This window comes from Ruditapes philippinarum, unplaced genomic scaffold (genome assembly GCF_026571515.1).
Source record: "Ruditapes philippinarum isolate M1 unplaced genomic scaffold, ASM2657151v2 ctg2880_1_1_1_1, whole genome shotgun sequence".
Lineage (NCBI taxonomy): Eukaryota > Metazoa > Mollusca > Bivalvia > Venerida > Veneridae > Ruditapes > Ruditapes philippinarum.
In genome coordinates this window covers 57,521-181,201 of record NW_026858783.1, presented here as the reverse complement: position 1 = coordinate 181,201, position 123,681 = coordinate 57,521, and the positions used below count along the sequence as shown (strand labels likewise).

Here is a 123,681-nt window from a genome sequence, read left to right as displayed (position 1 = left end):
GTAAACGGGACGTCTCGATAGTAGACAAAGCCTCTTGAACATTAAGAAATAAATCTCATTGGCCTTATAATCATAATAATCATTAAAAATTCATTTGAAATTATCTTAATTATCAATGTATTCACAAGGTTGCAAATTTCACCTTTTTTAGAAACAATTCACGTATTAAAACGACTGATTTACACTGGAGCGTGATATAAAGTTTAAGATTCAAATATTCACTTAAATATTAAGAAGAAGCACCTGATTGTCTATCAAAGAAACAAAAAGAATTTAGTCTAACAAAACAAAATATATTCGGTAAGGCATGTGCATAGAAATGTTTGTGTATTCATACCAAGGTTTTAATCATATGTCAAATTGTTTTGTGGTGCCGTATCGAAATTTACATCGCCCATTCCTCTTGCAAATGTGTCCGTAAATGCACAAATTATCTAGATATACAAGTGGCAGAAAAACTAACACATGAGTGGCTTTGTACCTATATTAACACAAATTCACCAACGCAATTTGCCCAGGTTAAGAGACAGTAATTGTTTTTGAGAAAGTAACTTTCTCCTACTCAATTACAATTTCTATAGATTGTGTCTATGCTTGACCTATCAGGCAAATTGACGTTGTCAACATCAAAATATCACTGTTTTTTCTTCTTATTATTTCAAGTGTAAAAATGAAACACATAAACATAAAAAAAGTGTCCATGTATCTTTTGAACGTGCTCTTACTTGCATATTTGTTGTGTCTGGGTATAAACAACTGTTTTTTGCATTAAACGAAAGCCAAAGCCTAAAATGTTAATTGGTTAAAAATACATTTCCATTTGCTATTGTCACGGTAATACAATATTGGTTATTTATTAAATTATTTAAAAATCGAAGGGTAAACAAATGTGGATATTCGTTGCACAATATTGTTTTTTGGTTATTTCCCCTATGCGTGTCTAATTTATTTTTTTGTAAATAATTGCATGCATAATCTCCCACAGATTATATGTCTTGTACTTTAATGTTCGCAACAAATTAGCAATGTTTTAAATATTCATGTACATGTATATTATCTGATTATAATCATTAGTGTTCGCCAATTTTTTAAGCCAATCACCGACGAGGGTTTTCAAATTTTCAGGTTTCAAATCTTAATAGAACAGATTTTATATAAAACTGGACGTTTTTATATTATAAAACGCAAGTGGGCGGAGCACTAAGCCGGTTAGAGTGCATATTGGATTTCTTCGTAAATAAGAAAAGCTACAGTCGCTTCGCAAGCTCCGCTCCTTTTTAGCTTTCTTATTTACGAAGAACACCCAATATGCACTCTAACCTATACATAATTCATTTTTTTCTTCTGAAATTATCTTCATGGTCTTTGTAATTTAGAAAGAACAGGTATTAATATCTTTTATTTTCGATATACATTTGATAATGTTTCGTATATGTTGATTTTAGAAAAACTAATTTTTGTTGACAATAAACATACATGTATTTGAATATATTTCATACATGTTTTTGTATGTATTTTATAAAATAGAAGTAACGACTTATTATTACAGAAGATGTTTAAAATATGATGAGAATGAGATGAAAAAAAATCAGTTTTGTATTAAAAATTGACAGTACACATTTCTTAATAATAATAGTATAACACAAGTTTTAAAACGATCATATAGAAGGTATTAAAAAGTTACAACTAAATATTTAGTTACAATTAAAAAAAAGCTACAAGTTTTACGGTTCGGCAATAGCGGCAAAATACAAAGGCGAAATAGATTATCTGATCAAGTAAACGTGTCTTTCCACACTCTGTAAAATAAAACAATACAAGGCAGTTATATCATGTTTTTTCATACAAGGTAACAAAGAAACTTGATATTCGTAATTTTCCGGAATGACGCCTTTTAATTGTACGTAATAACTGAACTGTGATAAAGAGATATCATTGATACACATATCTGTTACTTCTGGTTTAGAATTTACGAACATTTTCTTACGTTCGATCGCCATTACACTAAAATGTATTGTAGAGACCTTTACAGGATTATGTTTTTTCTTTTTTTGATAAATATAAAAGTGACATGAAAAACTAATTCTTGAAATGTAAAATTGGTATCATAATTGCATTACGTCCCTTTAAAACGGCACTTTGCCAATTTGACTAAGTAAAACTTTAGATCAATTAATTGAATAAAGATAAATTATGCTTGGTTGGAAGGGATCGGACAATAAAATTATATTTAAAGGAACGGAACAAAACATCAGTTAGTTGCATAATATTGGCATATTTTATAGCATAACATGCAATAAAGAATAAATGATTTAAAATGAATAAATAAATAAATATCACAGGGTGATAAAACTGTGCAGCCGGACCTGGACGCGAACCTTGAACCCTTTGAATATCGTACCTCGGCTCTACCAACTTAGGTATCCAGCCGCTAACTCATGTTACATGGTGAGAAAAATGTGCTCTCTGATCGGGAATCTAACCCCGGAACCTGAAAATACCGTACCGCAGCTTTACCTACTGAGCTATGCGGCCACTGAAACATCTTCACCCCTAAGTATCGAACCGCTTTGAGCCGTGACATAAATAAATAAATAAATAAATAAATAAATAATAAATAAATAAATAAATAAAATAATAAATAAATAAAAAATGAATATAAGATTAAATAATAATTAATACATAGTTAGGAATTCTATGAAATGCTTAAACCTCTGATATCTAACCCTTGTACATCGTAGTATGCAACGAGTTCTCCTACAGTTTACAAATGATACATGTTGAGCGGAACTTACTTTGATTCCGTTTGCAAGTGTCATTTAAATTTTGTATTGTTATAGAACTCACGGTGGCGATTCATTCAAACATTAGGAGTTTAAGACAATAAAGTTTCTGAAAATATGAATTTTATGTGTGAACATTTGGAATGATAACATTGTATATAACAATCCTACAAGTTCCATAATTTATATACAACTTAATAGTATGTGAATTTTGACCCAAAAGCAGAACATGTATCCTTCAGAATATTGAAACAAACGATAATATTAATTTTGTATATTTCTATTATGAAATTTGTTTTATTACAGTTTATGGAAATGAATAGTACGTTTGAAATATTATTTGAAAGTAATTTGAATTATAATCGTACCTGGTTATATAAAATAAGATGTTTTTACATAACAGAATATTACAACGAAATGTTAATTAATCAGTTATTATTTGTCTGTTTTCAAGATGTTTAAAAAACTTTCTTTCTTTGTATTTTCAAAATAAGATAATGCTTAATAGGGTTTTTTTCTTGGGCCAAACAAAATACTATAATATTTAGTTATGGCACTCAAAGATACATACTTAAACAATGTTATAGTTGGCCATACTTTTAAAGATTGAACATTGATACGATTCATCTATTAAGAGGAATGTCAATTTGTTATATTCTAATATTTGGTCTAGAACATGTTACATGTCTACCACGAGAAAAAAACAGTGTTTAATCTATAAAAAAACATGTCACAAAACAAAAAATATTGGAGATTATAGATTGTCTTTTACAAATCGATACTACAAAAGAACCCACATAATATATATTTTCTAACTTAACGAATACATTATGTTTGTTTTTTATGTTTTTGCCAAAGCAAAAGAAAGCATAGTATTCATCTTAAAAAGAGCGTATTTAATTAGTTTATCCAATGTCATACGTAATATCTAAAAAAAAAAAGACAATAACGTTAACCATTGGCTAACGGGCTAACGACTTCCTCAACCATAAAGCGAATATAATAGTGAACAACAGTTATGTTTTAAAACTATATTATATTAAATACAAATCCGATATTGACTTATTTCTATAAGGGCATACATGAGTTTTCTGTGGAACATTGTGATAATTAAATTGTATATGTACATTTGAAATATAAACATTTGGAACATTATTTACAGAAGAGAATTTCAAAAAAACAATCGTTTCTATAACATTGGCTATGAATTAAACTAGAAGATCATAAGGTAACAATTATATTACTGGGTATTTTCTAATAATATTGTTTAATGTTTTAAAGAATTACAAGAACTCACTTATCTGACAATATCGAACTAAGACAGTTGTTATGTAATGACATTTTTTTTCCGAAGCTGTGTTTAAAATATGTTACGAAAGCAAAGGAATATATTATTTAATTTAACACTCATTAACTATAAAATAATGACGTCAATTAAAAAAAATTAGCTTCTTGCTATAGTTTCGACTCTGGCTCAAGTTTAGTATATTTTCATGACACTTAGTCACTAGCTTTTATTGTGTACATGCAACACACAAACACTCAACGTATTAATGTATTGATATGCTTGATAACAGAAAGAGCAACAATATATTACTAGAAATTAAAAACATTATCATTTCATTTACTTACGCTGTAAAAAGTGAAATGTATAGACGTATCATTGTTTTTTTAAATTAGGAGAAGACTTTTGGCTACACTAATGCTTTAATCTTTCATTTTGTAAATATAAACTCGTTGTGGATCTACCTAAATTGCGCTATAATACCCTTGTATTTACTTAAAAAATTAAAATTAATCCAACATTTTATATGGTTTGAAATATTTGTAAAAATAAACATATGCCGACAATAAACAGGTATCATGCAAAATCAAATTTTCCAGACAATGCTTGTTTTTTTTTTTTACTTTAAAATATCAACATCAATATGATTTTGATCACTTTATATTATCAATATAATGCAAACTAACAGTTTGACATCGAAAAAGAGAAATATTTTTAACAAAATACAAACTTAAAAACTTTCCCAATATCCAATTAAAGACGTATTCGGGAGAGGTGCATTTTATTTACAAAGGCAAAGAAAAAAAATTAAACTAGCATACTAAATGCTTAAACTTTGTGTAATTAAAAAGAAAATTGTTTGCAGTAAAATCGTTGAAAATAAGTGGGTCACAACCAATGTATTACAATCACACGGAAATGTAAAACTATCGGAAATGGTACATTGTATTTTAAACAAAACGCAAATGTCTTCAGGTTTTATCATTACTAATCATTCGTTACTAAATTTTTGTCATTGTGTACTAAATCCAATATAAAAACACATTATAAATTGTTATGTAAATAATGACATCAATTCCATTTATACCACTAATATTTTTTACCAAACGTGACTTTGATTAAAATATACTAAGTGTTGATGATAACCGGATTATGGGTTAATATCCTTGATTTCAGACCATTTGTCCCAACCACAGTTGGTTCCAATTCCGTAATGCATTTTGGTTTCCTCAAAGTGCTTACTGAAAGGTCGGTGGTTCAACTCAGTTACCCGCTCATGCCTGAAATGATGCACAATGGAGCACCTGAGCTCTTAAGTCACTTATAAAATCCCATTACCTCAACATGTGATGGTCCTGATTTTTTTTAGAGAATTGTAAAAAGTGGAAAGACATTCAATATACCATTAATTAATCTCAATAAAATAATTTGCTTGTTTAAATAAAAATAGTTAAAGTTGAAACATAGAAGCGTTCGCTGTCTTACGAATACAAACATTTCCGGCGCATGTAATAAATGCAGGTGTTAATATGTTACGCGTATTATTAAGCATGCATCTAGAAACCGAAATTACGTAGACCTCTTACAATAACAATTATGATTAAGTAAAAACGAAGTTTTCTATCTGCTTATGGTATTCATTATTTTGTTCCCATGACAACGGTATTTAATAGTTTTCTTCACAATTGTTTGTTATGATAGATGCTGCAAACGTGTACGTACAACATATTGTTATAGTCCTACTAATTGTTCATTGATATAGGCTACTAAGTTGAATTCAGAGAGTGAAAGTATTCTTTTTATTTATAAAAAAAGAATACAACATCATTCGAGATCATTTGTGTGTGTTGAGGATTAAATAGAGCTTTAGCCCTTGGGTCATAAGGTGGTAGGGGCTTTCTTTATCCCTCATGAACATTTTCATTTAAACCTAAAACTGCCATGTATTTTTTTTTATGTTTTAATTGCTTCGAAATGGTATACAATTTCAAGACTTTGTTTTGGCTACATACATGCACTAACAAAACAACATTGTAACGCAATCCAGTTTGTTCATTACAAGGATTTAAATGAAAAAAATCATCTTACAGTTTAGGTAAAATGCAATTTAAGCATTTAAGTATATCAATATAATTTAATATAATTAACAAAATTTATAATTGACAAAATTGTTAAACTGCTTAGATCACACATCTGACCATTGTATAATATTTATAGGTGTGCATGTTTTGTCGGCTTGAATTTGATATGGTTGTTGTTTTTTTAATAAAAAACACATTGTTATAAATGGTATTTTACAATGACGTTCGTTGGTACTAAAATGAAAAGTAAACTAGTATTATAAATATTAATATCGGTAAAGTGGCATATAAAACATGTATGCCATATTATTGTTATACTTGTTTAAAGTACATCTCAGTGCTGAAAATACCATATGGCAATAATAGATCTAAATTAATTTATTATAAAAAACACTATTTAAAGTTAGTACGTAACATATATGAAGCAAATTTTAAGGTGACTAAGGATGGCAATTATGAAAGAGAACAACTAATATTTGTGCATGGGTTGCACCTTCTCGGCGGGCAGAAAGATGGGAAGCGAAGGCTCGGCGGCCGGCCAAAAAAGAGGCGAGCATTTATATTCGATTGTTTATTATTATGTCAATTTTCTAATTAAATGAAAAACTTTCATTAAATTGTGATAGAAGCATACAGTGATTTAAAACTGTAGTATCATATTGAAAAATACTAACACTGCAATAACAAATGTCGTCTTTGATATTCCTGTTTTAAGAACAATGCTAGTAATGTCTATAAATCATTTGAGATAGCAAGTTAATGTCTTTTCTGTCAACAGTTTAAAGAAAACGAAAACAATAAAGTAACGTAACGGGTAAGGTATTACTCTATGATATCGCATGACAATACACATAAAACACTTGTCAAACGACTCAGTAACCATAACCGGATTAAATGTATTATCAGATTAAAGTGTCTACACATGTACTAGTAATTCAATGCTAAGGATTTCACAAGAAATTAATATTATAATGAATTTTGAACGAGTGCAGAAACGTTTGAATAAATAGAACCATTAATTGCCAAGATAAATATATTAGTAATTTAAATCACTTTTGTTGTGATTCTATCATTTGTCTCTGTTTTAGTTTTACACTCATTTATCAACATGGTTTTACACCGCTCAACATACACATCTAATAGTCTTTTTCCTTCTAAAATAATAATAATCAAATATCTTGACTGTTAGATTGACTATCTAAACACAAATTTACAAAAATGAATTTACGAATGGTTCTTTAAAATGATAGTTTCAATTTTATAAATCTTGATATTTATTCTACTGTCTACTGACTACAAGTTTTTATTTAATTTTACTCATTAAATATGGTGCTATATCAGTCAAATATATTTCTTTTTTTTTTAAATAAATATGAAATATAAAGATGGGAGTGGGCGGAGTCAAAACTTATATTTATTTAAAGGGACTTCTTTCGCCATTTTGTTTGAAAAATCTGATAAATACAAAACTACTTTTGTTGAATTTTGTTTTGAAAACTATCTAAAATGATAGAAAATGGTCTAACTAAGAAAATAAATCCGAACACAAATATCTTTAATTCAGTCATTAACGCTTTACAGACGTTTAAAGAGTTGTTTATGTGACGTCACAATGTAGCGCTAAATATCGCGTGTAAAACAAGACAATGATTATACAATACTGTACAATTGCAGTTGCGTAGCAAACAAGGGAGTTCGTAACCATTTCTTCTTTGATAATGAAATTAGATAAAAAGGTTATTTTTTCGTTTTTCGTGAAATATGGTATTTATTTCATGCTTTCCAGTGTTTTATTGTAATATATCAGATGATTATATTCTGATAAACCACTAGTGAAATTTATAAAATATAATTTTCACTGTAGCCGGACTATATCTGAATGCGGATGAAAAGAAAATCATAACTGAATGGAATAACAGGCAGAAATAAATGCCGTCATACGTAAATTATGCTTCTTTAGGGAAGAAAGTCGATGTCACCATACATTATGTTAAAAATGTAACAAAATTAGAGAAATTTAACAGAACTATATTTCAAAATTGTTGATGTGATGTGATGACGTCACAAAGAAGAATGCGCGACGTTACGCGGCAAAATCGGTAAAAAAATACTTAAAATTACTTAAAACGCATGCAATAAAAAGAAAATTTATATTTGTTTTACATGTAAGATTGAAATATATTTCATTCGTGAACACCAGCTATTATATTTTCACTCGTGGCTACGCCACTCGTGAAATTATTGCATCTGGTGTTCACTCAGTGAAATTATATTTCAATCTTACATGCAAAACAAACAAATATCCTCTATATCTTTCACTCATTACGATAAAATGTCACATATTTGACTCGCCGTCCCGGCTCGTGAAAATATGTGGCATTTTATCATGTTTCGTAAAAATATATTCTATATTTCACTGACACGAAAGATATCCTCTTAATATTATTTGTAGAAAGAAGAGATAATATGTAAGTGTTTGAAATTGGAAAGTGTATGCACAATTAAAAGTTGTACAAATATTTGTACGATCCGTGTCATGTGCGTGAGTTGCAAAACTAGAAACTCATATTGAGATTAGACAACATGAACATTGATGACGGCGTTATGTATCTCTTTCTTGAAAGGACTGGATACAACTTTCATTTTGGTTTACGATTCGTTCAATGCGAGGACACTGACTTATAGCAAATTAATATGCACCTCCTTTCTCACAGTTACAGACGTTTTGAAGGCTTATAACTTATGATACCCTTTCAAAATTTCTTTTTGGTAGTTACCACTGTTTTCATACTGAAGACTCTAATATTACAGCCGTATGTGAACTTCATCGGATGCTTTAAATTTAACATTTTACCATTTCTATCTTTTATGTTTAATTCTGCTCAATCTGATGCTAACTGCGTAGTCAGTAGCTAATCTATTCTAAATGAACCGAATCTGGAGCATTTTTAATGTTTGCATTTTCGTTTATAATTTTCCGTATTTAAACATTCTATTGACATATCTCAGACATTTTTTTATCCTAAATAGAACTTTTGATCAAAAAGCTCTTTACTGTAACTTTTAACGTCGATTTACAACCAATAAACATATGTATATAAGCACATATTATAGCAGACGATTCATTTACAATTTGTTGATTTCACGGGACTTTCATTTACTGAAATAGCATTTTCTTTACACTGTGTATTAATGAATTGAATTAGATGCCCGATTTGTAAATGCATATTCATTGAAAATGATGAGTTGAGGGTGGATATGAAAAGTATATAATACTAATTTGAAACAGTTTACGCTACTTTTAATTTATTTATCCATGTTTATTATTGAAATTATTATTATTTATTTATTATTATTATTATTATTATTATTTATTTATATTTTAAATCTAATATAGTTAAAATACATGAAATAAGATCGTAACTTTTTCATACAATCAAATCATTTGGCAGAAATCGATAAATAAATAAATCGAAATGCAAATGTGTCTGTTATTGTTTGAAATATATATTGTATTCACTCACTGTTTAAAATATTACAAAACTATTAATACAAACAATTATGTATGCAAAACAAGGCTCTATTTTCAGTCTCGTGTATTTTCAATATACGAACATAATAAGGCAATTTAAAGAAAATGAAACAATAACATGATAGATAATTTGATCAAAGGAAGTATTGAATTATGTTCAATGACAAATATTTCGGACAGCATGCTTGACATGTTAAATCACGTTTCTTTTCTTAAGAAACTCTGATCACATACCAGTTTGTTTTAACAAAATCGATAGATTTAATAATTAACCTTGTGAAATCACCATTTGAATGATTTTAAAAGGCCAAACAGAAACATAATATTCGTCTTTAAATAATTTTACCTGTAATTCATTCGTGCGTAATATCTATAGATATACCATTTGCTATTGTTTTGTTTTAAGGTATTAGTAGTTGAATTTTCATTGGCTAATAGGTAAGCGGCTTCTTCAACCGAAACGTGATTATAATAACGTTGAAACTTTTGATTCCAAGTGTTTAAATTAAAGCAAGCGAGGCAATACATTGTACTAATTGTTTTGGACAATATTGTTTTCTGTATATTTTTTGTGATCAAATGTGCTACTGTGATTCCATTAAACAGGGGACATGAAAACACAGTAAAGATGAACCTTTTGCACAATTTCAATACCATTTGATTAAAAACACCATAAATGGATTAAAGAAGACACTTTACCGTAAGTTATACATTCTAATGCATCTAACATTTAATTTTCTATATCAGTTTTCTGATGTATTCTGTATTTTCACCTTCTTAGCAGACATCATCGATGTCTTGAATGGCATGTTGTTTTGTTTGGTTTTCTTTTCAAACATATTTTGTGATTTTTTCTCTATTCAATTGTCACACCTTGTTTGTGTCGCGTGGAGGCCTTTTTCTGGACGTAATTTTAAATTATAAATTATATCTCGAAGATCGTTCAGCACAACATTATCGTTGTTTTAGTGTGTTTTGTTTGTTCGTTTTGTATTTTGGTGGTGCAGGTATTCCTCCATGGATACTGTAGATAATTCGTAGGATATGCTGCCTGTTTGAAAGTTGTCCTTTGAAGGCTTACCTGTAATATGGAGGCATAATAATCTATTTTAATCCCATTTCAAAATTCCATTTTTTTTCTTTTTGCCAAGTGCTGTTATGGCAAATCATATTTAGTTGAAATGAAATTAATTGAACGATCAGATTGCAGGTTCCATTGTAACCGCCACATCTAAAAATAATTATACAGTTAATACTAAAATATTGAGTTCTGCCTAAGCCGGTGCAAGTGGGCACAAATAGAAGCATGCACTTACCAGTTCATGAACAGGCCAAAATCAAACTGAGCGGCAAATCTATTAATTTTGTTGTGTTTTTTAATTATTTTTTTTTGCTTACTTTACGGATCCATTATTCTCTATTGAATACTTTTTTTCCATTATATCCAAGTTGATACGGTCAAAGTATGATTGGGTTCTATAACGTTTCTCTTATTCACAAATAAATATCGACAATTAAGTGAAAACCAATGCTACAAGTCAGGTTATAACCACTTATTAAATAACATTTCAATGTCATTGCTCAAAACGATTACAATGAAACGACAAAAATATTATTTAACACTATTGCTAGCAAAATTCTATGTTATTTTTTTGTAAATAGACTTACTTTTTTATTCCTCTGAAATGCGTCACTTTTGTCAATGGGCTGTCAATGGACTGTCAATGGACTGTCAATGCCTGTTTGTTATTTATTGATATAAGAAAAAAGTATATTGATAGACGCTTTTGGATAAGACCTAGTATGCGAAAATTGGTTGAACTTGTAAATTCAGAAAATAAGAACACTCTTCGAAACCTTGGAATATATATCTATAATGCCTTTAATATTCGAAATTCGGTTCTATATACCAATTAAAAGTTTTCAAATAAATTATTAAATAGATATTGATATTTTAGATGTATAGTCATAAGTAAAATAGATATGTAATATATATTGTATTGTAATAAGCATCTTAATAAGAAATGTATTGATATTCGCATAAGTATATATCTCAAACACATGTCTAACATATGTTATATAATTATGTATATTTGCATGTCATACTATCGGTCTTACAGTTTCGTTTCGGTAAGACTGATTAAATATGGGATTATTAGCATAATAGGAATCTATATATAATATAATCTATGTATCTTGGCTCAATAGTGAGGTAAGATATGTAGATAAACTAATTTAGTTTAATGATTTATGTAATGTAGTGAATATTAATTATGTTTGTTGTGACACTACTTCATAGATTAACATCATGGTAAATTATATTAATTTTGGGTAGCTAAACATTTCTAGAACAGAACATTTAATTCATGCAATCATTGTAACAGATAAGAAGTACGTGAGTGTAAGACAAACATAAATTAATATTTGTATTGTTCTACGTTCTAACGAATAAGTTGTTATTATGACCTTCTCCTGTAAAGTCATAATTATACTGTGATAATGTTTTTATTTTAACATATGCACTGTTCGTTATCTTGTAAATATGATGTATTATGTCATCATGGGCTTATAAGCCTTTTTGATTGAAATAAAATGTCTGTCTGTCCTGTTTGGATGTTGTTGTTTTTTGTTTACAATTCAGACACATTGAGCCCTCATAACATGAAAGGATTATCAAATATTCATATCAATATGTTTTTATGTGTAAAAAATAAAACTATTAAAATTAAGCGATTTTAGAACACTTTGCTATATCTTAATTTATTTATTTTAATCCGTAAACATTAAGCCTGGTAATTAATATTAAATAGACAAATTATCATTTTTGAATAGTATTGTGGTGCATAAAAGAAACCCGATTATAAAATTGTGTTTTCCTCACAAATGGGAAATGCATGTTAAGCCACAAGCTTTGAGATCAGGTTGTCTGCATGTGTACCGTGTGACCTTCTGGGCCGTACAGGAGGAATTCTATTGATCATTTTGTGACAAAAGTACTAACATATTCAAGAAAGGTTTAATATAGTATAACATTTTTCATCACAGCAAGGTTAAAGCAGGTTCTCGAGGAATATATTCGCGTTAACACGTAGGTTATTTACCTATGGCTTTGGTTTGAGCGTTACTTAGGTAATTATCATTTTTTGAAAAGTACTAGTTGGTATAGAGACAAATACAGCCATATATACATTTCCTCACAATTTAGCAGAAAAGTAAGCATGTAGAAAATGTATACTGAAAGCACTTTTGACATTATTCTTGATTTTATTAAACCTCTAAATTTGATGAAATTGAATATTATCGCTGATGTATTATCTAAATATCAACACGAGAGAGAAATGTTCGCGAGACGCAATGATACTTGCATTATAACCATACTGTATAGATATAAACCGTTTCACAAAACTCTTTCGAATTTATTTTATTCCCTCATGGGTTGTGTCCCTTTATTCGGCTGCTAAGCAGCCAGGCAAGTCTTTTAACACTTTGAATAAGACACATGATTTGCTGCAGAACGACACAATTAACTTTGCGAGTCTTCAATGAAAACAAAAGTGCATGTATATAAAAAAATCATTAGCTTTACACTTCAGGACTAATTTAAGATTTCTTGCTTTGCAGAAAAAAAATTTATTAACATTTTCTTCAAATGGAAAGAGAATGTTTTCTTATATCCATATACATATAATGACTGTGCAACTGTAGTTTACCGAGATTTGATAGCATGGAACCAGGCTATAATTAAATCATGCGTAAACATGTTTCATTTATAAATATAAAGGGGAATTGTTTTAATTTAGTTAATCTATGAGCACCCCGAGATTGGTCTAATTTAGACCCCATGTTATACTTTGTGAAAACTTGTTTAAGGTCTAATAGACAATTATTCATGCTAAATATCTTAGTTTTAGCCTTAATTGTTGTGAAGAAGAACAATGATTTTAGTTTGTTTACTATATACATCTAAGCAAAAACGCATGACCCCCGATATACTTCAAATTTGACAAGGTGGTTCCAGAAATTAGGTCGTTTTAAAAATGTATGACGACGTACGGACGCATATAAAAAGCAAAAAAGTAATGTAATTATATAGAGTTACAACGAAACGTTTGATAACAATAAAGAGAAACAAAAAAAGCTTAACGATCGGATAATAGTGATCAAATACAAAGGGTAAAATAAAATATCTTGTCAAGCTGACCGGTGTTGAATGGATAAATTAAACATTAAAATAACTTCGTCTATCTATGCAATGTATTCACTGTCAAAATGAAGTCAAGCGGTTATGATTTTTAAATTTGATACAAGGCAAAGAAGAAACTTAATATTCGTAATAATCAATAGTGACACGTTTATATAATTACTTTTACGGTATATCTATAAAAGGCCATTTTTACTAAACCTTGTAATAATTGAACTATAATAAAGAGGCAATCTTGGTCCATTTTTGCAAAGTAACTACTGTTACAGTACTAGAATTTACGTTATATATGTACTTAAATAGCTTTGAAGCGGAAGTACTTAAGAGACAAACATACGATTCTGCACATTCTATTTACATATAAAATTGGCGTAATAATTGTGTTAGGTCCTTTCATATCGACATTATCTTTACAATAAAAACTCATGAACTAAATTCAAGAGCAAAGTCATTGATATGATACATGTGAATAATATAATTATTTCGATTTCGATTACAACTTTAATAATTAATAAAAAATAACTTCAAGGAAGGCAAATGACGATTTGATCATGGTGGCCATTAAATAGCATTAAAGTGCACTTTTTTTCAAGTTGGAAGTAAGTTATAAGCTAGGTTCTTTTCTACCAAAGCTACACGTTATATATATAAATAAAAAAACTTGTAGTTTTTTTCACGCCAAACACATCAACCCTGTACATTGTTACTTTCCACCGATTTAACCTTTCAAAAAATTTTAAAATTTTAGTGCCCCCTTAGCAAACAAAATTGTGTTTAAAGGGTTAATTCTTTTTAATTTTGAAAATAAATTTTTTAAAATAAGCAAAATTTTCCTATACCCTAGTCGCAAAAATCAGGGGAACAAAAGTGAAAAAAGAAAAATTGAATTTGGGGAAGACTGTTTGACTGTTAAAAAGTTCTTACCACCACTACTCCAACTATATGTCTCCTACAAAATATGGACTTATAGCACTATTAGTATTTACAGACCGTTGATCTGGTGGCTTCTTAGACAATGTAGGGATCACCTATTATAATTTGAGCCCTATTTTTATAGGCCAAAGCTGAATTGTTATAAACGATGCACACAACTTAATACTACCTCAAAGATTCACAGGGTTTTCACAATCCTATTAAAGCTGTGTTTTAGCTTGCTCTGGTGGTATCCGGAACGAGAGTCAGATATTTATACTTTTACTCATTACTCACTTTTACTTATTATAATACAAAAAACATAATGATGTATATATTTGCCCTTTAATGTATAGTAAAATGGTTCCATGTTATTACCATTTCACTACTGACATTTCGTAACATTCCATACAAACCGATAAATAACAACATTCATTTCTAAAGGCACAAAGCACTAGCCCCAGCTTTGACCAACCTAAATTCCAGGTCCTTATGAAATCATGGCATGATACGCTCATAGTCTAATCCTCCAAAGTGGCATTCTAAAATCTCTCAATTACAGACCTAAAATCAAAAGTATTGTATTCTAAGGAATCTCCGAGACAATAAGCCCTAATATTTCCACAAATCACTGGTTTACATTCCCTAAACTAGTTTTTAAAAGCTTTCATCTTTAACCACAACAGTATTAAGGCCTAAAACAACATATGACATAACTTTAAAAACGTCTTATAACGAGAACGCATCGCCTCCAAATGTTTCAGAACTTGACAAATTCTGCTATATTTTCACATAACAAAATAGCACCCAATGCATTATAGTGAAGTAAAGTAACTATGAAACCATATTTCTTTCTTCAGTATCAAATTTATACAGGAGACACTGTCATATGTTTTAATTTTAATTTTACCTAACATAAATGATAATCATGTTTTGCAAAAGAATAATTAATATGACCTCTCTGACCATGTTTCTAGGGGGCAAATTTTATTTAATAAATAATGTGTTATGTTATAACTTTATTGTTCATATAAATTAAATTAAATAGGATATTGAATACTCATTTGATTAAGACAAGCATAATTAAGTAATTAGAGAGAAAAGAGATACCTTATTAAAAACCTGAAACTATTGAATTTGAGAAACAGTGTGCATGGGATTTGGGTCCAAACCCTACTTGCAGTTAATGTTATTTGCTGTGCTTATTCTCTAAAACAATAGAAACTTAAGATACGACTTGTACTATGAAATGTCCCTTGCATTCACAATTTCTTAAAATCCGGCCTGACTTAACCGTTGAATTTTATATTATAATCATACAATGTATTATTTATATGAGATATCATTTATTAAAATAACAGTGTGTCGAAACGAATGATACGTGTTACATGTGTTTCATTTCATATATCTTTTATGTATTTTTATGTAACACTACATGGAAAGGACTTATTATTATATTATTATTGATTTGATATATAAGAGATATATCAAGATAATTCATTTTATTCGATATGTTTTTTTTTCAAAGATGTGATAATGCTTGACAGAAATTAACAATGTCATAGCATTAACTCATACATTGGCACGATTTACCCTCTTAAAATGTATGGTCATTTATAGAATTTTCAAAATGTAGATAGAACATGATAGATGCATATCACGTAAGAAAAAAAATCGTTACGTGTATATAAAATGTCCAAAGAGTGCAACGTAAAGAAAATAAAACAATGTCTGATATTAAAGCCACTGGTCTCCAGATGAAAAAAAGGAAAAATGAAATAAAATTTTAAGTAAACATAAAATATTTTTGTTGGGTTTATTATTTAAATGAACTATTACAAATATACATCTTAAGTTAAGAAAGAATGTTCATAAAAGCATCAATATATCGTGTTTTTCTTTGCATAATATTCTTAGTTACTATCGATGTAGCCAATATAAATAGGAGAACAATAATCCAGTTAACATAGTCACCTGTCACAACATGTACAGTAGTCCAAAACAATCCCGGTATCCAGTATGCCGGGGTCGTATCATCGTATCATTTTTGCTTCATTGAATAGGCCCTTAGAATAGTTTAAATCAATAAATTGGTCATCATACATGTATCTATGATATAATTAATAAATTATAGTTTTAGTGACAACGTTAATACAAGTATCAAAACAAAAGTAGTCATTCGTTTCTTTCTATGTTTGATACAATCCCGGATTTCGTGCGTTCCGGATCACAGTTCGTGACATTGTCTTGTACAACTACATTAGTACGATAAAAAGAATTCCGTGGTATAATAAAAGAAGGTTTTACCGTCTGTGGAAAAAAGAACTATTAGATTTTAGAGCAATTATATCAAAATATGAACAATTTGAAGTGCCATTTCGATTTCTTTCAACTATATAATGTTTTGAATAGAGATTTGAATATAAGTAAGACGGCAGTTTTTCTACCTTCTGGAGGCCTGCTGCTTTAAAATTACTACAATGACCATGCATATCACTTTGTCGTTACATCTATACAAGTTTTTTTTCTGTTTTCTGTTTTTTTTCTTTAAATAGATTTATCTCATAAATCTAAAAAGAGAACGCAACGGCTATATACGATCAATCAAGCGCACGCAAAGTGATTTTGGACACAGCAAAGCGTTACATGTCATTTGTATTAAATGACTTTATTTCTTAATTACCCATTGGCATTCGTAATGTTTTCAAACAGTTAGTAAAGTATTGTCTAAAATATTTGGCGTTGCATTTTTATTGAATAACGCGCAAGCGGTTTTTTTAACCGTAAAGCGAACATTAAAGTGACTTTTATGCTTTACGATCTGTTATATTCAAAATCAATGAAGTAATTAAATTGAACTTTTGTTGTTCAGGGACTCCACTGAGGTTTTTTGACATGATGGGACTGAAAATATTTTTCCAGATAAATGTTACATTTGATGTAGATTTAGACCACTAATCTTTGTGCAAAATTTCAGATCATTCGCACAATTCGTTTTTTAAGAAACACTATTCAAATTGTAAAAAATGACCAAAAATGAAAAGCGTTTAAACGCTTTTCACTCAAATCGGGCCAAGAAAAGCATAAAAATACGACTTTCGATTTATTTGAAAGTATATTTCTTAACTATCTTTGCATATATTTCTGTTTAAATTACCCCGGCTTATTTATGTTAGAAATTCAAATGTTGTTTTTAGGCGTTTAAACCTCAGTGGAGCCCTTTTAAGACAAGACTGAGTTATCTGTGGTAATTGTGATAATTTGAAACATGATCATGGATCACGATGTAAAAAAAGAAAGATTTGTTTCTTAAACACTGACAATTGATTGAAGCTACTATCCCAAAGATTGCAGTTTTTTCGAATTTTATATTAAATAACATCAACAGAAAAAAATCACCACAGGCTTGTATATTTAAAAGGAACTAGGTGATTAATACATGTCTTGTCTACAAACAACATCTAAATATAGTTTTGCAATGTTTATAATGCTGTAATTTTCAACCGTTGCAACGTTTTATTTTGTAAATATAGACTTAAATTATAAACAAATCCGTTAACTGGTTGCAAGCAGATCCGTTGATTGTTGTAAGAAAAGTTTTTCTTGGTAGGTTTGTTCTTATTCTGCAATCGACTTTATCATAGAAAATTATGTCTATAAAAAAGAGAAAAGGAAGAAAATATCTCGTTTCATGTTAACGGAAGTGATAGTAGGGGTGTTTATATCTGTGTCAACAAAAACAAAACAACCGTAAGGTCATTATTATCTCTTGGAAACTGAATATTTGACTTGTATGTAAATTCAATATATGTCAGCAATATGTTGATGTTTTTAGACCTGTTTTGTGTGGGAGAGTAGCTTTAAAGAAGGGCCTGGTACGGATTATATACACAAATAACAAATGAACTTTCAGATTTCGAACCACTTGATACTAAACAAAAATGATAATAGGATCCAATCTTATCACGTAAGCCTCATTTTCATTCAAGGGTACAAAGGAAAACATCAAATGTATATTGCATCAAATATAACCTTTCTATTTTCAGTGTCCAAAAGTGATTCTCTTGGACTCTTGAAAACATATCAGCCAAACGATCTTGCAGCTGTGTGCTCTCAATTTGAATTCAGTACTGTACTCAACAATCTGAAATATTCTCATAATTTAATGAAGATCCACAATAACTTATCGTATTTGTTAATATTGAATTGATACAATTTACACAGTATGAAATATACCCGATCAATTATAAGTTTCCGAACTTTTTACCTTTGATATATTTTAAACATAAATTATTTACATTCATATACTCCAGCATCATAGTACTTAAGTCATATCAAAATACGATAATGTACTAGCAGATAGTTTTGAATCTTGCACAAGCTAATAATATTATCATAAATAATTTATATTACATATATCTTTAATTGTGTTGAATTTCTTGTAAAGAAAAATGTCACAGATACAAATGTCTTGCTTGTACTTCGTTGATCTTCAAAATGTGTAGAATGATCTTGACTATGTTAACAGTATTTTGTTTGTTTCTTTAAATTTAAAAGCAATTCTTGTTTTCTCCACAGTTACTGTGACTTGTTAATTGTTCGGTCATTCCACGAATGGAAGAGTGAAAGTGGAAAGTCGATCTATTTGCGAATTGAAAATGATAAATAGAAAAAGGCAAATTTGAAGTTAAAACATAGAAGTTGCGAATTTGCTGTCTTGGAATAGAGCACATAAAATTCCTTGTCAGTGTTCGACAATATGTGTAATAGTAACGACGTTGATCATAATTATGTAATGCATAACTGTAAACAAATAAAAAAGAGCAAATATTTTACAACTTACTAGTTCAATTCTTTGACATAATCGCCTCCTACAGAAATACAAGGTTTCAGATGGATAATTTAATTTCTCAATGCTTAAACATAACCCCCTTAGGTATACCTTTTTCAATAACTAATGGCCGATCAAATCCATATGGAAGAGAAAAAAATAATCATGGCGCTTATTCTAATATGAAGAACAGTTACTCGTTTTGTTCTGTTTTTTTTTTAATTAAATAAATAAGCAATAAATTAAGTAAACAGTTTGTGTGTAGGAGCGTTGTCGGGTATCCATCTAGCAGTTTTTCGGCCTTCCAAGTGATTCTTCAGAATCATATGAGTTGACAGTGATATTCCTGTTATATAAGCTATATGAGTAAGTGATAGCGTGGCAACATATGAATGATATGCCAATTACCGTGAAACATTTTCGTGCCCTTTTTTATGTTTTAATCTACTGCGAACAAATGCATAAGTTAGTTCATTGTTGCCATAAATGTTACAAAAATCATACAAAAACATATACATGTAGCAGAGTTCTTTGCTAGTTCTGCTTAAGCTTTATAAAGCCCGTATTTCAAAACTTTAAACTAGACGTTGGAGGGCCATATTTTAGAAGAAGTTAAACGTATAAGGACTCTTTAGATATGAATTAAATTTCCTAATCGGTTGTTTACACGTATTTTTTGGTATCAAATGCTTTGAACATAGTATAGTTTAATAAATTCAAATATCACGAGCTTAATTAGAAAATATAATGCATTAATATATAACATATCGACCCACTCTCGTAAGATTAAATTCATTTGTTACCATGCTATTATAATTAGCATGAATCTTGAAGTAAAATATTTCAGACAAGGATTATGTTGATCTAATACATATAATTATTAGCTTGAACCTCAACACTGTATGAGCTGCGTCATGACAAAACCAGCATAATGGGATTGCGACGAGCATGGATCCAGACCAGCCTGTGCGTCTGCGCAGTCTGATCAATATCCATGATGTTCGCTATCAGTTTCTCTACTTATTTTAGGGTTTGTAAGCGAACAGCATGGATCCTGATCAGACTGCACGGATGCGCAGGCTGGTCTGGATCCATGCTGGTTGCAAACGCACTATGTTGGTTTTGTCGTGACGCGGCTTATATTTTAATTGCATAAAAATTAATTTGCTTATGTTCTTGTGATTTTTGTTATTACAAAAGTATTAAAGCAATTACTGCATCACAATTATTTTATATTTAACTAGCTAAAAATGTTGACGTGCAATTTTTCGGTATAACTTAACATAATGTTCATCTATATATGCGGCTATGGGTTATATATTTTTTTATATTGTAGAAATATAGTTCTATAATTATTAATACCCGCTGTATCTTTTTGATCTATATCTATTAGTTAATTACTTTACATTCACGTTTTTGCGCCAATTTGTCACGTTGACGTCCTATCGGACGTGTCGTCAAATGCTTTGTACGTTATTCTGATGAAGACAACAGTCAAAACTAGAAAAGATTAAAGAAACATGTGTTGTTCTGGTGTATTTTAACTGCTATGGGTTAAAGATTTGTTATGAATGTGTCGATTAAAAAGCAACACATTTAACTTCTTCATATATGTAATAAACAAGTTTCTTCATTATAACATAAATTAAAAGAAAATAAATGAAATATAAGATTATAATTAAGCTAAAAGTACACATGAACAATTTATGTATAGATTCATAAAAAAGGACAAAATTGTTAAAATTATCAGATTGACATATCTTTGACCTTTGTTTGACATATGTCGGTTTGAATGTATTGTCGGCTGAACCATCAAACAAAGAAACATTAGTTACGGTAATTATATTGAAAAACAAACTATCCGATTCCAATTTAAATTGCATTGTACAATGTCCTTTGTTTGAAGTCTTAGGATTGTAAACATAAATGAATATCATTATCAGTTTAGTGTCATCTGAGTCACTGGTGTCAGGTTATTGTTTGATTTATTCAATGTATCGACTAGTGTTGAACACGCCATATGCCATGATTAGATTTCAATTTAATATAGAAAAATTAATTTAAGTGTATAAGTAGCATAAATGAAACAATCATTTATATGTAAACGGTTTGTTAATTAAAATAAAGGACATAAAACAATGTTTGAATTTAACTGTTTTATTACTACAAGAAATAAGAGCAATGTACATGCAAAAACAATTAAATGGAATAAAGTCTGTCTCATAACTGTCTTAAGGTCAGCCTGTCTGTCCTAGTCCGTGGACACTTAAATCAACATTGTATTAAAGATTTTCGATTCTTCTTTAAGTACACATGATCATTTACAAAATAAAGGGCTATAAAGGAGCTTTGAAAGTTATTTGCATCATTTTGTTGTTTACTTGGAATTAGTATATTCATGATAGATGCTATGTTAAGAAACTTAAAATAAATACTGAAAATAGATCACAGTTCATAGAATCAATGTATGTTTGTATTTTAGATTCAGATCGATTCCTGTATTGTAAAGCTGCTCAAGAAATATCTCTTCATATAAAGTCCGTACAAATATTTAAATTGCGCTTGGCTTGTTATAATTGTTTTCCATAAAATGCCTAAATATAAATGTATTCAAAAGGGAGAGACAACAAGCAAACGGTATCTTACTGAAACAGTAAATACAATCATGTACATATTCAACTAAAGTTGGTTTAACTTTTTAATGGATAGCTATAATCTTCACTTATAAGTTTTCCTTAGTAATAATTATAACTGGAATTGTAAAAACACAATAAGATTTATGTGCTGGGATATTCTAATAATGTATATGTTATCGGTTGCTGTAGCAGTTGGCGTTAGTGTTCAAAGTTTACTAAACATGATTGTGATAACGTAATTCAAACCAAGATAAATTTATAAAACCTGTATAGTTCACAATCTGAATTATAACAGTTACTGTTTTCTAACATTTGTTATGCAAACTATACGATAATTGGATTGTCAAGCATAAGGAATGGGTAGAACGTGTCTTGCTTGCAACACATTTGGCTAAATGTTAAAGTTATTTCGATGGACTTGATGTACTGTTTCAATAGTTATACGTTTCATTTTTTATTTAATATTTATTTTGCTTTTGTGTTCTATTAAAATTGTCACAGCCCATCCTTTGCTTCAATCTTTTATAAACACGCATTGGTGTTAAACTGTTTAATAGTATCCATGTCCAATGCAATTTAAATTCATTACATGCATTCTGATATTTATTCAGGAGTATTATTATAACAATAATTTTGTTAAAAATTTAAGCAGAAATAAAATATATTAAAACATAGAATTCATAATAGAAATCATAATGCTGAGACCGAGACATGCAATAAAGCATTGGTTATTCAAACCTACCTTTGTATTTTTGCTTTATGTACCTACCTACATGTATTTGTTTCAAAGCTATTGTGTCAAGTGTTTTGTCTAATCAGATCAACTTGTAAACATATATATTTGAGGTCAATAGTTCAAAACATAACATTGCATTCGATAGAATAATATGTCATAGTTGGGTTCATTTGAGAGATATTCAAACTTGATGTACAAAAGCGCCTACGAAGCATTTCCAAATATTAAGATATAGTTTAAATTGAATGATTTTCAAAACATATGTATTGGCATGCATATACATTAAAGTTCTTTTTAAGACTTTACATGTATAAAAATTAGTTTTTACCAGATAGGCGATATAATAAGAAAATAAAGGCTAGAATAATGATTTGGAAAAAAAAACGTTTAAAAATATACGAGTTTAACGATTAATCGAGTCGATAATTACATGTATCAGCTAAGATCAGTCACGTATGATTCATTTACAACATTGCAAATACATAGAAGATATTGAATGAGTTTAGGTTTAATATTAAATTTATTGAACAAGTTGAATTAAATCACATTATGCGAGCCTCCGTCGAGCATAATATTGTTTTATTCAACGAGTTTAATAATTTTAGTATTAAATCTACACGAATATAATATTCTATTTATCACATATATAAAATAAGAACGGTAAACTGTAAACAATAACGCACCTATAGTATAATGCTAACATTAACGTTATGTTTATAGCGCAAATGACGTCACGCCAAAGTGTTATTACACTAGTGTAATATCGTCTAGTGTAATATCATTTTTATTAAATGGCTTTATTACACTCCTGCGCGGCGGTTTATGTGATAATAGGAATAATAATTGACTTGAAAAACCATTGTTTCAAATAAAGCGTTACCAATTCATTATGCATCAAATTAATAAGCATAATTAAGACCTTTTACAACGAGGAAGATCCGTTATTTTTTATTGTGATGTTCGGTTCCATTAAATGTGAATGAATGGAAATCTTAAAGTGTTTTTTTTTGTTGTTGTAGCGCATTATGAATTTTAATAAGATTAAGTTAAAACAATTGCTTGCGTATTCAAATGCACGACTTTTATTTTTGTACTGTGTGAATCTGTTTTGTAAAAAAAAAACACAATAATTTCCAAGCAACAAAGAGAAATAAATAGAATTTCAAAATGTTAAGCTTCTTAATTGTTCAAATGTTTTTCAAATGAACGTTGAATACTGTGTGAAGCAATGGTAAGGGGCGAAAGGAATAATGTGCTATCTATTTTAGCGTATTTGAACACTAAACGCGCATCCGCTCCTTTCCAAACAGAAGTATTTCTTACTTTGTTGATGATTCAGTATATTTGTTATAAGCTAATGTTATTTCAGAATCAGTTAGATTATAGTTACTTTTACATGCTGCACGTTTGATATTTTCTAGCCAACGTAAAAGGCGATAAGAATAGTGAAATTATTACTGTTAAGTATAATGAAAAAGTCCTTGAATCAGCTCGCGTTGTAGATTTTCTTTACTTTATTTTGCTAATTCATTTAATCAGCAGAAGTTCATTCAGTGTTTAAGCCACAAACTAAACAGTACATGTAAACATATATGGAAACAAAATAGGCACGGTTTAAAACCCATAACAACACATCTGTGATGCCCAGCTAAGGCAATCACATTGACCAATATTGGAGTGTCAAGCTAAGGTAATCACATTGACCAATATTGGAGTGTCAAGCTAAGGTAATCACATTGACCAATATTGTAGTGTCAAGCTAAGGTTATCACATTGACCAATATTGGAATGTCAAGCTAAGGTAATCACATTGACCAATATTGGAGTGTCCAGCTTAGGTAATCACATTGATCAAAATTGGAGTGTCCAGATTAGACAATCATATTGACAGGTTAAAAGTGAGTATAATGCTTAAAGCCTAAAAACCATGAAAAGTCCGCAACATGCAGCGTCTATGATTGTCAATCAGAACATGGCACATCAACAAAAAAACATGATTGTTAATGATTCAATTGGATGACCTGTTTTATATTTCAATGTACGACAAGCTTGATTACCATAGCCACATATTTGTTTATCGAAGCGTATATCTGAATTTCAAATGAGAGAAACAGGCATACAATGAATGTTTCTTTTTACCATAGTAGAAGAATAGGGCAAGACAAACCATTATGTTTAAATTAGGATGAATTCCAGAAAATTCCGAGATACGAACATGAAGCACTGATTTACCCTTGTGTCATAATCCGAATGATATAAGGAATTTGTATAAGTAAGAAAAGGCAAGTGAACATTTACAAAATTTAATTGAATATACATACATTGTTTTTCTGTTGCTGCTAACTTATTTAATGTTCGAAACTATTTCATATCGTTCTTCGTCCAAAACCTTTTACAATGCAATTTACATCATTAACAGATATATAGGGCAGAACCTGGCACAAACTATTTATAACACATTTAGAATGAATCATTTATCTGTGCATAATATCACATAGTCACCCGTTAAGAATAGTATGTGTTTCGCCCCTGTACATGCAGAAATTATCCTGTCGACCGTCAGTAGCTATCATTTTCAATGAATTCCAGTTCGTACATTAGGGAGAAAAATATATGAATATATATTTTAATTACTACCCTGCTATACATTTTCTGAGCTTCGTGCCCTAAAAATAGATTTGATATTTAAGTAAAAAAGGAAAACAAAAAAAATAAAAAATTGTTTAGAGTATAAATCAATGCATAGTTCAGTAATGTTCCAAGTAGTTTTTACAATATATATCACTAATAATCTAGAGACGAAAAGAACTTGGTCCCTGATTTCAATTGTAAAATAGCTGATTAAAACTTTAATTTCAATCAGCATTTATACTTTAAGGTATTAGGACCCTAATAGGCACTATCAGGAACTAAAAAATTGACATCATAAGTCAGATGTTTACCTTAAAGTACACCTGTATGCAAAATTTAAACAAAGTTTACCGTACGGAAATCAAGTTATGGCCACTTTTCTGAACTCAAGCTAGGATGTTATGAGGGCCCTTTTTTAGAAAGTAGGAACCTTTAGATAATCTGCAATAACATTCTAATGAAAAATGTTTTCCCATTAATTTTTGGTAAGAAACAAATAGTACCATTCAGCTAACAATCAAAATAAGCAAAATTATGGTTTCTACATAAAATTTATGAAATCTGTATAAAAATGTTACCCTACCCCACCCATTTTTACCACGTGTCTGACCATTTTTCTACTTAGGGAGCCTAATTTAAAAAATTCTTAAAATTTATCCAAATGAGTGCCTGTTTTCAAAGTTTCCCTAAATTTTTAGAAAAGTATATTGGTTGATCTTGTAAAATATGAAATACTTTTACCGTCTAGTTTTGATTATATTACACTTTGAAAATATCAGGTACCATATTTATTACTAGATTTAGCATAATTTAGCCAATAAATACCTATATAAATTAAAAAATCAAAATAAAACACTTTTTTCTTTCCAAATGGGACATGAGAGATACATAAATAATGTTAAAAGAAAAAAAAGAAAGAAAAAAAAGTTGACCCTTCTGGGGATTGAACCCATGGCCCTCATTTTCAATGTAGTTAACAGTAGTTTTAGCCTATTTGAATACTCTTCAAAGCGGAGGTAATGCATTAGGGTGCTAATACCTTAAATGCATTTATTTTCTTTCTATTTTATGTTAATTCCATAGCAATGTGTTACACGTGTTATGCTGGCTCAATAGTTATAACCTATTATAATCAGTTTATCGCAATATATTGTGTGATATATGTTGTCTATTATAATTATTGAATTGAATGTATATTGAATTCTTTATGCTAAATTACTTATTCAATGTGAGCACTTTGCAAACACATGATTTTAGAGGCAAATGGTTACTATTTAATTAATGACTCGCAGATGTCATAGTATCGAGGCAATAGCCGAAATCAATATGATTTTCATCCGGTTAATAATCTAAACATAAATAATTCACAGAAAAATTAAAATCCAAGTGAAAATGTGATATCGGAAAAATGGAGTGTCGCTTTGACCTGTTTCTTATATTTTAATACTTTGGTTTTTTTTTTGCTAACGCTTTAAATTTCACCATCTCTTGTTTATATTTTTGCAAGATCGTATGATTTGTTATAACTTTGTCGAATATGTCAAGAAAAAGAAATGTGCCGGAAATGTAAATAAAAACTGGGACATAAATATAGGTTTATTTTAGGTCCCAGATAAAAGGAAACATTTTTTTCCTTATTCGTTGTCAACAGAAAGAATAAATAAAGTATCCAATTACAATTCAGCTAAAACTACAAATAAACGACTAAAGTGTGTCAACAAATATGAAAGATATACAAGGTGAATAGCCGAATATACCCAAGAAATGCTTTCATTTTTATTTTTAATAAAAATGTTTTGATGAACTCCTGTTGTTCCCAAAAAGGTCATTGTTTGCCATTTATATGAATTATCTTTTCCTTTAGTTGCTTTTTTGCAATAATTTCAGTAAAAGTGATTTGGTATTTTGTAAGGAAGACAGAAATACCACTTTGTTTACCGTTTGCTACTTAAATGACACAGATTGTTACAGTCAGCTCTATTCCCACTTGAACATGCCCTAAAACCATTATTCACATGCCATAAAACTACCTATTGCCCTTTATACAAAAGAAAAGAAACACATTAGTGTCTTAAGCATAATAAGCATTTAAACTGATCAGATTGATATTTTGATTAGATGGTGTAAACTATTTTGAATCATTTATCAATGACACAATAGACACGTTTGTTATTGAGAAATACATAGACTAATATTACTATTTCAACTGCATTGAACAATGGCTTTTGTTTTTCTTCAGTGAATAGTAAATAAACATGAATATCATTGTAAGATTAGTGTTATCTGATGTTATTGTTTAAACTACCAGTGTTGCGAATATCATATTTCATTTGTTTTTATTATAGAAATGTAGTTTAAAGTGAGTTAGAAGTATGTTTGAAGCAAGCATTAACATATCTAAAGTATGTTTATAATGAACCATGAATATTTTACTACACTGCAATCTCAGAGATTCTTGTCTGCTTACCAACTATAAGTTTTCTTGGCTTCAAATATTTTTTGAATCGTGAAAACATTCGTTGTTCTATGGAACTTTAGAAAAGTGTGACAAACAAGAATTTCTGATAGATTCACGTATTACATTATATCTTATTATATGATCTAAATATAGCTGCAATCTCATTGGTCCAAACAGTCGTCAACTGAAATATTTATCAAATCATATTCACCGGATGAAGTATCATATATTCACTGTCTTAATTGGATATTCGGAGTATCAAAAATAGATTTAGACCCATATTCAATGACCATACCTCGTAGACTGTTAATTGCGCGTGCGCATAAAAAGTAAATGTTGCGTGTGTTCATAATGTCATATTTGTCAATTAAAATATCATTTCGTTTCTATAATAGTTAGAAGCTGCACCGCGATGATGTTAATAAACTTAAATTACTTTTGTTTGCGCAGCGTTCTCGTAGTAGTTTAACACCTGACGTCATCTTGCCTATAGTACGTATTTTCCCCCGCGCTTTAATGAAAATAGGCAAACGTTGTGTTTTGCATTTCCGTATAAGTCTTAAGCAGCAGGACTCAAGAAGGTAACGGAAAAAATGATATTTAAAAATCCCTCCTCAGAAAAATTTATATATATATTTTAAGAAATAGTAATGACACTTCAAAATGTTCATATTTTAACATTATTATGAAGATAACTGTTTGCTTATCCGCCAACGGGATATACCTTCATTTTTTATCGTACGAACTTCCTTCAGTTGGTTTTTTTCAGTTCCATGTGATTGTACATGTCAGTATGTAGACCAGTGATCCGGAACGCACGGACTCCGGGATTTTATCAAACATTGAGGGAAACGAATAAACTGTTTTGGTTTTGATATTTATAGTATTTTGTGGCATTAAACATATAATTGATTAATTTTATAATATATATGATGGCCAATATATCGATTTAAACTTTAAGCTTGAAACATGAGTAGAGCCTAATAATTGACGTAAATTGATATACAACCTCGTCCTACCGAATACCGGGATGTTCCGAACCACTGTTGTTACACGTGACCATGTTGAATCAATAATCTTCTATTTATACATGCTACTGCGTTAATAATGAAGTATATTATGCAGAGAAGAAACACGATATATTGATGCTTTTGTCAACATTCTTTCTTGAATTTAGATGTCAGTAATAATAGATTTACACAATTGACCTAATTAAACCATAATTTACCGTAAACTTTACATTTTACTCCATTTTTTCATTTTATCATCCCTCGTGTCTCTTTAACTTTGTATGTGCATGCGTGTATGTGTGTGCGTGCGGGCGGGCTCGGGCGTGTGTGTGTGTGTGTGTTTCAATTGTATCAAAGCGCATCATTAGCTTATAAATTCTTTAAAGATTCTCTGAAATGTAATTATCGATTTATTTATTCAAAACGAATATCACTCAAATCTAGGTAGTTAAATCAAAATGTTAGTCGTAACATGACACATTGGTTGTTTAAAACCTCTTATATCATGAACTGATTTAGTTAATATATCTTGCGAAATTGTCTTCTTTCATCAGGTGAATTTGTAAAAGCCTTTTATGTATATATACCGTTGGCGTTACATCTTAAATTAATGTATTCTGTTGCATGGGTTCAATCAAACTTGAAATATAAATATATTAACGAAACAATCACAAATATAAAGATGTATTCAAGTTAATGAAATTAGCACAACTCATACTGATTATAGCTTTTCTAAGGTCAGTATGATATTGGTGATATAAGAAATTAAGGCAAAATTGCATGAAACGGTTATCAAAAGACGATATTAATGGTTCATTGATTATGGTAATAAGACACTGCAATCAGTCACGAACAAACAAATGATTCATAAACTACCTGGGCAAATAATGAAGATCAGGAATTTATTTTCATGATTTACTTAAAATGCCTTTGCTTCAATAATCACATTGCGAATTCATGACTTATCAAATCTATAAACATTAATATGTACATGTATTTTTACAAGCAGTAAAGTGCACTTTATTAGCCCACCAGAACCGAAGGTTCAGGGTGAGCTATTAGTGTCAAAGGTAGATGCTCCGGCGTCCGTCGTCATGAGTCAACAATCGCTGAGAAGATATACTTCAAATTTGGTCTGTAGCATCTTTCTGCTAATCACACTTGAATTTGATCATGTCATTTCAATTTGCCTTTTAAGGGGTCAACAGAGCTAAAAATAGAAAAAACCTTCAAACATATCCTTTAACAGAACTAATTGATGGATGCTCGCCAAATTGTGTCTTTAGCATTCAAGGGTAGTCTTTTATCAAATTTGCTCATATAAATTTGATTAGCCCCTTTTAAGAGCCGACAAGCTAAAAATAGAAAGAAAAAAAAACTTGGAACATCATTTCCTTCAGAAATAATTAATGGGTGATCACCAAACTTTTTTGTCTGTAACATTCTTGGTTAGTCGTTTATCAAGTTTGCTCATATTTATTTGATTGGCCTCTATTAGGGGCCGCTAAAGCCAAATATAGGAATACATTGAAATGTCTCCTTCTTCAGAACTAATTTATAAATGATCTCCAAACTTTGTCTGTAGCATTTAAAGATACACTTGTATCAAGTTTTTTTAATATTATTTTTGATTGGCCCCTTTAAGTGTCCATTAAAGCTAAAAATGGAACAATCTTCTTTAGCTATTTTGAACATCATTTCCTTCTGAAAAGATTGATGAATGATCACCAAACTTTGTCTGTAGCATTCTTGGGATTTTTTTTATCAAGTTTGCTCATATTTGATTGTCACCTTTTAGGGGCCGCTAAAGCTAAAAATAGAAGTACATTTAAACATCTCCTTCTACAGAACTAATGGATGGATGATTACCAAATTTTGTTTGTAGCATTCCTAATATTTTATGAAGTGTGCTCATATTAATTTGATTTTCCCCTTTTAGCGGCCGCTTAATTTAAAAATAGAAAAAAACATCATTTCCTACTGAAATAATTGTTGGATGATCACCAAACTTTGTTTGTAGCATTCTAAGGTAGTATTTTATTAAGTTTGCTTATATTAATTTGATCGTTTAAGCTAACGCTTAAATAAATACCCCAAAATTTCCAACACTGAAAAGCAGTTGTTTCTGGTGACCGACTCAAGGCCATCATGGCCCTATTATTTTGTTTTGTTGTTTTTCCCCCTTTAAAATGTGAATAGATTGAAACCTCTACTGGATTTTGTTGTTGTGTTTTGTTTAAATTTAAACAGATTGTGTTAAAATAAAACTTATTTAAAACATAATTACGGTAACATTTTGTGCTTTTGATCTTTTGAATAGTATCTTGTTTAAAGATATGCTGATTCGACAATTTTGATTACAAGGTTAAATTTTTATGTTTCTACTTTTATGGGTTTACGATAGCTTTCAATATAGTTGAGATATACGTAACCCCTAACCAATCGCACATCGATATGTAATAAAATTCATGAAGACGTTCAGATAATAAGTCACTTAAAGGCTAAATACATCTGCTTATTAGTATTTTGTATTATACTTGACTTTGCTTATATTGCTGTAACTTGGTATATTACGGGCGTATTTCATCTTTACTTGGACTAACAATAATATTGAGTGGAATTATACCTTAAAGTTTATATGCCTTCACTTTTATAGTCAAATTATTTTTTTTATGCTATTTGCTATAACTGTGCATTAACTTTTTTACAAAGCTTGTAAGGAGGAAATATCAGGCAGTATACCTTTATATTGTAAGGAATTAGACCTTGACTCATATGTGACCTTGATGTTCAAAGTCATTGCATGGAATTTAGCTAAAATAGCTATAACTATTTTGTAAATCGGAATACTTATAGCCCTTTGAAAATTCCTTAAAATGCTTTAAGCTGAGTCATGACTTATATATGACCTAGACCTTACTGATATTTTGTGAATGCAGCAATAATTTTGTTATCTATGATTATATGTCATTCATAATTTGACAAAACAATACTAAGCATAAAACAATACTGCAAACGATGACATTGGGTTTAAATTGACATTGAAAATCAGCGTACTATTTTTGAACTTTGATTATCAAATGGCAATCACTTTGTCAATAGATGAAAAATTTGAATTATATTTGACAAAAAGACCTATGACTTAAATAATGAGTGATAATAGTGTAATTTGATATCATTGATTTCTCCTGATATTGACGTACTTTTCCTTGAAAGGAGATGACTTATTTCATACTAAACAAACACCTAGGACAAAAATTACAGACGATACAAATTTCACCCTGACCTATAGAGTCAAATATATTTAGAACATCAAATGTTTATCACATGCATAAAAAAGTTTTTTGTTTTGTTTATTTTTAAAATTCTGGTTTAAAAACAATAGGTTTTATTTCTGTTTTCATCATTTATGCTTTTTTACTATGTAAATGGATCCTTAAAATGTATTTATATACTATATATTAAGCTAATCAGTATTCTATTTTTTTTTTAAAAAAACTTCACAAATCAAGACGTTTATTATATAAATTTGTAAGAAAATAAAAGGAAAATAACACAAGTAATGATAATCAAGTTTGTATTTGATGAGCAATAGGGATCGCAAGAAAAGCAAACAATAATGACACCTTTATAGGGGAATTGGAGTAAAGCCATTACCTGAAAATGATAAACTTGTCAATAATATCTTGGCTAAAGGAACCGCATAATTGCAATATGATTAAATAAGGTGCATTTGCTTTTATGAATTAAAGTTTATGATGGTATCTTTCTTTTGCAGATCCACAGAAACCATGGATTTGGTAGACACGCAAACATTTGGCTTTATTATTGCTTTTCTCGTCGCTTTTGCCGGATTTGTTATAGCATGCGCGAAATGTTTTCCAAACGGTAAAGTGAATCTATTTTTATATATTTATGTGAATAAGTTTGACAGTAAGGGACATCCGTGGCCAAGTCATTATGGCCGTTGACATCAAACACTACGTTATGGGTTCGAAACCCAATAAGGATGTTAAGATTTAATATTTGCTTTATGTAATGAATCTATCCAGCTAGCTTACAGAACGTCAGTGATGCTACTCAGGTGCCTAAAGCAATACCAGTTGGGGTATTTTAGGTCTCACGCAACCAGTAAAGCTTGAAAATTGCTACATGAAGTATAATTATAATAAAATTTAAGTGCTTTCAAAATTGTCTACAACTTAGAAACACTGATTTATTTCGTTTTGCATAGTCTTTTACAGCACTGAAAAGATATTTATTGATTTCAATTCAGAATGAACTCTGAATATTAGTTCTTTAATCATGTTATTCAAAAGAATATAGCCTTTATATAAATAAGTGAGTGCAAAAAATACTAAAAAATCCAAAAACAAAAATCATAGTTTCATTAATGTTGAAAATATTTATAACTTAAAAAAGGGAACTAAAGACAAATAGGACATTAAAAAATTATAAACCGGAAGTTTACTCTATTGCGCTATAAAGGTCAGTATAATTATTTCATTAGAAACAAATCATATCTAATCACATCTTACTGTGTGCATCTCACGAAATTTTCGTCGATTGATAAATTGTGTGCATTGACCATGTAATCAGTATGCAATTGTTAGGTTAATTAAATCAAAGAATACAAATCATTTAGTATTTAATTAGGTAAGACAGCTAAATATTCCTACTTTTTATGGTAAATGTTATTACTTTTTTCTACTATTTTCCTACTTTTTGGCAAAACGTGTTCCTACTTTTTTCCTATTTTATGGTGTGGGACCACTTGACAGCCTGTATATACATTTTATACTTCGGGTTCCTCATACTTATGTGCCATGATGCTAAACTGTAACATAACATGGTCTTAACACTCATAAAATCGCTTGTGTCGAAAGTACTAATACGCCAAAAATTAGCCTGTTGACACAATACATGATTTATTGTTTAACAACCATTGTGTCCGTAATCTGTGTAAGAACCCGTATCTAAACGCCCATCCCAAATATGAAGCATACGCAGAATACATAAGTAGCCATAGAAAACCGTCCGGTTTTCGGATTTCAGAGGTTCCGGTTTTTAGAGGATACTTTGTATGAACTTATTGGGAAAAAATTGATTCTGGTTTTCGGAGTTTTCGGTTCTCGTGTTCTTGACAATAAAAATATTCTGAGAGGAATAAAATGAAAAGGTTTTTTTAACCAAAATATTTTTATTTATTTATATTCAGAGAATATAAGGCGATCGACTCAAAAGACGAAAGTACCTGTCAGACTTAAGGATCATGACCAATCGTCGCTACGTAACAGGCGGCCAACTATACCAAGGACAACCACACCAATAATGTCTTCGGTTGGTACACTACCACCTAGGCCACATTCATCTACGCCAGGAGCGCCTATACCCCCGACTGAGCCCCCTTCACCCACGCCAAGGGCACCTCCGATTCCTCCTACGTCACATACACCTACAGCAATATTTCCTTCACCCATGACAATAGCACCAACACACCCGATAAGGGGACCTACACCAATGCAAAAGGTTCCTACACCCACGACTATGCCACCTATATCCATGCAAAGAGCACCTACACCCACACCAAGGGCTCCTACACCTCTGGCTACGCCACCTACACCCACACCAAGGGCTCCTACACCTCCGGATAGGGCTCCTACACCACCGCCTGTGACACCCATACAACAACAAGCGGACATGGCGCAGCAACTGGCAGAAGAACAAGGTAAGAGACAACCTAGACACAACTTAGTTTCAAAGCTATGTAACAGAGTATGCTCTCAAACTATAAAAATACACAGAGTCAAAACGATGATCCGTCCATATTTATGCAAAGTAATAACAATGACGTCATTTCTCGAAAAAAAAAAGGACAAAAATATAATAAACGGGGAGCGTAAATTTATGTAATGACCACACTAAATACAAAGAAAAACTATACTTTTGAAGAATGGTCAGTTTGAAATAGTATATTTTAGCTCGGACCCAACAAAAAGACATAATATTTAGATAATGGCTTATTTACTAGGACTACTGCTGAGCGTCACTTGTTTTAGGTTGAAAAAAGCTATGGATCACAATATCAGATTGGGCAAGCGTAGAACTCAATCATCTCTTTCTTAGTTATAGCTATGAAGGTTTTGTATGGGTCGGAGCACAATATCTATTTCTGAATACGAGATGATTTCAACCATAGATATTGTTCAATAGAAGTTTGCACTTATCATCATTGCTATACTTGAAGCGGAAAAATAACTCGATGGTATTTGAGACATATAAGAAATATGAAAGTACAGGGTCCAACACGACCTTTATAGATCTTTAGAACACTGTTGCGCTTCTTAAGCATCGAACAACATATTACATTTTTACATAACCTACATTTTGTTAATATGAAGTTTTTGTTGTTTTTTGTTTGTTTGTTTTTTTTTCAAATGAAATAATTACATTCCAAAATGAAGCCTTACCATTTCGCTACCTTATGTGTATATAATCAGAAATGGTCTTCTTCAACCTTTATATAAGTTAAGTTTCCATCACTGCATTTATGATATCTAGCAAATGCCCTTTATAACGTTACATTTTTGTAAAATAGCGTGGTTATGATGACTTGGAATGTCCATAACTGAATGTCAAACAATTCCAATTATAAAATTTATTCCAGCAGAGCATTTTACACAATATTTTAGAATGTGCCGCTAGATTGTTTAGCCAGCTGAGCATTCGAATAGAGCATTTTGATTCGATATACCCTAGTTTAGGAATACCCAACTATATTATTTAGCCAACTCAGCATTCCAGTAGAGCAATTTTATACTATATTAAAGAATCCACCGCAACATTGTTCTGCAAGCTGAGTTTTCTAGCAGAGTTTTTTTTTACATTTTTTAAGAACATACCCCGCTATATTGCTCTGCCAGTTGAGCATTCTAGCAGAGAAATTTGACTTTAAATTTTTAGAATTTTTTGCTGGATTGGTCTGTCGGCTTAGCATACATATAAGCATTATATACACTGTTTTCAGGAATGTCCCGCTAGATTGCTATGCCAGCTCGGCATTTCAGCAGAAATGATATTACAGATTATTTTATAATGGCCTGCTAGATTGCTTAGCCAGCTGATTAATCCTGCAAAGCATTTTTCACTATTATTCTGATTGCCCGCTAGATTGCCAGAACAGCAGATTATTTCAACAGATTATTTTTATACAAAATTTTGCTTAGCAAGCTGAGTATTCCAACAGGACATTTTCCTTTATATTTAGGTATGCCACACTAGATTTCTTTGCCAGCTGATCATTGTAGCAGATCATTGATTTCCATGTTTAAATTGTAATGCCTTTTGTATAAGCTCAGTGTCAAAGCTTAAAAATGTGTGAATAAATTTACATTTCTTCTACTTTCTTCTCGAAACGAAATCAAAATCATATTTCCATATATTTGGATATTTTTAAGTTGTTTTTTTTTTAATATATTTTAATAAAGAAAGGATGGCTGTACAATCTACAGAACTAGAAATCGAGGTTTGGCGAAAAGTCTTCGATCAAAGCACAAGGAAGCTTAAAACATATCTCAATCCCGATGAAATCATTGACCTGGACACAGGGTTCGAATTATTCTCCCGCATTGACAGACGGGACATAAAGGTATTATATCAACTACTTTTATAATATGCTTCATTGCATATTGCCTTTGTATTTAAAATTCATCTTAAAATTATTAAATCTATATGTCTGCTGATTTTTTTTTTCAGGAATTGAAACAAAATGGAATAATCCTGAATCATTATATTATGTGAACCAAAAATACTTGGGTCAAGAATATAGTCTGTCACATAGATACCTTTTTTAGAAAAACCCTTTTTTTTAGAAAAATATATCTTCAAAAAATGTTTCTCTCTTATACCACAAGTGATAGAGCTTAGATAGTAGGCGGCATCCGACTTACCTAGGCCGACAATATAACCTTTGAAGAAAATAATTTGCTAGTGTCAATATAGGTTAATATGTAAAATTATTACAAGTACATTTTTATAAAATATGGGTTTCTTTTATTACGAGGACTAACTATTATAATGTCCATAACAGAAGGTGTATACGCAATTTCAATTTATTCATATGTGGATATCGCTTATATATATTAATAATAAGAAAACATTGAATGGGTTAAGCGATAGTGAATCTTGTTAGTAATTACTACCTTTTACGTGTCCTTAATATAACTTTACTCAAGGGCTATTTTATTGTTGCAACCTATATAATTAATAAAATTGAAAGATAATTTTGTATGCGGTTACGGACCGTGATTATGTGATATATGTTTGTTTACATAAACAACTTCAAAAAATGTATATCTACAATAGAAAGATTACAAAAGCAAGTACACTGTTACAGGATGAGACAATTACAACAAAGAAAAACGAAGCTATTTTGACAAAAGTAAGATCAAAAGGCGAACTTGCTTACAAAGATTTCAAAGAACGTCTTAAAATGACAAATCAGAGCAAACTTGCAGACCTTTTGACTTATACAGAGAGGGGATTAAATACAGATGAGATAGAACAACAACTTGACAAAATGTTAGAAGAACAAATAACACGTACGGTATATGATAAACAAAAAAGAGGTAAGTGCAAGTTTATCTGCACAGACAAAGCGTAGGGTCTAGGTGCTTATACTTTGGAGTTACTATTGTCAAGTCATCTAAACTTGTGACTCAATATGTCCGAATTTTTAATTATGTGTTTCCATACTTCAAAAATTGTCCTCATTATTTGTTTCCTTAGTCTGGCGAATCAAGGAGAGGTTTGTGGTCATATATCATCATTGAAATCTCCAATTTTGGTGGATAAATTGAGCGCCTGACATTAAAACATTAATAATCTTTTCCAGATTTATTGGTCTCCTCGCTCACAGAAGGCGACTAAAAGGCTTTTGCCTCATCGGTCTGAACACCACAATGTTATGCTTTATGTTATTCATTCCGTCCCAAATTTAAGGTTTAAAGAAAGGAAACAAGATTTACCGTCGGTTTACGTCAAAAGTACTCACTCAAATTATATGGGAATATGCAACATAAAAATAACCTCAAATATTGATTCTTCCCTTTCTCCATCAGTCCAAAAAAAGATACATAAAGAATTCATAAAATACATGCAATATTTTCATTAAGCATGGCAAAAATGCATTATTATGGTTATACGTATAATTTTTTAATCATGTACATAAATTTGAAATCCTTAAAAATGTGATAGGCTAATTTTAATTTGTTTTGGAAAACCGCGTGATTATAGCAAGTAACAAATGAATCAGCAATTGATTTGAATGATACTAAGTAAATCCTCTTTAACCATTTGAAGATTGCAATTTACATTTGAAGCATTTTTTATTGTGTTCAGGTTTTAAAAATGTGATCACTATGGCAAAACAATACACTTGGAATAATGCAAAAACATGAAACGCTTTTGTAGTCCTAAAGGTATCAAACAATATATTTTAAGCAAAAAATGTTTGGATACATAATACTTTAACAGCTCACACGTCATGCTACTACTATTATAAACTTGACTTATGATTTCACATAGTTATCATAAAAATTTGCACATTTAAATTTTTCCAAAAGAGCTATATTTCCTTGGATATAACATGAACCTATTGATGCATTTGTGATTTTTTACAAGTTCTATTATTGATTTCAAGTATGTACAAATGCTGCCCGTGTCATTTAGAAAATATAGCAAATAGTTAATTGTATTGATTGTGTTTTCTTCCAATTACTTTTGAACTGAAACAGACACACATCTATCCCACCCTCGTCATCACTAGTAGGAATTTGTACCGGTTTTTCGTTTGTGGTCAAGATCATTACCAACATCAGTCGGGCTATTCAAAGTAACAGCGGGAATACAAATGAGTCGTGTCACGACAAAACCAACATAATGGGTTTGCGACCAGCATGGATCCAGACCAGCCTGCGCATCCGCGCAGTCTGATCAGGATCCATACTGTTCGCTTACCAACTCTATTACAAGTAGAGAAACTGATAGCGAACAGGATGGATCCTGATCAGACTGCGCGGCTGGTCTGGATCCATGCTGGTCGCAAACCCATTATGTTGGTTTTGTCGTGACACGGCTCAAATTATAATATACTGAAAAAAATATATCAAGCTATAACTTGATATGTTGAACAACATAAGTGATATATAATTGATCTTTTACTGCTGGAATGTGTGTGAGATATAAATTTGTTGTTAAAAAGAATATTTCATATACCAGATTATAATGATGAAGACGTGTATAAAGAGTTTTGTAATGGAGGCGATTCTTTTTGTTTTGATGACAGATAGTTACTTGAAATAGTAAATTTTTGAAGTATGTGAATATAACAGAAATTCCATAGTTCCAATTGATTAAAGACGTCATTTTGTTATGATTGAGTATGGTACGAAGTCATCATGATTGAGCTATATATAATTGTCACTGTTTGGTTGTGTTGAGTAATTTTATAATCAAGAATATCTCGCAAAAAGTTAAAGAACAAAAAGACGTGAAAACTCTTATAGATGTCGAGGCTGGCCAGATATGTTACTGGACATGCGCAATGTGTAAACTCGTATATTTCTAACTTACTTATAGCTGATACTATTACACATCATAAAAAAAATTGCATTGATATAACGTTATATAAGTACAATGTATTAAATTATCAGGGAAAGGGTTTCAATTAAATATAAGATATAATAAAAACAGAGTAAAGCTAACTGTTTTATAATCTATTTGAATTATTATTTTCTTTATAAAATAATAATACATGTAATTGTAAATATCAATGTCTTACAATAATATCTGTAGGTTTATAACATTAATACAAAACCAATTTAACAATATTATATTCTTAAGAATGTCAATCAATGCATATAAAATAAGTTTGGCAGTCTTTGGCCATGGCTGTAAAATACATTTGCAATGCACAAGAGAATTTTTTGGTGCTGCGCTGATCCCAAGGGGCAATATGGCAGACCACCGTAATTCCGGATGTTCGGAAATTTACATATAAAGAATATATATATACATGATTGAATGTACAAACTCTGGAAAATCAGAAGTTATTTTGTTCAGACTGGAGAGCGTTACATAGTAATAAAGTATCCCAGACAATCGGAAATTTATATTTTATATTCCGGATAATCGGTAATTTATTTTCATATTCCGGATAATCGGAAATTTATTTTCATATACCGGATAATCGGAAATTTGTTCATATTCCGGATAATCGGAAATTTATGTATCATTCCGGACAATCGGAAATTTATGTATCATTCCGGACAATCGGAAATTTATGTATCATTCCGGACAATTGGAAATTTATGTTTCATTCCGGACAATCGGAAATTTATATTTCACTTCGGACATTTGGAAAATATATCTTGTTGAAACAGCTACATCCAATCATGTTTAAAATTATAAAAACAATTGTGTTTGCTAAACACCCTTGTACATTGCAAATGCATTAAAAATCTGCGCAAGTGCCTGCTCAAGAAATTGAAAGTAATGGGCTTACTGCATATAGAATTAGAAACAGTATTAAGAAACAAACTGATTAATACGATTACAATTGACAACACTAGCTTTGCTTATAACAAACATTTTGTCAAATTAATAATCTCTACACTTAAGTTTACATATTTACAAATGGATAGACTTGCTTACTGTATTAAGTTACAATTATAATTAAAGAATTGATTAAACATTAATCTTTAACAATATAGTATGTCTACATGTAAGGCATTAAAAAGTTTAAACAATTTTAAATATGCATACAATTAAATGCAAGGGTTTAATTTTCAATAAATCAATGACATAAATAATGTTCACAGTACACAAGAAGTAATGTTCCATGCCATAATTTTCAATTAATGGTATCTAATCAAAATGTACGTATGTAAAGGAAAACTGAATCCTTTGAAAGACATAATAATGTTTCATTACACAAGTTTGAACACTTTCATGTCGTAAACTACTATTTTATCCATTCCATCGATTCTAAGCCCATTGTGAAACACTTTACTATACGAGGCATCCATGTTCCCGCATAATGAGCAGCCACTTTGGAAACGGTTACGACAGCCATGACGAACCCCAAGTTGTGGACAAATCTGAAAATAGACAATAAAAGAAAGCAGCAAAAGACCATAGAAAGGGTGGGTGTGGAGGGAATTTAAAAACTGAGGAAAGAATGTCTGACCTTCCTCCCTGCGTTTCCAGAAATGTCTAGTCGTGAGTACACATAAAACTATGACGTCATATTATAAAGACCGATAATGAATATCAAATTTTACCATTAAGGTAAGAGGAGTTATTTTCCCTCCCAGATAACAAATATATCTAAAGACAAGACTTGATATATATTATATCATCAGGGAAAGGGTTTCAATTAAATATACAATATAATAAAAACAGAGTAAAGCTAACTGTTTTATAATATATTTGAATTATTATTTTCTTTATAAAATAATAATACATGTAATTGTAAATATCAATGTCTTACAATAATCTCTGTAGGTTTATAACATTAATACAAAACTAATTTAATAATATTATATTCTTAAGAATGTCAATCAATGCATATAAAATAAGTTTGGCAGTGTTTGGCCATGGCTGTTAAATACATTTGCAATGCACAAGAGAATTTTTTGGTGCTGCGCTGATCCCAAGGGGCAATATGGCAGACCACCATAATTCCGGATGTCTGGAAATTTACATATAAAGAATATATATATATATACATGATTGAATGTACAAACTCTGGAAAATCAGAAGTTGTGTGCCATGGTGCTATTGATAGGTTTTCTTCCTTTATTTAACTTGAAATGATTTTCTTCATTTCGATAATGGAGCCTAGGAAGAATAGCAGACCAAATGGTTCTCGTACCTGGTAATAAATGTAATAAATCTGCAAGACACGCCATTAAAGAATAATTAATGTAGGAAAGACTGGTTTTGACCCAAATCATTTCCTCCACAATGAATAAACAAAATATCTGCAAAGAATTATGCTCAGTGGCTAATAATTGAATATCATTATAAAGGGTGCTGAATTTTTAAGCCTGGTCTATAGCGCCAAACAACGTTTACACCAATTGTATTAAATTGTAAATGTTCACCTAATGTACTGTTACACTTTGCATACTGATGAGCATCTCGTAAAATTGAGGAGCCAACCAACCAAACTGAATGGCTGGACTGTTCACCTAATATGGAAAAATGCAAAAGAATGATAACATGGACTAACTATACTATGGCCTCACATAGAGCTTATACGAGTTTGAGCTGCATCTGCCCATTTTTTTTACTTCATCTTCTGAAACGCCTTGCATAATCCAGTAAGTAGCACCACCAATTCGAAAGGAATGACTTTTGAGTCTAGAACAGTCTATACCTGAATATTTTAAGGTTTTTTCTAAAACAGATCTAAAATTGGTAAGGCGTAAGTGGTGAACCATCTAAATGGTAGAGGAATTGGTAGCCAGAGGTGGGACGCACTGCCATATAATTAAGGATTACTTCCTTGAGATTGACCGGACAAATTTCTATCTAATGGAATGTTCCCTATGGAACCTCTATGTAATTGATCAGTCTTTGAATGTCTGATATTAAGACACAAGTGTGAATCAGATAAATATACATCTTCTTTTTTACTAATTATGTTAATTTCACTCACTCTCAAGAGAGCATAAAATTCAACCATAAATGCCGCTGTAAATAAAATTGATTCATAATGGGAACAAGCAGACAAATTTGAGGTTGTGAACCAGAAGATGTAGCAAATTAATGGTAACTGTCTGTCTAGTGTCCCTACGCCTTTGAGATCTATTCATATACCATCAAGAAGTTTGCGGACTAAAAAAAATTGAGTGTTATCTGTCAAATTATACAATTTGTTTATGAAACTGATTGCAGATACAAAATGTATATGACAATTAACAGTTTTGTATGCAATAACCGCTTAATGACATATAAGCTATGTAATGAGTAATATATGAAATAATGGCGGGGGCCAACTTTTATTATTAAACTGTGAACATCTGAATTTGTCAAAGGTTTGAAGTGCAGAAACAGTAAGTTCTATGCGTATTGGCAGACAAAGACTGATCAACAAGATGGCCAATTTCGCTGGCACAAAAATGCTGGAAGTCCTGTGGAATTGAAAGTGGAACTTTTACAAGCATTATGTGGCAATAAAGATAGTAATCGTAAATATTGCAGACGACTGATGGCATCACAAATAACCATTTTCTTTTGACTCGATATGAACTGCTTTAATCTGAAATGTTTTGCAGCAACAATTTAAGAACAACTGTCTCATTAATATCATTACACGATTGTTGTGTGAAGATAAATTGTTAATAATTTGGACAAGACTTTGATTGTCTCTATGAATAATGATTTTTTCCCTTTTAATTTGGAATCCCACAAATAAAATGACAAAACAATTGGGATTAATTCCAAAAAGGTTATGTCTTTGAAAATTTCATCACTCCAGCACTCTGGCCATTTAGAAACTGACTATTCTCCATCTAAATAAGCTCCACAGGCCAAATTTCTATTTCCAGCAGAGTCAGTATATAAATGAAGCTTTTTATCGGACACCCAATCAAGGTTGCTGAAAACTGATATACCATTATAATGCTCTAAAAAATGAAGCCACACCATTAAATCCCTTTGTTTGAGGAAGAAATTCGAATGAAATGATTTGGGCGTTAAGCCTGGGACATTGCTTTGTATAAACCACAATTAAATGTTCGACCTGAAGGAATCACTCTTGTAAAGAAATTTAAAAGACCAACAACAGACTGGAATTTGTTTAGCCTGACCTTTTTCTTATGAATAATTTCATTAATACAATCTTTAGCCTTCTCTATTTTTTCCAGTGGAATACGGACTTCCAATTTGTCTGTATCAAGTATAAAACCTAAATAGGTAAGGACAGTAACTGGACCCTCAGACTTATCTGGATTTAGTGGAATGTTCATGTCATCACAGATATGTTTAAAATCCGACATCAACTTAGAACAGTCTTTAGTTCCAGGTTTACCAAAAAAAATAAAATCATCTAGATAATGATCAATGTTAGAAGATTTTGTATAATTTGAAACTGCCCACTGGATAAAGGAAGAAAACCGTTCAAATATTGCACAACTTATTGATGCACCCTGAGGCAGCATTTTTTGTATCCAGTATCTGTTTTTATATTTGATCCCCAACAGTGGGCAATCCTCTGGCCTAATTGGACACAGGTTAAAGGCAGAAGAAATATCTTGTTTACCAAGTTCAGTCCCTTTACCCAATATTTGAATTTTTTTCAATAACATTGTCAAACTTGGAGTAATGAACTGACAATACTTTGAATCAATAAAATCATTAACTCCATTGCCTATAGGATGAGACTGGTTAGTAATCAATCTCCAACCCCCCGATTTTTTGGGGACTTATCCCAGAGGATTGACTCTTAAATTAGAAAATGGTTCTTCATTAAATGGGCCTAAAATCCGACCCAGTTCAACTTCTTTAATTAATTTTTCCTCTAATACCTTTGGATTTAAAATGGCAGATTTTAAATTTTTGATTCATAACTAATCTGTTGGCCAGAGTACTGGAGTCCAAATCCTTTTCTAAAGCCATTCAAAAGATATTTTTGTTCAGCAACCTCATAACCCTTTAACCATATCTTTAAACGTTTTATGTCAATTGGTGATGCGCCTAACTCCAACAAACGCTCGAGGAGCACTAAATCTTGGGCCTTGTGGTTTAACGACTCTAGGCCTGAAATTATTTAACGGATTTTGCATAGAAGTTGAGGTTCGAATCCCACATGAACTAGCTGAATGGGGACCTCTGCAATTTTTTCAGAGATGCTGATAAGGGAACCCAGACTTTGTACAAAAGCCTTTATTATTAAAGAATAAACATAAGTTATATTTATATAACTGGTTTTGAGGCTGTCTAACATGTGAAGTACCAGTCATTGTAAGCAACCAAAGTTCGCAATCAATAGAGGACCATTTCATATCGGCATGCATAGCTTCTTTCTGCCGAAAAGCTTTATCATAATAAAGCCAGCCAAATGAATTACGTTTTGCAGCTAGGCGGACCATGTGCATGTACTGTATTAACTCCGAGGCAAGAGAGGGACTTTTCATAATAACTATGTGAATATATAATAAAAATGAATAAAGAACAAAGAACAAACAAGAATAAAAATGCGTCAGTCCATCAACTTATGTTCTTCATTTCATGTATTTTTGGACTACTGTCTAATACGATATTGCCATTTAAAACTTTAATAGACTGAGCGTCTGGTAATGGTTCTTTTTGTAACAGTAATCCTAAATCAATATATTCACCTGACCAGACTTGCTCTTTAATTTTTTGTGAAATATGCATACACATATTGGTACAAACAGAATGTAAAGGAAAAAGGTTACCTAAACTATGATCAGCAGGTGTTGCCATAACTGGAGGCTGATCCAAAATATCAGGGTGTGGTTGAAGAACACTAGGACCAGGTGGAGGAAACTGGAAGTCTTGGTTTCTACTTGCTTTTGCATATGAAACAACAGAGCCATGAGCTGCGGGAGGAGGTACCGCACACTGAAATTGCTGATTCCCATTGGAGTATAATGGAGCAGGTACACTACTTGCCAGCGGATCAGATGTATTATTAATTTGTGGAGCAGAAAAGCCAGGTGGAGGAAACTGAAAGTCTTCGTTTCTACTTGCAGTTGCATATGATGCGACAGAGCCATGAGCTGTTGGAGGAGGTTCCGCACACTGAAAATGTTGATTCCCACTAGAGTATAATGGAGCAGGTACACTACTTGCCAGCGGATGAGGTGTATAATTAGTATGTGGAGCAGGGACATTAGGCCCAGAAAAAAGGGGGGGAAGCTGCAGCTGCCCTCCTCCTTTGACGACGTTGATCAACTTGTCCAGCAAGGGGAAGTTTCCTTTTCGGACGAGGCATATTGGCCGTATATGTAAAATAAATTAAAACAGAAATTAAAAGTGGAATGTTCAGCAAATTTAATAAATGAAGCAACATGTTATTTATTGCAATAATTCTTAATTTCATTCATATTATTCAAATTTATTCATTTATAAGTAAATTATTTTATCAATTCTTTTATCAATTAATGTTGAAATTTTAAGAACGGTTCTGAACTAAATCTATGAATATTATAAAAATGTGCATTATGTGGCTTGCACTGCTAAGACACCACGTGGTCTGTGGATTCTAAGGAATTCTATAAAAATTCCTTAAGTTACTAGCATTTACTTTCATTCGAATAAATTTGTTGATAAAATTTTTAAAATATATGTTATTATAATACGATGCACTTAAACAGTGAAAAATGGCTGCCACGCCATTGTCACTTCTACCCCACGTGCTTCGACTTGAAAATGAGAATAAATAGCAATTTAGCGATAAAAGAAGAAAAATTACTGGATATAATTCGGGCAACGTAACGTTCAAGATATTCTAAAGTAATTAATACCCGAATAAGACAATATAAGGAACTTGTAACTAACTTTAAGAAATTTAAAAACTGAGGAAAACATTTCTGACCTTCCTCCCTGAGTTTCCAGAAATGTCTAGTCGTGAGTACACATAAACTTATGACGTCATATAATAAAGACCGGTAATGTATATCAAATTTTACCTTTAAGGTTAGAGGAGTTATTTCTCCATCCAGATAAAAAATATATCTAAAGACAAGACTTGATATATATTATAGTATTTGTGAGTAATTTTTATTATACAATCTATACGTTTTCAGGGCCGGCAAAATCTGATTTTGACTTACTTGTCCGTATGATACTTATGTAGAAAATTTTAGAAAATTTCCACTTGTCTGTATAGGCAGGGGACAACCTGGACAATACGGACAATTGATTTTGCCGCCCCTGGTTTTAGCAAACATTAGTAAGCATTATCTATAGGAATATCTTTTTGTTCTGTATGCATCGTTTTTAATTATTTATTAAACCATTGTCGTTCATAGTACCTATAAAATTGCTTGTACGATAGGGTGAACTTTTGTCTACATATTTTCTGGAGTAGAGAGTATATGAATGACTGAATTAATTACTCATTAAGAGTTTTCCAGACATTTAAGCTCTGAACGGGATGCTGCATCAATTGCATTAATAAGCTGTGATGAAGGACTTTGCTGATATGGGCAGACACTCGTGATAAATGTTGTTGTTTTTGTTTTGTTTTGTTTTTGCAAATAATCCCGGGTTTTGTGAAAAGAACGCATGTTGTGTCTACTGTATGACTTGCCGCCATAACTTGCAATGTTCACGGCTTGTTCCTATGTTTAACCCTTTTGAATTTTACAAGAATATAAGAAACTTACACTGGCTGCCGGTAAGGACTTCAATATCTAGCTCGAGTGTAACTGCTTAGGGCGGTAACGAGTCTCGGCCGAACTTCCGCTAAACTGTGACGCGAGAACTAGATATTCCCTTCTGTACCGACAACCGGTGTTTGATTCTTTTTCTTGCATATTGCATATCAATTATTTTTCAGAAGAGAAATTACGAAAACTAATTTTCTCATTACGCACTGTTTTCTTTTAGAATCGTATGAACTTACAACTCCATTCATAATGGTAAAATGACGTCATCTCACAGGTGCTTTAAACAAAGTTTTTAAAGTTTTATATGGGTTGTATACTATAATACTATAAAGATATAAGGTCTCCAACAGAACAAAAACATCATACTGAACAAACAAGGACACTGCGGCAAGAAACGACCAGATCACGGTTATCTCTTTCTGGTCGACTATCGAAAGGATCAATCCAAGCTTTAACGCTTTTTAATTCATTAACATTCTTCAAGTAGCAACGAAATGAGTAAAAGCTCCACTAAATGCCAATATTTTCAATCCATGTCGTTTTCGACTTTCAATCTATTCATTTATACAAACACGATTTCCGGTCGATTCCTACGAAATAAACAGAAAACGTTTATTATTTCCTTATAAATTTCAAAATTTTCTATCGATCTGCGAAGTCTAAATTGAACTAGAGCCCTCTATGTACGTAAATATTTTAAAAATATTGGTTGTAGAAGCAGAGGTCAAGTAAAGTGAGCTATTTTGATTATGAAGTGACAGGTGAATGAAGATAAGAAATGTATTATGCGATCGGTCAATGTATTCCGATTATTATCTTAACCAAACAAATTCTTGTTTAATATTCACAGCGGAACAGTATATACATGCGCTATAAATGGCGATAAAATACTGTCACACAAGCGAGGTCCTTGTATATTTGTTTAAAGAATTACGGACAAAAAGGACCCAAGACCCAAAAATAAATTAAAAATGTTCTTGTTGATGTTGTTTGTTTATTTCTTGTTTGTTTGTTTTTGTTTGTTTATTTTTTTTAGTTTACTTTTTTATATATGTAAGATGTGTCGTCTTTAATGTCTTTCGTTGAAACACATGTAGACGACAGCAGTTGTTCTTTTGATTTAGCCAGGGCTTTTTTATGAATCATGTCACAATGCATTTGTTTCTGGTTTATGCACCTTTCCAGTTAAGTATTCATGTTATTTCTAAAATATGTTGTAATTATTTCCATAAAATCTTTAACTTATTCAGCAGAAGTACATCGTCCTCTGCGACGCTATAAGATATTTACTCAATTCCTATTGTGTCTTTCACAAGATCACTGTGTTTGAAACTTTTTCCGCTTTGTTTTTTTTTAAATAGTCTCTTTAGAATAAAGCTAACGTGTCTTTAAATCTTTCAACCTCATAGTTCAGACACGAATTGATCAAATTTTTTTAATCAAACAAAATCATTATATTTGTGCCACTAAAACCAATTTTCCAAATTATGCCTAATATTTTGTAACACTTGTTTAGACAGCTTTTGTATCTGTTGACGGGCTTTGTTCACTTTTTGAAAACACTTTGCTGGCAAGAATTTCTATATTAAATTTATTAATTTTGTTACTGGTTTGGGAATAAAACTTTGTAACAGAATGTTCCTGGTCTTCAGAAATGTAGCACATCCAAGGTAAATATTCTTATTGTTTTCATGTTTATTTTTGTTTATAATTGTCCTTAAAATATAAACCTGGACGTGTACTTTCAAATGGTTCATCATTTTACAATATGAGCTTTGTTGTTATGTGAATTTTGGCCTACTTTCACTTTGGATAGTAGTCACGTGATCAACAACTATTCATATGACGTCACACATAAGTGTGACGTATTAATTTGTTCTCGACTTGTTCATTCCACAGTCAGGACGTGCATTTTTTGTGCTTTGGACAAAAGTTTCGGATTATGTCTGATTCTCTTGAAAATAAGTTTGATGAATTTATGAGTTCATTTGATAATCGACTTAGAAACATTGAGAAAGGTTTATCTGAGACCAGATTCGCGCAAGAGCGACGCTCTGAGGATTCCATTCCTCCAGCTTTAGGCCTCGTGGGCGCTAGTAATCCGCCATTTTTGTCTTCAGCGACGGGCGCTACTAGTAATCAGCTGGACTTATAGGCGGAGTTCCAATCGTTGAAGGACAGTTTGAGTAAGGTAAAAATTCCGGCAGAACTGAGATTAAATGACAGTAGACAAGGTATTAAGAGAAGTGATCAACCTCTATTGAATGTCATTGTAAAATGTGGTCGGTATTGTGAAACTGGCATAAAACTGTTGGGAACTTTGGAAGCTGGCAGTTCTTTAGATCAAGAAACTTTGGACAACTTATTTCTTATTCATCACGCACAGGTTAAATATCTTCAAGAGGAGTTTGCTGCCTTACTTGTTAAAGGTCAATTTGACACGTCAACTGCCAAAATATTCTGCAGTCTTCAGAGAAATACTTCGGGTTTCGACCAAACTTCATTGGAAACATTGCGATCAGCAGCAACATTAGCTGCAGCTGGACGTTCATCTGGATCTGGCGACGAGCGAGGACGCCGTGGACAGTCGTATTTTTATGGTCGTGGCCGAGGACGAGGTTCGTTTTCATATAGACAGGATCGTGACGTTTTCCAGAGTTTTGCTAATAGGCAATTTCCTAATCGAAGGCAACCAAGGGAGGACAACTCAAACGTGCAAGGTTCGGAGTCGATATAAGAGTTTTTTCCCTTTAACATTAAATGTGTATTAGTACGCTTCGGAATCATTTAGACGCGTGGAAAAATATCAACGCACCGTCCTACATTTTGAACTGGATAAACAATGGAATAGAAATACCTTTTTCGTCACCAGTAAGTGTTAGTTTTGAACTTAATAATAACTCTTACAGTCGGAAGGAGTACATTTTTCTTAGACACGAAATATCGCGGCTTATTGACGCTGATTGTATTGAAAAATGTGATATAAAACCAACGTGTGTTAATCCCATTCATTGTGTACCAAAAAAGAACAACAATCTTCGTCTCATCACAGATTTGCGAAAACTAAACTCTTATTGTACTGTGCCCAAATACAGAAATGAAGACATTAGAGATACTGTTAATTTGATTAAACCTGGAGATTATTTTGTCACAACTGATATAAAAGATGGCTTTTTTCACATTCCTGTTGCTGTAAACTGTAGAGATTTTTTAGGTTTTAGGTTTGATAATTCATATTACAGATGGAAAGTTCTACCTTTTGGTTTATGTGCAAGTCCATATTATTTTAACAAAGTTATCCGCACTGTTATTGTTTATCTTAGATCTATTGGATTACGTGTTACTGCGTTTGTTGACGATTTTCTGTTGGCTTTTAGTAGGTCAACTGCTACTGATCACGTTGACCAGTTATAACAAACATTGACTGAGTTGGGTTTTACTATCAATTTTGATAAATCACAACTTAATCCTTCTAGATCTATTAAATATATTGGGTATTCTATTTACAGCACTGTAGAAAATGTAAGAGTCAAGGCGCTTTCTGTTCGTACCTCTAAACTAAAGCGTAGCATACGTAAAGCGTTACACCTCAAGCGTATTACATTTAGGTTTTTAGCGCAAATTTGTGGTCAGTGCATATCTGTATCTTGGGTTGTATCTCCTGGCAAGCTTTTTCTCAGGAACACATATCGTTTACTTTCTAAGTGTAAGGGTTGTTGGTCCAATCAGGTTACACTTACACCTGAAGGGTTACAAGAACTTAATTGGTGGTTAGAATCTGTTGATTACTGGAATGAAAAAGTAATATGTACAGAAGTAGTTCAAGGTCAGATTGTTACGGATGCCAGCCATCTGGGTTGGGGAGCTATTTACAAAGGTCACGTTGCTTCGGGCGACTGGAACAAAAGAATGTCGTACCTGTCTTCGAACGAGAGAGAAATGTTTGCTATACTAATGGCTTTAAAAGCTTTTTCAGCCTTATTCGGGAAAGAGTATTCAGATTTTAACAGACAATATATCAGCCGTGGCTTATATAAACCACATGGGGTCCAAGTCCATCCCTTACCAATTTAGCAATAGCAATATGGCAGAAGCAATAGATCTTGGACTCAAAGTCAAGTGTGCACATATATCAGGGGTAAACAATCGGGAGTCGGATTATTGGTCAAGGACACCCCACAAACACAATTGGATGTTAAACCGGCATTTGTTCAAATATCAAGACAAACTTTGGGGTCCTCATACCATCGACCGCTTTGCAAATTGTCAGAACAGTCAGTTAGAGAGGTTCAACAGTCGGTACTGGGAACCATTGTCCGAAGCAGTGGACGCTCTTTCTCAGGTCAACTGGCACTTAGAAAAACAACTTTGTAAACGCCCATTTTGCTTACTTCACAAAGTGTTAGATGTTATTCAAACACAAAAAGCATATGCAACTGTGATAGCCCCAAAATGGTTAGGTCAGACTTGGTTTCACCGTCTAGTCAAAATGTCCATTTCCCCACCATTGAGGTTACCAAACAATCCGAGAGTATGTCGGTCAATGGGAGTAGCGGAACCCTGCCGCAACAGAAAATGGGCCCTGTATGCTTGGAGGATATATGGAGGCACAAACTTGAACTTAAGGGCTGGTCATTAGAGGTTTCTGCTAGATTTCAGTTTTGTATTGCTCCAAGTACGCTTCGTTCATATAACCACATATTAGAGAAACTGTATGATTTTTGCCTGTCTAGACCATGTCCTTTACCTCCGTTAGCCAACAAAGATCTTGCAGATTTTTTTATTTTTGATAGGGTGTCAGTCACAAAGGCCTAACTCAGTATTACGTACTGCTACAGCTGCTATTGGTCATATATATAAAGTTCAAAGTTTACCAAACATTGCTGATAGTTATGAGATTAAGATGCTGATTTGTGCTCTTGTTAAGTCAGGTACTTCCAGGCCCATGCAAAGGTCTAAGGTTATGCCTACAAGTAGTTTTCATGATTTGTTTTTGAAATGGGAGGACAACAATACATTAGATATTAAAGCCCTGAGACTTAAAGCCATTACTCTGCTTGCCTTGACAGCTATGTTAAGACCATCTGAGATAGCTCCTAATGCTCAGACTGTTGACACAGATGGTGTTAGGAAGGTGGTTTTTGCTGTTGATCAAGTTGCATTTTCTGATGAAGATGCCAAAATTCAATTTTTTGGTATCAAGAATGATACTAAACGTACAGGTTTTGAGATTGTATTGCCTCGCGCCAGTATTGTAAAGTTAGATCCTGTTCAAACCCTGCAGGATTACATTGAGAGAACAAAAAATTATAGGTCTTCTGACAATGCTATTTTCCTTACTTTAAGACCCCCTTATAAGGCTTTAGTGGCTAGTTCAATAGCTAAGGTACTAGAAGAAGCTATAACGTAAGCTGGTCTTGGTGGTCAAGGTTTTTCAGCAAAATCATTTCGCCCCACTGGTGCTACTTCTGCCATTGAAAAGGGTATTAATCCAGAAATAGTAAGAAAAGTTGGTCGTTGGAAGGATTCTGAGGTTTTTTCGCTCATTATGTTCATGCAAGAACGCCTGATAATTTCACTGACGATGTTATATTTCACGATTAAGGACATTTTATTCAATGCTAGCACATGCAAGTATAGTAGGTTACTATGATTTGTACAAATAAGTACATACATTTATTTTATTTTTATTGTATTTTTTTATATTTTTTTTTTTGTATTATTTTTTTCTGTTTTTACTCATTACATATGGCATATGTTAAGTATTGAATGTTTATAAATAAAACATTGTACATGATTATGTTGTTGTTTTCACAGTGACGTATATTTACCAAAATAGTAGTCACGTGATCAACAACTATTCATATGACGTCACACATAAGTGTGACGTATTAATTTGTTCTCGACTTGTTCAGGTGCTCTGTTTAATTGGTTGAATGATAGGCCTATGAGTATAATACAGATGTGGAATGACATGTGGAGAATATGGCATATGTTAAGTATTGAATGTTTATCAATAAAACATTGTACATGATTATGTTGTTGTTTTCACAGTGACGTATATTTACCAAAACAGACTTTATGAATACAAACATGGCTGACAAAGCGGAATCACATTAAAACGTTATAAATACATGTAGACAAATATTTTACTAACAAAACGCGTGAAATATTTGTAGATATAGGTACAATACTATCAAACGAGTTGAATAAAATTGTATTATTCTTTTTAATAGCAGGGAATATATAGCATCTGTCTGCAAAATTGAAACAGCAATTTGTAAAGTGTGTGTATAATAACGGTAATATGTATAAGCTATATGGTAAGTGGGTTATGACGGTTGTATATCTTCTGTCGGCAAGTTGAATATAACGATATGAAGAGCTTCTGTAAGCAAGCGGGATATGACAGTATTCATAGCTCTTGTCGGCAAGTTGGATGTAACGATACAATTATTGGAGAGGTCATCAGACCACTCCACAGTGTTCAGACTGATTGCTGGCGGCTTCCATTTTTTGGGTATCTGATTGTAGTGAATGAATCTCATTTATAGCGTAAATCATCAGGAGCAGTCTACCAATATTGTTTTGCGCATGCTCCGTTTCAAAATACGAAATAAGGTAGAACGCGACACTTTGCGAACTTTCGAGTAGAGTCTTGAAAATTGGCATGCAAAAGTTGATCACATTTCTGATTAGGTTCTGTTAATTTTAGTTCAATAGTTTCAGCCACTGTTTGTGCACACGGCGTCAAAGTTGACCATCAAAGCCAGTTTTTGAACATGACGTCGTTGCGTATCCTTGGCAGCTGTTATAGTTATTTCAACGCCATAGGCGGGCAAAATATCTTTAATTCTACAGCATTCGACGGAAATTATTCTTTACTTTAAGCTGATATAAAATTTATCGTTTTACGCCGAAAAAATGTTTGAAAAATGGAAAAAAAAATGTCAATTTTGTGTTAAATTTTACGTCCAGTTTAGCCGCATTTTTCGGCTTTAAATCGACTGATTAAAAAAATCCTGAAATATTTTTTATTCTTTTAACGTACTTTAAAATGTTTACTCAGTGTAAATGACTAAGAAAATTCGGGGGTCCACGAATGTTTTCGGTACACGTGATTTTATTTTCCCCATCCCTTTCGATAAAAGTCAGCAGACATTTTCACAAAAAATCTTACGACAATTTTTTGTCGTAAGATAAATCTTACGATAAATCTCCTTTTCACAAAAAATCTTAAGAAAATCTTAAGTGCAAAATCTGTCGTAACTTTACGATAGGTCTTCCCCGTTCGTAAGTGTAATTTTTTTCTCTCTTAAGGTAAAATATCATGTATCTCTTGCCTAAACTGAATAAAAACAAACAAAAAGTTGGAGGACAACTAAATATTGAGCAAACAGTATGCTATAAATAACACAAATTGAGGTGTTATTATTTTTCAACATATACATTTGTGACGTCATGACTTGATGACGTCACGATGGAGAGGGTTATGAATAGTTTAAAATAATGTGAACTATACAGTAGACTAGTATTATTGAAAACTTATAATTTGTACAATTGGTGAGTTCGATTTCATTGCCAGCATGTACTTGTGGTACCTTTTTATTCATAGTAATAACATAGTAGACCTTCTTTCTGAATCTTTTAGCAACGTTCATTTGATAGTGATGTGCATGCTCTATATTTGATTCCGGTTTTAAAATCAAGTAATCAAGGGCTTGAAATATCTATTGAACACAATCAAATTTCAATAAGAACAAAAAAAAAAGGATTCTTGAAAACTGATATAATTTATATCTTGATTGAAGAAAATTATATATATCTAAAAGATTCAGAAAGAAGGTCTACTATGTTATTACTATGAATAAAAAGGTACCACAAGTACATGCTGGCAATGAAATCGAACTCACCAATTGTACAAATTATAAGTTTTCAATAATACTAGTCTACTGTATAGTTCACATTATTTTAAACTATTCATAACCCTCTCCATCGTGACGTCATCAAGTCATGACGTCACAAATGTATATGTTGAAAAATAATAACACCTCAATTTGTGTTATTTATAGCATACTGTTTGCTTAATATTTAGTTGTCCTCCAACTTTTTGTTTGTTTTTATTCAGTTTAGGCAAGAGATACATGATATTTTACCTTAAGAGAGAAAAAAATTACACTTACGAACGGGGAAGACCTATCGTAAAGTTACGACAGATTTTGCACTTAAGATTTTCTTAAGATTTTTTGTGAAAAGGAGATTTATCGTAAGATTTATCTTACGACAAAAAATTGTCGTAAGATTTTTTGTGAAAATGTCTGCTGAATTCCGAATATTATAGAATAAGTGAAATTTGAATACTTAGATGTACATGGAATACGTATCACTAATATACAGTGATCCGTACATTCGTTATATACGGGAGCTTTGTATAATGTCCGTATTTACAAAAATACATGTTTTTTTTTTTAATAAGAAGGTCAGATATTACCAAAATATGATTTTTCTTTATCATTGTAAATATACATTTTGTATATAAAACAGAGAATAGGGATGTACTTCAGAATTACACACTTTCTACAAGAGGATTGAAATAATAGTTTGATCTTACATTTGTCAGAATTACATTTTGAATAGTAAAACTTTGAGTAAAATGTAATATTTCCCTGTTTTATTAACATGTCAATTGCTTTCTGATTTAATGGTCGGTGAACAGAACATATAAAACATCGACAGATCCTCTACAGTGCCCGTAGCATTACCGGAAAAAAAGACAATAAATATTGAAATATCTTTATTTTGTTAAAAGATTTACAACGCAACACTCCTTTGTGTAGTATCTAGCTCAGGATCGCCTGGTTGGCTTTGCTAAACTTCTTGTAGCCTATGTATTAATTTATGATTGAATTTCTGTAAATTTCTAAATTGACATAGAAATATAAAGTTGCTTTTTCTAAATTGACATAGAAATATATAGATGCTTTTTGTCTTATGGCATATTTCTAGATTCACGTTCAATAAGTTTATTGTATTACAATATCAAAAAGTTACACCGCAATGATAACTCTCAGCTGTATTTGTTTGCTCCGTTAAACGCCTCACGTCATTTTCTTTACATGCGTCTGTTTATGGAAAGCATTGACTGTCTTATGATTATAAAAATGAACGTTGTTGTGTCACACTTTCTTTATACAATGTGCACTCATGAATATATTATATAGATGCATCCTTATATGAATTCATCTGAACAATATATGATGTTGTTGTGGTGATTAAAAATTATGTTAATAAGTGTTTCTAAAAATAGAAGTAGGCCTCTATCCCACTTGGCACCATTGTTGTGGTGTTGAAAATTAAAAGCCTTATTATGTTTTCTATAAATAGAAATTAGTTACTTATTACCTAATGTTCTTAGTTTGCTCAGGAGTACTCTTTTATGAGGAAAAATCTAATCGTCAGGATGACACCACCCTTTGAATGCAAAGGGAAATAAAACACAAATGTTGAATAAATTTAAATCAACCAAATTTTCAATGAACAAAGTTTTTACTTACACTAAACTAAAAGTTACTTAAAGCTAAACAAGTTGACAGTAAGTACTGTAATATAAACTCTTTGTAATTAACCAAAAATATGATAATGAAAATAAACTAGTGAATTAAAGAAAGATTTAAACCACAGTTGAAAGTTGTTTTAACTGTTATAAATGAAAATATGATAAAATAACCTTAATGATGCTGTGCTGTTAAACTAAAAAAATAATTACTTAAATTACTTACAAATTTATCAAAAATGTCTCAATGAATTTAGATAATCTCTAAGGTTTACTTAAATGCCAAAGTGCCTAAAATAAATCAAATAATTACTTAATTAACCTTAGAGAGCTTTTAGAGATGTTACTTTTCCAAACATTAGCAGCAGAATGTCGAAACTTCCCGAGGTGCTTGTATAAATGGACTTCTGCATCCCAGAGGGAGCTAGTATCTACCTACAGGTGGCACTGTATGTAACAACTTATCCGATTGGTCAAATTACAGCCAACCAGAATTTATTTAACAAATGCTATAGGCTTATCAGTACTTTACATATATAACTATTCTAAAAATAGATTATGATTCATGGACAATTTTGCAACAGTATCAATTGACCATGATCAAAAAAATATTAAAGTAATAAACTTTTACAAAAAATATTCTAAACAATAAAACTAGAAACTAAACTAAACAACTAAACATCAACTAAATCAACTAAACATATTTACAAACATATAAATGCTTAATCAGTAACGTCTATGTCACTAAGTTTAAGGATAATATAAGTGAAAGTAGAACCATTCTCTATATGTTGTATATAAAGAGTCTTAGGCCATGCTTAGTTACTGTTAATGAGTGTATCAATAAGTTCTACAAACTATAAATTAATCAACATTCAACTAGTGAATGATAAGAATGAAATGTCTATAAAACAATACATGTTCAATATGATTAAACTTTAAAATAAACTTAAATCTAAGTTAAAGTTTAAACCCGTAATATTTCTTGAAAAATATGTATGAAGATTAAATATGATTTACTTTTTTAGTAATATTATACAATATTATGTAATTATTATATAACCTGATGTAGTTGGAATCCAACTTTACAACAATGTCAATGTGTCTTTATATGATGTCGACCAATAATTATACGATGTGCATTTATGAATATATGATGTGGTAGAATCATTATATACACTCAACTTAATCAATTTATTATGTCAATCTTTCATTATACGATGTGCATCTATTATTATATAGAGGATATTTGTTTAGTTCAGTGTAAGATCGGAATATATTTCACCGAGTGAGCACCAAAAGGTACATTTCACGAATGGCGCAGCCACGAGTGAAATATTAACTTTTGGTGTTCACAAGGTGAAATATATTTCGATCTTAAAGTAAACTAAACAAATTTTCTTTTTATTATATGCAAAAAAAACATTTTAAAAAGACATTAAACCTAATACTGAATGAAAAGCGCGCCAAATAATAATACAACGTGACGTCATTTACGATGTCACGTCATTAGGTTGGTACCCAGTACTGTGCACGCTGGTATTTCACTGAAACAACGTAAGGTGCTTAAATTCAAAACAGTGAAATTATCAAAAAGGTAATTTCACTGTTTCAAACAGTGAAATTACCAGTTTTATATCACTGATATATAGAGGATATTTGTTTAGTTCAGTGTAAGATCGAAATATATTTCACCGAGTGAGCACCAAAAGATATATTTCACGAGTGGTGCAGCCACAAGTGAAATATGAACTTTTGGTGTTCACAAGGTGAAATATATTTCGATCTTACAGTAAACTGAACAAATTTTCTTTTTATTACATGCAAAGAAACGTTTTAAAAAGACATAATACCAAATACTGAATGAAAAACGCGCCAAATAATAATACAACGTGATGTCATTTACGACGTCACGTCATTAAATTGGTACCCAGTAGTGTGCACGCTGGTATTTCACTAAAACAACGTAAGGGGTTTAAATTCAAAACAGTGGAATTATCAAAGTGGTAATTTCACTGTTTCAATCAGTGAAATTACAAGTTTTATATCACTGATATATTTCTATAAACCACCGAAAAGCATGTAATGAATTTCTATAAACCACGGAAAAGCATGTAATAAACGATGTGCATTTATGAATATATTATGTGGTTGCATCATTATATACAGTCAACTTATCAATATATTATGTCGATCTTTCATTATTTACGATGTACATATATTGTTATACGACCGCTGCTTTACATGAAGAGCAAACATCATTATATCGTGTGCTTCTGTCATTATACTGATGGGGTTAAATTTACCGGGTCATATCTCACTATGCACCGTTCGTGGCAACAGCGGGAAACTAAAAGTAAAATGTATTATATATTGTTAAGCTGACTCTATGTAAAGACAATTCTTCATAATATAGTGTTGTTTTGACTGTATAAAAGAATGGTTCCACATAATATATGTATTCGTAATTGCACAGCATATAATGAAAGACTGACATCATATAAGGACACATACACATCAGATATTGTTAAGTTGACTCTATGTAAAGACAATTCTACATAATAAAGTGTTGTTTTGACTCTATATAAGGATGGTTCTACATAATATATTCGTAAATGGGCATCATATAATGAAAGACTGACATCATATAATAACACATTGACATCATATATTGTTAATTTGACTCTATAGATGGTTTCACATAATATACTAAAAATGTACATCGTATATTGATAGATTGACATCATATGTTGACTCTATATAAAAATTATTCCACATAATATATTCATAACTTAACATCACATAAAAACAGACTGACATCATATAAGGATGCGTTAACATCAAATATTGTTAAGTTGACCTTATATAAGGATAGCTCCACATAATATATTCAAAAAATGCACATTGTATAATGATATATTGACATCATATAAAAGCACGTTGACATCATATATTGTTCAGTTGACTACATATAAAGATGGATCCACATCATATATTAAGTAGTGCACATAGTTTAAAGAACGGTTGACTCAATATATTGCTATTTGGACATAACAACGTTTAGGTTTATAATATTAAGACAGTCAAGGCTTTCCATATCTGTTTACAATTCCTTATTAAGTAATTAAACATGCTTAAAAAGAAGGGAAAAATTGTTTGATATTCGTACAATTTTTTTCAGCAAACATAAACATAAAAGGCGATAATAAATTCAATGAAATTGCACTTCGACCAAGCCCATGAAAGTTAACTAGACAGTTGTTGATACATATCGGATATTGCTGACAGTTTCTTTTTGCTCAATTAACATGTAATATGTTATATTGAAACGTGTGACGTGCTCGTATGAAATAGCGCGTATGTTATGAATAAGCAAAATATCAAGCATTTTAAATATAAATATGCTATTAATCGTTATGTCTCATCTTGAATTTTAAGCATTTGCAACGGAGCATTGTGGTTGTTGATTAATATGTATAAGTAAAACTCTAGAACAATTCTCCTGAAAAGCTGACGATTGTTGCGTATTTTGAAGTCCATACGTTGAATATAGTTACAAAATACTCAAGGGTGGGAGAAATAAAATCACGTGTACCGAAAAATTACGTCACGCTTTGCTACTTTTACTGTACTGATCAGGGGAAGTAACCGCTGGGGGAGTTTGAATTAATCTCACACGCAGTGATCTCCCCTTACAGGATAAGATCCAGTCTGCTTATGACGATATGATTTTTTTTCAATTTTGATATCTCTCTTAAAAGTAATCATAGTTTTGCTTATGTGTCAGGACTGCAAGTGTTAAATGTAAACTTAAACAAAAACTTATTTCGGAAACATAAATACAATGTAAATATTTTTTATATCGCACCATTTATTTCCACAATAATAGCCGCTTTCGAAAGAGAAATCATTCAAGTAATTAACAAGTTAAATATTTATGCTGCACATCAAAGACGCCACCAAATGATGTGAACAGTCACAGGTATTGTACAAAATCAGAATTAAAAATCGTTTTCTATTACAGTTGAATATCCGAAGTACTTAATGTTTTCTCCATGCTCTTGGTATGTGTCTGAAATTCTGAAATGTTTGTCTGTTGCGACAAAGATTGAAACGTCTGGTCGAAGCAAAATAAACTGGATAACAAGTGAAATTGAAATATTTTTTTGGTAAGCTAAAAACAAATTCAAGACAATATGTGCCTAGAATATGTCCATTTAAATATTGATGCGAATTGCATATACTGTTCGAATGATTTTGAGGACGAACTGTCTGTTATTTATATATATATAATATAATCAATTCTTTGTTACATTTGGTTTACTTATTCACATCTACATGAATAAACAAAAGATTGCACATTCGCCTAGAATCTAGGTATTGGGTAAAAGACAACAATCGTCGGTCAAAGAATCTTTCAAAATAACCTATTGCAAATATTTGTGATACGTTTTCAAATAAGCGTACTTTTTTCACTCAGTTAATCTGTTTTGTAACTTAAATGTTGATTATTTAAATGAATAACATGCCGCACACGTTTTGCCTGTTTTGCAAAAATATGTCCGTTGTGTCCGTAGCGCCAAAATAATCCCCGTTGCATATTTTAGTGATACCTCTTGTTTCCTGCCCGTCAATAGATTATAGACGGGTCTCAAAGGTTTTAGAACGATCGACTATAATAGACTGGCTCATTGGCACGTTATTTATTAGGTAGATAAAATAAATATTTATAAAAAGAATATGATATTCAAAAATGACATTATCACTTCAGTTAAACGTTCATTGTAATCCTTTACAGCTCTGTGTTTTTATTAGAAAATTTGAAAACAATTTGATTTTGTCAAAACAAAAGAAATGCACAAAATCAAGTCCAATATTTCCCCATTGCTGTACGGACAAATGCATATCTACTAGACGGCGCGTGCACGCGCCGTCTAATAATTTCGATTCTACACTTTACAAAAATGATTTTTTTCCCCAATCATATCGACTGACCTCAAGATATATTGTTGATAAAACAATTGTTCAACGATTTCTTTGTCATGTCCGCCATCTTGACACAATTATGTGATAAGACGATCATCACGTGATTGATGCGAAGCCGTGGGTGGCCTAACCGGTGCGCGAAGTTTGGTATCAAACTGAATTGAAACCGTACTTAAATTCCAAATAAAAAGTATATTAATTTTGTTAATCTCTGCACAAGTCATGTTCTTATCATATATATATATATCAAGAAAACCTAAAATTACCCGCCTTGGAAAACAAATCTTTTTAAACGTGTATTATCATAACATGTTTTATACTATACTCGTATTAATCACATCAAACGCTGTACATACCGACACTGCATACGTGACTTATTACACGAAAGTAGGTCCAAACATTAAGCCAGTTACAGTAAATGTTTAAAAACATATAGAACTTATTTCTGCAATGCAAAAATTCCATACTTTTAAAATCTGAATTATGACTAAAATATTACTAATTTTAGCTCGTCGCATTTGTAATGGTTACATCATATGTTGAATGTTGACGTCACATGTCTAAATATAAAATCTCAACAGTGATTTTATTGCATAATAACAAACACATTCGGTCCTGTTCAACAGGAAAAAATTGTTGGTCGTGTTAAAACCTGTAATAATTAAGCACTGCTGTGAGAATCGGCATTCATGTTTCATCGTTTGAAATTAATTGTGACGGTCAGCGCGTTTCTCTGAGAACGTAAAGCGTGAGTCATGAATGTACAATGGTGACAGTACGACAGTACGATAGTGACAGTATGACAGTTCAATGGCAAAGCACAATGCTACGATGGTGATCTTACTGTCGTTCTTCGCCATCATACTGTCGTATCGTCATCATCGTAATGTAGTACTGTCAACATCGAACAGTCGTATTGTCAATATGTCTCCATTGTTTTGTCGTCTTCCTGTTAATTATTTGCATAATGAAACAGTTCGATGATGATAGCACGACAGTACGATGGTGACAGTACAAATGTTACAGTGCATTGGTGACCGGACGAGGGTAGCAGTACGATTATGACAATACGACAGTACGTTGGACTGTCATCACCATACTGTCGTATTGTCACCATCATAATGTCGCGCTTTGCATTGCACTTTCCTTTCTCGGATAAAACACACTGGCCCTTATGGAACACCATAGTTTACCGAAAATACATTTTAGTTGATCTAATAATCCAGTACAAAAATTCACTGCCATATTTAGCGTTTATTATTTGGTTAGCGTTGAAAGTGCAATTGCAATATTTAGCGTTTATTGCGACATTAGGCGGCAGTCTTGTTACATTTCGTCAAGTGCGACATTCCGCGGCATTCTAGCACCGAGTTTAGTATTTTGTGATTTAGGTTAGAATCGCCCTTTTAGTTTCAGTTTTCGCCTTTTTGTTTATCTAAGTTCAATTAAATTAATTGCGGCTGTTCTTTAGCTTCACTATGTATATGATCTTTCAATTTTACCCATGAAACATGGTTCTATAAATCTGTCAAATATACTTCATATCTGTTAAAAACAAAAATGAAATCTACATATGAAAGTAGGCGGAGTCAATATTAATATTTATTCGTAAGGATTACTTTCTGAGGTTTTTCCTCTGATGATAAGTAGCAGTATGTATAGCTTATGTTGGCAAGTTGGATTAAGCAGTACGTATAGCTTCTGTTGGCAAGTTTGATAAAGCAGTACGTATAGTTTCTGTCGACAAGTTCAATTTAACAGTACGTATAGCTCCTTTTGGCAGGTTTGATTAAGCAGAACGTATAGTTTCTGTCGGCAAGTTGGACATAACAGTACGTATAGCTTCTGTTGGCAGGTTTGATATAACAGTAGGTATAGCTTCTGTTGGCAACTTGGATAAAGCAGAATGTATAATTTCTGTTGGCACGTACTATTATATCCAACTTGCCAACAGAAGCTTTACGTACTATTATATCCAACTTGCCAACAGAAGCTATACATACTGCTTTATCAAACTTGCCAACGGAAACTATACATACTGTTATATCCCACTTCCCAACAGAAACTATACATACTGTTATATCCAACTTGCAGTGCTGCTTTAAACAGTACGTATAGCTTCTGTTGGCAAGTTTGATTAAGCAGTACGTATAGTTTCTGTCGACAAGTTCAATTTAACAGTACGTATAGTTTCTTTTGGCAGGTTTGATTAAGCAGTACGTGTAGTTTCTGTCGGCAAGTTGGACATTACAGTACGTATAGCTTCTGTTGGCAGGTTTGATATAACAGTAGGTATAGCTTCTGTTGGCAACTTGGATAAAGCAGAATGTATAATTTCTGTTGGCAAGTCGGACAAAACAGTAAGTATAACTTCGGGTAGCAAGTTGGATAAAACAGTACATATAACTGTTGTTGGCAAGTTGGATATAGCAGTATGTATAGCTTCTGTTGGCAAGTTGGATATAACAGTATGTAAAGCTTCTGTGGGCAAGTTTGATAAAGCAGTAAGTATAGCTTATGTTGGCAAGTTGCATAAAGCAGTATGTATAGCTTTTGTTGGCAAGTTTGTTATAGCAGTATGTATAGTTTATGTTGGCAAGTTTGATTTAGCAGTACATATAGTTTAAGTCGGCAAGTTGGATATAATAGTACGTATAGCTTCTGTTGGCAAGTTGGTTACAGCAGTATGTATAGCTTCTGGTGGCAAGTTTGATTTAGCAGTACGTATTGTTTATGTCGGCAAGTTGGATATAACAGTACGTATAGCTTCTGTTGGCAAGTTGGATATAACTGTATGTATAGCTTCTGTTGGCAAGTTGGTTATAGCAGTATGTATAGCTTCTGGTGGCAAGTTTTATTTAGCAGTACGTATAGTTTATGTCGGCAAGTTGGATATAACAGTATGTATAGCTTCTGTTGGCAAGTTGGATAAAGCAGTATGTATAGCTTCTGTTGGCAAGATGGATATAACAGTATGTATAGGTTCTGTTGGCAAGTTGGATAAAGCAGAATGTATAGCTTCTGTTTGCAAATTGGATATAACAGTATGTATAGCTTCTGTTGGCAAGTTGGATATAACAGTATGCATAGCTTCTGTTGGCTGGTTGGATAAAGCAGTATGTATAGTTTCTGTTGGCAAGTTGGTTATAGCAGTATGTGTAGCTTCTGTTAGCAAGTTGGATATAACAGTACGTAAAACTTCTGTTGGCAAGTTGGATAAAGCAGTATGTATAGTTTCTGTTGGCATGTTGGTTATAGCAGTATGTATAGCTTCTGTTTGCAAGTCGGATAAAGCAGTATGTATAGCTTCTGTCGACAAGTTGGATATTAAGGTATGTATAGTTTCTGTCGGCAAGTGTGATATTACTGTATGTATAGCTTCTGATGGCAAGTTTGATAAAGCAGTATGTGTAATTTCTGTCGGCAAGTTAAATTTAAAAGTACGTATAGCTATATTAGTTGGACATCATGCAGGTATATAATTTGTGCCTTTAATTTGAATATTACGGTGAGTATAGTATATAAATAACACATTGGTTTGTGGGTAACAGTAAAAATATCATCCCGAGGAAAATACTGTAACAGTATTTTTACGAGGGATGATATTTTTACTGTTGCCCACAAACCCATGTGTTATTTATTTTATTACCCCAAACAAATACTGTGATTATCTGAACTTGAAACTAAATCTAACTGTAACAAAAATAAACCAAGAGAAGCAATAACTAAACTGTCCTTACCTTGCAAATTTTAGGTGTACTGTAGGCCTACTTGAGAAGCTGTTTTTCTTTTATTCTTTAGGCAAGTGATGATTATCTACCAGTCTTAAACATAAAACAAGCTGTGTTTTATTTAGAAAACAAAACACTAGCCCATTTATAAGGTTATGATCTGTGAAATCTGATCCTTCTGCATCCAGAATATTCATGCGATGGTTCTTGACAAGGTGCATTTAGAAAATAACGATGATATCCTGCAGATGTCTGTCCACCAACTCTATCTGTTATAACGTTTCGTTTCACATTGTGAAATAATCCTTTGTTGCATGCTTTAATCGTCTGCATGGTTCCAGTTTGACACAACATTATTCACATTACAATTACTTCCGTTGAAAACGGATGTTAACTTTTGACTATTCAACAAAAAGATATTTTATACGTGAAAAGAACTCTATGGAATTTCATGAGAGTAGATTTCTAATAGTTTCTTCCGCGATGCCCTGTCGTCGAAAATTAGAATGAATCGAGAGAAAAATGGCGGCCATTTTAATTCATTTTATTTAGAAAATAGCCCACGTGACCAGATTTTATACTGTTAAAAAATATTATTACCCCTCACTTTTTTCGTAATGCTAATTTCCCATAGGCCTCTGGGAGTTATTTTACTGTTAATGCAAGTGTACCACGTGACTAAGAATTTTGTACTGTTACATAGGTAACAGTATTTTTAACAGTATAAAATCTGGTCACGTGCTCTATTTTCTAATTAAAATGAAATAAAATGGCCGCCATTTTTTCTCGATTCATTCTTATTTTCGAAGGACATCAATTTCTTCTGGGGTAACTATGACACCCATAAAATTTAGTTGTTCGCACCCTGGTGTGCTTTTCGTGCATAAAATATCTTTTTGTTGAATAGTCAAAAAGTGAACATCCGTTTTCAACGGAAGTACTTGCAATGTAAATAATTATGTGTCAAACTTGAACATGCAGACGATTTAAGCATGCAACAAAGGACAGTTAGGTTATTGTTACTCTTGGTTTAATTTTGTACAGTTCAAGATTTAGTTGACAATTTCAGATCATCGCAGTATTTTTGTTTGGGGTAATAAAATAAATAACGCATGGGTTTGTGAGTAACAGTAAAAATATCATCGCTCGTAAAATACTGTTACCCTCGGCTTCGCCTCGGGTACTAGTATTTTCCTCGGGATGATATTTTTACTGTTACCCACAAACCCATGTGTTATTTATATACTGTTACCTATGTAACAGTACAAAATTCTTAGTCACGTGGTACACTTGCATTAACAGTAAGAATAACTTCCAGAGGCCTATGGGAAATTAACATTACGAAAAAAAGAGGGGTAATAATTTGATATAACAATGTTTTCATTTCAGTTTAATCCAAAATACCAAAATATATGACCGATTTTATTAATTTCACCTTAAATCTCATTTTCACTAGGATAACGCTGATCACTATTTAAAATATAAATAATTCAAGCGAAATGATGTTGATCAAGGGAAGTAACTGCTCTGATACATGGAATTGTTTGCCCTTGAAACAAATATAACACTTTAAGTATTATATTGTATGAAAGTGCGCAAATGATGTTTTGTTTGTAAGTTCCTATTTGTGTTATTATTTGTTTTCCTTTTGATTTATTTTTGATGTAACTTCAAAAATGATGTTTTTGTCAAGGAGAAGATTATTATGGACTAACAGAGATAACAAGGAACCATATCTTGACGTGTATGAATAAAAAATGCGTTTTTTTTGACATGATGAAGAATAGAACAACATAAGAAGGCTGTTTAACAATATTTCTTACATCACTTAGTCGTTTCACTCAGAGGTATACTTGTTTCAGTGTAACATTGACACAAGGCAAGGAGATTTTTCTAGAAGGATGGAATTTAATAAATGTATTTAAGAATTATTCGATCGCTTTGTGCGAACAAACAAATCAACGAGTCATTTACATGACAAATAAAATTCATGATATTGTATGTATTCGTTTTCGCAAGTTAGGATGTAAATTGTGTTGAAACGGCAATTGAGTTACAATTTAATTCTATTTCGGATTATTACAGTCATACAGACATGACTATCAATAAGTAAAAAAACAACAAATTAAAGTGTTCATCAACGGCGGTCCGTAACGAACGTACGGAGTGTAGTGATATCAGGCAAACCTTCTGATTCACTTATTTATATAACTATCAATAAATTATAAAGAACTGTACAAATATAAGTTATTTAAAGAACGTAATAATTTCTTAACAAGTTGCATAATTCGCTTTAACTCGGTCATTTGGTATTTTGAAAGTCACATTTGCGCTTTTTCGTAGAGGCGACATTTGCGGTACCGTATATATTGTGTCAAAAACTTATTATCTTTAGACCTTATGGCCAAAATTTCTTATAATTGAAATCCTTCAGAAACATTAGGACTGGTGTATGCATACATGTATATAATGCACTGGGTTTTCCATCTAAATCAACTATACAATCTGAAATTAACATGGAAACAGAGTAATCTTTACATACTTGTTTTGCCGAATACCCTTTAAATTGAAGATCTGATTTCCTTACACTATCATAATCATCTGTATTTTGTATAACTTCCATATAACTTAGATGTAATATACTGTATACTCTTTTCTTTCTTCTTCTTTTTTCTACCAAGCTATAATTTGTGCAAGGGTTTTATTCCTTACGTTTGTGGTTGAGAACTGACATTGTTAATCTTTGTCTATATACATTAAAGTAAAAGCAATACTGAGCAAAATAACTTAATGAGCTTTAATTGTAACAGTATTTGATTTGCATAGTTAGTACAGACCTTCCCATGATGCTTTAGTTATTATGTTAACTGCGCATGCTTAGTAAATATACGTACTCTGCTCTTTGTATTAGCTCTGTGACTAGCTTAATAAGATATTTAAAAACGCAAGTTTGTGTTCTTACCTGCACCAAGAAACATGCTTGATGATTTTAAAAACACTTAAACCATATTAATCATGGAGAGAGGCTAAGAAGTGTTGGACCACCACACTAAATACCATATTCCGGTATAGACCGGACAAAACGCTTGATGATCAAGCTTATCGCCTACCAAAATGCATTTTAAAACGTCTATTTCAACTATTCACATACCATAATGAATGGAAAAATGTTAGAATCAGCCAAGAAAGCGATATTTTGCTACTTAGTGATGATGTATTCGTAACGCATTTTTATATACATATTACATTATATGACATATTTTTGTGCTCTGTGTATATGATGTAAGTTTACTTTAAAGCCTACCTTAACTTGTATCTCAGAGTGAAATATATATTATTTAGCTGGAAATGTCGGACGCTTACCTGGTAGTAAACTAGAAATCATCACTGCCATCAGAATCTATAACATAGTATTTAATAAATTTACAGAAATTAATATGAATCTGGATTTTCATACATAAAAAAACATGACCACTGTGACTTATTTGTCACTTCAGACAAGACAATGTCAATTTGTAAAGGACAATGCTTGCCTTACAGACCTGGATTCCTAGCCAAAAGGTCTTGCATACGTAAGTCAGGAACAAACACTCTATTCGCTAGCTGAACAACATTTCAATGAGAGCAAATACAAGTTTCACTACGGTGTCCGGTTGGGGCCATCGCGGAGCAGACATAACTTAAACAACGAAAATAAAACGAAAACGAAAAAAAAGCGTAAAAATAACGACACCAAAATGGTGAATAAACGATAATATTTCTGTCGACAGTTCACCATTATGGTTTCGTTTTTTTCTGTTTATTGTTTTATTTTATTTATTTAGTTTTGACTTTTGAATATCTAGTAAAAACCGATCCCTCGGAAGCATTAAAAACAACAAAATTACATCAAAATGCCAGAGTCTGAACATAATGACCAATGAAAAAGTGCAACATCTTTCACACCCTCTAGCGCCGGCTTATAATAACAGTCGGCATCTCCTTCAACTCCTACAAATTTCAGATTTTGATGTAATACGAAAGCTAAAATATATAAATTTAAAGTTACACGAGGTATAATGTTAGTTCTTTAGTTCGATACAATTGTAATAAAGGTAAGCCAATAGCGTGGAAGATGTTGTTATCATGTTGAATGTGTCATCGCCGTTTTATGTCGCACTTGTCATTAAATGTTGCAAGGCTGACGCTTTTTAACGGTGGCACAGATCGAGTTGTTATTCGTGAGTTTTTATGTATCTTGTGCACACGAGATACTATGTCTTGGCCATGAATTACAAAGTTGTGTGCACGAGATATTGTGTCGTGGCCACGAGTTACTAAGTCGTGGGAACGAGATAATTAAGTGGTGCGCACGAGATAATATGTCGTTGCTACGAGTCAATAAGTCGTGGAAACGAGATGATTAATGAATAAAAACGGATTAAATCCCTTTTTATCAGCGTATATTTTTAATTTTCTATGCCACCAGAAATTTAGTTAATGTCATCTGCCTATCGAAAATCGAAATTATACGGTATAATATGCATTGTTGTACTAATAAAAGTCGACAAAAAGACAGAATCACGCTCAAAACGGTGGTCAAGCCATCATTTTCTCGAATGATATTGAATAGTTAGCGATTTCGTGGAAATAACCCTCATGAGGGATAACGAAGCTTGTCTTCGCAGCCAATTGCGGCTATTCCCTTTTTCCAGTTTGATTAATTATAAAAAATATATTGGCTAGTATACTTACCGCGTTTGAAATCCTGTTATGTATCCGCCATTGATTTCACAATTCTGCATTACTTATTGCACGAATTGTGCGTTATTTGAACATTCCGGCGTTACTGGATATACACGGTGAAATAGGTACATGTATCAAATAGCCTCTTTTAAATATTTAATACGGAGATACAGCTATGTCATATACAGTGTATTCATTTTGTATATATCCAGCTAGAAATGATTACTGTACCGGTATTGTCCGGAAACTGGTTCCTGCCCAGTAACATTTTGAAAGAGATTAGATATTTGTAGAGGCGCCGGTGGCCGAGTGGTTAAGGTCGTTGACATCAAATCACTTGCCTCACACACCACAGTATATCAAGCTAGCTTATGGAACGTTGGTAGTTCTACTCAGGTGCCCGTCTGTGCCTGAAATAATGTACAGCGGGGAACCTGAGGTTTTCCTTCACCAGTAAAGCTGGGAAGTTGCCATATGATCTATTACTGTGTTGGTGCGACGTTAAACCCATTAAAAAAGAAATTAGTAGATTCTATACCGTTTTGAGTTATTTCAATATATATGTCGTGTTGTTTATTTATAATTGTCTGTCTTCGAGACAAGGGGAAAGTATTAATTAGGAAAAAGATATCAATTTTGAGTAGAATAATGAATCAAAAGCGCATGGATATAATCATGAAGTCGATATGTCTTCGTCATTAATTATAAAGCATTTGAACAATATACCGTTCATTATTATACTATAATGCAAGAACAAAATATATCTATTTCCATTCTAACATGCTAATAAAATAAAGAATTGATAAAAATGTGTTGAACTACATCATGTACATTGAGCGTAAAAGCATTTACCTGACGTCATTTGGTTAATTGACGTCATATATGACATCGTATGACGTGTAAGCTTTCGTTTTTATGTTGTGCATATACCATGTGATAATCATATCTTTTTGACAGGGGAATATTGTGAATCGTATTAGAATTAACATTTGACGCGCATCAATTGACGTATAGATCCAATTCACCATTAATTTTGAGATAATTCAACTGCATATTTTCTAGTGAATTTTCGTTAAGAGATTGTACTTGTATAGTCGTTACGTATATGCCTAGGTCACAAATAAAACGGGCACCGTCCGATTAAACGATTTTTATAAAATCGGCAGATTTTTTTATGTCGTGGACGCCGGGCGATTTTAAATCTGATACCTTGCGTGGTCATGAATGAAACAGTCGTCGGGCGATTTTTGCCGAGTAGATTTTACAGAAAGAATTGAACGGAATCGGCGGTCACCGCCCGATGTCCGTTCGGCGCCTGTACGATTTAAAAGTGAATCGCATGGTTGCCGCGCGGGCGCCGGGCGACAATGACTTTACATTTAATGACATCCTAGATAAATCAGCTAGTTGTAATTATGCCAGCAAAGAAGTCAGCTGCCAAAGCCAAGGGGAAGGCCAAGGAGTTGGTCCGTGTTGTTGACAACGAGTCCCAAAGACCAGTTTCGAGGCCGTAGAAGGCGAAAATCAATCAGACATTCGCATGGACATTGAAGAAAAAATTCATGTTTACTAGTATTCAAAAGAAATTCACAAATATATTTTTGAGGCAATTACAGCTTCTTCAAGCTGAAATTACAACAAACACAGCAGCTCGGTCGCCGGATGACAAAACGATGACCGCCCGGTGCCTGTACATGAATCGTCCGGGTACCGGGCGATAATCGTTTGACTACTTGTCTTTATTCATGCACCGGGCGGGGCCCGGCCGATGTCCGCCCGGACGCCTTTTAAATCGGACGCTGTTTAGTAGAACAAAAAATCGCCCGATCAAAAAAATCATCGCCCGGTCGCCGCCCGGCGACCGAACGATGTCCGCTCGATGATATTTATACTCAGTGACCCCAAAAATTATCGTCCGGCCGCCGTTAGCTTTTAAGTATTACTTAAAACTCGAAGGCGCCCGCCCGATGAGCAAAATTTTCAGCTGCTGCCGTCCGATAGTCAGTGCCGCCGGACAGACGCCGGCCGATATTGCGATTTCTTGGAGAAACAGACGCCGCCCGGCGGCATTTTCTTATTTGTGACCTAGGCTTATGTTGTATGTTTGATATATGTTTTTCTTATTTTCCTAACAACAGTTTTTACTCAATTATCTTGGGAGTTTAAAATGTATTAATCTATATAATTAAAAATATTGTCTCTAGTTTACATATTTCTGTTTTGTTTTATATCAGAAAAAATACATATTTGAAAAAAAATTGTTTGAATTTTTCCTTTGAACGGACGATTGCATGCATGGAATCATTGCGAAATGTAAAAACCTTGAAAACGGTTCTAAATACGAATTAAGTCTAACTGCTGAGCTCAGACTAAAGATGTGCTGAAGGGCATTAATGTTGCCCGGCATTCACCACTAACGTTCAAAAACAGGCTCAAACAAACCGACCCTTCAACATTTCCATTTTTCCTCATTTTGACATTTAATATTATAAACATTCTTAAGTTTAATGAATAATTAAAACTTGACATTTTTTCAACTTACTATCATGAAATTCTGTCTCATACGATATATAGAATAAGCCCTTTGTTGTTTTTTTCGGGGCATTTAGTTATAGGAGAAAATAAAACATTTGCGAAGTGTTATTATCTCTGCACTGACTAATTATGACAGAAGTTCGCCGACGGAAAATGGAATATACATATAACTCATTCAAGGTTTATTATAATTCTAGTCCCAGTCCGAGGGGTAATGCGGGGGAAAGTTTTAGAATTCGACCGATTTTTACCTTTTTTGCACTGTTGCGTTAATGCGATAGCCTTAAGCTTTTTTTCGCGCCATTTAATAATATTTTCGCGCCATATGAGTTAATAATCTTTAAATAGAACTAATGACAGTTATCTCTTCATATGAAATAGTCATTAAATTATGTCAGTTGCAGTTCATTTAGTACGGCTCCAGACGAGAATAATTAACCAGGAATTTGTTGTTTTTTTTTCTTTTTTTTTCCAATAATTTCTTGGTAAGAATTTGTTGTATTTTTCTCTATTTATTATTTATAACTTAACTTTTAAATGAATTTACATATTTCTTTTCCATTCACAAAACGGATACTGTTGATAATGACTTGATTGATTTTATCTATCACATGTAATCTATAATGCCGGACAAATGCTTAGTTAATAGTAACTCTGTTCTAAATATTTGGAGTGTTCTTTCGGATCAGTGTATGGAGCTACTAAGAATTGTTAGACATATGGAGTCGGTAATTTACGGTCAGATTGTCCCTCAAAATTCAATGGAATAGTGGCATGCACACAAACAGGGGGGAATTAGGGGATATATGAAATTTCTGTATGTATAAAGATAGAAATGTCAATTGTGGATCAATACCATTTTGTTTTCAAACGACAGTGTCCCTGTCCGTTCCACTCTTATGAAAAAGTAAAAAATCTCTTTTTGATGGGGTTGTTGTTCTTTTTTGTTGTTTTCTTTTTAAGAAATAGCAAGAAAATAAATTCCTTAAGTAGGGAAATTGTGTCGCATTTCGCCCAAATGGTAGCCCTAAAATACACTATTCCCGTAGAGTGAGACATTGACCATTGATATAATCATAGACAGACACTCGTGGGGACAGATCGGGGCCCCTTAAATCTGGGTCTGACTCCCAAGTGTCTGTGTATTAAACAATAAACTTAAACATTATCAGTATTATTTTCTATCCTTTAAATTACCTTTCAATGCCGTGTACAAGCAGCAGTATTATGAAGGCATGAATAAGAGAATTCAATGATTTATTTTCCTCCTCTGATTTGAAATACATGTATATAAAGGTGCCGTAACATTAACATATGATAAATGTTTGACAAACAAAGTTGTTAAGTGTTTCATATTATTTCAATTTTTTTTTTAGTATAGTTAGTACATATTTTCTTTTTTGGCTTTATTGTCAGTAACACACGCCGTGATTGTTCAAATCTTATCCATTCGATCGAAGTTGCTACGTATGTCCATTCATTATAAATCAAACTAATTTTGGAATTTGTATAAACATTGCAATGGTTTTCAGGTGAGCGACTTAATCTGTGATTGTCCTCTTTATATAGAATATCGTGGAGAATAAATACTGTTATCATGTTATATAAAAACAAATGAGCCGTGTCATGACAAAACTAACATAGTGGGTTTGCGACCAGCATGGATCCTGACCAGCCTGCGCATCTGCGCAGTCTAATCAGGCTATCAGTTTCACTACTTGTAATAGGGTTAATAAGCGAACAGCATGGATCCTGATCAGACTGCGTGGATGCGCATGCTGGTCTGGATCCATGTTGGTCGAAAACGCATTACGTTGGTTTTGTCATGACGCGGCTCAAATCATCTTTATAAATTTATATAAATTCAATCGGTAGTGTAAAAGTGATTCTTGATACAAAGTCAGCACTGGTAGATTATATCAAGGAACACTGCAAAGGTTATACACAACATAGTTACTTTGACATTATGAAAATTAATATAACTGAATGAAATGTAAAAATTAACAAAACAGTCTAAACATGTTTTTATGTGATTGATTTGTTCTTCTTTTTTGTTTTTAACGAAATGAAACATATTTTGACTTTTTTCTATTTATTTAAAAGAAAAAAACATGAAATAATTATATTACTGATAGTCACAAATGTTTTAATAAGCATGTTGCGCCAATATTGTTTAATTGAAAAACGGTTCATATCCGTGACATTGTTTGTTACAAGTAGATTTTTATTTATTCATTTAACATATATTTTTTTCAACATAAAAGTGTTAAATAATCTTTATAGCCACAGAATTCAAATCCTGTGTGTTGTAAGATGTTTTAAGTTACTGTACGGTAAGTTAGCCTAGAAGTATTATTGACAAGATCTTATAAATAAAAGTTGTAACAGAATTTGCATAAAAATAATTATAGTACATGTAAGAAACAAATGTACTTAAAGGAAGTAGAAAGATATTGGTTACCGTTGCACTATATCATTATTTAGCAATTGAACGGCAAATCTTTATATTTCTAAGATTACATAGCCGTTATATCTACTAAGCATTTGTTGTCGTGTTTATGGATACTATAAGGGTAAAATCTAAACTTATGTCATTTTTAAATGTGCATAATACCAATTACTTGCCAGATTATTAATTGTTTTGATATTTGTCATTGTCATTAGTGTTTCGAATTTCTACATTGTAGTCCATCTACAAAATATGGTTTAATAAACATCTATGTAAATTGCATATTAATGAGAAATGATATGAGCCCCGTCACGACAAAACCAATATAATGGGTTTGCGACCAGCATGGATCTAGACCAGCCTGCACATCCGCGCAGTCTGATCAGGATCCATGCTGTTCGCTTACAAATACTATTACAAGTAGATAAGCTGATAGCAAACAGCGTGGATCCTGATCAGACTGCGCAGATGCGCAGGCTGGTCTGGATCAATGCTGGTCGCAAACCAATTATGTTGGTTTTGTCATGACACGGCTCATATTATGTTGTAGAAACAAATTTAGTGGACAATTTCGACATTTTCTATTTCTCTTGGAATATTATCGTGCCTTCCTTTTTCTATTCAGATAGTTAATTGACAGTCTAAATTTGGTTAAAATATTCGTAATGATTAGAATTGCTTGGTCATTTCAATATTAAAGTACATTGATGCAAAGCTTAAATTTATACACTCATTGAGGATTTGTATTTAATAACAAATAAAAACCTTAAAATATTTATACAGTTTTCCATCTGTTCTTTTAATTAATTTATTTAAATTTCATTAGTATTTATACGTGTGTTTCTTTATATATTTCAGAAGTTAAAGATGGTCTCTTTGAATTCTACAAAACAAGACACAGTAAAATTTTCCTGTCGCCTCTTTTTGAAGAGAAAGACACTCCGTTAGCTTCTTTCTATATCAGACCGGAACTGAGCTCAAAAGTCTCAACATCGAACAGAAATGATGAAAAAATACCAGTTGAATCATTATCGGGGTTGTTCAAAACTAAAAATATAGAAAATCGAGAAATATATGTACTCGCTGATGCTGGACTCGGGAAAACTGCATTTTCAAAGTATCTGGCTAACGTGTGGTGTCAAGCTCATTGCCCGGATAAAGACTTAAATGAACTTTTGTTAAAGGATGATGTAGACTGTATGCAAGAATTTGATTTCTTATTCCTAGTCTTATTGCGAGATTCGGACGATTTGTGCTCTATAGATGAGCTCATATTTGAAAAGATTATTTCAAATTTGGGTCTTGAAGAAACGCTTTCCAAAGATATCCTGCTTAAAATTTTGAAGAATGAGAAATGCATAATTATTCTTGATGGACTGGATGAATGGACTCACCCCGACAAGAAATGTTACAAATCGCCCCGATCGATCCCGCACAGAAATTACCGAAAAAAGTGTACAATACTGACAACCACGCGACCATGGAAATTAGGTGTTTTGGATCTAAATTCATGTCAATTAGGAAAAAGGGTAGAACTAACACAACTAAGTGGAGACTCGGCGGTCACACTTATAGGAAGGATATTACAAAGATGGAAGTCTCACCCGAATAAAGATGCATTAGATAGTGACGTCATACAGTTCATAGAGGCAATCAGTCAGAGAGAAAACCACGAACTTGCTTTTGTGCCTCTACTTTTAATATATACAACCTGTTTATGGTGCGAGGGTGTTCAAATAGGTGATTCAAAATGTGATCTTTATATAAATATAGTCGAACTTCTTTTATCGAGAACGATTCAGATCCACGGTGAGCTTCCACAATCACCGGAACTTTCTTCCAGTGACATTCCAGAATGCTTTGCTGAATATGACAACTGTACGAAATACTACTCACTCCTGATGCATATAGGGAAATTAGCTTATTATACATTATTCAATGAAACAAAAGAAAACACGCTAGTATTTGATGGATCAATTGCAAGAAAATATATCGCGCAAGACGAGATTAAATTCACCCTTCACTCAGGAATGTTGTCAGAAAGTACATCTAAAACAGCCAGAAAAAAGTTTAGTAAAGTATCGTTTTCTCACAAAACAGTGCAAGAATTCTTTGCCGCCATATTTATAAGTTCTCAAAGTGACGCTCAGAAAACTGTTGTAGAAAAATGTACAAATGTTCAAGACATCCTGGACATGTCAAAAATTTGTGAATTTATAAGTAAAATGAATGCTGACCTGGTGTGTGCAATATCAAAAGATTTGATGTCTGTGATAAATGAAGACGAGAAAACACGCGGCTATAGAACTAGGACAGGTGTCAAGGGCTTCTACAATACTCCATTGTATAACATACAGAAAATGTTCATGTCGTGTTTACAAGAAATGCCTGAAAGTGAAAATATTCAATTTTGTTTACAAGATTTCTTCATTGAAGAGAAAACCGAGGTGCACAGTAAACAGTTACAACGTTTGTTAAAACAAAATAAAACCAACATAAAATCACTTGAAATAAGCATCATGTCTACTTCCAGCAGTTTACGTGAAATTATAGATTTATTCTCTCTCACAGATCTCAGTCATATACAGAAACTTTTCTATATTGGTGACAGGAAGAAGGAGGAGACTAAGATAAGTCGGATATTGTTTCCCAGTTTACAGTACGTTACTTTGTGGAATGGTACATGGACAAATGATGAAGAAAATCTGAATGAAAACATGGCGCGATGTCAAAACTTACAATATTTATATATAAGATTCTTCACGTTATCTCACAAAATACTGGAAACAATTTTCAATTTTATCTCCGGTCAAAAATCAATGAAAGAGTTAACATTGCACGAGTTAGACTGTAAAGAACATGGCCGCTACCGCCGCCATGATTATAAGAGATGGAACTTGGACTTGTCTCAACATTCAACTCTATCAAAGTTACACTTGCGGTTGTTACCTGGGAGGCTACAATTAAATATATCAACACAGTCATTAGTTAATGTTACGTTGTGGAGCATCAATCTAGATGAAACTTCATTGTTACTGTCACGTAACATGGTGAATATTGAACGTGTGGAGTTGTGGTTTATAGAAATGTCTGCAAGAAGTTTACAGAACTTTATTACCGTGCTTGAAAATCTGCCGCAGTCAGTTACAGTAGTGATGAACTACATTAAACCGGAAACAGAATATGACCGTGTTAGAGAAAATATTCGGAGATCACAAACTTTTCATGTGATACAAGACAGCGGCTGGTGGGGAACATTTGAGTTCAAAACAATAAAACCAAGCAAAGAATAGACAAGAAAAAACATTGTATAATAAACTGAAGAAATGACTTCAATAATTTTAAATGATTAAAACAATTTAAATATGGACACTTAGAAACAAAATGGCGGCTCTACAAACCATAATATAGTCTTTAATAAGGACATACATGTATGTCCGTTTTCAATTATAAATTAAGTGACAATTGATTATAAATAAACAGATTTAATTAATAGAAATAATTCAAAGAAGTTTTTACGGAATTTAATGGATATAAAAGTTGGATTAGGATATGGAAATATTTCACAGGTAAGTGATTTTATATTGAATGTTTTTTTCTGTCTTTTTTTTTAATATACAATTGCATTTGTAAGAACTGAAATAGATTATTAACAGTGAACAATAATCTGTTATTAACTTTTACTTGAAAATAAATTTGATATAAATAAATCAACTTTTTAATTAATATTTTTACCATGAATATTTTTGTTCCTGAAATAGATTTTGTATATAAAAAAGTACTTTTTAAACATAGGCTATATACATTTTATTACTTTAAAAATTAAGATTGTTTTTCTTTTCTTATTTTTGGAAATATTGTTCTTGTTAGATTTTTATCTTTTTGTAACATTAATTGCCAGACTCTTTAAATTATTAATTAATTAAGTGTCTCCTTTAATAACATTAAATGCTGACCTGTCAACTAGTTTTCTTAAAGGTTTAATATTTAGTATTTGCCATGAAACATTGTGCAGTGAACGCTATTAAGTGATAAAGTTTATACCAGTATAGACTTGGGGTTTTAATTGGCCAGGTATGGGGGTAATAGGTTTTAGCTTTTCCATATGAGCCGTGTCACGACAAAACCAACATAGTGCGTTTGCGACCAGCATGGATCCAGACCAGCGAACAGCATGGATCCTGATCAGACTGCGCGAATGCGCAGGTTGGTCTGGATCCATGCTGGTCGCAAACCCATTATGTTGGTTTTGTCATGACACGGCTCATATATGTATTATATATAGTAAAAATAAAAATAATCTGATACTCTAAAAGCGTTAAGTCTAAAGCTAAGATATTTTACATGGAATATTGTCCAGACAACTCCTTGTATGACTATGTCAAACTAATAGTGAGCCCTAGGGTCTAAACTGACCCAGCCTAGTGGCGAGAGGGGGGGGCAATTTTTTTCTTTTTTTTTCTTATGATTAAAATGTCATCTTTTCTAAATCGATCAATACTAAAGCTATTAAAATGTACCTTAGCCTAAGGTACTTTGCATTAAACATTGTCTAGTTTACCTCTACCAAGTATGTTTAAATTATAGTCCTGGGGTCAATGTTTGAAAAACGGGGGAGGGGGGTCTTAGATTTTCCTTAAATGTATATGGGTAACATTTTAGATATTCTCCCCTTATACAATGAAGGTTTAATCTTAAATATTTGTCGAGACTCATACTCTAGTTGAAATCAGTCAAGTTTGTTACATTTTAGCTGTTGGATTAAAGGGGGGATTCATTAAAGGTCATAGATTTTTTATTTACACGTATAACTTTACAGATCATTTCAATTCACAAGGGCCTAAAGCTTAGGTGTTTTGCATGAAACATAGTCTAGTGTTCCTCAAATAAGTTTATACAAATTATAGTTTGGGGGCAAAATTTCCCTGGTTTGCATTGGGGATGTAGATTGTCTTAATATGTATGTAGTCAAGCCAAAATTGATACCTTATTCTCTAAAATCATAAGGATAAAGCTTAGATATTTAATTTGCATGAAATATTGTTTTGTGGACCACTATTAAGTTTGTTCAAATTGTAGTCCTGGAGGTCTCAATTGAACCAGCCGAAAGTGGTCTTAGATTTTTTTTATTTTACATACGCGTATGCATTTTTATAGTTAAGACTAAAATAATCAACTTCTATAAATCCATCGAGACTTAAGCTTTTGAACTATTGGCATGAACTATTGTCTTGTGAATTCTAGCAAGTTCAAATTATAGAATCCGGGTCGATATTGGCCCCAATCTAAGGGTCATCGATTTTCCTTAAATGTTTATAAATGAACCTTTCCAAACGACCATTGCTATTTTAATACTTTAGCAACCCTTAAAGTGGCTCCACTGAGGACTTTTTGTCATGATGGGACTGAAAATATTTTTTCCAGATAAATTTACTATTTGATGTAGGTTAAGACTACTAATCTTTGTGCAAAATTTCAGATCATTGGCGCACTTCGTCTTTCCAGAATAATTATTCAAATTTTGAAAAAATGACCCAAAATGAAAAGTGTTTAAACGCTTTTCACTCAAATCAGTCTAAAAAAAGCATAAAAATTACGATTTTCAATTTATTTCAAAGTATTATTCTTAACTTATAATCTTTGCATATATTTCTGTTTAAAGTGCCCCATCTGATTTATGTAAGAAATTCAAATTATGTTTTTTATCCTTTTAAACCTCAGTGGAGTCCCTTTAACTTCTATAGCAACTAATGACATACTAACTACCATTTACTTTTCATAGCAACCTCTGTTTTCAAATATATTTCAGATGCAAATATGAACTTTGTGATTAATTATCAGCTTAAGATAAGAATTAATATCTGCTTTTCATTCATAACTTGCAAAAATAATTGCTCCATGTCAGTTAGAGTCTTTATAATCAGGTGAGCGACATAAGGGTCATCATGACCCTCTTGTTCACAAACATTTGACTACATTAGAATGAAACATTGTTCTGCAAAATTTCCCCATTAATAAGATATGCGTTAATCTTGTGTCTTATTTCTCGTTTCAGCGGCCTTAGATCAACAAAGATCTTTGTGATGCAGAATTAGGATTGTGTAGTTATAGATTATTTCGAACAACAAAAATAAAATACCATGTTCCTTTGTTGACAAGGTAAGCCTTAAATTATATTTATGATTGACAGATCAATTAAATCCAATAAAGATAGTAAAATAAAATATCGAAGACAGCTTCCATGCAAAAGACAATTGCTTCTTTCAACAAATTTATAAACGGACGATTTTTAGGGAAATTGTTGAAAAATATAATAAATTTTACGCCAAGTTTTGTAAGCCGAGTTTCAGTACCATCTGAGTTTAATACCTCTTAAACAAAGCATTTACTAGTTATCTTACGAAAGGTCCGTGGTTCTACTAGTATATCAGCTTAAGCCAAATAGTTAAATTCACTTAGCTGACAACAGGCATTGGTTCTACTCAAATGTCAGCTATTATGCCCACCTGGTTTACAGCAGGCCCGAGGTTTATACTGTGATGTCATGACATGCCTATATTTTTACTCAATTGGCCGGCTGTACTCGGATATCATCTCGTGCCTCTTAAACGGATGTCAAAAAGTTTAATTCATATGACTGAAAAAAGACGGTGGTTCTTCTTAGATATCAGCTCGTGACTAAATGATTAAATTCAGTTGGTTGTGGTTCTACTCGGATACCAGCTTATGCTTAAAAAAATCAATTCAGCTGGCTTGGGGAAGGTGTATTTTTCCAATTCAGTTCCTTCACGGAAGGTCTGAGGTTCCTCTCTGAACTTGTCAGCTCATGCCTATATTATTCCCCTTAAGTTGACTGACTCTACTCAGATAGTCCAGTTCATACCTAAATAATTCAATTCAGTTTGCATACAGATGGTCCGTAGTTCTACTTGTATTCCAGCTAATATGCAAAAAAATTCATTTCAGCTGGCCGGCGGAAGATGTAGTATTTAATTCAATTTACTTACGGAAGGTTTGTGGTTCTACTCATATGTCAGGTCGTGGACATATAATGATCCATATAGAGGGCAATTTCAGTATATTCTATCCATATTTCTATCTCTTTATGGCAACTATGTTTACAAATGAAGGAGACTTATACAGTAGGGTGAACGTTTCGGTTGTCAAAAATAGCGTTTTTCGTGCGTCCGTTTTTCGTGTAACGTGCGTGCGTATAGCGTGCAACGTGCGTTTGCTGAAACGCTTTCTCAAGCGTGTATCGTTTTCAAGCGTTTAACGTTTTTCGTTTTCCGTGTATCGTTTTTTTTCGTTTATCGTGCGTCTGAAAGCGTGCGTTTTCTTATTTAGCGTGCGTCTGCGTTCGTCTAAGTACCGTGTTTTTGCGTCTGTTACTATTTCAGAAGTAAAAAGAATATCTTAGATAGATATATTATGTAAATTTCTTGTTTTTTAAACATGTAAGAGATGCTCTGTGTCCCTGTCAAAGAATAGAAATATTATATAAAGAAGTATTATTGTGATGTTTACATTAAAGTTTTAAAGTTTGTGACCTCGCGGTGAATACTGGTCAGATTTCTACATGCTTTACGCCGAAGATTAATTAGTTTTAATCCTAGTTTACATACGCATATAAGATTTAGTTACTAATTAATTGCAACATTTTTGATATTAAATTCAGCAAAAACGTGTTTATATGCGTACCAATATATATTAGATATGAGGTTCGTCAGACATCAAATGATGGTAATCAGACTCGCACCCCACCCCCTTTACAAGTTCATCTCCTGACTTTTCATCAAAGACTTCCGAACCCAATCCGAATCCTATTTTAGGGTGATTAATTATTTTAGACAGTTCCTCCCTATTTTTCTTGACAGATTTATATTGATATGTAACAGCCTGGCAGAGACTCGAACCCCTGACACTCGGAATACCATTCCGCGGCTCTTGAGTTCCTCCGAGCTATTCGGCCGCTTACAACGTTTTACTTGTTAAAATACTGAATCGTTATAAACCTACTGTGTATGCAAATATTTCTTCGAATTTCCCAGGGTTACTTAATTAGCATTGTGATTTAATTTCTACCTGGGCTATACAAATGTTATATCAGTCACAGGCTGAGAAAAAAGTGAATCCTGACATGGACTCGAACCCGTGACCCTCTAAATACCGTACCGCGCTGTACGACATTTGTTAATAGTTTCATTATTTGTACATGTATAGTGAAAACATTTTACTAATCATACATTGTACTATTTCTATATTTTTGTACAAATAAAAATTGCTATATTTTTTTCTAGATAAATTCTATGGTGGCTAAAATATACCATGATGTACTTTTTAGACATGTAATCACAACAGACAGGCTAAGCCACCCTTTACAAAATTCCCCTATCTGTCAGCTCATTATCAAAGCATAGACTACTATTTTTGTATGTGGCCTGGGCTTTTAAAGCCCTTTATTAAATTGTTTCAAGATCTGTCTGACAGTCATATTGATGTATTGTTATTACTTGTGATATTTAATAAATATATGTTTTGTTAAATAATGATACCTTGATTAGGGATTTCTATGAATTTCAACCAGTCCAATCAAACAAAGAGAATACAATGATATAGCAATATTCCTATTATGTACAATAAAAAACAGTTACAATTATTATTTTAGCAATCTTAATAAAATTGTCAATCCTTCCCGTCCCTAGATTTGCCACTACTTGCCAGCTATTTCCACTGAAAAGGGTGGCATAAGTGTAAAAAAGGTGGCATTAACTGGAAAATGACAAAATTCCACTCTTTTTCCACTGTAGTGGCAAAATTGCCACCAAATGCCACTATCCTTTGGTGGCATTTAGGTGGCATTGAGTGGAAATTTGAACATAGACTTTTTTTATGGTGGCAAAAGGGTGGAAATTGGTGAAAAATGAAACTTAATTTATTTTGAAGGTGGAAAATGAGTGGCTTTTAGTGGAAAAGTGAAACTCTAACTATTTTCTGGGTGGCAAAATAGTGGAAAAAAACTTAGAAAATTTTGTGAATAACTTTTAGTCGAAAAGGGAAACTCTTAAACAATTTTCTGGGTTGTATAAAATTGGTGGAAAAAACTGAGAAATCTAATAATTGTGCATTGCAGGGTTTTAAGATTTATTTAAGTCAAAGCTCCAAACTGAAAAAAAATCTGTTTATAGTTTGTACTCTACCAAAGCATCAAGTGAACTTTTTATCAAAAATATAATTTATTGAAGTTGAACAGTTAGAAATTTTATCAGAAACTCATATTTCTTAAACATACTAGAATGCCATGAACACAATTCTGATACAAAAGTCACTGCCTCACAGTAACGTATGATAATTCCAGCTGTAATGTAGCAGGAAAAGACACAGAAATTGGACGTCTAAAATCACTTTTCCAGGCGTTAAACACATATAATTATGATCAGGAAAAATTAGAAAAGTATGGGGTTACTTAACTTCCCATTTTTTATGGCAGTACTTTTCTTTAGGGATGTAAAGTTTGACTTTCAAGTCAAAATGTTTATGTTCCATTCTATGCTTGTAAAATAAAATTACGGCTTTTAAAGTGTACTTTGTTCTTTTTTATAATCTGTACATTAATTAAATAGTTGAAATGTTCTTCTATGCCCAGAAAATGCATATCTCTGCATAAAGTTTGTTGCTTCTTCTATGATATTTAATGTCAATCTTGAATAAAGTTTGACTTTTGTCTTTTCTTCTAATTGACATAATAAATTGTCTCTTCAATATTACTTTAAACTGATATCTGGTGAGTACTAACACTTTTTATGTAATGCTAACAAGAATTAAAGTGAAAAATGCAAAGGGCAATAACTCCAAAAGTATGCAAAGAGTTATGGTTCTTAAACACAGCACATTACTCAAAAAGATCTATATCTGTGAAGTTTCAAATTAATATCTCCAGTACTTTTTAAGCTTAATGATCAAGACAAAAATTAAGCATAGAGAAGTAAAAAATGCAATAAACCCCAAATCATGCAAATAAAAAGTTATGGTTCCTTGGCATTGTAACTTCTCATAAATGAGATTTAGTTATATGTGGAGTTTAAAATTATTGGTCTCTAACATCTTTTGTGCTATGCTTTCAGAGGCTTTAAATCTATTTGTAAAAATTAATGTGTGAAAAAGTAAATAAGTCATTAATGTCTGATAAATTTCTTACAATCAGGATAAGTAAATACTAGCTAGTAAATACTGCATCCTCTAAGATTTAACAACACAGCATACATCTCAGATCTGATAAAAACTACTGCCCTCTTATCTAGTAATCTATGAATGGGGGTAATAGTTTACTCATGCTGACCAGAATGTTCCATTTGATTATTTTGGGAGAGGCAACATTATACATGTTTTTATGTAGAATTTGTCTTAAAATAGCATGCTAAATTATCTTTCAAAAGCTTATTTCTACTCAATCTATTTAGGTATTAGATATAGTTATACATTCAAATGAATGTAAAAAATAAAATGATGGGTGCTATGGTTTTTGGAAAATCCCTCACAAATTTAAAATTATAATGGACTGTCCATGCAGTTACACCGTTGTAAAGTTTGAATTCAAAGGAATTGAGGTCAGTTAAAGCTTGCAAACACAAAGGAAATTATTGATATTGTAGCAATTCTGGAGATATTTTGTTTAAAATGTAAGGGTGCATATTTTTGATTTCTCAAAGAAAACATTTAAAGTCTTATTAGTGTGGTCTGGGATATATGTCCCAGGTGTGTTAAATAGAAATGAGAAGTTTTAACTTAAGTGTGAATATGTAGACAAGAAGATAAACAGCAGAATCACTCCCAGTCAAAGTTTCAGGTAAACAACTTTTACATACAATAATTATTGTTATTTATGCAGAAACTGTTTAGTTTTTTGACAGTAAAAATATGAAGTGGTATTGTATAAAATTGTGTTTTATATTTGTTTTGTTTGTAACTCGACTAAAAAGAAAGCTGCATGTACAATGTACATATAAAGAATGTAGGAATATAAAGAATGTAGGAAGATCTTCATCATTTCTTAAATAAAATATGTTAGAAATTTTAAGTTTGAGAAAAAAATTATAGAAATTAATCAGTAAGTACAATATCATTATGTACAATATTACATCAATCAAACTATAGATAACCTGAGGTACCTATTACTACAACTTTCATGCTATAAACAATTTTCCTTGTGTGTCACATGTGGAGCAGATTAACAGTAACTGATTTATTAGTAAGTTTCATTCCTTCATTGTTGTAATTCAGATTTCATGGTGCAGTAGATAATTATATAACCATAACTAGACAGTCTAGAGTAACATGCTATTAGGAGAATGACAGTTCATAACAGAAACAGCATTAAATAAGAATTATTATTTTGCAGACACAAAGCAATGAGGAGCAGCCTGGAGCAACACATTTGATCTTCAGTGGCTTTACAAAGGTATCTTGTTAATTCAAAGTTATTTTAGAATTAATAGGAAAGAAGTGTCACAGTACCCAATAAGACACTTTTCAGTTCTTGATAAATATAGCTATTAGTCACTATTTACAAACCTACTTTAATTCAAACTCTTTATGACACTTTAATTTGCATTTACATTTTGTTTTACAAATTTTAGAGTTTTTGTACATTTTAGCTTGAAAACTTTATCAAATATTTATCCTGATGAAGGTTCGTTAAGAACTGAAACTGGAAAATTATTAATTACTCAACCTGCACTGGTGTTGATGTGTTGTATTTCTTTATTTCTTTCTTATTTTAAAATTTTAGAGTTGTATACATATACCAAGGTCTTATAAAAGTGTTTCATTTTCTGTCTTTACATATTAGATATTGATAAAATCATTTTCTGTTTTTACTTATTTGATATTGTTAATCATATTTTAGGACCAAGTGATGGCAGAACTGAAGCCATATGCCTCAAAAGAGAAAGGTACAGCAAAGCTCTTCAGAATGCTATTCAATATAGAAGAGATTAAAGGCCGCTCATTGTTTGGTATGAGGAAAGGGAACAGAGAGTCTGACGCCAGACCTTCTTGTGCAGACAAGGCAAAACTTAAGTTCTTGGAAGGTAACTAATGAACTGAATGAAAATATCATTTTTGATTCTGCGTATATTTTCTGCCTTGGAGTAAATAAGAAAAGTCTGATTCTTCCACGTCTGCAGTGCTGTTTTTTAAAGTGTTTTAATCATATCTATGCACTCAAATTGAATATAGAAATATCCAATAGTCATATAAAAATGTAAGCTTATGTTTTTAATTATTGTATTAATCATTCATAATTTTTTTTGTTTTAGATTGTGCGCTCAAAAAGTTGCCGACAACCTAAAGGACTGAACTCAAACCGTCCAGGAATAGCAAGATAAACTGAAGAAAATAAATGGACTAATGTTTTGCTATTTTTTGAGACAATATATAATTTCATATGGAAACATTAAAAAGGATTATTTTTAAAATTTGTTTGTTTCCAATTTAGGGTACAGGGTGACTTTCAAGCAGTTTCCAGCTATTGCCACCCACAAGGTGGAAAATTTCTGAAAGGGTGAAAATAGGTGGCATTTAGTGGAAACTGAATTTGCCACTATCTGGTGGCAAAATGGTGGAAAAGTGTCTAAATACTCCACCAATTTTCCACCCTTATGGTGGCAAAAGGTGGAAATAAGTGGCATTTGGTGGAAAATAAGTTTGCCACTCAATGGTGGCATAATGGTGGAAATTTGTCTAAATACTCCACCAATTTTCCACCATTATGGTGGCAATAAGTGGAAACAAGTGGCATCTAGTGGAAAATGAGTTTGCCACCCTAAGGTGGCATAATGGTGGCATTATGGTGAAAGTTTGTCTAAATACTCCACCAATTTTCCACTCATTGGTGGCATTTAGTGTAAAAAAGGTGGAATTAACTGGAAAATTATATAACATCAGTCCTGCTCAAATTTTTCACCATTTTCATGATTTGGGTGGCGTTTTGGTGGCATTATTGGTGGAAAATTGTCTAAATACTCCACCATTGAAAAGGGTGGCATTTTAGTGGCAAATCTAGGGACGGGTTGTTTCCTGATCCAGTTCAGTGTTTACATGTTAAAAGTTAAATGAGCCGCGTCACGACAAAACCAACATAGTGGTATGGCGACCAGCATGGATCCAGACCAGCCTGCATATCCCCGCAGTCTGATCAGGATCCATGCTGTTCACTTACAAACTGTATATCAAGTAGAGACACTGTTAGCGAACAGATGCGCAGGCTGGTCTGGATCAATGCTGGTCGCAAACCTATTATGTTGGTTTTATCGTGACCCGGCTCAAATATATCTTAATCTTATATGAGGTCCATATTATAACCCACTTTGATAAACATATATAGCTTTTTTTTATTTTTATTCTGTATATTATCTAAAATCACTTTAAAGATTTATCAATCCGTAATCATTACTTAACATAATACCCCTTTAAGATACCCGAGATGAGCCTGTGTCGCCCTTTGCTAACTTAAAAGTATATAACCTATCCATATATAACCATATAATTCTTTGAAGATTTTTCTCAGCTAGGTATGCTGTAGTCCCAAGTCACTTGTTTAACTTCCCTCAAGTAAGTTATAACCTCAAAACTGATAAAATTTTAACTATAATATACCTAAATATCACCTAATATTTTTGTATTTATTTAACTTTACAAAAACCCATTTTGCATACTTATATCTTTTGGGACCTGTACAATTTCAATTGATTGTAATTTTAATTTTCCTACAATATCAATTTTATGCTTCATAGGTAGGTCAGTTCATTAAAAAGAGCTTAATACAAGATCCCTATGAAAAGTAATGTAATTGATAACTCAATCCAAATAAACTTTATTAATTAAAAGCTTTAATTAGATGACTTAAAAAAGAAGATTTCAATATTATTGTCCATGAAAAATATAAATGTTATAGTAAATTCCATGTGGACCCCAACTATTAAAGAAAGCAGTGCCACATAAAATGTTGATACACCGGGTAATTTTACCTTAAACTTAACCTCTTAGGAAATGATACAGAATTTTTTATATAACATAAATCTTTTATATTAATATACAAACATATTTAATTGACTAAAATAAGGTAGTCCTAACAAATTTCATTTCAAAATATGAGAATTATGGCAAATCTCCTAAGATGCCTAAATATCCAAGATAATGCACTAAATCACTACAAAATATGAAAATTTTACCTAATTATAAGAGCCTTGGAATTTAAACAAAGCTATAAGAGGAACATTAATCTATCATATTAATTAACAAACGTATCTAATTGACTAAAGTAAGGAAGTTCCACCAAATTTCATTACAAAATATAAGAGTTATTGCAAATTTCCTGAGATACTTTACTGTCTTAAAGCCTCGGTCTCACTTACTCCCGGCAGAGCCCAGGACCATCCGGGTAAGTTACCGGGATGATCCGGGACGATCCGGGATGAAATTATTGTTGCGGTCACACTTACCACAGCAGCACTACGGTAGTTCCCTACTAACCACCCAGGATGCGCTCCGGATCATCCGGGCAGAGCCCAGGTGAAGCTACAGTTCATGCCTGTGCTTCCCCGGTCATTCCCGGATGACGCCGGAAGAGCCCCGGTTGACACAGGCAGAGCCCCGGTCGATCCAGGCAGAGCCCAGGACGATCCAGGAAGAGCCCCGGTAGAACCCTGGTGGATTGAAAACGCCCGAAAATGATAACTTTGATAAATAATTTTTATTTAATTTAATATCTATTGTTCCAGAATAGTAATTCATGATGATTTTCTGAAAAATCCTTATGCAATACTGGATAGAAGGGAAATGGGAAGGCTTTTAATACAAACAAGTTCAATCATCACAAATTGTCCTTATTTTCTTGAAATGATCCGGGCTTTGCCGGGGCTCTGCCAGGATCAACTGTAGCTCTACCTTTATCCTCCGGGGCTCTGCCTGTAGTTACCTGGGCTCTGCCGGCATATACCGGGGCTCTACAGTAGCTCTACCGGCTATATCATACCCCGGATCATCCCCGGTTTGTGCCGGCAGAGCTACGGTGCTTTCCCGGTATCACCACGGTCGTTCCCGGCAGAGCTAAGGATGATGCCGGCAAAGCTATACCTTCCCGGATCATCCCGGACCACCCCGGTGATATTAAATATTTTATTCCATCCGGGGTCGAATGCCGGATGTTCCCGGATCATCCAGGACGTTGCCGACAGAGTTACGGATGTACCCCGGTTTTTCCCGGTCGTTCCTGGATCACCCTGGACGTCTACCGGGGCTCTGCCGGGATGTAAGTGAGACTGTAGCTTAAGATAGAACACTTAAATTCACTACAAAATGGGGATTTTTACCTTATTATAACAGCCTAGGACATGAAACAGAATTATAAGTGCAACATAAATCTATTATATTAATTAACAAGCATATCTAATTGATTAAAGTAAGAATATCTCAATAAATTACATTGAATATTAAAAAAATTATGGCTTATTTCCTATTATGTATAACTATACAAGCTTACACACTAATTCATTAAAAATGGGAGTAATATTACCTGATTATAACCTCATGGTAAATGAATCAAAGTTAGTTTAGCAACATAGTATTATTATATTAAGTAATACCTACATCAAATTGACTTATATAAGAAAATCCCAAAAAATTTCATTGAAAATTAAGAAATAATGGCTAACTTTCTATAATGCCTTATTAATAACTTTACCACACTAAATCATTGAAAATTTGGGTAAGTTTACCTAGTTATAACCTTCTGGTCAAGTAAAGCCAAATAATGCTATACTATCAAGTACAACTACATCTAATTGACTAAAATAAGAAAACCCCATTGAATTATATTGACAATGAAGAAAGATAGGGTATATTTTCTATGATGCCTATTTGTTCAAGCAAATACATTACAATTCTTTAAAAATGGGGGTAATTTTACCTTATTATACCTCCTAGGAAATGAAACTAAGTTAGTAAGGCAACATATTACTATAATATTGAGTAACAATTACATCTGTTTGATTGATATGGAAAAAAATCCTTCAAATTTCATTAAAAAATAAAAAAAGGTATGGCAAATGTCCTATAATGCAGACACTGAGGTGTTCAGATCCAATATCAGTAAGGAAGTGTTCCCTTCCCTGTCAGGGGACCATTACTGGCATGGTATATCCCAGGAATCACAAAAAGGATACTGCAGTGTTTTTTTCTTTATCTAACTACTACCCTAAAACGGTACTGTTCCCAATAGAAAATAGACATTAAAATTCCCAATTTCCAATGTTTAAATTCCCAAAATGGCTGTTCAAAATAACCACAAGGCCAAGTGATTTCTCTGAAATCATTTAAATTCAACATATTCATATGAATCACCACTCAAAAGTTCTCCCTGGACAGTGGAAGCTGTTAGCTATCTATATTCATGATGACTAATCTTATTTCTAGCTGAAAAATGCTTAAAAAAAATCCCAATTTCAGTCAAAATAATGCATTTTTTCCCAATCAGTCTGGTACCGGCACCATTCCCAAAGTAGAGGAAAAAAACACTGTACTGTAAAACTGATTTTTTCATTTCTACAGCTAAGAACTGTTCACTATTGAGGGAAGGAGTATGCAAGCGGACTGATAGCTTAGCCGGTAGTCAGCTTCGACACCGTATTCAAGGGGTCCCTGGCTCAAGTCCCAGTCAGGCTGCATATTTAAAGTGTGACTTTACACAATGTTTGTATAACGCTAATGACGTCATGTCAATTATATGCACAGATGTGCAATACCATATTTACGGAGTGGCAAAATTGGCACCAGTGTGTGATAAAGCATTTTATCACACACCCGTGCCGATTTTGCGACTCCGTAAATATGGTATTGCACGACCGTGCATATATTTTGACGTGACGTCATTAGCGTTATACAAACATAGTGTAAAGACGCGCTAAATGTTAGCGTTATACTACAAGCGCGTCAATGAAAAATGACTCTTATTTCACTTTAAACGGCCTTTATTTTGGGTATGTGATAAATAGAATATTAAATTCGTGTAAGTTCATTACTGAATTTATTGCACTCGTTGAATAAATTAATATTATGCTCGCCAGAAGCTCGCATAATATAATTTTATTCAACTCGTGCAATAAATTCAGTATTAAACTTACACTCATTCAATATCCTCTATATATTATCACACACCAGTGCCGATTTTGCGACTCCGTAAATATGGTATTGTACGGCCATGCATACATTTTGATGTGACGTCATTAGCGTTATACAAACATAGTGTAAAGACGTGCTAAATGTTAGCGTTAAACTATAGGCGCGTCATAGAAAAATGACTCTGATTTCACTTTAAACGGTCTTTATTTTTAGTATGTGTTAAATAGAATATTATATTAAATTTGTGTATGTTCATTACTGAATTTATTGCACTCATTGAATAAAGTAAATATTATGCTCACCAGAGGTCGCATAATATAATTTTATTCAACTTGTGCAATAAATTCAGCGTTGAACTTACACTCATTCAATATCCTCTTTTTAATATATATTAAGCGCACGTCAATAAATTTCAATTTTAAGTGATATGAAAAATATTTTCTGTTGCGCTGTCTTTGTATACTGGTCGGAGACCATCAACCGGACACTTTTGGAACATTTGCCAGTACAGAGTTCATAATTTTTAACCTAGAGACCAAAAAATTTGACACAGTTCAGCTAGGTTCTTCTCCTAACTAACAAACTAGTTTGTTTATTTCTGATTGTATTGACACTTACATCTGAGGCTCGACAAGGAGGGTATCAAAATTACCTAAATTGTCAACACTACAGTACCATGTGTCCGGACAGCTATGTTCATGATATGATTTAATTCAGATAAAAGCTTGGGTGTTTTGATTTTTGATTTGTAACATGATATACAGTATGTCAGCAACAAATGCTGAACTTTTGGATATTCTATTATTCACTCTGCGAATGATTATAGCTGGTATATGAGGTCAGGCATTGCTTTCTTTACCCCCGAATTTCAACGTCAACATTCTTGAAATATAAATTAAAATATTACCATTTACGGAGGTTGAAATACATTTATTTACTTAATTTTAAAAGAAACATGCACTTATTGTTGATAAAAAGTGACTGACAACCACCGAACAAAGAAAATACTAAATTAAGCATTTTCGGGGCCGTCAGGATTCAGTGGTTGTCCGGTTTTTGTGGTCCCCAACCAGTATCCAATAACTTTACATCACAACCGGTTTCCTTATTTTCCTCATTTTTTTCCTCTCGACTACTGTTTCAGACCTAAATTAAAATTGCGTTCTTAATATTTATATATACTCATATATTGTAATGCCCTAGAAATTTTACCTTTTTAGCTCACCTGTCACAAAGTGACAGGGTGAGCTTTTGTGATCGCTTTTCGTCCGGCGTCCGTCCGTCCGTCGTCCGTCCGTCCGTCCGTCCGTAAACTTTTACTTTAAATGACATCTCCTCATAAACCACTAAGCCAATTTCATCCAAACTTCACAGGAATGTTCCTTTGGTGGTCACCTTTAAAAATTGTTCAAAGAATTTAATTCCATGCAAAACTCTGGTTGCCATGGCAACCGAAAGAAAAAACTTTAAATATCTTCTTTTAAAAAACCATAAGAGCTAGAGCTTAGATATTTAGCATGAAACATCTTCTAGTGAGTGTCTACCAAGTTTGTTCAAATAAAAGCCCTGGGGTCAAAATTGGCCCCGCCCCGGGGGGTCATTGATTTTCCCTATATGCATATAGTAAAAACTTAAAAAAATCTTCTTTTAAAGAACCCAAAGAGCTAGAGCTAAGATATTTAGCATGAAACATGTTCTAATGGGTGTCTACCAAGTTTGTTCAAATAAAAGCCCTGGGGTGAAAATTGGCCCCGCCCCGGGGGTCATTGATTTTCCCTATATGCATATAGTAAAAACTTAAAAAATCTTCTTTTAAAGAACTCAAAGAGCTAGAGCTTAGATATTTGGCATGAAACATCTTCTAGTGAGTGTCTACCAAGTTTGTACAATAAAAGCCCTCGGGTCAAAATTGGCCCCGCCCCGGGGGGTCATTGATTTTCCCTATATGCATATAGTAAAAACTTAAAAAAATCTTCTTTTAAAGAACCCAAAGAGCTAGAGCTAAGATATTGAGCATCAAACATGTTCTAATGGGTGTCTACCAAGTTTGTTCAAATAAAAGTCCTGGGGTGAAAATTGGCCCCGCCCCGGGGGTCATTGATTTTCCCTATATGCATATAGTAAAAACTTAAAAATCTTCTTTTAAAGAACTCAAAGAGCTAGAGCTTAGATATTTGGCATGAAACATCTTCGAGTGTGTGTCTACCAAGTTTGTTCAAATAAAAGCCCTGGGGTGAAAATTGGCCCCGCCCCGGGGGGTCATTGATTTTCCCTATATGCATATAGTAAAAACTTAAAAAATCTTCTTTTAAAGAACTCAAAGAGCTATGGCTAAGATATTGAGCATCAAACATGTTCTAATAGGTGTCTACCAAGTTTGTTCAAATACAAGCCCAGGGGTCAAAATTGGCCCTGCCCCGGGGGTCATTGATTTTCTTTATATGTGTTTAGCAAAAACTTTAAATCTTCTTTGAAAAAACCCAAATAGCTAGAGTTTAGATATTAAGCATGAAACATCTTCTAGTAAGTGTCTACAAAGTTTGTTCAAATAAAAGCCCTGGGGTCAAAACTGGCCCTGCCCCAGGGGTGTCATTGTTTTTAACTATATGTGTATAGTAAAAACTTTGAAAAAATCTTCTTTTAAAAAGCCCAATGAGCTAGAGCTTAAATGTTTAGCATGAAACATCTTCTTATGGGTGTCTACCAAGTTTGTGCAAATAAAAGCTCTTGGGTTAAATTGGCTCTGCAACGTTGGGGGGGGGGGGGGGGTTGGGGGGCCTATATACAGGGTGAGCGACCTCAGGGCCATCATGGCCCTCTTGTTTTGTGATTTCACTGGATTTCAGCTGTTCAGTAGACTGTTTATTTCTACTTTCACTTTCGTTTTGAGAAGATTTTACTGGCGACAAGACAAGATAAATCATGCGGTGTCCTAATGAAACATACAGGACATCAACTTAAATCTACGTATTGTGCCAGCAATTTAATCATTCCTGATTCTGGAAGCTTTTCCCTTAATGTTATCCATTTCCCTTAATGTTATCCGTGGTAGAATCCTGTGTTTTTAACTGTTTTCGTGACTTCTGTCAAAATAGTTTATTCCTTTATTTTACACTCAAGATTATATAGTTCGATTGTTTATGATGCAGCCTCACTTAAAATATAGATATGCCTCATAAATCCATCTGAATTTGATTGTTAGCACTGTATATTTATAAAAATTTGCAATGCATAATTCAATGTCGGCCATGTTGGACTATTACGTAGAGATTACGTAGTGAATGCAAGGGATAGTTCTTTATTTGATTGCGCATAAAAAGGAACACGTTATCCTAACTATTTTACTTTCGATATTAGCGCACGATAGCTTATAAATATTTCTAAAAAATCATTTGTTGAGGCTGTGACAAAAATTAATTTCGGTGCTAGGTTGAGTGCATTTCAGTTCTTACATAAACTCGTTTAAAATACATTTCTAGCTAGATCTACCATACAGTACAGTACAGTATAGATCTAGATCTATATGATAATCAAAATTTATCGCTATAAACGATCTACATGTAGCTAAAGTTGTTAAAAACCTAAAATGATTACGATGTTTTAATAAATGTTTAGAAACGTTTTCATTTTGCGTGCGTTTTAGCGTGCGTATATCGTTTAGCGTATTTCGTTTAGCTTATATCGTTTAGCGTATATCGTTTTGCGTGCGTCTGCGTATTTCGTTTCGTTTTGCGTGCGTATAACGTGCGTTCGTATAGCGTGTAACGTGCGTTCGTATAGCGTGTAACGTGCGTTTTGCGTGTAAACTGACACGTTCACCCTACTGTAGGTTATTGGGCTAGATGTATAACTATTTAATATGTTATATAATTTGATTTATAAATAACTATTTACACATGCCACTATAATAAGTTATTATTATCGTTACTTACTATAATTAAAACAACCTGGCTTATGGAAGTTGATGATTTGCATTTACTTAAGTTCAACTTAAATGTGTGTGAATCATTAAATATATTATTATACTAAATTAATCATGTAATCTACACTGTAACACACTGTAATGTATTTCGATTTTCTCATTTATTTATTTTTTTTCCAGAAAATCAGCTCGAGTAAATCAACAGTGACAATGATGATTATGCTTCTACAAGAGTCCAATATGAAGACTTTACACCTGGTTCCTGGCTTTACAGATACATATCTAAAAGAAAATTGTTTAAAACAGTGCATCACCAATTCCTTCTAAAATCGTTTAGTTCCTGAATGAAACGAAAACAGACCAGCAATTTGTAACTTACTTTTGCATCGTAAATTGTACCTAAAATCTCTTCTAGAGGAATTTACATCTAAAAAGAAATTTCTTACAAAGACCGCTGTGAAATATTTAAGAGTTCCTTCAGAAAACTTGTTTGTGAATTACATAATTATATTCATTAGAAAACACAAATGAAACTTGTAAAAAACGCTTAGAATTAAAGTGGATTGGTCTAGAGTGGGCACAACTATTGATATGAACATATTAGATGTGTCTTTTGGATATTCTTATGAAATTTTACTGAAAACAAGAATGTTGATAGAGATCTAAAGAGATTAAGTATGAACACAATGAATATACATGGTGATTTATAATATTTTGTTCTAACACTTATTATATGCTATATATTAATACCGTATGTCATCTCTGATAATGTATCTAACACATACCAACAACTCCCATATACAATTATTTTGTTGATTGCATTTTCATACTAAATTCTTTGAATACAATTATTTTTGGCACTTATAGATCTTACGTTATAGACAAATTCACTTTAAAGATAATATCAATAATGATTAAAGCAGCATGCCTCCAGATTCATGCTTATTTTCATTAACATTTTGAAATGTATTTAAAACTATAATATTGTTAAGTGAAGAAAGGAAATATTCTATACATTGCAAATTTCGCTTAATTAACAACAACATAAATTACCGAAAAGAGGACTAGATATGCAAAAAATACGTTAGTAACGCAGTAGAAATATAGTAGTAAATACTGCAAAATTCGTCATTAATCGCACATAACATGAACATTATAACTTGTATCTTGAATATTTTTATTTTCTTAAAATCTTAGTACATTTTCTCAAGTTTGATTTTTCTTGAACCATTTTTGTTTATCTTGAGGCATGTAGCTTTAAAATTGTTTTCTTTTACTTATTTAGATATACATATGAAAGTATGTTCTGCAATGTTAGTGTGAATTAGTTTAGCATATTATTTACATGATGATTAGCTTTGAAGAAAGCAAATAATGTTTGAATTCTGTACAATAGTTTAAAGGGAGTTACAGGCAAACTTTTCATTTAGTATTCTGTATTTGCCCTCAAAATGAATACACTAGGCAGTCACAGGAACAAATATTTTCTCATTATAAAGCATCAAATGATGGTTTCCTAACCTGACCCACCTGGGAGAGCGTTCAGATTTCACATTAATTGTCATAATGAACTTTGGAAACGTTAAAGAACATGTCAATAAATGACTTAGACTTGTTTTAATCATACAATGTCCACAATATCTGTTATTATAACTTCCAGGGTTTATACAAGTCACAAAACTTGTTTTAAAACTACTCTGTGATTCTGTCTGCTTTTAAATTTTGTTATACTGGTATTGATATATTTAGGCTTTAAACCCGAAATATATAGAATTAAGTGCAGAAATTCATGCTGGGAATCATTTTGATATTTTTATACCCCCGCACAACAAAGTTGTAAGGGGGGTATACTGGAATCAGCTTGTCCGGCCGTCCGGCTGTCCGGCTGTCCGGCCGTCCGGCCGTCCGGCTGTCCGTCGGTTTTTTCTTGTCCGCCCAATAACTTAAGATTCCTTTGACCCTTAGTCTTCATATTTGGCATGGAGGTTAGTCATGATTAGTAGATGACCCCTATTGATTTTGAGGTCACTAGGTCAAAGGTCAAGGTCACAGGGGCCTTGACTTCAAAAACCTTGTCCGCCCAATAACTTAAGATTCCTTTGACCCACAGTCTTCATATTTGGCGTGGAGGTTACTCATGATTAGTAAATGACCCCTATTGATTTTGAGGTCACCAGGTCAAAGGTCAAGGTCACAGGGGCTTGACTTCGAAAAGCCTTGTTCGCGCAATAACTTAAGATTCCTTTGACCCACAGTCTTCATATTTGGCGTGGAGGTTACTCATGATAAGTAAATGACCCCCATTGAGTTTGAGGTCACCAGGTCAAAGGTCAAGGTCACAGGGGCTTGACTTCGAAAAGCTTGTCGCCTAATAACTTAAGATTCCTTTGACCCACAGTCTTCATATTTGGCATTGAGGTTAGTCATGATTAGTAGATGACCCCTATTGATTTTTAGGTCACCAGGTCAAAGGTCAAGGTCACAGGGGCCTTGACTTCAAAAAGCTTGTCCGCCCAATAACTTAAGATTTCTTTGACCCACAGTCTTCATATTTGGCATGGAGGTTAGTCATGATTAGTAGATGACCCCTATTGATTTTGAGGTCACCAGGTCAAAGGTCAAGGTCACAGGGGCCTTGACTTCAAAAAGCTTGTCCGCCCAATAACTTAAGATTCCTTTGACCCACAGTCTTCATATTTGGAATGGAGGTAAGTCATGATTAGTAGATGACCCCTATTGATTTTGAGGTCACCAGGTCAAAGGTCAAGGTCACAGGGACTTTGACTTCAAAAAGTTTGTCTGCCCAATAACTTTAGATTCCTTTGACCCACAATCTTCATATTTGGCATGGATGTTGATCATGACTATAAGGTGACCCCTATTGATTTTGAGGTCACTGGGTCAAAGGTCAAGGTCACAGGGACTTTGGACTTTGGTTGTCCTTGAGCTCTAAATGGCCACTGTTGATTCTGACAAAGTGGTATGCGGGGGTATTCACGCCATGATAGTGGCAGTTCTAGTTGTCATTAATTTGCCCGAGTAGGACCCTTTAATTTAATAATATTTCAAATCTGTACAATAGTTTAATTTTGATGAATGTTTACAATTATATGACAAAAATGAATTTTGATGGTTGCTGAACAACTATAGACAAATGAGCAATAGTGTCTATGTTGCATTATGCTATTGGTTATATCTTAATTAAGATCAAATTTATCATTAGTGATAATGATTTAACAAGTTATATGACCTAGATAAAACGGCGGTAATGTAAATATAACGGAAGCTTTCTTCATAGTCCCTTTAAGTTTACTTACGTCCATTTAAAGTAAATACAACTCCTTATTAGTTTTGTTCATATGTGTTTATCAATTATAGGTTGATCTGTATATTTGTACATAATATATTAATGTATTGCTAATCCATGTTCTAGTCAGATTTGATGTTGTTTTATTGTCCGCTCAAGTATATACAGATGTTTATAGTTATCTATAAGGTCTTACCATTTTTGTGTTTGAGGTACTGTGTATCTCATTGTCAAACAAGTATGTTTATATGCATGTACATAATTTATATTCAGTGAAAAGAAAATGACATTAATATTTCTTACCTATGTATATATGTAGTAAAGAAAGTTACATACATTCAGGTAACACAATAAGGATACATCCAGAAGGATGGGATATTGTCATGCTACTATGACGTGAAATATGGCGAATTAGGGTCATTATTACCTTCTTGTTACTTTAAGAGATGTTTTTTGTTTGTATAGGTATATAGTTTTCTTAGTATGATTTTGTATAATTTACAAAGATAAGTATTTTTGTATTTTGTGTACATATTCAATATAGCTTCGTTCTCTAAAACCACAATCATATCAGTCATTATACTCTCATACAACAAAGTTGTAAAGAAAGTAATTATTTAAGAATCACCTTAGTTTTCCTTTTGCCTTTTCATATTTAGTTTTGTCACCCCAGGTTTATTTTTAAAGTTTTTTAGCGTTATTGTCCATCAGGCATTGTAAATTTACATATTTCATTTATTGCTGGGACACAACTCGTACACATTTCAATGCATCTACATGAAACGTTTTTGGTAGAAATATCTTATTGAGGTATAAGCCGTGTGTAAATTGTGTAGCTATTCACCTTTGTAACAGTTTATACGTAGAGCATACCTTTAAAGACACATTATGCCTCAGAAATCTGTTTTTATTAAATTATTTAGAAATGTCAAACATGTGTTTAATAATGTTTTTACAATGGATTTAGAGCCTGTTAGATGTTTAACAGCTGGGGAAAGTATCGCTGAATGTGCAATAATATGTCCTAAAGTTAACAAAATGTAAACAAAAGTAGTAGTTTTCCTTTCATACAAAAATTATAATTCACTACAATTAAACTATGCCAACAAAGCAGCTCGATCAAAGATGGTTCAATTTTATGAGGAATGCGTATTTTTTTGAAACTGTAACAAGGTATTAAAAAAAGATTAAAAAGAAAATGATTTCTGTGGCATAATGGGCCTTAAAGTCTTTATGATGTTTGAACATAAAATATTATATTATCTTTCTGACAAAACGGCATTCAAGGTCATTGCAACTTATTTGCAATAGAAGAGAGGCTGTTGTAAAACTATTTGAAGACTTATATTGACATGTAATGATGAAAATTAATAATGATGTTTTTTAAAGTTGATCAATTGTTGGTTAAAGACCCATTATACATCAGAAATGATATCATTTTATTTCTTATTTTCATCAATCTGATATCTACAATAGATTTGACCTTTTTACAAGGTTTAGGAAATATAAGAATTGAGATATTTCTTAATTACTATTTTACATATTATTGACTAAAGGGAGATAAATATGAAAAAATACATTGTTATATATATATTATAATAATTATACTGTCAGTACTGATTACAAGTATAATATGATTACAGTAATCTTGTTTTTGTTTTATAAATTAATACTCTATACATGTATGTAGATTATATCATAGTTTAAATATTTAGTAATAATAAAATTATAAAAAAAACATTGATGTTTTAGTTATCATATACAATGATATATGTACGTAAATCAGTTTCGTTATAAGGTTAACTTGAGGTATGTAGCTGTACAACACAATTATCCTGGATGTTGTGTCCTATTGGGAAATACTCATTATGTGACACCAGTACTGGTTAGTCCAGGAATAAAGAATACACACATGACTGAGCCTTGACAAGTTTCTTCACAATCAAAACAAGTTTAGGTGGTCGTATTGTGCAGGTGCAATATGTTGAAAAAAACAATTATTAAGGTGGCTTTATTATGAAGGTACAATTTATGAGCAAGCCCTGATATATGAACCAGGATCAGCTGGCTACATAATAGAATAATCTATATTGGTTTTAAACATTATCTAATATCTAAGCTCAATTGCGATACAAGTTCTTACAACTTATATTAATCACTTTCGAGTCCGCTACCTTGAACCAACCAGTACTGGTGTCATATAAAGAAACATGGTTGTGACCCGAGTAGGGCACGAACCAATGATCTCTGGGTTCAGAGGCAAACACCTTAACCACAAGGCCACCGCTCCGGTTTAACTTAATACAATAAACAAAATGAACCAATATGGCAGCATTGTGAAAGAACCTAGATAAAAGCAAGATGGTCGCATTATGAAAGAACCTAGATTTAAGGAGCCGCATTTCAAAATCACTAAGATATAAGATCTGAAATGAAGCTGGTTACAAAATATGAAAGAACCCTAAAGGTAGGAACCAAAACAAACAAGCTGACCACATTATGAAAGGAAGAACAAAACAAACAAAAAAAACAACAACCTGGCCACATTAAGAAATAATGTTATGAAAGAACCTTGATAAAAGAACCAAAACAAGCTAGTCGCATTACTGAAAATCTAAAACGAACTGGCCAGATTATGAGAACCATAACAAGCTCGCTGCATTATGAAATAATTTAGACAAGCTGAACAGGGCTAGTGTGAATCCATTCTATGCCCTCAGGAGTTATTCCCCTTTATTACTTGATGATTTACTCAAGCGCTTTACTGAGTTATAAATATAAGAAAAAGTATTGATGTGGCTGGTTTTGAAATATATCTCTGTTACGTTTGTCATTTTTGTTGTAATGTTCATTTATTTATGAACATTAATAGATATTAAATCAAGTGCGTTGATACAATGAAGTAAAGTAAAACACGACGAGTGTTCAGCACAAGATATAAATTTATTCTGTAAACCCTTAACATGTGATCTTAGATATTTTACTAGAAAATACGGAGCATGCGCAAACAAGCATTATACATAGGTCAGCTTAAGTTTATCATGTACGATGATACTACAATTTTAGCTTTTATTAAATGAATTAACAAATACACCTTTTGCTCTTTTTTTACGTACGGGTACCCTCTAAGCACCACGTACGTTTTTACCATTTTGCGTTAATCGTGTATTATGCGGCTGTGAACGCCAATTTACGTACATTGTTTTAAAACATTTAAGTAGCTGGTTATTGGTCATGTTTTATGGTACAAAATACTTAAGTTCATGTAGAGACTTGCAGCTTTTATATTAGAGTGGAGAAAGATCTAATATGCCTGTCGTTCAGTATTTCAGAAAAAAACACCAATATTTATAAGCTAGCTGTGTAGCTTACAAACAAAATAATTCGATCCGATTGGGATTCGAACCGATGTGAGCTCCTATCAATAACACCACCAAATCAAAAATGCAGATACATAAATTTACAGCACTTATAACATTTTTACACGACAGTATTATCGTGTTATAGTTCCATCGAATTAAACTTGTCATATTATGCAGGCCTATTGTCCGGGTATGTTATTTCATACTGTGTTGTTGCGCCGTGTTACCACGACAGCACAATAGCACGATGACCCACCTGAAGCACTGAAGTTCTCTTTGTATTTTCTTGTTTGAGATAATTATTATATACGTGTTAATCATACAAGAACTCCTGATGTAGTTGATATAGAACACTTTTAGGAAATGGCATTTTTTTCTGTATCATGCTTATATCATGTGTTGATTGATTTATCATATTCGGACAGATATCAATAATTAGTCAAAAATGAATAAAAAATTCATAAAAACACCCTACTTCACTAAAATGCCTGTAGTTCAGTATATAAAAGTTAATCCATATATAATAATCAATTTGAGTCGTACATTTTGTACAAATTGTCATATCTTGTCATAGAGAAATAAAGTGAAGACTGAAAATCTACGATTTTTATTAGTACCACTGTTGTACAGCGTCCACCGGATATAGCCCCTAAAACACCGAAAACGAAAGTAGAAAGCTGCACACCGAGTACACCCAAGGTAATGTTTTAACTTATTTCTTCATCATAACTTCATCATTTTTTCCAAACTAAACAATTTTGTGAAGCTAAATGTTTCTAGTTGAAGAGCAATGTTTGCTTTTGATTGCAAATTGAATACTTTTTGTTAACTTGCCGATATATAAGTAGAGGGATGACTATAGTTTGTATTAACGTCAGAATTTGATACAGCAAATGCGTTTTGGGCTTGATTTAGTGGTAAATATCAACATCGGTCGCAAATGTAAACAAATACGCTACAATTTATCACCAATTTAACAAAAAGTTTTCAATTTGCAGAGAAAAGCAAACACTGCTCTAAAACAAAACATATTTAGCTTCACAATATTGTTTAGTTTGGAAAATTCGATGAAGTTATTACGAAGAAATAAGTTTAAACATTACCTTGCATTTGGGTGTACTCGGTGTGCAGCTTTCTACTTTCGTTTTCGGTGTTTTAGGGGCTATATCCGGTGGACGCTGTACAACAGTGAGTACGGTCGGTTAAACGTTTCACACGGTTTTTAGTCGCTGTTTATCATTTTACTGACCGGGACACCCGTCATGTTCGTCATGTTCATCATACAAGAGCTCATGATGTAGATGTTATAGAACAGTTCAGGGAAATGGAATTTTTGCGAAAACATAAAAGCGCTTAAACATTTAAATAACTGGTTATTGGTCATGAAAATGAAGTTCTTGGAAATGGAAATGTTTGCTAAAACATAAAAGCGCTTAATTATATAAAGTGCATGTTAAGTAAATAAATAGATAGATACAGTAACGAGTTTATATAAGTACCATTTAAATTCATTTCTTCACATACTTGCGAATTTTGTTACAATTTTGAAGACCAAACGTTTTTATTTATGAACCAATAAAATAATCAAATAAAAAAACCCACAACAAATAGCAATTAAAAATCACTTTTGTATAAGGTAGTTGTGCACGTGCACGCTTACAGCAAAAAGTCGTTATGAAATGTTTTTTGGAAAAAAAATATTCTCACACAACACGAGCTAAAGATTGATTACATGCTTATATCTCAATTATCTCCGGAAAAAGAGTGTACAAGATTAAAATATATCTGTATCTAATCGATAGCTAATAGGCAACTCCCTTAAAGGCCCATTATGCCTCAGATATGCTTAACTTGATATATCATAGTCAAAAGATCTATAATTTTGTTGTCCTGTCATAGTTTCATAAAGGTTACTCATTAGCCAAATATCTAAACAATATTTTACTTCAGTATGTTGCTGTTGACAATAAGAACAGTTTAGTCATTTAGTATTTTGTATGGAAATCAAAATATTACTTTGTTGCATGTTGCTGCTATTATAACAAGTATATCAGTCATATATTATTTTGTTTTTTGTACAAAAAAAATAAACAAAACTTGTGTCATTGCAACCTATTTAGGTAAAAAATGAAATGTTTTCTTATTTCCCATATTATTTCTGCTGACATTTTTAAAAGAATATTGACTTTTCTTGAACTTTTAGTAGTTTTTTTTTTCTCAAGGTTGATTTTCGTGAAAGAGTTTTGCTCAACTGGAGACATGCAGCTTTAAACAACTGTAATAAGATAATGGAAAATAGTTTGAAACACGTTATCTATTTTTGACATACTTGTGTTTTTTGCGTTTTAACTTATTTGCATCTTTTAAATGTGCAAGTATGTTTGCAAGAGTTATCTGCTCTGTTTGTACCACTAAAAGAAGAATACAATGAATGTTTTGAGTTAAGTGGTTTTTAAACGAGTATAATAACACTGGACAATGTTTGCTTCTTTTTCATCTGCTAGCAGACCATCCAATATAAATACATTTTTTTTTTACTTTCAGCTGCAGTCGTTGATCGTTAGCGTTTTGCAAGACTCTGCTTTTTGATTATTGTCATAGATTCAAAGAACAATGAGAATTCGCCTAATGCAAGTGTGTGTCGTCTGCTTCCCTGAAGCATATTCACTCAATTTTGGAGAAACGAATCGAGAAACGTTATATCCGACTATTACCACTAAAACTTTCTCCATGTTGGCATACTTCCTAAACGTGATACGAAGAGAATAATTCCTAACCGTTCTTCTGATAACTTATCACCTCTCGTAAGATCTCGCGAGAATTTTTAATGTTGATAATTTCAGTCAGCTCTACCTTATGCAACAAGTATTCTGATATGCTGATATGTTTCCTGAAGTTATTTACCCAATTAAATCTATACCATCGGAAAACTGAATCACGAATTATTTCTTCATTTGTTAAATGTAAGTCATCGTCCTTTATTTAAACAAACAAAAACAAATTCCTCCGTGTCTAAGTCTTTAGCTTGACTTGACACATGTTAAGTTTTCCATAATAAATGAAACCAGGTATGTCAACAAAAGAAGATCTTTCAAACTGTTGTAGATACACAACCCGTCGTAACATTTTCTCATTTCCGACAGAAACATAGCATCGAAATATTGTGAAACGGAAGCAAGAACTACTTTATTGTAGCGGAGGGATTTTTCCTGTACTATGATCTCAACTTCGTTATGTCTTCCGGCGAAGTAAAATTCTCTAAGCGTGAATACCTTCAAGCGCAGTGGTTCTACTGAAGACTCCACTACTGACAACTCTTTCTAAATGTCTTGAAACTAAATGCACGTAAACATGATATAACTTAATTTGTAAATCTAAAGGAAGATATTGTACGGTAGTTTGCTGTGGTTGTGGTTGTTGTTGTTTTGGTTGTTATTGTTGTTGTTGTTGTTGATGATTATGATGATGATGATTATTATTATTATTATTATTATTATTATTATTATTATTATTATTATTATTATTATTATTATTATTATTATTATTATGTTGTTGTTGTTGTTTATGAGTTTGTTTTTGTTTTTGTTATAGCTGGTCTTGTAGTAGTAGTTGTTGTTGTTGTTGCTGTTATCTTGCCTTATTATATATAACATGGCGGACAAGGGCATGCGATAAAGCATTTGACTCTGTAGTCGATAAATTTCGTTAACGTTACGTTTTATTTGTAAATCGATATGATTGTATATAACAGTTGTTTATTGGTCTAAATAAAAATTAAAGAATCCCTTTCAGAGGTTTTCTGTACATAAAGTAGGCACTCAGACAGAGTGGCACAGTTCTGTTCTATAAGCAGGCTCCCAGTCACAGTGGCAAAATTCTGTATATAAGTGGGCACTCAGTCACAGTCACTGTGGCAACGTTCTGTACATAACGTAGACACTTAGTCACAGTGGCAAGGCACTCAGTAACAGAGGCAAATCTGTGTACTTAAAGTAGGCCCTCAGACACAGTGGCAAAATTCTGTATATTAAATACACACTCAGTAATAGAACATAAAGTTGGCACTCAGTCACAGTGGTAAAATTATATACATAAAGTAGGACAATTGGATCAAAAACCAACACAAAATTAAAGTATCAAAACATGTTTCGCTTTATTCAGCTTCCTCAGTTGATGCATAAAGCACAAAACAGACGTCTACGTTAATAGACGTCACAATTAGCGCGTAAAAGAAACGTTAAAATATTACAATAAGATAAAACGTCAATTACTGTTTTACACAATAAAACAAATGCATATGTATGTATAAACGTATCTTTTTACATAGCATATATATATTTTTCGAAAAGAATTACATAAAATAACTGGATCAAAAGATAAATTTATTTTCATAGAGAAACTAATTACAATAAGGATGAAAATAACAGTTACTTACGAGTATGTGAAAGTTTAGAATTCCGAAAAAAACGTGCTTTACTTACATGTTGAAATTGTAAAAAGGGAGATAATAATTTAGAATCCGTATATCTTATAAAGCTTAATGTACATAAAGTAGGCACTCAGTCACAGTGGCAAAGGTATGTACATAAAGTAGGCCCTCAGTCACAGTGGCAATGTTATGTACATAAAGTAGGCACTCATTAACAGTTGCAATGTTATGTACAAAAAGTAGGCACTCATTAACAGTGGCAAAGTTATGTACATAAAGTAGGCCCTCAGTCACAGTGGCAATGTTATGTACATAAAGTAGGCCTCAGTCACAGTGGCAATGTTATGTACACAAAGTAGGCCTCAGTCACAGTGGCAATGTTATGTACATAAAGTAGGCACTCAGTCACAGTGGCAATGTTATGTACATAAAGTAGGCCCTCAGTCACAGTGGCAATGTTATGTACATAAAGTAAGCACTCAGTCACAGTGGCAAAGGTATGTACATAAAGTAGGCCCTCAGTCACAGTGGCAATGTTATGTACATAAAGTAAGCACTCAGTCACAGTGGCAAAGGTATGTACATAAAGTAGGCCCTCAGTCACAGTGGCAAAGTAATGTACATAAAGTAGGCCCTCAGTCACAGTGGCAAAGTTATGTACATAAAGTAAGCTCTCAGTCACAGTGGCAAAGGTATGTACATAAAGTAAGCCCTCAGTCAAAGTGGCAAAGTTATGTACATAAAGTAAGCACTCAGTCACAGTGGCAAAGGTATGTACATAAAGTAAGCCCTCAGTCAAAGTGGCAAAGTTATGTACATAAAGTAGGCCCTCAGTCACAGTGGCAATGTTATGTACATAAAGTAAGCCCTCAGTCACAGTGGCAATGTTATGTACATAAAGTAAGCCCTCAGTCACATGGGCAATGTTATGTACATAAAGTAAGCCCTCAGTCACAGTGGCAAAGGTATGTACATAAAGTAAGCCCTCAGTCACAGTGGCAATGTTATGTACATAAAGTAAGCACTCAGTCACAGTGGCAATGTTATGTACATAAAGTAAGCCACTCAGTCGCAGTGGCAAAGTTATGTACATAAAGTAGGCACTCAGTCACAGTGGCAAAGTTATGTACATTAAGTAGGCCCTCAGACACAGTGGCAAAGTTATGTTCATAAAGTAGGCACTCAGTCACAGTGGCAATGTTATGTACATAAAGTAGGCACTCAGTCACAGTGGCAATGTTATGTACATAAAGTAGGCCCTCAGTCACAGTGGCAATGTTATGTACATAAAGTAGGCCCTCAGTCACAGTGGCAATGTTATGTACATAAAGTAGGCCCTCAGTCACAGTGGCAATGTTATGTACATAAAGTAGGCCCTCAGTCACAGTGGCAATGATATGTACATAAAGTAAGCCCTCACAGTCACAGTGGCAATGTTATGTACATAAAGTAGGCCCTCAGTCACAGTGGCAATGTTATGTACATAAAGTAGGCCCTCAGTCACAGTGGCAATGTTATGTACATAAAGTAGGCCCTCAGTCACAGTGGCAATGTTATGTACATAAAGTAAGCACTCAGTCACAGTGGCAATGGTATGTACATAAAGTAGGCACTCAGTCACAGTGGCAATGTTATGTACATAAAGTATGGCCCTCAGTCACAGTGGCAATGTTATGTACATAAAGTAGGCCCTCAGTCACAGTGGCAATGTTATGTACATAAAGTAGGCCCTCAGTCACAGTGGCAATGTTATGTACATAAAGTAGGCCCTCAGTCACAGTGGCAATGTTATGTACATAAAGTAGGCCCTCAGTCACAGTGGCAATGATATGTACATAAAGTAGGCACTCAGTCACAGTGGCAATGTTTTTGTACATAAAGTAGGCCCTCAGTCACAGTGGCAATGTTATGTCCATAAAGTAAGCACTCAGTCACAGTGGCAATGTTATGTACATAAAGTAAGCACTCAGTCACAGTGGCAATGGTATGTACATAAAGTAGGCACTCAGTCACAGTGGCAAAGTTATGTACATAAAGTAGGCCCTCAGTCACAGTGGCAAAGTTATGTACATAAAGTAAGCCCTCAGTCACAGTGGCAATGTTATGTACATAAAGTAGGCCCTCAGTCACAGTGGCAAAGTTATGTACATAAAGTAGGCACTCAGTCGCAGTGGCAAAGGTATGTACATAAAGTTTTCACGCAGTAACAATGACAAAGTTAACACACAGTAGCAGTTAAACAATACCTCATATTAATAGCATTTACAAACTAACATCTATGAAGACAATCTCTTGTCTCGATATATTTTATGTCAATCTTACTTTGTAAAGAAGACGAACCTGCTTGTGTATTATGTTGATTATTTATTTATTATCATTTTTTAAAGTCGCATTATGTATCAGAAATGTATATTTTTGATTCTTTGAAAATGTGAGCATGTGTTAAGTTATATCTTAAAGATAAAATTACAGTATGTTAGATGTTTAACAAATGAAAAACTGCAGAATGTTGCGTTGAACGAGCAGTTATTTCATTTAAACGTAGGACCATGTATATTAAGTAGTATTGTGACATTCTTACAAAACAAAATCACTTAAATCCTACACATGAACATCAGAGCTCAAGTAAGTAACAAGAAATAGTAAATGTATCAGGTCATTGGCAAATGTACTTTTCTTTGGAAACTGAAAAAATACGAAAAAATAAATTTGAGAAATAAACTAGGCATAAGGGACCTTTAAAACATTGTCTACAAATTAATGAACAATTTATAAATTGATAACGACGTAAAACATGCTTTACATTACTCTATAGTACGAAAGACCGGTGGGGACATTTCAACTTCATGAATTCCTGATTTCAGCTTCATGAATTCTCGATTTCAACTTCAAGAATTCACGATTTCAACTTCACGAATTCACGATTTCAACTTCATGAATTCACGATTTCAACTTCACGAATTCACGATTTCAACTTCATGAAGTTGAAATCGTGAATTCATGAAGTTGAAATCGTGAATTCGTGAAGTTGAAATCGTAAATTCGTGAAGTTGAAATCGTAAATTCGTGAAGTTGAAATCATGAATTCACGACGTTGAATTCGTGAAGTTGAAATCGTGAATTCATGAAGTTGAAATCGTGAATTCGTGAAGTTGAAATCGTAAATTCGTGAAGTTGAAATCATGAATTCACGACGTTGAATTCGTGAAGTTGAAATCGTGAATTCATGAAGTTGAAATCGTGAATTCGTGAAGTTGAAATCGTGAATTCATGAAGTTGAAATCGTGAATTCATGAAGTTGAAATCGTGAATTCGTGAAGTTGAAATCGTGAATTCGTGAAGTTGAAATCGTGAATTCACGAAGTTGAATTCGTGAAGTTGAAATCGTGAATTCATGAAGTTGAAATCGTGAATTCGTGAAGTTGAAATCGTGAATTCATGAAGTTGAAATCGTGAATTCATGAAGTTGAAATCGTGAATTCGTGAAGTTGAAATCGTGAATTCGTGAAGTTGAAATCATGAATTCACGACGTTGAATTCGTGAAGTTGAAATCGTGAATTCATGAAGTTGAAATCGTGAATTCGTGAAGTTGAAATCGTGAATTCATGAAGTTGAAATCGTGAATTCATGAAGTTGAAATCGTGAATTCATGAAGTTGAAATCGTGAATTCGTGAAGTTGAAATCGTGAATTCACGAAGTTGAATTCGTGAAGTTGAAATCGTGAATTCATGAAGTTGAAATCGTGAATTCGTGAAGTTGAAATCGTGAATTCATGAAGTTGAAATCGTGAATTCATGAAGTTGAAATCGTGAATTCGTGAAGTTGAAATCGTGAATTCGTGAAGTTGAAATCGTGAATTCACGAAGTTGAATTCGTGAAGTTGAAATCGTGAATTCATGAAGTTGAAATCGTGAATTCGTGAAGTTGAAATCGTGAATTCATGAAGTTGAAATCGTGAATTCGTGAAGTTGAAATCGTGAATTCACGAAGTTGAATTCGTGAAGTTGAAATCGTGAATTCGTGAAGTTGAAATCGTGAACTCATGAAGTTGAAATCGTGAATTCATGAAGCTGAATCGTGAATTGGTGAATTCCGTATTTTGAAAATGGAAATGCACGAAGTTTAAATTGTGAATTCATGAAGATGAAAGCGGGAATTCATGAAGTTGAAATGGCCCTACCGGTCTTTCGCACTATATATATTAAACTCAAATACCGTTGTGATTTAGCGGAAAGGAACAGAAACAAGAAGTGTCGTTTAAAAACAATATACTCGGGCGGGTAAAACTGCTTTAACTTGCATATTAGGTTCTTTAAAAGATTTGCAATAGCACTTTTATTTTCAGATCTGGTAGTGTCTATCGGCATGCATATGAGCTTCCAGGATCCTGGGCGTGATTGGTTGTCTCGTTATTTTGGACACAAATTATAGAATGTATTTAAGAATGTTAAATTAATTTTTCACCAGAGAATTAATGCAATTTCAAAAGCAGTGCAAAATGTCAAAAAGGGGAAAGTTCTAAGATCTCAAATTTCCTAGATGTTTTTTTCGATACTCCTTTCGATCATTCAATAATTTAAGCTTCGTCCGAAAACAATAGATCTATAATAGATCTATATTCTGACATTGTGATAATGTCTATGAATGTATAATCTCTATGAAGCTTAGTTTCTTTCACTTACAATGCTTTATTACCATATAAATTGTCCATTCTGGTAAATTGTCCGAATACAATACGTATTGTTATATCTCATTTTCTTTTAACACTGAAAATGATCACAAAGCAAACATAATGACATGGAAAGGTCGTTACTAATTTAACAAGATAATTTATGATATACATTGTATTTAGTTTCAAGAAAGAAGATAAAACTTGTTGAAGAAAAGGTATAAGTTATAAAGACATTCCAATGTTTCATAATTTTATAATTATCATTTATTGGTAAAAGAGATTTTAAGAAATCAGCACTTTTACTTGATTACATGTACATTTATTAACAAAGAACTGCATGATAAACATTACCTTATTGTATGTGTTTTAAATTGTCATTTATTGTGTATAATTAGTTTGAAAAAATCCTTAATAAATGAAACCGTGTTTCTCCTCTAAAACAGTTAGAATACAAATAAAGAAAACAATATATTCATCACGCAATGTCTAAATTAGCAAATAAGGGCTTGTTAAACATGTTGTCTTTAACTTCTCTGTGTCCAAGGCTTGGAATTAAAAATGCGTGGAATCTCTACAGTATCTAAACAAAGGCGGCTATCTTTGAAAGGAAAATGTATATTTTTATTCATAACTCTTTTTGTTGGAAATGACTGAAAAAAACTTAAGCGCAATAATTCCAAAATTAGGCAAGATAAGGTTACTGCTCTTTGCAATGCACCTTTACTCAGTAAAATGTATCTACCAAGTTAGTTTCTTGTTGATACCAGTAATGTCCCGGGCAAAGTTCACAGTGTGAAATTGAAACAAAAGCAATTTCTTCAAAATAGGCAAGGCAGAGATAAAGTTTTTTGCACTGCACATCTACCAAATGAGATCAAACATCCAACACGTTTCAGAGTTATGTTCTGGACAAGATAATGGGACGGACGGACGGACTTCCGGAAGGCCGGACGGACGGACGAAAGCGTCGATGATATGCTCATCCATCGGCGAGCATTATAAAACAATTTTAAAACCTCATCATTCTTACAACAATGTTTCTTCGGCTTTACCTGTACATATCCACTTTTATTACTAGTATATTATATTGCAATAAATATGAAAAGTGTAATAATTAATTAACCTGCACAGCTTATCATATTATAATGGTATGACGGGTGTATGTAAACGTCGTACATGACACAGCGCACGTGTCAATCATAGCTCCTGCAGTAATGGTCTGTTAAATTGAATACATGTTTACAGATGAAAGTGTATTGTTTGACAATTTAAAGTGGCTTAGTCTGTTATAGAAGGTCTGAAATACAACGGATAATTACTTAGTATTTATTTAGATATTATAAGTATACGAAATCACGAAAGAATTATTATACATGTACATGGAAGTTGTCAGCAAGTGTACGATACATGATATGAGATAGCATATATCTATATAGTAGATGATAAAATGCTCTAGAACAAAATGATATTTTTCATCATATAAATGTTCATTCTAAATCACTTTTAACTTTATCATCATTTTTGTATCAAGCAACTATTATAAGAATGTCCAAAAAATAAATTTCTTTTGTTTGTATACTTATGGAAAAGATGCCCATTGTAGACCTATCCACGATAAATATCTAATAACTTTTTGATTCTGCAGACGCATGTAAAGAATGACGCAATGGTATTATATACAATTTTAACGCCTACTGTTAGCTGCTAAATGCTAACTGCTTACAGTCAGCTGCTAACTGATCAATGCCAATCACTCGATTAATGCCTAAAAGTAAATATCCGCTTTTTACATCCTTCTTCAAAATGTTTTATATGTATGTAATTGATCCATACATAAACTATAAGTGTTAATAAGCAGTTGACATTAGGCAGTGAGTAGGCAGTGTGCAGTAGGCAGAAGGCTGTCGTTTTTATTTGTTTGGGTCGTCAGGCCAAACAAATAATGGTAGCGAAATTTCAGACTCTAATGCAAATGCCGAAAGTAGTCCGTTTTTTGTAGCGGTTACTTCCCTTTATATGTACACTAACGTCGAAAAATTCAGGGGAGATCAGTGCGTAAAGATGGTCAAATGACAGGCGCATTAATTTTCAAGCAAAATAATTCCCGAATGGTCGAAGATTTCTAATATTATTTTATTCTTTATAGATATAAATGCTTATTGTAAGCTCCATGATTATTTACATCTGTGTTAAACAACAGTAAGCGTCGTTACAAACCTTAATTTAGAATAATAGGGTTTTCTTCCGGCCGTTAACATATAAATTCACCGTGGCCGAGGGGTTTGGGCGCTCGCATAGGAAGGGTGAGGTCTGGAGTTCAAAGCCCAGTTTTTTTTCAAATTGTTTAAGTTTAAATAAACATTGGATTGAATATCAGTGTTGCAATTAGTCTTATAGCCAATTTACTACAATTGAAACGCTGGAAAGCATTGGTGGCACTATACAAAAAAATTGGTTTATAATCTCACAACATGCCGCTTTCTTAAATTCTGAGACCCAAACAAATTCAGCGCCTTCTGTGCTTTGATTTAATTCCGTCATAACACTTTCCTTACTGGCCTCAACGATAGGATGTTAGACTTTTAGTTATATTCGAGTCATGATGAAATATTATCGTTCATATTTTATAATCTAATCATTTGCGAAAGTTAAATATGATTTGTGTGCATACAAATCACTCGTTGTACTGCTTAGAATATTGGACTAAATGAATAAAAGCAAGTTAGTCATAGTTATGAAATTAAAACAAAAATATTGAACATCATGAAAAACACTTGTTCAGTTTGTTGTTCACCTTTTTCAAAATAACCATGTATTCCTGATACTAATACAGATAAACGGACAGATATATGTATGCATTTATTTATCTTTACACGTGTGTCCCTCCAATACGTGTGTCCCTACAATATGAATGTTTTTCATAATGATATCTTAATAATAATAATACCTATTCTGTTTATATTGTAATAGTAATATACATAACTATTATAACAGATAAACGGACAGAGGTAACTAAAATGAATTTGTTTATCTTGGTGCATGCATGCGTCCCTACAGTACGATATACAATGTAGTGAATATATTACAGGTCAGACTCTTGCATTGATTTTCCCATAGACTTACATTATGAGAAATGGTTCTACATCCAAAATTGAGTTTTCCTGCTAAAGAGATGATTTTTCTAGGAGAATGAGATGCCTGACACATAAAAAAGATCTTGTTATATAGGGGTAGCCAACCAAATATTTTGCAAAATAACTTCAAAGAGTATTACCCCCCTTTTCACTGATATTTTCTGCTGATTACAGGACTGACATACACGTATTATAAATGCAAATATAAAAGTCACAAATTATCATAAAGACTTATAAAATATTTCATTTTTCTTTTTATAGAAAACAATACCGTGTTAGTTTCTAAATAAGTTTCCACACTTAAAAGATTCCATTTTCTTCCAATAACATTGTGTCCGATTGAATCTTACGGTTTTCCCAGCACTTTTTTAGCAAATCGTTGGCCATGTTATAATGCGAAAGTATGACCGAGATACATAAGTAACTTACGTCCTGCGTACGAACTGAACATTGTGAAAAACACTGTTGTTATTTGCTGCGCGCGTTTATTCCAATAAGTCGTTTAGTTCTGAGCACAAGCACGGATAGACGGACTGATATATCTATAAATGTATTTTTAATGTACATGTGTCACTACAATATGGTATGTTTTTCTTAAAGATATCTTAATGAATACAGTCAAACCTAAAAAATAAAAAATATGGAAAACACAGATTTTTTTAATTATATTCTTGTAACGATTATATCAGACAGACTGGCTGATGTACCTTAAAATGCCTCTTATTATCTTTGAAGTATATATTCGTCCTACAATATAATAATATTTCATGGAAATCCCTTAGAAAACAACGTGCTCCAAGATAAGTGAAAAACATGAAAAACGCGTGCGGTTTCCCCATAAGACATGTATGTATGGGCACAAATGCTGACAAACTGATAGATTTATCTTCGAATGTATTTATTGATCTTAGAGTATACATGTTCCTTTACAAAATGAACTATATCTTATAACAATATCTTCATAAATGATGTCTAACCTAATATTTGAAGTTTATGAAAAACACCGGTATTTTTAATTTTTATGTTCTAATTTCCTATTTGTATCAAGACACCCAGATGACTGACGTGTGTACGGGGTGGAACCCCATATTTATCTCAAAAATGAGCATCGGTAAAAATTATATGTGAATTTCCGCTGCATCAGATGTGAAGCATAACACCAGATGTGACTGTAAAAAAGGTCAATCGCAGGGTATGTTTTCATCTTTTTAAACATTTATCTAAAATTCAATCCTTTTTTAAGAATTCGAAATGTGATTCTACCCTCCTGACTTTCCACTATTTAACCCATTTTTGTTTTGGATTTCTATGCAGTCTTCATCGAGATATTATTTCCGTCGTGGATTCTGGTGTGTCCAAAACATGCAATTGGAATGAAGAAAATGTCACTAAACGGACTCAAAAAACAGAGATTTTACGGAATCTCACCGCAGACCGATGCTTAACACTCAGACGAATCCTGATTTAAACATTTATTGAGATTTGGCTATAAACGAAGGGAATCGCTGCTCAAAATTGCATTTGAGATCCATATGTGCATAATATCAAAATTAGCAACATAATTACGCATCACTTTCATAAAGCACTCTTTAATTTATTCTATTGTGTATCATTCTGGAATGAATCATTATTATCCGAAATAATCACATTTTCACGAGACGAGCCTGAATGACATAGTATCCACCTCCGTGTGTAGGTCTCTTTTAGTAGTTCTATTGTTTCATTTCTCGTGTATTCATGTAGCAGACGACTTTTGTTCAATATGTTATATGTTTTAGGTAATAATGATATATCCGGTTTATTTCGGGTATGGGTTGTACTGCAGCATGATGGATGTACAATGTACTCGTAATTCATACCCTTAATCTAAGTTACTATTAATTTTAAGATCTATATACGTTTATATGTAACTTCGCCAGTATCCCTATATTGTTTCCTTTAACATTCTTTGGACGCGGTATTTGGGAGAGAAACCCAGCCCCTACCCTCAGAACCACGTAATATTCACCTGTCGGCCATGCCCGTCTATCACGGATGCCCCTCAACATTCATATATTTGTACCTAATGTTGCTTCTGTTCTTATCCATTTCTATATGCAAATCCGGGAAATTTCAAACATGTATTTGAAAATCGGTGTTCTTTTGATCAATATATACTGTCGCGTTGTTTTGTTAATTTATGGTTTAACAATTACTTGTATAGAAATTTTACATGCATTATAGTTTTATTTGATGAGTGTTTATTCGTGCCAAGTTATTCTTTTCCATGATATGCCGTCGCGAGCAGACGAACATTTTACGACATTGTACATACCACTATCATTTAGTTTATATCTATTATGATTATATATTTGCTAATAATATCACATTGTATTATGAATAATGTATGTACCAGTTAAATTAATCGCTTTTAACATGGGTATGGGTTATACTGTAGCCTGACGGACTTAACAAGTCATCGTAATACATACCCGACCTTTATGTATCCTATGTTGTACGCTGTGGTAGCAGTCTATTCATGTATGACAGAACTACGGTGGCACAAAGGTGACATGTGTGTGTTTTTATTTATCTCGTGGCCACGAGATACTATGTCGTGGCCACGAATTACTAAGTCGTGGCCACGAGATAGCTAACTCATGGCCACGAGATACTATGTCGTGGCCACGAGTTACTAAGTCGTGGCCACGAGATAGCTAAGTCGTGGTCACGAGTTACTAAGTCGTGGCCACGAGATAAATAACCAATCAGATTACACCATTTATGTGAATTTTCCAAATTAACTAGACATGTGCTATAGTACAAGGATGCCCCTACTTTACCCTCCTGTAAATGTGTCATTTATGCAACTTATTGACTTGTCCATAATTTTACATTTAGCGTCACTGTGACCCTGATTTTTGACCCAATGACCTCGAAATTATTAGATGGCATCTACTGATCAGGTGCAATGATCTTTCTGGATTATATAAACCTTGGCTTATCCTTTCTAAATTATTCATCAGACAAGGGTTTTACCTAATAGGCTATCTACTGTCCATGGGCAATGTCCCTTACAAATAAAATAAACTTCTCATGTTATCGTATAAACAAGGTTTACAGGCCGTAGTACGTACAAACTGTAAAAAAACTGTACAAAATTGTCCCAACAAAGAGCTAAAGTCCAAATTAATGTCTGATGGGCCTTGGAAGGTGACTTTCTAATATGATCCTAAAGACAAGTTCAAAGTGAATATCCTCAGTATTTTTAAAGATTAATGTTGCATGTTAAAGTAAGTTGTTAAGTTTAAAAAATTCATAACATATATCGTGTATTCTGATTGTTAATTATCTCGTGCCCACGATTTAGCTATCTCGTGGCTACGACTTACTAACTCGTTGTCACGACATAGTATCTCGTGGCCACGAGATAGCTAACTCGTGGCCACGACTTAGTAACTCGTGGCCACGACATAGTATCTCGTGGCCACGAGTAAGCTATCTCGTGGCCACGACTTAGTAACTCGTGGCCACGACATAGTATCTCGTGGCCACGAGATAAATAAAAACACACATATGTCACCTTTATGCCACCGTACTGAGCAAATAAAATCGGTGTCTTTCTTAATTTTCATTCAAAACATCTGGCATATATTTATAAGATATACATGTATTTGTAGCTATAATAACAGACCAATGGACAGAGGTATAAAAAAGGCATTTATTTATCTTGAAATATGCATTCTATACGGTGGCAAAGAGGTGACATGTGTGTATGTTTGTATTTATCTTGTGTATGTCATGGCCACGAATAAATGAATTTTGGCCACGAGTTACTAAGTCTTTATAGATGAGTTGGAACGATGTTTGTCTGAAAATGATATTAAGGGAATTCAATTACACCCCGACACTTTTCAAGTATTTTTATTGATGTTTGCAGACGACATCGCTTTAATGTCCGATACTGTTAAAGGTTTACAAAGTCAGTTAAATGCGCTTTCAGAATTTTGTGATAAGTATATGTTAAGTGTAAATGAAACCAAAACAAAAATAGTTGTTTTCAAAAAAGGCGGAGTCTTGGCTAGAAACGAAAAATGGACTTACAAAAATACTTACTTAGAAGTTGTCAGTAGCTTTTGTTATGTGGGTTTAAAGTTTACCCAGCAAATATCTATGAATAGTATGGTTCATGATCTATGTGTTAAAGGAAAACGTGTAATGATATCTACTTTGAACTCACTATATGGATACGGTCAGCTATCTAGTTACACTTTTTTTAAACTATTTGATTGTAAAATTTCTCCCCAGTTACTGTATGGGTCTGAAATATGGGGATTAGGAAGATTTGACGAGCTTGAACGAGTTCAAACTTATGCATGTAAAAGGTTTCTATGTGCTAAACAAAAAGCTTCAAATGTAGCAGTATTAGGTGACTGTTCCAGAAGTGCAATAAAATACTGGTTAAAAATTTTAAAAATGTCAGAACATAGAATTGTCAAGAAATGTTATAAGATGATGTTAAATGATGATTACTACGGACATGTTAATTGGGTTACATCTGTAAAAAAAATGTTTACAAAACTACGGTTTTAGCTATGTGTTGTATGACCAAGATGTACAATATGAAAACTATTTTTTGAGAAATTTTGAAACTAGACTAAAAGATACAAGTCTACAGGAGTGGAATGAAATTTAAATACAAATTCAAAGTTGCAACTATATAAAACCTTCAAAAGGGAATTTATATTTGAAAGATATATTGATATTCTTAATCTCAGGAAGTTTCGGTATACATATGTAAATTTTATAATTGGTAGTTATGATCTGGAAATTGAAAAAGGGAGATATAATAATACAATAAGAGAAAATAGAATATGCAAATTATGTGATACTAATACTGTGGAGGATGAATATCATTTCTTGTTAAACTGTAATTATTATTCTGATTTACGTGCAGCATACATACCTTTGAAATATTTTACTCAACCAAATATTAATAAATTTAATATCATCATGTCAACTAAAAATGAAGAACTTATAAAATCTGTTGCAATGTATTTATATTATGCATTTGAAAGAAGAAAACGATATATACAAGAATTGTAAATATTACCTATTATCATACACATGCTATGCTTTATTAAAATGTTATATATTAACAAGCGTATATGATAATTATCTTTTATATTGATTAAGGTATTTAGATGTATATATCGATTATATTGATATTATATTCTCAAAATAAATTCATTGTGTTAGATTTAATATATACGCTACAATATATGAACCATATGAGATTCAAAATATTTATAAGTAATACAGGAGGATATACCTTTTAAAAGAAACCGATACAATCTGAAAAGAGCATGAAGAAGAATTACAAAACAAACCATAATGATAACCTAAAATTGGCCATTCTACATAAAAATAGTTCATAATTTAAGTGTGGAATGATTTTTTATCACTCAATCATAAGACCTTAGACAATGTTAGAATATAGGACTACAATATAACGGCACACGTCAGATACAAGGTATCAGTGTTCAAGTGTGATAAAAGACAACGTATCATTGTCAGTCGAGTGTAGTTTAGATAAAGCGGTTAAGATAATGACTTGTTGACAAGGTGAACAAGTATGTAGCTGAGACGGAGTTATTTAAGAGTGACTACTCTCATTTACTACTTTGATATACATGTATATCTTCTAAAATAAATAAACATTATATCAAATTGTATTGAATAACTATGGAAAGCGGTATGGGACCCTTCCGCCGTTACTATATAATTCAATGTAAATTTCTAATGACGGAAATCCGCCGTTAGAAATACCCGCTCCGCCATAAGCTATTCACTCCGCCGTAATACTTGTCCGGCCGAAAGATTCCGCCGTTATAATGTAACTCAAATGAACCGGTACAAGTCAACCCGGCCCCAAGTCAACCCGGCCCTAAGTCAACCCGGCCCCAAAATTGGTCAACCCGGCCCCAAAATTGGTCAATCCGGCCCCACGGTATTTTTATTTGGTCAACCCGGCCCCAAAATTGGTCAGTGCGGCCCCAAAATTGGTCATTCCGGCCCCAAAATATATATTTTTCAAAAAAACTTTTTAAGTCATTTTGTTGTATGATGGAATAAAAATGATTTATTATTAATTGAAGATTATTAACTATAGAACAATAGTAACAAAAAGAGTCGGTAAATTAAATTGCGCCGATTAAGTCTTTTATACGCAATATTGATGAATTATTATATAACATCAACAATTATATGTACATCAACATTAATTCAGATGTGATAATCAAAACAGTTTAAAGCAATCAATTAACAAAAAAGGTATAGCTGTGAAAACAAATTCTTTTAAGAAGTTGGTAGTATCTTTCATGTCTTTATTCGATGTAAATTAAAGATGGTTTCGTGAGTGTTAATGCGATAATTAGGAAGAAATGCATAGAATTTCGAGTTAAAAGGTTTGTATAAACATAGTTTCCAACAATATTTTTTCAATGAATTTGAATGTTTTTATTGAATACGTTCATTATTATAATTAATATTTGTTTCGTTTTTTATTAACGTATTTTCAAAGAATATTTACTGTGGAAAAAAGTATTGGAATATTACTAAGTGTTTGGAAAATTGATAGTGTTTTGTGTTTAATCACTTTATGTCATAAATAAAAAAGTATGCAATTGAATGTATGAAAATTATGGAAAGCGGTATGGGACCCTTCCGCCGTTACTATATAATTCAATGTAAATTTCTAATGACGGAAATCCGCCGTTAGAAATACCCGCTCCGCCATAAGCTATCCACTCCGCCGTAATACTTGTCCGGCCGAAAGATTCCGCCGTTATAATGTAACTCAAATGAACTGACGGAAATCCGCCGTTAAAAAAACCCGCCCCGGCGTTAAAAAATTCCTGCCCCGCCGTCAACTATCCACTCCGCCGTTATAACTGTCCAAACGCTACTCAGTCATTAACTCGACTAACTCAACCTATTGATCAACCGTCTAAATTTTCCGATATTAGAGCTACCGTCGCTACATCGAAATTACAACGCCGAATCGCTCGTATGATTTATGCTACTCTGACGGAAATCAGTTCTATTCTGTTCTAGTATGTATACTGACGGGTTTTTACACCGCAAAACAGTTCGGCCGAATTGTTACTAAAAATAGTCATTTTCCGCTGAAATGAAGAGGTTTGAACTGAATTGATCAGAAACCCGCCGTAAGCTTCATTAATATTCATATCCAAAGAGCGGGATTTGTGAAATGTTTTCATTGGTCGATGCAAATATAACTCCCCCTCTTCCAGCAATCGTAACAACTCGGCAATCTCCGTCAAGTTCGGAGATCTTGAAGTCGCCCGAGGTGTTCCGAGTGCAGTACAACAACAACAACCACAAACACAAGAACCATTACGAAATTTTGGAAATATAGATTGTATGTTAGATTTATTTGACAAGACTATATTTGTCAGATCTCAATAAGTGAATAAGTGAGTACCAATGATCAGATTTACGTTTTGTTTCTAACACGGCTATAAACTGTTAAATTCGTGTTTTAAATAGGTCCTAAATTGCCAAGAAAGTGGGTGGGGTGACAGCTGATTTTTTTTTTATTTCAGGAGCATATTAAAATTTTGTTTATAAAACTTATTCTGTTACGAACTATATGTGAATTCCACATCTTAATTGTCAATGATTGACTGACTTATATAAATACTGTACAGTACGGTACAGTTTAAAGAAAATGAAACTCTAAAAGAAAATGAAACTGCCACCTCTGTGCCATACTGTATAGGATATATGTGTGTTTGCTAGGAATTCAGTCATCTGTAAACATGTGTATTTCTCAAAATAAGGAAATGAATTTCCACCAAGCTGAAAAAATAAGGGGAAGGGCTATGTTCAAGTGTTTAAAAAAACTGTGATCTTCGAAAAAATCCATCCAATTCAGTAATCGCATGAATATTGCACTACAAAATGGGTTCAGTAATTAACTTGGAAGGACAAGAAAACATCTCTATGCATGTCTCATATCCATGTCTTGGAATCCGACCCTAAAACTTAATCTCTGACTTGATATCTCTTCTTAACTAAGATAATTTCAAACAGTACACTGCCGACCTTTTTTAATTTCTGTTTGTTAGTGATGGTACCTCTGAATACTTTTATAGTAATTTATTCCTAAAA

The 123,681-nt window shown here is 32.6% G+C and overlaps 2 protein-coding genes and 1 long non-coding RNA gene across 4 annotated transcripts in view; all 3 read left to right on the top strand.

The window, feature by feature from the left end:
• The first annotated feature begins 10,189 nt into the window (after positions 1-10,189).
• Positions 10,190-98,192, top strand: LOC132754269 (uncharacterized). The gene is made up of 8 exons (XM_060744885.1): positions 10,190-10,381; positions 32,875-32,984; positions 34,315-34,824; positions 36,584-36,744; positions 37,492-37,723; positions 76,359-79,069; positions 81,556-81,659; positions 96,781-98,192. The coding sequence occupies exons 2-6, from the start codon at positions 32,888-32,890 to the stop codon at positions 78,791-78,793; spliced, it is 3,435 nt and encodes a 1,144-aa protein (XP_060600868.1). The 5' UTR covers positions 10,190-10,381; positions 32,875-32,887; the 3' UTR covers positions 78,794-79,069; positions 81,556-81,659; positions 96,781-98,192.
• Positions 86,288-87,976, top strand: LOC132754268 (uncharacterized). 2 transcript variants are annotated; one of them, XR_009629055.1, is made up of 4 exons: positions 86,288-86,346; positions 86,899-86,958; positions 87,406-87,589; positions 87,818-87,976. XR_009629055.1 is itself a non-coding variant. In XM_060744884.1 (4 exons), exons 1-4 carry the CDS (start codon positions 86,716-86,718, stop codon positions 87,847-87,849), a joined length of 309 nt encoding a protein of 102 aa, XP_060600867.1. In that variant the 5' UTR covers positions 86,555-86,715; the 3' UTR covers positions 87,850-87,976. The 2 variants fall into 2 exon arrangements, 1 of the variants encoding a protein (XP_060600867.1); XM_060744884.1 differs by lacking the exon at positions 86,288-86,346 and adding an exon at positions 86,555-86,748.
• A 24,014-nt stretch (positions 98,193-122,206) lies between the features above and the next one.
• Positions 122,207-123,681, top strand: part of LOC132754265 (uncharacterized) — an 8,809-nt gene continuing 7,334 nt past the window's right edge. The window contains exon 1 of the long non-coding RNA XR_009629053.1: positions 122,207-122,984. This is a non-coding gene — a long non-coding RNA (uncharacterized LOC132754265). The remainder of the gene's footprint in view (positions 122,985-123,681) is intronic.

Excerpts from the sequence above, each read along its gene's own strand:
- LOC132754269 (XM_060744885.1), top strand. The coding sequence starts at position 32,888 with ATGGATTTGGTAGACACGCAAACATTTGGCTTTATTATTGCTTTTCTC. Across the intron at positions 34,825-36,583 it reads GCAACTGGCAGAAGAACAAG|AAAGGATGGCTGTACAATCT; the intron begins GTAAGAGACAAC and ends ATTTTAATAAAG. Across the intron at positions 37,724-76,358 it reads ATATGATAAACAAAAAAGAG|AAGTTAAAGATGGTCTCTTT; the intron begins GTAAGTGCAAGT and ends TATATATTTCAG.
- LOC132754268 (XM_060744884.1), top strand. The coding sequence starts at position 86,716 with ATGTGGAGCAGATTAACAGTAACTGATTTATTA. Across the intron at positions 86,749-86,898 it reads TAACAGTAACTGATTTATTA|ACACAAAGCAATGAGGAGCA; the intron begins GTAAGTTTCATT and ends ATTATTTTGCAG. Across the intron at positions 87,590-87,817 it reads AAAACTTAAGTTCTTGGAAG|ATTGTGCGCTCAAAAAGTTG; the intron begins GTAACTAATGAA and ends TTTTTGTTTTAG.